General features: G+C 48.5%; 3 protein-coding genes and 1 long non-coding RNA gene across 22 annotated transcripts; 2 read left to right on the top strand and 2 right to left on the bottom strand.

The window, feature by feature from the left end:
• Nucleotides 1-18,765: 18,765 nt before the first annotated feature.
• MYD88 (MYD88 innate immune signal transduction adaptor) lies at nucleotides 18,766-23,050 on the bottom strand. 2 transcript variants are annotated; one of them, XM_017666719.3, is made up of 5 exons: nucleotides 22,656-23,050; nucleotides 21,671-21,805; nucleotides 21,122-21,283; nucleotides 20,828-20,919; nucleotides 18,766-20,566 (listed from the first exon to the last, which is right to left on the bottom strand). In XM_017666719.3, the coding sequence occupies exons 1-5, from the start codon at nucleotides 22,975-22,977 to the stop codon at nucleotides 20,546-20,548; spliced, it is 732 nt and encodes a 243-aa protein (XP_017522208.1). In that variant the 5' UTR covers nucleotides 22,978-23,050; the 3' UTR covers nucleotides 18,766-20,545. The 2 variants fall into 2 exon arrangements, with proteins under 2 accessions (XP_017522208.1, XP_017522207.1); XM_017666718.3 differs by having other exon boundaries at nucleotides 21,103-21,283; nucleotides 22,656-23,044.
• A 1,359-nt stretch (nucleotides 23,051-24,409) lies between these two features.
• ACAA1 (acetyl-CoA acyltransferase 1) lies at nucleotides 24,410-33,536 on the top strand. 2 transcript variants are annotated; one of them, XM_017666715.3, is made up of 12 exons: nucleotides 24,412-24,645; nucleotides 24,792-24,885; nucleotides 25,675-25,732; nucleotides 27,592-27,671; nucleotides 27,971-28,013; nucleotides 29,749-29,847; nucleotides 30,786-30,866; nucleotides 31,865-32,055; nucleotides 32,196-32,375; nucleotides 32,636-32,691; nucleotides 32,800-32,945; nucleotides 33,188-33,536. In XM_017666715.3, exons 1-12 carry the CDS (start codon nucleotides 24,475-24,477, stop codon nucleotides 33,261-33,263), a joined length of 1,275 nt encoding a protein of 424 aa, XP_017522204.3. In that variant the 5' UTR covers nucleotides 24,412-24,474; the 3' UTR covers nucleotides 33,264-33,536. The 2 variants fall into 2 exon arrangements, with proteins under 2 accessions (XP_017522206.3, XP_017522204.3); XM_017666717.3 differs by lacking the exons at nucleotides 32,800-32,945; nucleotides 33,188-33,536 and having other exon boundaries at nucleotides 24,410-24,645; nucleotides 32,524-32,688.
• A 56-nt stretch (nucleotides 33,537-33,592) lies between these two features.
• Nucleotides 33,593-101,670, bottom strand: DLEC1 (DLEC1 cilia and flagella associated protein). Of its 17 annotated transcripts, XM_073223314.1 has the most exons (37): nucleotides 101,048-101,469; nucleotides 100,007-100,160; nucleotides 79,252-79,362; nucleotides 77,733-77,932; nucleotides 77,322-77,542; nucleotides 76,391-76,469; nucleotides 71,507-71,594; nucleotides 70,672-70,845; nucleotides 69,862-69,998; nucleotides 68,591-68,683; nucleotides 65,945-66,035; nucleotides 64,933-65,095; nucleotides 63,657-63,834; nucleotides 62,967-63,025; nucleotides 62,236-62,401; nucleotides 61,711-61,804; nucleotides 61,389-61,519; nucleotides 61,148-61,306; nucleotides 58,412-58,551; nucleotides 47,772-47,925; nucleotides 47,021-47,131; nucleotides 45,912-46,042; nucleotides 45,259-45,450; nucleotides 44,342-44,412; nucleotides 43,735-43,886; nucleotides 41,965-42,083; nucleotides 41,370-41,440; nucleotides 38,734-38,939; nucleotides 38,544-38,654; nucleotides 38,340-38,465; nucleotides 38,168-38,262; nucleotides 37,888-37,972; nucleotides 37,503-37,721; nucleotides 35,312-35,473; nucleotides 34,304-34,457; nucleotides 33,989-34,112; nucleotides 33,593-33,908 (listed from the first exon to the last, which is right to left on the bottom strand). In XM_073223314.1, the coding sequence occupies exons 1-37, from the start codon at nucleotides 101,429-101,431 to the stop codon at nucleotides 33,734-33,736; spliced, it is 5,280 nt and encodes a 1,759-aa protein (XP_073079415.1). In that variant the 5' UTR covers nucleotides 101,432-101,469; the 3' UTR covers nucleotides 33,593-33,733. The 17 variants fall into 17 exon arrangements, 15 of the variants coding, with proteins under 15 accessions (XP_073079415.1, XP_073079416.1, XP_073079417.1 ...); XM_073223315.1 differs by lacking the exon at nucleotides 47,021-47,131 and having other exon boundaries at nucleotides 101,048-101,470; XM_073223316.1 differs by lacking the exon at nucleotides 37,503-37,721.
• LOC140846540 (uncharacterized) lies at nucleotides 33,894-35,685 on the top strand. Its single transcript, XR_012125734.1, has 3 exons — nucleotides 33,894-34,349; nucleotides 35,060-35,149; nucleotides 35,563-35,685. It is a non-coding gene; the product is annotated as an uncharacterized lncRNA (long non-coding RNA).
• Nucleotides 101,671-101,888: the final 218 nt, after the last annotated feature.

Below are 101,888 nucleotides of genomic sequence, written 5' to 3'. Positions count from 1 at the left end.
TTAACAATCAAGAAGATACAAATTAAAACTAAAATGAAGATGCCATTTCACTCTCACCCAGTAGGCAAAATTTGAAAGCTAGAGATTACTAAGAGCTGCCCAAGATGAAGAGCAACAGAACTCTCATCGTCTGCTAGTTGGAATGTCACTGATACAACCCCTTTGAAAGCAGGTTGGAATTAACTAGTAAAGGAGAACCAGTGCTTCCACTATAGCCCAGCAACTCTTAAGTATATACCCTAAGTAAACTTTGTACATAGATCCCATTGTGTTATATACATGAATACCTATGTCAGTATGTTTCATAATACCTAAGTAAAGGAAATCAGTCAAAGAGAATGTAAAAATATCCACAGAATGGATACTAACAGCTGTGGAATACCTTACAGCTACCTATAGTAGATGAGTTGCCAAACAGTGGTGATAGACACGAAGTGACAGAATATACATGATATGATTACACTCAAAAATGTCAAAAGTAGGCATGAGCAAATAAACTTCTATATAGAGACCTAAGAAGAGCATGGAAACAAAATCCAGTTTGGTAATAAGCTCTAGGAGAAGGGAGAGGGATGCAACCAGGGCAGGGCACACAGAATTCTGAGAATCGTCCTGCTCTTACTTCCTAACCTGGTGATGGTACACAAGCACTCTTCAAAAGTATATTTCATAATTAAAGGTCAGCTTCTCATCTCAGTCAGTACTGATGTTTTGGGTTTCCCAAAACCTGTGCATCCCTTCTTTCAAACTGAGGGGACTTCCACCACCCTTCAGTCTGGTTTCACCATGCCTCCCTTTGTCCCTTGTTCAGTCTGTCCCTCCTTTCAGGAATGCCACTTTTCTTAACCCAAGCCTTACTGGTCTACCAGGTTCAGCTGGTGACCCACCCACCCCTCCTCTCTGCTTTGAATGTTTTGTCTGAAATTGTCCCAGCCCAGGGCACCTGGCCTGCACTGCCACATACCCGTAATTGTCTCTGGTGAATATTCTGGGTTTCATGTTGCATTGTGGGTCCTGGGAGGAGTGGGAGATAACCATCACTAGAAAGGAAGTAAAGGGCTTTGGGGGGCTAAAAGATTTTTGGGTTTGGTGGGTTTTTTGGGTTTGGGTTTTTTGTTTTGCCCACTTAAAGTGCTGCCAGCATAATGGCAATCTAGACATGAAAGCTGCCTTTCCTTTTTTGGGTAATTTGCAAAAATGTATATACATTTATTTCTCAACCTTAGGCAAGAATCAGATTCTAGGGTAGGTGTAGTTTTATAAAAATATTCAAATATACAGATATCCCTCTGAACTCAGGAATCGAATAGATGCAGCCAAGTGGAATTTAATGCCTAGTAAAGGCAGATAAATTCAGATAAAAAGCACAAGGTCTTCATAGCACAATTAGATGTAAGTGATTCTGGTGTGCCATGTGGTGTATGAAGGTATAAAAACCTCACAGTCAGTAAAAAAGCTTTGTGAGGTTTTATGCCAGTTGTGCAGATGAGGAAACTAACTCCAAAAATTCCTGGAAATGCCTAGCAGAGTACCTGGCTGGTAAGTGCTCAGTAAGTGATGCCTGTCATCTATAGGGCGGTGGGAATACAGTAAGAAAGTATTGTGGAGATGCAGGTTGAGCAACAGTACCTGCCCTAAGTCTGACTCAGGTCTTCTTACTCAGGAAAAGCAGGTCCTAGCCACCCCCTGCACGATGTCATTCACAGCATGCCACTGCCTGGAGCATGGCCTAAATTTCCTATTGCAAAATCTGGTTACGGAAATAAAGGCTTTCTCTTAGTTCTCAGATTGTGAAGCCTTGTTTGCCTTTAGCACGCAACTCAAGTGAATTCAGGTTTGGGGTCTACCAAAATTGTGCCCCTTGCCTGCCTGGGCATAGAGTTGGGCATTTAAGAACTGGGGACAAAGGTACTCTGTCAAATTCAGTGCACCAACATTTACAAACTATTCATGTGTACAGCTGCAAGCAGTCTGCCTATGAAGATTGTCTTCCATCGTTCAAAGGCGCTGGGGCCCTAGGACTGGTGTTGCCCCTGTGGTGAATGGCAGTGGACGGTGCCAGAGGGAAGGCTCCCCATGACCTTAGAGCAGAGTCCAAGCTCTTGCTGCCCCATCCAGCAGAGAGTGTTAATCCTTCCATTATCCGATTCTTCTGGTTCCCTCTTTTGGGGGCAATGGGTCTCTCTTAGGTAAGGGTTCACCCAATTAGCCCCTCAACCTCCCCGTGGCATCCTGAAAAGCATCTAGTTGGATATGAGGATAATAAAGCCCATATGGACCCCGAACATTGAATTAAATAAAAGTGCCCTGCAGAATGCCTTGCCCAAGAATTTAATCCATTCTAATTCTAGAGTGAAAGATGATTTTAAAGATGTGGTAGCATTGTCGAAACTATTACAGAATAGTTGGTGCTGTGATGGGTCTTCCAATGCCCCTGAGTAGCCTTGGAACACTGCTTGCAAGCAGGAAAACGAGGAGGAGCTAACTCCATATACTGTGCCAGCACCAAGTTAGTCTTCAGAAAGTAAGCTGTACACACTCTGTTGCAGCTGGAAAAAAGCTTTCTCTTCTCAATGTGGAGTTGTATAATTTCACCTGTTAATGTGCATATGGTGTGTTACCAACATTTCACCTGGCAGGGAGAACTTCAAGCAAATTTGGAGTGCCAAGGACCTCTCGGAGGGCCCTGGTGAAGCATGTGCATATGAACATGCACACACAAACATGGCGTTCTTCTAGATTAAGAAACCAGGCTGTAGGAGATGTATTGCCAGATGAGTGTGCCCACAAATTGGCCTTGGGAAGGAAATGGGCCTTAGGACTGAAATGCCTGTATGTGGAAAGGGTGGGGAAGGAATTCTCACTGTGAGTATTTGAAAAAGAGCAGCGCGCAAACCTGAGAACAGCCACTGGGCTGGGGTGTTTGCATACAGCACCCTGACAAAGGGTCTTTACATTTTCAGGGATAAAATCCAAAAGGCAGACCATTAGTATCACTATCCTTGGAGCGCCCTCCATCAGGAACACCTGTTTTTTTCCTGCCCACAGGCACATAGACAGGAAAAACAGATGATGGAAAGCAAGGTCCAGGGCTCTCATTTCCTTCTGTCTATCCTCTCCAAGTCATCCAAACCTTGACTGGGGAAAGCTAAGGAAACATCCAAGACAGATACAGAAACTAGGAAGAACCCAAGAACATGCAAGGCTTGTGGATCCCTTCCCCAGGTATGCCTTGGAGGAGACTGCTCGCCTCTGTGTGAAGCCTTGCGCTTGACTGTGCATGGGTACAGCGTGCTGTGGGGGCAATAACATAGCAGCAGTGGAGGGCAGAGCTAGACCAGTGAACACTGTGACACCATGTCCAGCCCCTCACAGCCAGTATTTGGTCTGCAGGAGGCCAGCAGCTCCCCTGTGCCCCCGTAAAGTCATGAGAAAGGGTTGTAAAGGGTTGTACATAGAAGCAGAATGAAAAAACTGTTGGACTTCATAGCCAAGAGCAAATGGGGTCCGTGGACTTCAGATCTGGGTGCTGCCATCCCACTCCAAAGGCCAGATGAGACCCACTGCATCTCAGCAGGTAATATAGGATCAGAAATCAGGCCAGGTGTTTCATGGAAAAAACAGAGGACAGTACAAGGACCTGCCCCCAGGGATGCAAAGCAACTCTTTCCTTCTGCCACCAGGTCACATTTGAACCTCTCCTTTCCCACACTCCCAGATGCCATCTGGACAAGATGAAGAGGGTGGGAGAAAAAAACCTGAGAAGCAGCATTTACTTAGAGACCAAGTTACCCCCAAAGATACTGTTTGAACCAAAAGAATCTATTATTTACAAGCAATCCTAAATCACCACCCAGCAGGCTTATGGGGAAGATTATAGAAAAAGAAACTACATTGTCTTTGTACCCATGAGTTATAGCTGAGTAAATGTGCACCCCTGCTCTTTTTTTGGGCTTTAAACTATGGGGCAGGCATATGAAGTGTTGACTTGTACCCAGGCCTTCAATCAAGTCAGACAGACCCCCACTGCTGGCAGTAGAGCAGGAGAGAGACTTTTTGGCAAGAGCTGTAGTGATCCAAGGCCATCCATGAGCCCAGTGCTCCACAGCAAGGGGCAGGACCCACAGCAGAGCAAGGAGGAGACCATCAGTGACATGGTGAGGATGTGGGCGGATGAGCATGGCAGGGGGCTTGCGACAAACCCATTTTGTCAGGACCTCTTTGTTCTTAGTAACAGAGTGTATTAGGATGCTAGCATTCCTACCATAACAATAGCCAAAATAGAAATTTATGACATAAAAGTCTGAGTGTAAGGAATCCTGAGCCGATAGTTCAGCGCCATGGTGTCAAGGTCCCTTGCCCTTCCCATCCTATGTCTGCCAACCTCAGCATGCAGCCTCTAGCTCTGTCACCACACCCACATTCCTGCAGCATGAAGTGGGTGGAGGAAAAGAGGGCAACAGCTTTCTGTTAAGGTTGTGAACTAAAAGTTGAACGTATCACTTCCTCTTACATCCTATTAATCATAAATCACATGGCCATACCTAGGGTCTCAACTATGTAACAAACCACCATAAAATATCAGTTACAGACAACAGTAAGCATTTGTTTCTTGGTCACATGTCTACAGATCAGCTGGTGTTTAGCTGGTCTCTGTTAGCTCTAGGCTGCAGCTTGGGTTCAGATCTGTTCCATCTCTCATCCTCCTGCCACCAACAAGCTACCCAGGGCTTGTACTCCTCATGGTAATAACATTCACAGGAATAGCATATGTGTGCCTTGGTTAAGTCCTAAACATAGGTAAGGAGCCATGTGGAGAAGGTGGCCTTAGAATGAGGCTGGTGACCTGGCTCAGGTCTGAGCCCAGCCAACTTAGCTCATTTAAAGCATTGTTTGGATCGTGTCTGCTAACATCCCATTCACCAATGCAAGTCACATACCCAAGCCAAACATCAATGGGGCAGAAGGTATATTCTTCCTACTAAGCAAAGAGGCAGGAAAGGAGGGAAAGAATAAATGTCTTAGAGAAACCATGCTCTAGTCTACCAACCATAGCTGCACAGGACTCTGGGAGATGTGGTCTTTAGCAGGGCAGCCATATGCCCAGTTGAGCTCTGGAGTCCTGTCCCTAAAGTGAGAAAGGCAAGCAGGGTTCTCAGGACAGTCCTTGCCACCATGTGTATCAGCCAGGACTCAGTTTTCACTTCCAGTTTAACAGAATCAAGATTGTGTTCCCTGGTGGAAGCATCCTTCCCTTTGACACAAGCACCTCCAAACCCATCAAGCCCAAGGTTGCAGAGATGGGAAGCACAAAAATTCCTTTGTGGTTCATTTGGTGTAACAGGAGGATCACCCCTCCTTTTACCCCTTATTTCCCAAAGCTGTGTATTCTGGTTATGGGGGAGATGGCACCATATAATGGCTGATGGTTTAAGGCTGATAAACCAAGAAGACATAAACAGGTCATCCTCTCTGCCAAGCCAGCTCTTTCTGCATGGTAGATCACATAGTAAGATCCAGAATTTTATGAGTGTGAGGCTCCTGTTGCACTTTATTTGACATAAAATGTGTCCCTTAGCAGTGTCATTTGAGATGTCACGACAATGGATAAGGCATTTACAGGTCCTGGAACTGGTGGTGCTGGTAGAAATGCTGCAGACAGGAGAGGCAAATCCATACCCGTGATACATGTCTGTTCCTGCAAAGACAAAGAACCTTCCCAGACATGTTGAAAGGGGCCCAATAACCAGGTGTCTAGCTGTTCCATCTGAAAATGGTGCCATTTCTGGGCTCACCATAGCTTCTACAAGTTGGGCACTCAACGCAATATTTGGGGAAATGAATAGCACGGAATGCCTGTGTTAGAGAGGACCAGCCACAAACCAGTGACCTCAGTTTCCATCCTAGGAAATAGGATGAAAAAGAGTATTTTGAACTCAAAGCAAACATAAGAAAAAAATAAGGACCAGAGTGGAAGTCAGCGAAATAGTAAAACAAAAAACAATATAGAAAATCAATGATATAAAAAACTGATTCTTTGAGAAAAGTCTGTGCTATTGATAAACCTCTAGTCTGATCAGGAAAAAGAGAAGGCACAAATTACCAAGATCAGGAATGAGAGAAGTGACGTCAGTACAGTTTTTATAGGTATTGAAAGGATAACGTGAATATAATGAACAACTTAATGCCAATAAATTTAACAATTTAGATAATATGGACAAATTTCTTGAAAGACATAAACTGTTAAAGCTCATTTAAGAAGAAATAGGACTGTTTTTATAGACTTATATCTATTAAAAATTTTGGATTTTTGTTAAAATCCCTCCCAGAAAGAAAGTGGTGGCAGTCGCCTGATCAGCTTGGTAAGGGCAAGTCTATGCTGTTGAACCCACGCACAGTCTCCCTTTGTCCAACTGCTTAAAGGTGACTGGAGATGAGCATTTATGTGGGATGCGAGTATCTTTAGACTCTGAGGATTGCAAGAAGTTGACCTTGCTGACAATCTTCTAATCTTGTTCTTTCCAAGTTCCTGACCAGCTGGCCGTCCTATTAGGCACTGCCCATGAGTCAAGTTACACCTGTGCCCTAGGTGGATCTGCAGCAGAGTACTGCCCGCTGGAGAATATCCCTTCCCTGCTGGCTTGTGGGGCCACCCCAGACTGTGCTGTAGTACAGCAGTTACCCACTTGTGGCTGGCTCTAGCATATGTGTAGATTCATCTGTAAAAGAAGCCTGTGCTTTCTTTTCGTCCACTAGCTGATCGTATGTGTTCCCTTTGAGGGCAGAGGTAGAATGTTGAAGGAGCTGTAGTCAGTCAGTGACACTGCATACAAGAGAAGTCAGGTGGTCACTGTGCCATTGGACCCACCCACTATACCATTTCCATTTTACAATGGCATCTTCCAAGTTTATGGTTCGGTGGACCAGGTAGTACCTAGTTCACCATAGGTACTTAAGGAACCTCCCAGTGTCTTGCCCTCCACCTGTGCTTTGTCCCATGCCACCTCCAGTGGTGACTTGCTTATTTGTGATGACACTGCACACTGGGTTGCCAGGGTCCCATTTCTCCAAACAAGGAGGTTATCCATGCCTTCCTCATGTACATTGAGCAACTCAATTCTGGAATCCTGTTTTAACGCCACTCCTGATACCAATTATTATACCAGTCAGGTCCCAAAGGAAATCTGGCACTCACAGAATGGATAATTTGAGGAGAGTGTCAAAAAGGAGCTGTGTGTGCAAAGGCATGGGCAAGGACTGAGGAACCAAAAGGAAAGCTCATAGTCCGCTGTTGGCAACATCAGGAAGCCAACTAGCCCTAGGCCCAAAGGAGCAAGGAGCTGGAGCGCTACTGAAACCAGAGAGGGCAAGGGAAGGGAGAGCTTCCTGGAAGCAGCCACAGCCTTTGGTACAAGTGAGGAAGTCAGCTCCCAACAACCCCACCAGAAGGGAGGCAAGGAAATAAATACCCTGACTTTGTTCTCTTCCTTCTCTCTGATCTGCTTGTGCCTCCCACTGGGTGGAAACTCGTGGGGAAGGGGGACCTGTTGATGTAATCCTCAGTGGTCAGGAGCATGGAGCCTGGTGGAGAGCAAGGAGAGATGTGGAGGGAAGACAGATCATCTATCTAGCACACAACCCAAACTAATTTAAACAGGAAATTTACTGACTCACATAGCTGAAAAATCAAGCTGTAAGGCTTGAAGCAGGGGCTTAATTGAGGTTATCAGTATCTGGTTTTTCTTTCATTCAAAGGATTCATATATGGGCAGTCTGTCCATACTATGCCAAGGTCTTCACAGACTTTCATTCAAGCACAGTGGGATCTATCAAAGGATTCACTGGATCTCACTGAGTCTAGTGGGCTACCTAGCATGCCTGAATCAATCATAGTGCTTTGCATCCAGGAGATGTGATGGAGCAGGGGCTGAGGGAAATCATGGCATGGAACCTGGATGAGGCAGAGAAGGGGTGATGCTGGGTGACCCAAAACACCGTGTACCCTGTATCTCTCTTCTCAAATGAGTGGACAAGAGCTTTTCAACCTTTCTGTACCTATGAATCAATTAGAGAGCCTATTAAAGTGCAGACTGATGAACTAAGTCCAGAGTAGGGCCTGAGATTCCTTATTTCTAACAGGTGATGTCAATACTACTGGTCCAGGGACCACACTTTGAGTAGCAAGGTTTTATAGGTGCACAGTCCAACATGGTAGCCGCTAGTCAGTATGGCTATTGAGCATTCAAATGTGGCTAGTCTACATTGAGATGTGCTTTAAATGTGAAATGCATGCTGGATTTTGAAGACAACATGAAAAAAAATTAGTATCTCAAATAACAATGTTTATGTAGATTACATGTTGAAATGATATTATAGATATATTGGGTTGAGTAAAATATATTATTAGAAGTAATTTCACTTGTTTTTACTTTTTGAACATGACCAGCAGAAAATTTTAAAATACACGTGTGGCTTGTATATTCTGTGGCTTGTATATTCTGATGGTACTGCTCTAGAAGCAGGTCACTCTTGGAGGAGGTTAGGCTGGTGTCTGTAAGACACATTCATTCTTGCTTGTGGACACTCAGTTGGAAGAGCCTTACCTGCAGAGATCACATGAGGCTCACTTCATGACCCAAGGCCCTGGCCCACTCCCAGGACTTCCCGACCCGAGCATTGGGTGATTGCAGGCTGAATTGACACAGGAGTACTTAGAATGGCAGACACTGGAATGGGCCTGGTGGGTTTGATCTGAAGAAAGAGGACTTTTCAGGGAGTTCCTTCTCTCTGGCAGCAGGTCACTTCATTTCTGATTCTTGTTTATAAAGTTGCCTGAGGCAGGAACTACCAGTGTGCTTATCAGCTTCCCTGTTCTATCCTGCACACAGCCACTAACTAGTCTTCTCCATCCTCTAGTTTTACCAGTCCTTTCCTGGACAAATGCACCTAGATAAAGTCTGTATTCCAGGGCTCTCTACTGCACCCAGAGTCTTGTCCTCCCAGTATCCCAAGCCCCCAAATGTGCTTCTCACTGACCCCATCCATCTAAGTTACTCTCTTACTGCTTGAATCTCCTTTTCTGCCTCCTAGCCTCTACTCCACCAATTCCGCCACCCTTCAAAGCCCACTTCAAGGCTTTCTGCCTCCAGAGGCCCTTCAAGTCCTCTGGTCAAGGAGGCCTGCCTTCAGGACTTCTAGGACCCTCTGCCGTTGTCACAAGCCAGCATATCTGCTATGGAGGGCTGTGTTGTCTAACTCTTGAGTTACCCAGGTTTTCCTGCATTTGTGCCTTGATTCTTCAAATGGGCTTTAAGTTTCTTGAGGACAGAGCTCTACTTAATTTATGTTTATAGTCTGCCTATGGCCTGGACCAATATAATAAGTAGGTCCCCAAAAAACATAATATAGTTCATTTTCCCAACAAAATGAAATACCACTTGAAAACACATAGGCTTTTGTATATGAATAAATATATGTTATCAGTGATCATTTTTATAATCAAAATTATTCTTTTTAAAAAACAACATGGTAAGATAAATGCTAGCAAGGATGTGGAGAAAAGGGAACACTTGTGCACTGTTGGTGGGAATGTAAAATGGTACAGCCAGTATGGAAAACAGTATGGAGATTCAGCAGTCCCACTTCTGGGTGTATGTCCACAGGAAGAAAACACTATGTCAAAGAGATCTCTGTACCCCCATGTTCATAGCAGCATTATTGATAATAACCAAGACCTGGAAACAACCTAAGTATCAATTGATGGATTAATGGATAAAGAAGTGGTGGTATGTCTATACAATGGAATATAATTTAGCCATTAAAACCAAAAAAAAAGGGAAATATTGCCATTTGCGACTATGTGGACGGACTTTGAGGGCATTATGCTAAAATGAAATAAGAGAAAGACAAATGCTACATGACCTTATTTATGTGTGGAATCTAAACAAACAAAAAACCAAACTCATAGAAAAAGGGAACAGATTTGTGGTTACAGGGGAGAGGGGATTAGATGAAGATGGTCAAAAGATACAAACTTCTAGTTGTAAGATAAATAAGCAACTGGGAATGTAATGTAATGTACAATTGACATGATTACTATAGCCATCACTCCATGGTATATAGGAAAGTTGTTAAGAGAGTAGATCCTAAGAGATCTAAAAAGAAACATTTTTTCTTTTCTTTTTTTGTATTATATGGGATGATGGATGTTAACTAAACCTATCGTGGTAATCATTGCACAATATATGTAAGTCAAGTCATTATGCTGTACATCTTAAACTTATGTGGTGCTGTATGTCAATTATCTCAATAAAACTGGGGAGAAGACGTAAGTTTTAGTCATTGCATAAGCACATAGGGGCTTTTGTTTTTACTTCATTTTTATATCTAATTTTTAAAAATATTTCTGTTTTGAGATAATTACTGATTCACAGGAGGTTGCAAAAATAGTACAGAGAGGTTTCTGCTCCTTTCCCACAATGTCCCCCAATGGACTCATCTTACATAACTATAGTACAATATCAAAACCAAGAACCTGACGTTGATACGTGTATACAGTTCTTGCCACATTTCTGCATATGTAGACCCAAGTTGCCACCACTACAATCAAGGTGAAGCACTTAGTACAGCACCTTAGGACCCCTCAGGGGACTCCTCATCGTACACCTCTTCCCTTCCCCCAGCTGTCTCAGCCCCTAACAACCAGCAATCATTTCTTCATCTCTATAGTTTTGGTCATTTCGAGTAGAATTTTGTTTTGATTTATTTATAGTGCTTGGAGAGTATCTCTTGTATAGCTGTTTGTTAGGTACTCTAGGCATAAAATCGTATGCACATAACTCATCTCATGTCTACTGTATAGACATTACCAGTTTCAATGAGGTGTAAAAAACCTTTCTTCCCACATAGTCTCTTCATTCTCCCCTGTTTATAATTGTCTTAAATATTTCTTCCAGACAAATTGAAAGTCACATCAGACAACATGTGTGTGTAGGACAGGAGACACTGGGCTGGACCCAGTGGGTTTTGATCTATTAAAGAAAGAGGAAAAGCCAGGTCCACAGAGTCCCTTCTCCCAGCCAGAAGTCAATTCATTTCTCCTTTTCGTTTGTGCAGTTGCATAAAGCAAAAATTACCAGCATGCTTATCAACTTCCCCAGTCTACTCTGCACAGAGCCACTGATCTAATGCTTCAACCATCAGACGTAATTTAGAAAACTCAGAAGGAAAGCATATTGTATTCTTTTTTATTGCATTACTTTTCCTTTTTTATTCTTCCTTCTTGACATTCCAAAATTCCTTTTTTAATCATTATTTTGTTTCAGAAACTTTCTTTAGCTACTTTTAAAGGGTAAGTCTGCTGTTGATAAATTCTTAGTTTTCCTTCCTCTGAGAATATCTTGATTTCCTCTTTGCTTCTGATTGTCACTGGATATAAGACTTTTAGTTAACAGTCCTTTTCTTTCAGCCCTGGAAAAAGGTTGTACTGCTTCCTTCTGAGCTCACAGCTTCTGATGAGGAATTTGACATGATTCAAATCGTTTTTTCTATTATGGGGAAGATGTTACTTCTCTCTGACTGCTTTCAAGACTTTGCCTTTGCCTTTAGTTTTCAGAAATTTGACTGTGGCATATCTTGGCATGGATTTCTTTGGGTTGTCCTCTTTGGGATTTGAATCTGTAGGTTTATGTCTTTACCATATTTGGACATGTCTCAGTATACTTACTTGAATACTTGTTAAGCTCCACCTTCTTTCCCCTCTCCTTTTGGAACTCCAGTGACACAAATATTAGAGATCTTTTCTTATAGCCCCACAAATTCCTGAGACTCTTAAGTTTTTTTCTTTCTCTGTTGATCAGATTGGGTGATTTATATTTTTATACTTCAAATCCATTGATTCTTCCTCTGTCCTCTCCACTTTACTATAGAACCTTCCCAGTGAGCTCTTTCTTTTTTTCCCAGTTCTTAAATTTCAATTAGGTCTTCATATCTTCTGTTTCTTTGCAAAAACTATTTTTTCATTTATTTCAAGTGTATTAGTAATTGCTCATGAAGCATCCTTACACTAGCTGCTTTAAAAATCCTCATCAGATAGCTTGAACATGTGTGTCATCTTGACATTAGCATCTGTTACTTGTATTTTCTCGCTCAAGCTGAGGTTTTCCTGGTTCTTGGTATGAAGAGTGCTTTTCAATCCTGGATGATTTGGGTATTATATTGTGAGATCTGGATCTTACTTAAATCTTCTATTTTAGCAGGCCTTCTCAAAGTTGTCAGATGGAAGACAGGGTTTGGGTTCCCTACTCAGTCTCTGTTGACATCCTGAAAAGAGAGTGGGTGGGTTCCTAGTTATTGCTGGGCCAGGGTGGGATTCTGGTGACCCACAGAGCCTCTGCTGATACTCTGGCTGGGAGGGGGAAGGGTGCCTTGTCACTGTCCCTTTACAGCTTTCTCTTGACACCACCATGGCAGGGAACAGTGGAGGTCTGGGATTGCCATTTGGCTTGGCTGGCAGGTGTTTTCCTGCACATCAGTTGGAATGGTTATTGTCTAAAAGCTTCTTTCTTGTTAGGCTGCCCCTTCCTAGACTTGTAGCTAGAAATAGCAGGCCTTTCATTTTTTGTCTAGACCATTCGTTTCTGGGTTACTGGCTTCTGCAGTACTCAGTCTGAGATGTAAGAGGCAGGAGGCCTGGGAATCACCACCATGTCCTTCTGTGGTTCCCAAGGCCCCAGCCAGATTGTCTCCTTACATTTGTTTTATATATGAAGCGCAGGGTTTTTTTAGCTGTACTTAACAGAGGGAATAGGAAGATTTGTGTTTACTCTATATTGTCCTGGAACCAGAGCTCCCAGGGGCTTTTAGGACATGTATTCTGCAGCATCTGGCAAACAGCAGCCAGTGAGAACCATGTTCCCTTGTGGCCCTGCCTGCTCCACTCTGTGATTCTGAGATCGCCTGGAACTGGAAATAATTCCAGCCTGGTTTGAATAAGCAGGGTCTAGTTTTCCACCACATGCCAGTTCCCAGCCCCTACTCAGAGTTCTGTCAGCCGGAGGCCCAAAGTGGCTCCTCCTGCACCACGGAGAGAGAGAACGCCATCCATTCTCCCGGGCTTGGCAGAAGATCCGTGGCCCTTCTTTGCTGCGAAGCTCTCAGCATAGCTGCTAAGGAGCCATGGCACTTTTCCTTGGTTAAAGGTGTTTGTCTGGTCTTGTCTTTCAGACTCAAATGCCATGCAGTTCATGAGAGTCCTTTTTAAGATAAAGTTAAAGAAAACCAGCTTGATTTAGAGGAAATATTTTTGGTATACTTTTTTCAAGTGTCAAAATTAATGAATAAATTTTTTTAAAAACCAGTTGTCAGATTAAAGTTTCAGAATAAAAGTTATTTCTGTGTAGGAGAGAGATGCATAGAAAGAGGCATGTATAGTGAGCTAAAATAGTGTTTTGATGTATTCCTTAAGTAAAAAGTTAGAACGATGTTTTTAATTTTTTAGTATATTTAATAACTTACATATAAAGCTCGTATATTTAAATTATTACATAATCATTATTTTAGTCATATGTACATATATCAAATTCTTAAGCCTGTGTGTTTATATCAAGCATTACATATAAAATCATTTTTTCTTTAAAAAAAAAGCAGTATGACAGCTTGCTTTAGCTAGTAGATTGTATTTTGAACATGGGAAAAAATTGGTCCAGCATTCAAAATATACAGAACAAATAATTAACATATAAGATATTAAGAACCAATAGGTTTTCACTCACTGAAGACCTTTGAAGATTAAAGACTTTTACTTTTCCCTGATTATACACTCCAGGGACAGTCATGCAAAGGGACTTGCAAGCCCATCAACTAGTTTTATGAAGTTCCTAGAGTATGTGCCTCCAGGTCAGTCTGCCATCATATGATTTGACCACTGTGATACAACTCTGGACCACAGGACAGGAAAGCAGGGGAAAATTACATTATACAGAGGTCTATGACAGTATCACTAATAGCAGGATTGCCCAAACAAGCCTATCTTCTCTATAATGTAGTAAGCAGATAAATCACAGTAATAGCCAATAGAAAGTATTACAGTTTAGCTGCTGAGCAGTCAACAGAGACCTCTCAAATGCTAGAGTGGCTTTTGATCTGGATCAACATTTCCGTAACTAAGGCCCCCTCCAGTCTCTGAAAGTTCCAGCTATTGCTGTTGCTTTGTTTCTGTGGGCATGGCTATCCAGTCATGATCACTGTCTTCCTAATATACTCACTTGTATATTCAGAAGAAATACCTATTATTTGCAATATATTATATTTTCTAAAACTTGGAGTTAATATTCACTTCCAAGGTATACCTGTACATGGCAAAATATTAAGCATAAAAATAGAATGTAAGATGAAAAGTTAAAGTCTCTTTCTCAACCTCATCTCTGACTCATTCTCCAAATGTAACCACAGAGATTCCTATGTATCCTTCCAAAAATAAGTATTTTCTGAATACATGCACATATGTTTATCTCTTTCTTGGACAAATAATACAATGTTTTATAATAAAAAAAAACAAAAACAGTTGTCAGAGGTGAGATTTTCAGATGCCTGGAAATATATTATCTAACTTCTCTTCCATCTCTCTACCCAGATAGGAAAAGATTATTTTCTGCCTCAGTCACTCCTAATTAATGATTTTTAAATACCTACTTTAGGGAAATACAGCAAGAGAGACATTTGTCCAAGTGGAATAGTAACAATGATTATACTTCTTTAATTAAAACATTCTTCAATTATGAAAAATTTGAGACACACAAGAATTGAAAAAATGAAGCTCCAGTGTAATAACTGAGATAAGGTTTTATTTGCTTCATATATCCTTTGTTATTTTTTCTCTCTTAATTTACCTAAGTATTTAAAGGCAAATCCCAGACATCATTCATTCCATACAAATATACTTCAGAATTGGTCTCTAACCGATTTGGACATTTTCTTATGTAACCACAATGCTATTATCACATTAAAAAAATAGTGATGATTCTTTGGCACCATTTGATACCCAAATTTCCCCACTTCACAAGAGTATCATTATTTTAGTGGCAAAATATATATAACTTAAAAATTGCCATCCTAACCATTTTTTAAGTACACAGTTCAGTGCTGTTAAGTAATTCACTTTGTTTTGTGGGTTTTTTTATTAAGGCACATATGATAAATGCACAAATCTTAGTGTACAGCTCAGTGAATTTTGACATGTGTGTACACTCATGTAACCATCAGCCAGATCAAGATATCAAATATTCTCACTGACTTTTCCCCTTTCACCTTTTTCACCCACCCCCCCATCTCTTCTTCTGTTTTGTTTGTTTTGTTTTTTAGATTCGACCAAAAAACTATTAGAATTAATAAATGAATTCAGTAAAGTCGCAATACAAAATCAGTGCACAGAAATCTGTTGTGTTTCTATATACAAATAATGAACTAATAAAGAGAGAAATTAAGAAACCAGTTCCATTTACAATTATGTTAAAAAAATGTCTAGGAATAAATCTAAGGAGGTGAATGACCTGTACTCTGAAAAGTACAAGAGAATGATGAAAGAAATCAAGGAAGTCACAAATAAGTGGAAAGATATTCCATGTCCATGGATAGGAAGAATTAATATTGTTAAAATGGTCATACTACCCAAAGCAATCTACAGATTCAATGCAATCCTATCAAAATACCAATGGTATTTTTCACAGATCTAGAACAAGTACTCCTAAAATTTATATGGAACTACAAAAGACCCCAAATATCCAAAGCAATCTTGAGAAAGAATAACAAAGCTGGGGGGACCATACCCCATGATTTTAAACTATACTGCAAAGCTACAGTGATTAAAATGGTATGAAATTGGCACAAGAACAGATATGTAAATCAGTGGAACCCAGAGCCCAGAAATATACCTACACTTAATATGGTCAATTACTATATGAAAAAGGAGGCAAGAGTATACAATAGGGAAAAGACAGTTTCTTCATTAGTGGAGTTGGGAAAACTGGACAGCCACAAGAAAGAATAAGATTGGATCACTGTCTAACACCATATACAACAAACAACTCAAAGTGTATTAAAGACCTAAATATAAGATCTGAAGCCATAAAACTCCTAAAAGAAAACATTGGCAGGAATTTCTTGAACATTGTCATAAGTACGTTTTTTCTGGATATATCCCCCCACGCAAGAGAAACAAAAACAAAAAACAAACAAGTGGGACTACATCAAACTAAAACATTTCTTCACAGTGAAGGAAACCAACAACAAAACGAAAAGACAATCTACTGAGTGAAAGAAGATGTTTGCAAATGATACATCACATAAGGAGCAAATATCCAAAATATATAAAGAACTTGTACAACTCAACACCAAAAATAAAAAATGGGCAGAAGACCTCAATAGACATTTTTCCAAAGAAAACATACAGATGACCAACAGACACATGAAAAGATGCTCCACATCACTAAATATCAGGGAAATGCAAATCAAAACCACAATGAGGTGTCACCTCACACCAGCCAGCATGTCCACTATCCAAAAGCAAGAAATAATAAGTGTTGGCAAGGATGTGGAGAAAAGGGAACCCTCCTAATGCTGTCTGTGGGAATGTAAATTGGTGCAGCCACTATGGGAAACAGTATGGAGATTCTTCAAAAAGCTAAAAATTAAAATATAATACGACCCAATAACTCCACTTCTGGGAATTTACATCAAGAAAACAAAAATCCATAATTCAGAAAGATATACACACACCTATGTTTATTGCAGCATTGTTTGCAATAGCCAAGATATGGAAGCAAATGAAGTTTCCTTTGACAAATGAATGGATAAAGAAGATGTGGTACATATACACAATGGAATATTACTCAGCCATAAAAAGAATAATTTCTTGCCCCTGCAACAACATGGATGGAACTAGAGGGTGTTATGCTAAGTGAAATAAGTCAGAGAGGAAAAGAGAAATACCATATGATTTCACTTATAGTGGATTAACACAAACAAACAAACCAGCAGTAGACTCATAGACACAGAGAACAGATGGGTGTTTGCCATAGGGGAGGGGGTGGGGAGATGGGTGAAATGGGTGAAGGGGAAGAAAAGTAGTGAGAATGTTTGATGTCTTAATCTGTGTGATGGTTACACGAGTGTACACACATGTCAAAATTCACCAAGCTGTACACTAATATTTTTTTGTCCTTTTACCAAATGTACATTACAGTGGTTCAACAGTCCCCCTCCCCCTCCCCCACCCCACCCATTCTCCTCCCCTTGGCAACCACTAGTCACTTCTCAGTGTCTGAGTCTAATGCTGTTTTGTTCCTTCTGTTTTGCTTTGTTTTTATATTCCACAAATAAGTGAAATCATATGGTATTTGTCTTTTTCTGCCTGGCTTGTTTTACTGAGCATAATAACCCTCTAGATCCATCCATGTTGTTGCAAATGGTGAGCTTTCTTTTCTTTTTATGGCTGAATAGTATTCCATTGTGTATATATACCAAATCTTCTTTATCCAGTCATCCATGGATGGACTTAGTTTGCTTCCCTATCTTGGCTATTGCACACAGTGCAGCAATAAACATAGGGGTGCATGTATCTTTTCAAATCAGGGATTTTGTTATCTTTGAGTAAATTCCTGGGAGTGGAATTACTAGGTCCAATGAACTTCCACACTGCTTTCCACAGTGGTTGCACCAATCTTCGGTCCCACCAACAGCTGTACACTAAGATTTGTGCATTTTATTGTATGTATCTCAGTTTTAATAAATAAAAATTCAAAAAAAAAGAAGAAGGAGGGTTTCTCAATATATTAATGGTTCCTGGAAGACTAAACCAAAATGAGAAGAGGAAGTTTTTGTAATCTGGGAACCCACTTGTGGGGGAAGGAAGTGGGGCGGGTGTGAGGCTATGATGGCGCAAGTTGAGCACATCCAGGGCACCGGCCTGGCCTGAGATGACAGGGGCTTTTCCCATGATGCTACTGGTGCTCTCTGAGACACCACCTCCAATGACCCCATATTAGCAGATACAAACACAGTGGCACATGGGTGGCACAGGGCAGATCCTGGGGGCACCACTGGGACCACGCTATGGCTCTGCTTCCCAGGGGACACTGAAGGGGAAGGCTGTGCCCTCAGAGATGCCCTGAATACATGGGGCCTTCCTAACAGGGCACAGGGCTGGGGAGCCTGCAGCTCAGGGAGGCTCAGGGATCAGGATGTGGTAACAGAGACCACTGAGAGAAAGCTGTTGTTCTTGATAATGTCTGGCACTGTAAAAGATCACTAGAGTTATCTCTGGGGTTAGGATTATGGGTGATTTTTTTCTTTATTTTTTCAAAAGTGAAAAACTACATCCTATTTAAAAATAGTCCAACATCTTTAGGGTTAACAGGTATACCCAAGGATGATCATTACGATTAACAACTGAGCTCTCCAGAGCTCTGTGGGCAGAAATGGGGGTTCTCCAGACTCGCCCTGGAGCCTTGGAGAGCAGCTGCCTGCTCACTGGCTGGGCCAGGACCCAGGAGCGCAGCACAAAGCAGGAGAGACCAGGCTTGGCAGAGGCGAGTTGTCTCCCCCGCATCTGGAGCAGAGGGTGCTATTCCTGGTTCTGCCTGAGGCCCTGGTGAGGCCTGGGGGGTGTTCAGGAAGCCCCTGCCAATCCCACTGGAACCTGCTAATGTGCCAGTTTCTTACCCAAGCTACTGCTTCCAAACTCCTTCCAGACACAAATGAGACCTGCTGTTCCCAAAGTAGAACTCTTTATTATAAACCCAGGATACAGGAGAACTGACAAACACAGGCATTCCTCAGCTCTAAAATTCTTACAACGCATACAGAACAGGTGATAGTTTCTTAAAATTGTTTAAAAATATTCCCCAATATCAAAGTGAGGATAGGAGCGTGGTACCTAAGGGCTTCATCAAGATTATGCAGAGGTAGCCCTTCAAATCTCCCTGAGGAAAGACACCGTTTCCCAACTCTGACTGCAGGTGGAACAGAAAAGACACACATTTCCTATTAGACTTAGGTCCTGGGTCTGCCCTGGACAGAGACCTGAGACCATGACCTGGATGAGAGTTTGAGGGTAACCGATGTGCCTGTCTCCCAGGGCGGGAGAAGCTCCGTCTGCAGCTGGCCTGTGAGCTCAAGCCTTCCTCCTCGCTCTGTGCTTCACTGAAGGCTAAGTGCTGGTGTACTGGGTCCTTTGCAGTCTGCTTTCAATGAAGAGGGAAGAAAGAAGGAAGACAAGTGTCCCACCTTTGTCCAGGGTTAGGCCCCTTAAATGGGGGGACTGTCCCATGCAGCCATTCCTGGGAGCTGTGCCAGGAAAATGTGGGCTCAAGGTACCCATGGGTGCATGAGGGTGTATGCACACATTTATACGTGTCTGAGTTGGCTGGTGTGTGTCCATGTGCCTGCAAGGTTTGGGGCAGGAGGCTCTTGGTCACTGTTTATAAACTGGTCCCAGCAGACTGCACTGTAAGGCAGTCAGAGTATAGAAGGTTGGTGGGAAAGCTCTCTGTGGGTGGCTCAGGGAAAGTTCCCTGCTCACATTGCCCATGGTTACCCAGCCCCAGAACTCAAACGTGATGGATAACACCAGAGGCCAGAATCCTGTCTCATGCTGGATAGAGCTTAGAGTGTGGCCACAGGCATCTTGATGGGTGGGAGTGGAAAGCAGCTCCAGCTGCTCAGGCTGGTCTCTTGGAAACTTGTCAGTCTGAAGGTGGACAAAGGCTGGGAGAAGTCAACAGTAAGAAGTGGGCCCACTGGGAGCCAGGCTTGAGGTGGAATCTCCCTGTGCTGGGCTAGCCTGCTTCCCCATCTGCCCCAGGGGGCAGTAGGAAGTGGGCTGTGAGGGGAGCAGGGCAGCATCAGTAGGCACTCCCATGGCAGCAGCTGCCTCACCACTGCCATGTCCTGGCAGTGGCTGGCATGTGGCCCAGGCAGCCAGCTTCCTCTCAGTCAAGATTTGTCTCCCCCAGGAGACCCAGGACAATGCTTCACCATTTCCTACTATGGTTTGAACACAGCCACTGCCTGTTTCCCCACTCTATTTAATTCTCAAGAGGAACTGAGGCCTAAATGTGTGGATGGGTCAGTGCTGGCTCCACTGGTCCTCTTATTCCCAGCTGGCTCTGGTTTCCACTGTCCTGGCCGATAACCCGGCAAGTGGACATGCCACTGTCCACCTGCAGTTACTGGTTCCGAGCAGGACCTGAGATAGGATGGCCACAGTGGCTGCACATGTGACTGTGGAGTTGGCATCTCCAGAAATCAAGAGGCAAGTGGGGCACAGATTCCCCTGTGACCACAGGAGGAAGCAGAGGCAGAAGTACACATATGGGCAGGCAGATGCCCACACACCCAGGATCCCAGGGCAGTTGTCAGGGCAGGGACAAGGCCTTGGCGAGGCGAGTCCAGAACCAGGACTTGGTGCAGGGGTTGGTGTAGTCGCAGACAGTGATGAACCGCAGGATGCTGGGGAATTCCTTCTTCATTGCCTTGTACTTGATGGGGATCAGTCGCTTCTGATGAGCACCTGCAAGCCGAGGAGTACAGAGCTGGCAGGCCACTGCCCCATGCTGGAGTAGGACCATTCCCCAGCCCAGGGGTTAGCAACAGCTGAGTACCAGTGGCACACACTCACCCACCCAAAGGGCACCCGTGTGCACACACACTCAGGTGTGCAGAGATCCGCAAGAGCTGCTTGGTGTTGCATCCACGGCCCTTGGTGAGGGGAGGCTGGCATCCTGAGGCCTGCCCACCCACTCCTTTGTGGCAAGAGCAGGGCTGAGCTTACCTGGAGAGAGGCTGAGAGCAAACTTAGTCTGGAAATCACATTCTTTGCTTTGTAGGTAATCATCAGAGACAACCACCACAATCCGGCGGCACCTACGGGAGAGTAGGCAGGCTGGAGGCACCATGGTGACCAGGTTCAGCATACCCCCCCGGAGGTGGCCTCAAGAGGAGCCCACTGTGCACAGGCTGCCAGGGCCCAGCTGGGAGAATCCCCCCACCTGAATCCCCAGGCAGGGCTTTGCGCACCCCCACCAGCCCCCTGGCCACCTGGCCAACCTCTTCTCAATGAGCTCACTGGCAATGGACCAGACACAGGTGCCAGGCAGGACATCACGGTCAGACACACACAACTTCAGCCGATAATTTGTCTGTTCGAGCTGCCGGATCATCTCCTGCACAAACTGGATATCGCTGGGGCAATAGCAGATGAAGGCATCAAAACGTTCAGGCATTTGCCCTGGTACAGAGCACAGGGTGATGGTCAGAGCTTTACAGGAAGGCTGGGGAGGAGCCTAGCCAGGAGCCCCCAGCCTAGCGGACCCTGGTCCTGGATCCTACACCAATCCTGAGATGAAGCTGTCAGAGAAGGTGCCCTTCCCAGAAGATGAAAGATGGGCACCTGGGCCCCACCATCCTGGGCTGTGAGACAGATGCATCATTTCATCAGAGTCCCATATCAACCCAGAGGTAGGACCATGATTATTCCCATTTCTTAGGTTGAGAAACTGAGGTTCAGAGATTAAGTGACTTGGCCAAGATGCCACAGCCTGTCTGCTTTCAACACCTCAATGTCTTATGGCCCACATGTCTCCCCTGGTCCAGGGGGGCAGTATCGGGCCCTTACCCAGGGGGTCATCGAGCGTGGTGATGCCCGCCATCTCTGCTGTCCGTGGGACACTGCTGTCTACAGCCGCCACCTGTAACGGCTTCTCAGCCTCCTCCTGCTGCTGCTTCAGAATGTACTTCTGGCAGTCCTCCTCTGTGTGGAAGAGACAGGGTGTGGCAGGCTCCTCAGGGGTGCCCCATGCTCTACCCCCAGGATCTCAGCCCCTGTCCCACCTTCCTGGCCATGTGCTCCAGGGCTTCTCTAGCTCATCTGAGCCATCCACGGTTCACTGGCTCTGAAAAGTTGACATCCCACCTGGCTCTGACCAGACCAAAGGGGTGTCGGTGGTGCTCTGGCCATCTGGGAAGCCATCAGGTCAGGCTTGTGTCTCTGTCCCTTTGCCCTGGCCCACTTTCCAGGCCTCCTGAGATCAGAACCCCAAGGTCTGCTTCTAGGATCCACAGCTGATGTGAGCAGGGGGTTGTGCACACAAGAAAGGCTCAGGAGGCTCAGTGGTTATGTGCAGTGAGGACAGAAGCCCCAACCAAGATGTGGAAGAGCCAATGCCTGCGAACCACTGTGTCTGTGGGCCACTGTCCTCATGCCCATGTGCAGGGTATCATGTGTCAGCTAGTGGCAGGAATGGATGAATTTCCCAGGGACCTGAGGTTTCCAAGTTTGGCAGTGTTCGGTCCCTCGCCTGCCCTGTTGCTGTGCCTTAAACTACGCATTCCCCGCCCCCCACATCCCGGATTGTGATTCCTGGCCCTACAGGAAAGCCGATGCTAGGCTGCCACCCCCCGCCCTTCCTGTGCCGTGCAGGCCTTCACCTGCTGTCTCTAGTCCCCATCATCACCGGTATTGAAAGAGGGAACTGATCTCGCCCGGTGCCCCAGCCCGCAGGCTGCCTCCGGCCCGCGAGGAGGGCCACGCGGCCTCTCCAGGAAGACAGGTTGGTGAGGCTGGGGCCGGGACAGCGGGAGGCCAGGAGGCGCGTACTTACCAATGCTGGGCCCCAGCTCCAGCAGCACGTCGTCGCGGCCCAGCTTAGCCAGCAGCTCGAGCAGGCGGCCCACCGAGGCGCCGGGGCGCCCCTGCCAGGCGTCCAGCAGGCTGCCCGTGGGGTCGGCGCGCGCCTCCAGTTGCCGGATCTCCAGGTACTCGAAGCCCATCTCCTCCGCCAGTACAGTCCAGTCGGCCGCCACCTGCGTGCGCGCGTTCAGGAACAGCGACAGGCGGCGCCGCACCCTCACGTTGAGCGCGGCCAGCGGCAGAGCCGTTGGCGCGGGGGGCGAAGACCCCTCGCGCAGCCCTCCCGCAGCCATGGCGCGCGCAGGCCGGCTTCCTCCTTCCCTGCCGTCCGCAGGTTTCCCTTTCCCAGAAGCACCGCCCAGCAGACGCAGAGGGCGGGGGCGGGAACCGGGCGCCCCACCCCTCCTACGGTCGGGTACCGGAATGTGGCAACCCCGACTGCCCTCTTAAGTCTAGGAGGTCCTCCGGCCTGTCGTTGAGGGTCGGGCGGCGGACGAGGCGACAACCCTCTTTCCGGGACTGTGGGAAACCGGGGCCTCGCTCTTCGGAATCCTTTCCATTGGGGATCTGAGGGGTTCATACGGCCCCGCCCGGAGGACGGCGGGGAGGGGTCGCCGGGGAAGCACTGGCTCTTCCACCCTGCTCCCTCCGGGTCTGGATGTCTTGGGAACGGCAACTCCATAGGAGTACAGGGAGTCCCTGGCTATGCACTAAAAGGTGGAGTGGGAGCGGAGGAGGGTTGGCTCACTGCCTTCCGGAGCCTGCGGCATGCCAGGGCCTCGCCCTCCAGGGTTGGGGGTACCAGGGCACCCTGGCCTCTGGGAAAATCAGCACTACCCTCTGGGGTCTAGGATACACATTGCCATCGGGAGTCAAGGGGGCACTTGCCCTTGTTGTTTAGGGTTGTGGGCGAGTGGGACCTCTGGTTCATTCCTCAATTCAGCAGGTATTTATTGGTCCTCTACTGTGTCAAGCATGTTGCAGGGTCCCTCTCCGCCTTGGTGGAGACTCCAGCCTAGTGGGGGACGTGGGCACTAATCAAATCATCCCAAATGACTGTAACATTGGTAGAAGGAAGTTTATGGTTAGCTCTACAGATAGAGAGGCTGTCGCATCTCGGCTCCTTTGTACAATCCGTTTTCCTGCCACCCAAGAACCCCAAATTCCCTCAGTCTCCTTGAAAGACTTCCCGGAAGAGCCCAAGCGAGTGGAGGTGGGACTCCGGGAATCTCGGAATTACTTGGGTCCCCAGATGGGGTGCTGCGATCACGGGCACAGAACAGACTGGGAAGGGCAGGAGTTGGCTGAGCCGCCCTCCGTATCATGCGGCGGCGGCGGACAGGGGCTGAGCGGAAGGCCCAGGGGCCAGGACGGCGAAGGGGTCGGGTCCCCGCCTCCCGCCCGGCAGCAGACTCGGCTGCTGTGGGAGTTGCCGGAGGCCTTACGGGCGGGGACTCAGGATGGCCCGCCTCCTGCTGGGAGACGAGAGCCTCGACGGGCGGGGCCTCGAGCAGGGAGCCGTTCTGGGCCTTGGCACTCCATTAGGAGGCTGAGTTTATGGCGGGGCGGGACCTCAGACTCGCCCCCTGTTGACTGAGGCGGGAGCGGGGCGGGACCCTCGGAAGCGGAACACGTCCGTCCCGTCCCACAGGACTGTGGGCGTATGCAGGCCTCGCAGCCCCCAAAGGGCGGCTCTGCGCCTGCGCTGCTCGTCGTTTCGGTTCTGCGCCTGCGCCTGCCAGGCTCTCACAGCTGTTGGGTGCTGCGCAGGGCTGACTGGATCCTGCGCGATGCAGCGGCTGCAGGTGGTGCTGGGCCACCTGAAGGGTCGGCCCGACTGTCGTGCGGAGCCGGCGCTTCAGGCCACACGAGGCTGGGGCGGCGCCGGGCGCGCCGAGGATGTGGTGGTGGTGCACGGGCGGCGCACGGCCAACGGCCGAGCGGGCCGCGGCGGCTTCAAGGTGAGGCCGGGCCAAGCGGGCTGAGTTCTGTCCCTGCTCTGCTCCCCTGGGCGCCGCAGGCAGCCGCGCCCCGGCTGCTACCGCTGTTCCTCGGGGTTCGGAGGGGAGCGGGGACCCCGATGACCGCGACTGCACCTCCCGCTCAGGACACCACCCCTGACGAGCTGCTGTCGGCCGTCATGACCGCGGTTCTCCAGGACGTGAAGCTGAGCCCGGCCCAGCTGGGGGACATCTGCGTGGGTGAGCACCTGTCAGGTCCAGTGCAGGCAGATTTAGCCGTCTTCACCCTGCCCCGCCCTCCAGGCACTTTCTGCGCATTAAGTAGGATTGGAAGGGATCGCAAGGGACAGACATTCTGATGCCAAGGCTCTTGGCGCGGGGTGAGGACACTCTAGGAGACTGGAGACTACCCATACTGACACACCGTCTCTGCGACGACAGAAGAGAGGGAGCATCAAAAACCATCTAGTTGGGCCCTTCACTTACAGTTGGAGTAACTGAGGCTTGGGGAATTTGCAGCAGAGCTTGGATCTGAATCAAGTTTCTTGACCTTCAATCCAACCTTTTCTCCCCACTGTTACTCCTCTAGCCTGGAGACATGACAATACACAAGGGTCTCATCAAATAAGTTCTGCCCCAGGTCACGAATCACTGCTGTACCTCTGGAGAGCATTTTCAGTAACTCATTTCCCTGACAGGACCAGTTCCTTATACCTCAAGCCTTGCATTGCACTCTCCTTTCCTTTCCACGTTTCCTTTAACAGCCTGCCCATTGTGTGCTAATTTGGAAAAGCTGGGTGCATGAGGGAGGGAGCATGGGACTCTCAGGGACTGGGTCTCATGTGTGAGGAGATTGCTGTGTAGCTGGCTCTCCCTGCTCCAGGCCTTGAAATCCCAGAGCCTCAAGTGAGCCTGCTGAGGGTTCATGTTTCCAAAGAAAAATCTGAAATATGTCTTCTCTGGTCTTCACAGCTGTGCCTTAGTGCCCAGAACACTGCCTGGCACTGAGCAGAGCTTTGTCGTCCACAGGAAATGTGCTTCAGCCAGGGGCCGGGGCAGTGATGGCCCGAATTGCTCAGTTTCTGAGGTAAACTTTCCTAGTGATAGCTCTGGGTTGGCCTCTTGACTCGAGTGGGCTTGGGCTCCATGAAACTTGGCCTGGGAGTGGGAGAGGATCAGGTTGGAACCACACATGGAGGCAGCCAGGGTCCTCATTGCACTGCTCTTGTGGCCCACCCTTCCCCTATCTGTTACTTGTCACTGAGCCAGGACACACAGGGCCATTTGGACTGGAGCAAACACACCTATGTGGTGTGATTTTTTAGCAGAGCCACCTTGTTTTGCCCTTTGTAAATGTGGACTCTGTGCTTTTGTCAGGTAAATAAGCAGACAGCCACATTGAGGAGTGGCTTTGAGCTTTTTGAAGCTAGTTGAGCAAGCTGGGGCCTCTCTGGCATATCCATCAGCAGAGACTTGGGGACAGGTAGCCTCGGTGGGGCCCTGGTGAACTTGCCCTTCACTTGCTGTCCTGAGAAAGGAGGCATGCTTAAATATTTCCATGTGTAGATGGAAGAGCCAATGCTCTTTGTACTCCGTGCTGTGTGGGGAAGAAACAATAGGAACATTAGCCAGTGAAAGAGAACCTCTAGGGACTGGAGAGGCCTGACTGCTTAGCCTGGAGCTCCCAGACTCCCACGCTCTGGCTCCAGACTGCTCTTCCAGCCTTATCTCCCAGCCCATAATTTGCCTGGTGCTTCCTCTTGCAGACAGCCTGTCTACCCACTGTCTTCCCTATGCCAGTCTTTCTATCCCCACCTCCTTCTCTGCCCAACAGAGTTTTGCCATTTTGGCTTGACTTCCCCAAGCTCTTAGGCTTAAAATGAGGGCCCCTTCTTCTCCAGTATGCACATGCTTCCTTGTGGCATGCGTTGCCATCTCTGTTGTGCCAGTCTGCGAATTGATTGGCTTTCTGTGTTGGTTGGGCAGCCTCTAAAGGTACTGTATTATAAGTGTGTCATCATCCCTCAGGGGGTGCCTCCTACCGAGTAGGTGCCTAGTAACCAACCACCTGGTGGATTGGGTGAAGGTCTGGTAATTGGGTAGTAGGGGGTTAGGAGACATGGGAAGGGTTCAGCAGGCTGCATGGGCCTCAGACATAATCCACCAGAGAGGATCTCAGCAGAGCTTGGCCTGGGTGCTAACTGGGGCTTCCAGCCCTGGCTGTGTGCCAGCATCACCAGAGTACTTTCACTCACAGGCTCTGAGTCCACATTTCTGGTGAGGGCCTGGGGACTTCCCTAAGCTGTACCTTTGGCCAGGGCAGGTTCTATTGGGAGGGGCAGGGCCACCAGCTTCCATGGCTAGGCCCAGTGTGGGAATGGGGGGGGGAATCCCACCAGAACAAAGGGTGTTAGAACACCTGGTTCCCATCAGAATTCTTTGTCCAGCTGAGAACAGGCTTTACTGAGAGAATGGGGACATAAAGGGCTGGCCACATGGTTACTAGTAGGACTGAGGAGTGGGATGGTTTCTGGCCTCATTTAGACATTTCTTTGGTCTTGTTCTTCTTCCTGGCAACAGACCTTCTGTTTTTTTGGAGGAAACAGGGAATTTATTTTACATTTTTCAGTCTTCAAAGGGAAGGAAAGAAGAGCCCCTATGGCCCAACCAGCCTTCCTTGCCTTCAAGCTGTGCTGGGCCTCTGCTAAGGAGGATCCGGGGATGGAAGGGTGTGTGCTGGTGGGGCTCTGAAGAGTAAGTTCCTGCAGAGATGGGGTCTACGCACCGTGGGGCTGGCCTGGAGTGGGGACAGGGCTGCTGGGTTTGTTCCCCTGGTCTTTGCATCCTCTGATGGGGCAGTCTTATTGACCTGGAGCACAGGCTTGTTTCCTCTGAGAGCCTGGCAGGGGAGGGGGGCTGACTCAGTGGTCTCACTTTCTGTTTCAGTGACATCCCAGAAACTGTGCCTTTGTCCACTGTCAATAGACAGTGTTCGTCGGGGCTCCAGGCAGTGGCCAGCATAGCTGGTAAGTTATGACTGGGAGGGAGCCCACTGCTACATCCCGGCCTTGGTCCTGGCCCCAGGGTATGGGCCGGCAAAGTCACTGCTCGGCTGGGCAGGCAATAAGGATTCCTGATAGAGTGCTAACCGCAGAAAGAGTGAAGAAAGCCCCTTGCCTCAGCCCCCAGCCTTTTCTGGACAGTCAGGGATTTTCCCCCTGAGGCGGGGCTGATTCCCACCTGGAGGCCCGGTGGGGAAGAGCGCCCGGGTCCCTGAACCAGGTGGCCTCTGGGGCAGGATGTTCATGAGATGCTTTTGTTGCAGGTGGCATCAGAAATGGGTCTTATGACATTGGCATGGCATGTGGGTAAGAATTTCTTCCTGCCAGAGCTTATTAACCAACTTATGACAAACTACTCTCGCCTCTTGAGTTCTCGGAGGCCATGATTCAGGAGTCTCCTCTAGCCCTCTCAGGCAGCTGGCTGAAGGGGGTTCCTCCCACTTCAGCTGCGAAGTAGCCCGCAGCTCTGGCTACTCAAGAATTGCTCGTAGCACTGGCTTTTAAAAACTTTCTTTCCTGGTAATCTGTGAGGCTGGAAAATGTAGGCAAGCATTTTGAGAAAACACAGCACTTGGGTTTCCTTCTGTAGCCCTTTTTGATCCGTGACACTATGAGGAGGGAAGTTGCAGTTTTGGTTCCCTAAAGCCAGGGCAGGCTGCTGACTAGTGTAACTAGTTTGTTCGTTTTATCAGGCTACCAGTTCCCTCGTCCCCCACCCTGGTGCCGAGGTGAAACCTTCCAGCTGCCTGCTGGGCTCTAAGGGACATGGTCACCACTGGGGGCACCATCTGTGGTGGTCTGGGCACTGTCAGCCGTGGCTCTGTCTCTGGCCACACTGCATGGAGCTGCGGAGGTTGTACTGGGCAGGGCCTCTGGTCGGGGGCAGGACACTGGGGCCCAGGCCTGGGTGACCATCTGGTGTGGAGAGGGCAGGCCAAGCCAGGGCTCCGGCGTGCTCCTCTGCCTTTCCCCTTGATAGCGTTTCTTGGTCGCAGTATTGCTGGGCCGTCTCAGGGCCGTGCTGACAGGCACCGAGTTGTACTGCTGTGTCTGTAGTTGTAAAATGAGGCCAAAGGCCACACTGTAAGGACTCCGACCGGGCAAGGGGCACCTCCCAAGCTGCCTTCTGGCTCATCTCATGTCCCTCTACCTCACTGAGCCAGGGACGGGAACCCTGGCACCTTCACGAGCTCCTTAGAGGGCTTCTGAGTCCCAGGCAGGTTAAATGTCCTGTTACCTAGGGTATTAAGAGTCTGGGCCAGAACTGTCCCCCATAGGCTGTGGCCATGAAGAGCAGCCCACGGCACCCTAGTTGGGAGTGGGCTCTGGGGCTTGACTACCTAAACTGGGGTCCTGGCTTAGTGGCCATGGACAAGGGCCTCAGTGTCCTCATCTGTAAAATGGAGTAACTACCTCAGGCCTATTGAAGATAGTTACATTAAATGGAGCGATAAGAGCAGCTGGCACTTTGGAGCTTGTATTATGGGACTGACTGTTTGATGCACTCCAATACTTGAAAAGATTTTAAAATCATACTGGGCACATGAAAGCATTTGGTCACACAGGTTGTGTTATGTGAGGCCTTACATTCCCCCACCTCCTGAAAGCCCTTACTGACCACACTCAGCTAAGACTTGACCTTTCTCCAGGCTCCTAGCATCTCCTGTCTGTGCAGATCAGGTGCTCTCTGATCTGCAGCTTTTAAAATATTTGTCTCTTTCTCTCCGGATCTGTGGTCCCTGAGGGTAGGGTCCCACTTGCTGCAGCAGTTTCCCCCATTTTGGCTACCACTAGGCAGTTTTCCTTGGGAACTGTCTATTGGCTAATTGGCTGTAGGATCAGTTGTGTTGGGGAAGCATGGCCCTGCCCAAGAGTGGACTGTGCAGCGCTGTGTCCGGCCTTGCTGGCCAGTTCACTGCCCAGGGCTCCCAGCCAGCCTATCGGACTTTGGGTGGCTCCCTGGCTATTTCCCAGTACTGTCAGATGCACAGCTATCACAGGGGATGGAGTCTGCTAATGACCTCCTTGTCCTCCTCCTCAGGGTGGAGTCCATGTCCATGGCGGACAGAGGGAACCCCGGGAACATTACTTCACGCTTGGTGGAGAAGAAGAAGGCCAGAGACTGCCTGATTCCTATGGGGTGAGTGCCCACCCGATGCTCCCTGTCTGGCCTGGAGCAGGGGCTCAGGAACTTTGATGAGCAGTGCCAAGCCCTGGCCTCCTGCCCTTGGGCCTGGTCTGCTCTGCAGGGCCTCTGGGGGTGGGACTTGATGCTGCCCCTTAATTCCCTTTTCTTGCCACTCTCTGTGAGGTCTTCTCTGAGCTTTCCAAATGTGGCCCAGCCTGTCACTCCCACCTGAGGGCTCAGTCACATGAGGGACAGTGGCAGCTGCACTCCAAAGCCTTGGAATAGTTGAGCAGTGGGAAGCTTTTGATTATGGACCATACCAGTAAGGGAACGTGGGCGCTGTCAGGTGCAACAACAAAAGCGTGTTCATCTAACTGCACCTGAGCTCTGCAGCCAGTGTCACTAAGCTTCTGGGCCATCCTCAGAGTCCATGGGCAGGGAGTCCTGGCTCTGCTGGATGTATGGGGAGATCTGAGGATCAGGGAGGGGCCATGCCCTGGCTCCCTCCACAGCCAGGCATGATCTCTCCAAGGGAAGCCTGTAAAGCCAGAAGCCCAAGCTGGAAGGCCTAGCTGTGGCTCCTGGGTCACAGGAAGAGGGGAGCCATGGTGAGCATGGGGAATTTGGCCTCCCCGGACGAGACGTGGGAGTTATTACCCCACATTAAGGCAGGTTTCCTTAAGGTGTGGGAGAAGCTGACCAACAGTAGCCAGTTGGTACACCCACCCATCTCATCTGCCTTCTCTTCCATGCTGTCTGCTTGGGGTACGAGCTTCTTAGGATCTGTGTCCCTCACTCACCGAGTCACCAGCACTGTCTCTGTGGTGAGGCCTGGCCTTTCTGTTTTCCCATGCCTGCTGCTCATGGGGCCCAGAGTTCCCAGCACAGCCCTGCAGCCTAGCTCATCCCCTGTGCTGCCCCACACCCATGGTTTGCTGTGTGCATTCTAGAATCACCTCCGAGAATGTGGCTGAGCAGTTCGGCATCTCACGAGAGAAGCAGGACACCTTTGCCTTGGCTTCCCAACAAAAGTGAGTGCCACTTGGGGTAGGATGCTTAAAGGGCTGGAGTGTGAGGTTCTGAGGCTGTGTTGAGTAGTCCCAGGTGGAGCTGTCCTTCGGTTACACCTGGACAGTGAGTGGTTCCAGGCCTCAGGCTTCCCAGGAGGGAGAGGCAGACGGGGCCATTGTGCTTTGTTAAAGCTTCTGTGTCCTGTTACCGTTCACGCTGAGTGTCTTCTCTTTTGCTGGGCCTCAGTTTCTCCATCTACCTATTGGGCCTGTAATGAGGGCCAGGACTCTTTTCTAATTGGCCATCTTTGGGGATTAGACACAGTAGCCACAGGCTTCTCTGAGAGCCTGGAGTACGGGGCCAGCATCCCAGCTTCTGGACCACTCCCGGGTAGCTCTGGAGGTGGGAGTTGGGATGATAGCAGAGGCCTCCAGGGGCAGGATGAACTTGGCAAGCCCCAGTTGCCCAGAGAGGACCCCAGAGGAAGGAGTGCCACCTGCCCAGAGGGTTTCTCTGAGGAAGTGGTTCTTAGCCACTTGGGGCCAAGTAACCATTTGGGAATTTAGTGAAAGCTGTGGATTCCTCCCCATGCATATGATTGCAAGGATCCACTCCCCCCTCCCATCCCTGAGACACTCTGTGCTTCTGTGCTGTTTAAACGCTGAGTTCACCAGGTAGTTGAATGAATGTCATTTTGAGTAAGTAGAAACCAGGGAGTAGATGCATGGAGCTGTCGCCGAGCGTGCTCCTCCCCTTTGGGGCTGGGGCCAGCCAGGATCTGAACATCTGAGGCCGATGGCACAGAAGGCCCCATAAGGCCTTGGGCCTCCTCTCCTAGGGCCCTGCAGGGTAGCAGGACCCCCACAACAGCCCCTCAGCTCCACCAAGGCAGGCATATTCCTGCATTTAGCAGCCAGATGGGAAGGCATGTCTACCCTGATGGGAGCTAAGGGGGAGGAACCCCAGGAGGGAAGGAACCCCAAGGGAGCCTGAGCCTGGCTGTCCATGGTGCCGGCAGGGCAGCCAAGGCCCAGAGCAAGGGCTGTTTCCAAGCTGAGATTGTGCCTGTGACCACCACGGTCCATGATGACAAGGGGACTGAGAGGCGCGTCACCGTGGCTGAGGATGAGGGCATCCGCCCCAGCACCACCATGGAGGACCTAGCCAAACTGAAGCCTGCATTTAAGAAGGGCGGCTCTACCACAGCTGGTGAGAGTGGACTGGCGGCGGGGGTGAGACGTGCTGGGCGTTCCCCTCCGGGAGCCTGGAGCCATTGGGCAGGTGGACACGGGGGCCTGGCCTCCTCAGCCCTGCCCTGAGGCATCCTCCCTCCTGTAACTTGCCTCTAGGAAACTCTAGCCAGTTGAGTGATGGAGCAGCTGCCATCCTGCTCGCCCGGAGATCCAAGGCAGAAGAGTTGGACCTTCCCATCCTTGGGGTCCTGAGGTCCTACGCAGTGGTTGGGGTCCCACCTGACATCATGGGCATTGGACCTGCCTATGCCATCCCTGTAGCTTTGCAAAAAGCAGGTAAAGCATCTCCTTCACACCCTAGATGTGGATCCCACCCTCTCTCATGCTGATGCAGGGTAGGGGAGGCAGGGCTGGTCATGTGGTGCTGCAGAGTGAAGGTGTGGTAGGCTAGCATCTCTACCTGATCCCCTCCCTGACCCCACAGCTGGGACCCCCTCATCCATCAGGAACAGAGGCAGACCCACCACCAGGCAGCCGGTATGGTGATGTTGAGTCCTAAGGGGCCACTGGGTCAGCTCAGTCTTCCCCCACTGCAGGGCTGACGGTGAATGACGTGGACATCTTTGAGATCAACGAGGCCTTTGCAAGCCAGGTGAGCCTTGGTTTCTCAGCATTGCCTGGGCCCCAGGCAGCCCAGTGGGAGCCAGTGGGCAAGTGGTACAGGGGAGGGGCCTGCAGCTGATGTTCCGCCTCCTTCCAGGCTGTCTACTGTGTGGAGAAGCTGGGACTCCCCCCTGAGAAGGTGAACCCTCTGGGGGGCGCCGTGGCCTTAGGCCACCCACTGGGCTGCACTGGGGCCAGGCAAGTCATCACACTGCTCAACGAGCTGAAGCGCCGCAAGAAGAGGTGAGGTGGACAGCCATATTGGGGTGCCCCGGGGGTGGAGTCCCTACACCCACCCCAACTCTGAGCTGGGTACAGGGGTGCCATCCCAGTCTCTCTGAGGGCCAGATGTGACGGGGACCCTGGCCGGCAGCAAGCCTCTGCCACCCAACATGTGCCTCGGTGGGATTCAGGGACCCCGTTCAGCTCAGGCTGGTGGTTGGACCTCTGCCCCTTCACCCGGCTAACGCGGTGTGCCTCCTCAGGGCATACGGGGTGGTGTCCATGTGCATCGGGACCGGAATGGGAGCCGCTGCTGTCTTCGAGTACCCTGGGAACTGAGTAAGGCCCAGGCTAGAAGCGCCACCCAGTCCTACTCTGGCAACAACAAGAAAGCAACACTACAGAAGTGGAGCGGGAAATTCAGCTCTGGTGGTGGGAGCAATGGGCAAATTGAGGCACTTCAACTAATTTGAAAATGTGAATACTGATGACACAGTAGAGGAGAGGGTGAGGCACTGAGCTGCCTTCTGCTAGGCCTCCTCTGGCCGGGCCACCCTGTGTGATTCCTGCGAGGTGGGGCCTGGTGGATGATAAGTAAATGAGTTCCTCTTATCCTAATGGCTGTGGTTTTTCCCAAGAGACCTCTTGCCACCACTGCTCAGTCTGAGTACCGATTCTTCCTATCTTTAATTTTGGTTCTGAGGACTTAATGGTGCAGGGTCTGGGCTGAGACCTTGAAGGGGGTCCCTCCATCCCAGGGGCTGCTCAGAGGCACTCCAGTGCATGCCCCTGCTCAGCAAACGTGTGCCTTAGTCTGGGCCATGTTGGAGACTTCCAAAGCTGGGGCAGATGGCTGAACCTCGGAATGGGTGGTGTGACACATATCGCTCATCGTAAGAGCCTTGACCCCGGAGCCGCAGAGTGCAGGCCTCCTCACCAAGGATGCCTGCCACCACCAGCGAGGACTCATACAGCTCACTGCTCCTGTGGGAGGGGGCCGAGTCAGGACTCTGGGCGGGGTCTGTGGGCCTCTGGGCAGTGCCAGGGGAGTGGAAGGGCTGTACCTGGCAGTGAAGAAAACCTGGAGCATGACGGAGGTTGGGGGTGCATTGACTGGTCGTGCCTCCAGGAGCCCACTGCTCGGGGAGACCCTGAAGACCACAGCATCCTTGTCTGGCTCCTGCTGACCTGCAACGAGGGGAAGGGAGCACAGGGGGCCTGTGGCTCCATGAGCTGCCCCAGGAAGCCTTCCCCCACCTGGCATCTCAGGTGTGCAGCCCTGGGGACCTGGCCATCTCTGCAGGAATTCCTGGGTGGTGGTACCAGTCCTGAGGTCTTGGACCAGAGGAGCAGTGGGCAGGCAGGAGAGCATGACCTACCCATCAGCACGGCCCAGTAGCTCCGGCAGCCGCTCAGGTTCATCAGGTAGATATCCCGGACCCGCCTCTCGTTCACAAAGCAGGTCCCGAAATCCACCCAGCTGGCGGAGAGCTGCAGTTTGGGCACGGCCACAATGGCCTGCAGGGGCACCATCTAGGGGGACAGAGCCTATGATTTGGTGGGGATCAGAGAACTATGCCCACTCCTGCTGGGCTCTGAGCCAGGGTCTCAGGGACACAGGCCCTGCTGACAGCAAGCACAGAAGCTCCTGAGGGGAATGCAGACAACCATGGCTGGCGGAAGGGAGCTGGCACCGCCCTCTGCTCCCCTCGCCACTCCTGCCTGATCAAGCTGTGGCTTCTACTCCCTGGCTGCCACCCTCCTGCCATCCTCTCCCATCAAGGCCCAGCCCTCTGCTCCCCCAGGGCTCTAGGCCATCTTGCTTTTCTTTCCCTTCCTCAAGGAAGGCCGTTCATGCCATGGCATGATCCCCCCGTCCCACAGCTGCCCCGGTACCAGTGGGGGTCCGCCTCCAGTGTGATGCCTCCTCCTGGCTCCTCTGGAAATCCACCTGCTAGACCATTCCTTCAAGTTCCTCACCCACACCCTCCAGCTCAGTTCCACACCACAGCCCACAGAATTGGACCCCTGGTGCTCGAAGCCCCAGGGAACTCAGCTGCCTCAGGTCTCACCGCTGCACCTATCAGGCCTTTCCCTCAGCCTTCAGATGTTTTCATTCTCTCTCCATTAAACAGGGCAGCGGCCTCACATGTCATCTCCTCCAGGAAACCTTCCCTGATTTTCTATCCTGCAGCCCCTCACCTGGCTTTGAGATCCAAAGACAGGTAAGGATGGAGGACCCTCATCTTTCCATGTGCAAGGCCTTCTAGGGCAGGCTGGGCCCTTGGGCAAGAGCCAGGGCTCCTCTTATTTCTGAGGGCCCTGGGTTCACTGTCCTCTGAACATCCTGGTTCCACCCTCACCAGGCAGGGCAGGCCTGGACTCACCTGTGTGGTCTGGTTGGCGTACTCCAGGAGTAGATTCTGAGTAAACACCATTTCCTTCTCTCCGCTCGCGCTCTGCTGAATGTCCACTCCAGGTGGCATCTGGTCAGCTGGGAGCTTCTGGTAGGAAAGCAGCTCCAGGGATAGTGAGAAGGACACAGCCACCTGGGCGGGCACGGGCGGGGCTGTCATCGCAGGGTGCTAAAGGCAGGCACAGACTCCCCATCTGGAGCTCCATCCTCCTCCCCTCCCAGGGCCCAGCTCAGCCTGCAGGGCTCAGACTCAGTCCACCTGCCCAGCAGCCAGCACCCATCTGGCATGTTCATCCACAAACACTGTGCTGGATGCTCCATGTCCCACATCCCTCTGGTGCCAGGGACAATGCCGCACCTGCCCACAGGAGCTGAGGGGCTACAGGAGAAACGAGAAGCAAGCCACTCCTTACCCCGTGTGGGACCAGGGCTGTGGGCAGGCCGGTAGGCCCAGGTGAGGCTTGTGTCTCTATCCCGAGGACAGTGAAGAGCCTCTGATGGGTTTTGCTGGGGGTTTATCTGAATTGGCTGTCCCTTCTCAGAGTCATCTAGCTATGAGGGGAGGTGGGTTGGGGGAGCATGTGTGGGCATGAGGACATCATTTAGAGGGCCCTGGTCTGAGGCCCAACAGAATGGGGTTGGGACATGTCTCAGGACTAGCTCATAAGTAACTGAGGCACTTGGAAGCACAGATCCTGGGCCTCAGCCCAAATCTCATTCTGGAGGTGGGGCCTAGGAACTTGTATTTCTGCAGGCCACTTTGTGCTGCCAGGCCTGGAAGCCACTATCCTACACCCAGGTGCAGTGTGGGATGCAGAGCAGGGAGATGTGCTGACAGTGAGGAGGGGCAACAGCAGGGCTGGGCTGGAGGCAGAGAGAGCACCAGGGTGAGAGGGCCGGAGCTCTGGCTGGAGCAGACGGGTGGAGGGCAGGAGTATCTGCTGAGACTAAATGCCACCAGGGAGAGTGGCCCAGGTATGGGTAGCACTGGGTGGGAAGGGAGAGAGGGACCCAGTTTGGACAGCCTGAGCCAGGTGTTGGGCATTGAAAACATGCTGTAGGGAGGGGGTGGGTTACCTGATGTCCTTCCTTTCAGAGCCCCAGGGCTCCCTGAGACATTTTTAAAGGGTTTTTACACACCTGATGACTAACCCTGTGGAGTCATGGGCGCTCTGGCACAATGGAACCTAGGGCTGTGGTGGGGCTGCCCCCACTTTACCTCTTTGAAGAAGGGAGCAAATGCTAAGTGAGTAGAGGGGGTCCTGCCTTCTGTCTTCTGCAGATCTGTCTCCCTGACCTCCGTGAGGGTGCTCCCTCACCTAGCTTGTAGCAGGCATTCAATACGCCTGAGCTGAAGGTCACATTTTGAAGAGAATGTGGCTGCTCGCTGAAGCTTTGGGAGAGGATAAGATGACACAGGAGTGTGCAGTAAGGTGAGGGCCCAGATGGAGCTGTAAGGAGCGCTGCCCGAACCGAAGCCCTCAGAGAGGATGGGGCGGGCCTTGAGGCAGGAGCTGGTTAGGGCACAGGAGGGGCACCAGCCTGGCTGGCTGTGTACAGCCAGGGAGCTGTGAACAGACACAGCTGTGCGCACAGCCACCCACCCACATGGCCTGTGACCTGTCCTCATCCCAGCAGCCTCAGCAACCAAAGTGGGCACACATTCATGGTCCCCATGGAGGCCGGGTGTTCCCAGGGCCCACACCTCCCATAGCTGCCAGTCCAGCTCTCACTGATGGGGCAAGTCACGCTGGGGCTGGAATGGGAAGACCAACTGTGGGAAGATGACAGTGAGACCCATGTGAAGGCCCACAGCAGGGGGCTGTATGCAAAGTGGAATGCCAACAGGTATGCCTCACCAGGACACTGGCAGACGGGGCGGGGAGAGGGACCTGGGCCTCACGTGTGCATGCGTATGTCTGCACAGAGCTAACAGTTTGTGCAAATGGCGTGTCTGGTGGCCATTCTCTCTGGATGTCCACAAACGCACAGGCCCAAGGGGCCAAAGGTGCAGTTTGTGTCTGGGTACAAATGTCTGTGCATGCCCTGTGAGGGTGGTATATTCCTGTCTGTAACTGTATGTCTTGTAGTGAAAGGAAGGTGGCCTCCAGCCCAGGTGTCTGTGCCCATCAAGGGCAAGTACTGCAGAAGCCTCCACTGACCAGCATGTTCTCCTGCGGGTAGAGTACCCACTCCTTGGCCGCTGCTGCTGTCTCCTCGTCATGCTCCTGCTCCCGGCCTGGGCCAGGAGCTCTGCAGCTGCGGCTAGCCCCATTTTGAGAAACGGAGAAGGGCTTGGCGACCAAGAGCCGGAAGTAGTGTGGGATTTCCGTGGTGTTGGTCAGCTTCAGGTGGTGGGTGGACACCAGCTCACTGAGCACCTGGTGGCCACAATGGGGCAGCTGGGGATGCATCACCCCCTCTGTCCTCAAGCCCATGGCTTGGGGTGTGGGAGGGGTCTCAGACTCTGAGACCTGTGCCCTGAGGGCCTACAGGGTCATCTGAGGTCCAGGTAAACTCACAGGGCCAGGAGTGCAGCACACTCACCCCAGAACAGGGCTGCTCAGGGAGGAGGTCGCTGGCCTGGTGCTGGAATTCCACACCACCATTGTAGTCCAGCTCCACACTCAGCCTGCCGGCAATAGGTACAACTGAGCCAGGCTGGGCCTCTGGATCTCAGCTGCTCATATGGCCCTGGCTGGCATTTCCCTGGGCCTCTGCTGGCTTCTCCCTCCCATTCTGTCCTCCTGCCCCCAGAGCCCTTTCTGTCCCCACTTGTGTCCAGAGGCCCTCCCAGGGGATGGTGGGCCTGCAGCAGCCAACCTACTGGGCGGGCCTCACACAGCTGTGCAGGTTCAGCTTCAGGGGTCCCACAGCAAAGTCCTGCAGGCGACGCCTCCTTCCTGGAAGTTCCCTTTCCATCTGCGGAGCCCAAGCCCATCACTGGCTGTCCCAGGGCTGAGTCGGCAGCATACATACATCCAGTCCCTGAGGCTCACCTCACTGTCCAGGCTCATGAAGCCCAGGGCATAGCCAACACACTCCACCTTGTGCAGGGCTTCAGGGCTGAGGACCATGGGAGTGAAGGAGATGTAGAGGGTGCTGCTGCCCCCAGCTGGGATCACCTGGCACAGACACGGGCCTCAGTGCTACCCAAGCTGGGCTGCGGGGCTGTGGGGCAATGCCCACCCTGCCCAACTCACCACCTGCTGGGGCCTGACACAGAAAAGGCGGTCAGAGGGCACCCCGTCGTGCCCCCGCAGGATAACTGAGACAATCTTCGGTAGGGACCCGGTGCAGGTGCTGTCCTCAGCCTGCCGTCAAGGAGTCCTGAGGTTCATGTGGGCCTGCAGACTCCCAGCCCCCAGCCCTGGCCAGTGCCACCCTGCTCACAGATGAGATGGTTTCCTGGCTGGAGCCTGACGCATTGGAGGGACTTGGGGACCAGCAGGAACTGCTGCTCTCAGGGGTCTCGGGGCATAAGAGGTCATTCCCCACTTGGTCCCGCAACGGGAAAGGAGACCCGTAAAACACCAGTAGCTCCACCAGTCGGTCCTCCCTGTCTTCTGGAGCATAGGTCTCCCAGTCCAGGCGGATGTCTGGGGAACATGGACAGTGAGGAAGGAGCACCGGCTCCTCCCCAGCCTTCTGGGGCCCTGGGAGGCCACCATTCCCATACCAGGATAGAGGGGGCCTTGCTTCCTCTCCAGTGCCACTTCCTGGCATTGTTTCAAAAATGTCCACAGACTATGCCATCTGGCTTCATCATGCCTGGCCCTCCAGGTCTAAGATCAGGCCTTCACATCCAAAAGCAGGAGTCCAGGACCCCATGCTCTCCCCACAGCCTCCCCTCCTCTGGCCTATTCACTGGCCTCCCTGGGCCCCTCAGGCCCTGGGCCCCTATCTCCTCCCCTCCAAACTTCAGCTCCCGTCTGCAGCTACTTCCTCTCCCTTCCAGGCTAGTCTTTAGGGGCTACCTTGTCAACTCTGTCCTGCCAGGATTCTCATATCTGCCTTAGCCTCCATCCTGCTACCCATTTGGCAAAGCCTAACTCTGGATGAACTGAACCAAGCCCCTGGGCCCCAGTGGAGGAAGTCCCCCACTTTCCAAACAGCTTACCACCCCCATACACCTGTCCCCAACCTAAACTGTGTCCCCCTCTGTCCATCACTGCAGTTTCCTCCTCTGCTTTCCCTGCCAACCTGCATGACACTGTCGTGCTTTCTCTGCTCTCCTGACACCTCTGTTGCCTCCCTGACATTCAGATGGTGGTCCAACCTCACCTCCCAGAAGCCCCCAAATCAGGAAGACCCTGATCTGTCCCCAGGCCCCCACTCTGCCCCTTCTCTCAGGCCCAGTGACATCTCCCACCTACTGCCTGACAGCACTGAAGCAAGAGACCAGGTTCAGCATGACCACGGCCAGCCAGGTCTCCCCACCTGGCGCTAGCTTCCCTCCACCCCACCTGTGCAGCACCACCTTCTCACTCCCTGCACAGCAAACTTGGGAGACCAACTGTCTGGTGGCCTCCCCATCCTCAGCTCTCGCCCACTTCCCGTCATCATCTGCCTCCCGGCCTGGCCCTGGGGAATTTCTGGGGAACAAACCTGGCCCCACTTTGTAGTTTTTAGGGTCTTCACCTGGCACCTGCCTCTTACACCCACCAAATCTCTCACCAAGGCCACCAGTAGCCTCCATGCCCTGATGTCCAGTGGCAGTCTCAGTCCAGAAAAGGCAGAGACAGGCACGTGGGGATGAGCTCCAAGGGAGGGAAGGCGGGAGGGCACCTCCAAAGTGAGCAGGGGAGAAGAGCAACACCACAAAAGGCAAAAGAAAGTAGAAAAACAACTGAGTCGAATAATATGAAATAGGAGGAAGAAACATAGAGACTGACTTTTCCTACTAAAAGAGAATGTCAGGCTGGGCTTCTAGAAGCTCAGCTCTTTTTTGTTTACAGACACACACCAAATTTGTAAAGGATGAAAATGGAGCGATGGGCAGACTGTAGGCAGGGGCCCACGTTCAGCCAGGCTGGCTCTGCTGCCGCCTGGCGGCGGGACTGTCATGCTGAGGGCCCAGGAGAGAGGCTGCGGGTGATAAGGGCACCCTTGTGAGGGGGATTCGGTTCTCAAAAGGATCTAACAGCACAGAAGCTAAAACATACAGCAAAGCTACCAGACATGCCAGCAAACCTGATGAAGAAACAAGAGAGTGGTCTGCCTCAACAAGCCCTTCCCAAACTGTACAGACACAGTGGGCAAAAATGAACAAGGAGCAAGATCACAGAGAGGCGGTGCCCTCCCTCAGCTGCGCATCCCTCAGCGTCATCCAAGGAGCTTAAAACCACAGCGCCCAGGCCCTGCCCCCGGGGACTCTGCTGCAGCCTGTCTGGGGTGGCCCAGCCTCGAGATGCCCTCAATCCTCTTCTCCCCGGAGGTCTGAGCTGTCCTTCGCTCTTTCCGGGACCAGACATGCTCCACCCCACCCACTGCCCCAGGCCCATCAGCTCGCCCTTCCTTCTGGACTCAGCCTGGATGCCAGTCCACAGGGAAGCCTGGCCCCTGGAGTCACCCCCAGTGCTCCCGCTTCCTCTGCAGTCACACCCGGTGCACGCAACATGCTAACAGCCCAGCCAGTCTGTCCCTACCATCAGGATGGTGCCCCCAGGAGAGGACCTGCTGTCCCACTCCCGGGCACGCCCTGTTCCTCGTATAGCACTTGGATGCCACCCAGGTACTGCTGGCTAAATGGATGAGAAAAGGCAAGTGTCTGTCCCTATGCAAAGTGAACTGACGAGTAGGGCACCTGTGGCCCAGGGACACTGGGAGACCCAGGGCTGGACAAGGGCAAGTCCCACCCTGAAGGAAGCAAGTGGCCCTGGAAACCCAACTCAGTTGGCCACCCCTCAGCGCTTCCCCAGGGTCCTGATCACAGGCCATCGGCTTTCCCCAGCCCCATCTCCCTCCCAGCATGGCTGCCACATGGCATAGCTTGTGGTGAGAGCCCCCGTTTTTCCCAGAGATCTCACCACAGGGGCTGGAGTTATTCAGGCGAAGGCCCCGGGTGACCGTGTCTCCTCCAGAGACCTGCGTGCCAAATCTGGAGGCAGAGACCAGGTTCAGCACAGCCACGGCCAGCTCACCCCTTGCAGGCAGGGTTACTTCAGAGAGGAGGGCTGGGGCTGGGGCTCAGGTGGGGAGGTGCCCCCCACCCCCATGGGGGTCTGTGTCCTGAAGTCACCCAAACCCAGGGCGGCAGGCCTTCCCCACATGCTGGCCAGGGCTGCTCACTGCCCCCTAACACCTCCACCCCACCCCACCCCACCCCCATACTGCACTCACACCAACAACACAGACCCCTACTCATTTGGCATGTTGGGCCCTGGGTCTGGCACTGGCCTTGGGCCGTACCGACTATTAGCTTTCTGTCCTCGAAGGCCTCAGATGTGAGAGAGTGGCTGTGTTCCCTGAGACCTCTCTCCTCTAGGGCTTCCCTATCCTGGGCTTTCTTGCTGGGTGGCACCAAGTGGGCCTGGGCCAGTTGGAGAGTGACAAGAAGACATGGGCAGCCCAGGCTGGCAGCCAGAGGACTTTAACAGTTAGAGGGTGAGGCTGGGGGCCTACCTGATGACAGGCTCCTTCTGGAACTGGTCAGTGGTATAGTAGGTAGTCCTGAGGGAGCTAATGGGACAACCCACCACTGCCATGTGCACCGGGATGACTGCTGGAGGCAAGTCTCCCACCTGAAACACACACCTTTGTCACCTGCTGCCAGCCGGCTCCCTCTTCCCTCTCTGCAAGGCCTTCCCTCCTCCAGCCAGCCGGGGGTCTCCACAGCTTGCGCCCAGCTGGGCCTGGACTCACTGCCCACTGTCTGAGGCCTACCCCAGACTCTCCACAGGCTGGGGCTACCTGCCTACCCCCAGCCCAGCACCCAGCCTGCCCTTCGGTCTCTGCTCTCCCGCCTAGGCCCCAGAACTGCACATTATCTCCTGGCCTCTTACAGCTCCTTTCACCAAATTTGTGTCTTTTAAATGGAAAGTACTTTACTATTTCTCTCTGCTAATAAAAAGTAATAAATATTTTAAAATTTAGAATAGAGTGATAATCGCACACAGTCGTCCTCCCACCCGCCAGCATGGCTCACTGTCCACACATTAGTGTACAGCTGTCCAGACAGGTGTCTCTGCACGTGACACACACAGTGACAGGACGTAAATGTGTATGCTTGGCTCAGTACTCTTTTCTCTCCTAAAACGTGATCACTGCGCTAGTAGAGGTTCACAGCGGCATCTAATAGGCTGTGCACGATCCCATGCATGGGTGCAGCCCCATATTTTTATTTGTATCCTGTCCTCTACTGGCGGATGTGGGAGCTTAGGTTGCTTCCTTCTTCCCCCTTTATTATACACAATGCTGAGAAGAAAAGGAAGCCTGAGAGGAAGGCACTTGTTCACATGGCCTCGTCTCTCCCTGGGGAGGCGTGCAGTATGTGCACATTGCAAAAGGACCTCCAAAGGTAGGCATGTCCCAGGCCTGCCCACCCACAGTGCAGGAGAGCACCCTGCCCCTGCCCCACCTAAGCTTGCTAAACTCACAAAGCCAGTATTTCAGTGTTACACTAATTCTCCTCTTTGCTGCAGATGGTGACATGTCTTTATGCATCCACTGACCATCTATATTTGTCATTCTTGAGTTGCCTAATCAAACCCTTTGCCCACTGGGATGCCTTTGCCTCCACCCTCCTTGTTGTTAGTTAAGAACTCTATATATTTAGGTGACCCACCCTTTGTCATACCTAATACCACTTAAAGTAGCTAATTCAATTAACCTGCCCTATATATGAAACAGCTCATGAAAATATATGCAATGAGAGTAGTATGGGTCAGTGTACATTTCTGCCCACCACACACACTAGGGACTCCTTGTTGGCATCATCTGCTATCTCATTCATCCCTGAATCCTCCACAGTCCAGTGGACCACCCAGGAACCCCTACACAGTTGGTGCTCAGTTATGCTCCATGAGTGGGAAAACATATGGAGCAATGGAGAATGAGTTGCTGCCCCAGGGACTGGGCAACGACGTGGCCCTTGGGGGCTGTCACTGTCTCTCCACACTTACACCCTCCCCAGGTTCCAAGGCCTGGCCCAGGTAGGCAGCCTATCTGCCTCCTCTGCCCTCTTCCAGGTGGTCCCAGCCTCACGGGACCTCAGGGCTAAGGTGTGGAAAGGTCTTCTGCTCACAAGGACCCACCCTGCCTGAATCCCCAAGGTTGCTGCAGATGGGAATGCCCATTCAGAGCTCAGCAGGCATCGGCTTTCAACATGATGAGATTGGAGAGGCCAAGGGGACCCTCAGGGGAGGGCCGCATCAAGTTCCAGTGCGCCCCTACCGTGCAGATGAGGTTGTCCCAGTAGTCGCCCCACATGTTTGCACAGGCTGTAATGTCAATGTTTAGCTGCTGGTGGGCCCCCAGCAAGCCCTGGGAAATGTGGAGAAAGAAGGCAGCTCCTTTCTGGTGGGACAACATGTTTTCCATAAAGTCTGGGAAGAACCAGGAATGGGGATTCAGAACCCAGGGGCAGGAAGGAGGTCCAAACTCTCAGGTATTAGCAAAGCAGTGTTCCAGACAAGCCACTTCAGCCTCTCCCTGGCCAGGCTATACAGACATACCTCCCCAGAGATGAAAGCTTGAGGCCAGCCCTTCCCACCTCCCATGGGGTGGGGCCCCAGGGGGAGCACTACTTTCTGAGCCACCACCATGCCAACTCAAATGGAGGCCTTGAGCAACAGCCTTATGCCGTGGCAAGGAGATGGCCTCATTCAAAAGAGGGGTGCTGCTGGGTGGAGGGCCATGACAATCTCAGGCACCTTGCTAGAAAAGACACTGAGATGGGGTCCTGATCGGGGTCCCCCCATAGCAACCCCTCCACATCCTGGGGAGGCCACATAAACCCTGGTCTGGCCAGCCTGGCTCACTGCCACCCCGGCGCTCCTACCCAGCTGCTCTCGCTTGGCCAAGCGCTCTCGAATCCGTGCCGTCTTCAGCAGGGCAGGAGGCATGTCCAGGCTTCACCGGAAGGGATGTAGCAATAGCATCAAGCTGTCAGGGCCCTTCCCCAGACCCAAGCCACCTCCCCTGGCACCAACCATCCTACTAAGTGCCCAGGCCCCATGGAGAGCTAGTCAGTCCTCTTCCTACCCCTTCTCTGGTCCTTGTTCCTGTTGCACCCCCACTGCCCAGAGCATCTCAGCTGCAGCCACCCGCCAGCCCCAGGGCCTGCCTCCCAAGAAACTCAGCAAGGCTCTGGGGTAGGGAGCCTATCCCCAGGCTCTGTGCAGTGGCCCCTGGATGCAAACCTGGCCCAGACCCTGCTCTGTGGCCCAGGCTTCTGCAGAGGCCTCTGTTTCCAGTCTTTCCTGCTGACATCTGTCAGCATCAAGTGCATACTAGCAGGTCTGGAAAGGGGAAGTGATGGCTTAGAAACTGTCAGCAGCTCCCCACTACCCATGGAAGGGGCTTTCTGGGCTCCCCTCCTTTGGAGCCATGGCAGCGAGGGGTGTCCTGTGTGCTAGTTTCTATGGTGTTAATACTTCCCTGTGGCTGATTCCAAGACACAGCTTTATAAGAAGCCCTCTGCCTGTGGTAAGTTCTCACCCCTCGGCCTGTAGCCACTGTCGGCAGAAGCCCCCCGGCTGCCTCAGAAGGCCAGGCCTCTCCTCTGCCTGCTCAGGGCCTGGGAGGTGAGCAGTGGGAGCCATCTTCTTTCCCCCATTCTCTGCCTCGACTATGGTATCTCTGTCTACCTGTGAAAGCACATCCTTCACTGCTTATGCCAACCTGCCTCTGGCCCCCTAAGCCACACAAGGCCCCTCAGGGCAGGCCCTGCCCTGGCCACATCCTCCCCAGACTTACAGGCTGGGGGCTTGTCTCCGACTGCCTTGGGGGCCTCCGAAGTACTCAAACTTGAGGGAGAAGGGGGTCTGCATCGGGGAGTGATTGATCAGGATAAGCTGGCGATTCACACAGGTCCGCAGTGGTACAGCTGAGCCAAAGTCCAGGTGGAGCTCCTCTGGGTGGCCTGGAGACCACTCTCTGCTGGGAACACTGCCACGTGCCCATGGGCACTTGGTTGCATTGCACGCTTGGCCCACCCAGCAAGCTCCCTTGGAAACCAGGCTTTATCCTGGGACGCCCTCCTCGTTCAGCTGCCACCCCACACATGCACCCTTCTTGTCAGTTATGATGCCAAGAGAGGCTTAAACTGCACACACTCCCCAGGCCAGGGCCTGCCTCCCTGTCACTGGGCCTCATGTGAAAAAGCCCACAGTACCTCCAGTCCTGTCCCTGCCACCTCCTACCTGCCTGACACCAGGCCTCCAGGTGTGGGGGGAGCCCACACAGAGCTGGGGGTGGGTCTGTCCCCACGGAGGTGCTGAGGGACCGCATGAGGGCTGTGGCCCCTGCCTGGCTGCAGGGCGGCTGGGAATGGGCTGGTATGGCATGTAGGGCTGCTCCTGTGTATGGTCGCCTCAGTGCTCAGGCCCTGGCCCCTGCCCTGGGCTCACCTGCTATCAGAGCCGTCTGCGGGGATGGCAATGACCACTTGCAGTCGCAGCGGTTTCCCAGAAATGCCCAGGACCAGTGGCTCCTTCATGCCTGACACGGCACAAGGGAGGGCCAGATTGGTCAGCTCTTCCTAAAAGAAAGCCCATCAGGGGCACGTCACCACAGGTAAGTCCCAGGGCTGGATTTCAGGTGGTCCTCCCTCAGCAAAGATGGTTGCTCTGGGAGGCTCAATACAAAGACCTTGACCTCTGTGCAGGCTCATCTCTGTGGAAGGGCTCCCCAGGCCCTCCAGGGAGCCACCATCCACAGGCCCAGCCTGTTGACCCGCGCCCTGCCCCCAGGAGGCCTGGCCCTACTCAGGGTTCCTGAAGTCTGCTCCAAATACATGGGCAGTCCCACATAAAGAGAGACCCCTCAAAGTGGTCTCTGGAAAAGTTGCACATTTATTCTGATGAAGCTGCCATACTTGCTGCATGAGGTCTGCTCTATGCCAGGCCTGGCCCACCTGTCTGTCACCCTAGAGCTCAGGCTCAGCCATGTAAGAGCCCTGCTGTCCCGTGTTTGCCAGTAAGGAGCAGTGACTGCATCTGCAAGCCTCTGCAAGAGGATGTTTCTTTTCCCACAAGAACCACAAACAGCCAGCCTGTAACTGCCCAAGGACTGAGCAGCTCCACCTGGGGTGCCTTCCCGTGGCTGTGCTGGGGAGAAGCCATGCCCTCCCTGGGAGGAACCTGGCTGCCAGTAAGACCCCCGGGCAGCACCCAGCACAGGGCCTGCCCTGCAGTAGCCCTGCTCTGGATCTCTGGGAAAAATGGAAAGGTGGGCCTATCTGCAGCCACAGGAATGTCCTAGGGAGGGCTAGAGCTCATGCCAAAGGCTAGATATGGCCAGTGTATTCAGGGCACACCCAGGCCTGCCCCAGTCCTCCTTGTGTCCCTGGAGAGCAGGCCTAACAGAAATGGGGACCCCAGACCCAAATGCAAGAAATCTCTTTGCCCTTCCCAAAGAGCAGGAATGGGGTCTGAGGCAGACCTCCTGCTGGCACAGATGCAGACAGCTGCAGGGTGCCTTCCTTGTCAGCCCAGGTGCCCCTCACCACCCAACTCACCTGAGTGTGAGTAGTCAGCTCTAGGCTGAGCTGGCGCTCCTCACTGGGGCCCAGTGTGCCACGTCTAGGGGAGACTTTTGCTGTGCAGAAGCTTGCCTGGTGCCCCAGCAGCTGGCAGATACATAGGCAGGCCTGTTGCCCTGTGCTGGTTTCCCAGGATGGACCCGGGGTGCAGAGATGGCACTGAGCACAGCTGCACACTGCGGTGGATGGTGGCCCGGGGCCACGGCAGGCCACCAGGGCTGGGTGCTCACCAGCAGGATAAACCCCACATCCCTTTGCTCCTCCCCAACCCTGAACAGACCTCCCACCTCTCGGAGTTGCCTGGACTAGAGGAGCCACCCTGGGAGACCCAGAGTGGTGGGGAGCATAGGGCAGCTGCCTCTGATGTGCAGGGACATGGCCCTGTCTCCCATGGCATGCAGCACAAGCTAGGACCAGCCACTGCTGGGCACCCAGCGGCTGTGTGGACTAGTCACGGGTTACACTGGCTGGAGGTCGAGCTGTGTGCTCCAAAACTCCCTCGTGGACAGGGGATAGGAATTCTCTGAAAGCAGGGCAAGGGAAAGCCAGGCCAGATGTGCTGCTCTTCTGGGTGGCCCAGCTTTTCTGGGCATTGTGAGGCAAGGGACAGGCTGCAGGAGACAGACTGGTTATCTGTTCTGAAGACTCCTGGGGGTCATTGTCCCCGCCACAGGGCCTCTGGCCCTGAGGGCTGCAGACCTGGTGCAGACAGTATGGGCTCACTCACCTTGCCCCAGTGGAAGCAGGTGGGCAGGAGCGTGCCATTAATAAGTGTGATGGTGGCCTTTGTGGGCACGCCCAGGTAGAGGTTGCTCACCTCCACCTGGCTGCTCTGCAGGTACACATAGGGCTCCTGTACCTCAGCATACACAGGAAGGTAGCTGGAACACAGGGAAATAGAAGGCATACTGATTGAAAAAGAAGAAATAAAAGTGTCCCTACCTGCAGATGACATGATGGTCTATGTAGAAAATCCCAAGGAAACTGTATTTAAAAAACTCCTGGAACTAATAAGTTAGCAGAGTTTAGAGTACAAAATCAACATACAAAAATCAATCACATTCTTATTGGCTAACAGTGAATTTATGGAAACAGGCTAACAGTGAATTTATGGATACAGAAATAAAAAATACAACACAATTTATAATTGCTCAAAAATCAAAGGAGACTTAATAAATGGAGAGATATATTGTGCTCAGAGATTAGAAGATTCAACACAGTAAAGATGTCACTTCTCCCAAAACTATAGGTTTCACATGATTCAAACTCCCAGCAAGGATTTTTGTAGATGTAGACAAGCTGATGGTATAAAATGTATATGGAAAGACAAGACATAGAATAACTAAAATAATTTTTCAAAAGAAGAGTAAGGTAGGAAATCACTCTATTGGATGTTAAGATTTACCCTATAGCCACAGCAATCACGAGAGTATGCTGGTGGTGGAGATACAGAGCAGTGGATTGTGATGGAAACCTTAGAAACAGACCCACACAAGTAATGTCTGACTGAGGTTTTTCTTCATGTGAGGAATGGAGATAACGTGTACTTTGCTTCTAACTCCATGGAAATAGCTGTAGTTTCACATGCAGCTGTAACAAGACATACAGAGGGCACCTGTGTCCCTGTTTCCCTTGGTAACATAGCCCATGACTGCAGCATACCATCACACACAGGAGAGGCAGTGATACAACCAGCAATTCACCCAGACCCCACCAGGTGTCCGTGCACTCACCTGTCTGTATTTACTTCTCTGCCACATTACCACAGGTGTAGACACAATACCAGCACAGCTGGGATGCAGAGCCATTCTATCACAAGGATGCCTCCTGCCACCTTTACTGCCACAGCCCCAGTTGCTTCTCTCACTCCTCCTCCCTAACAACTCTTGGAAACCACTGACCTGTTCTCCATCTCCATGACTTCAAGGACACTACCTAAATGGAATCATATAGTCTTCTGACATTTGTTTTTGCACCCAGCACAATTCCCTTGAGATCCATCCAAGCTGCTGAGTGTCTCAAGAGTCTGTTCCTTTGTTACTGCTGGGGAGTGTTCCATGGTATGGCTGTACCAGGTTGTTCAATCACCTATTGAAGACTATTTGAGTTGTTCCACCTGATTTCTGACAGGTGTAAAAACAATTCAATGGAGAAAGGAGAGTCTTTCAACCAATGATGCTGGGAATTAAGATATCCAAAGGCAAAAATAAAATTAAAAGACCTCTACGTAAACCTTACAACTTACACAGAAATTAACTCAAAATGTATTACAAACTTAAATGTAAAACCATAAAATTCTAGTAAACAAACCTTTAAGACCCAAAGTATAATCCATAAAAGGAAAACTGGATATACTGGACCACATCAAAATAAAGAACTTTTGCTTTGTGAAAGACCCTTTTTATTTCAAAAGACAAAAAATTACAATCAGGTAGAAATTATTTGTAAACCACATATTGGACAAACAACTCATATCTAGAATATGAAGGACTCTTTAAACTCAACAATATAATGATCTAATTTAAAAAGACATAAAACCCAGGAATTCCACTCCTAGGAATTTACCCTAAGAATGCAGCAGCCCAGTTTGAAAAAGACATATGCAGCCCTATGTTTATCACAGCACTATTTACAACAGCCAAGAAATGAAAGCAACCTAAGTGTCCATCAGTAGATGAATGGATAAAGAAAATGTGGTACATATACACAATGGAATATTATTCAGTCATAAGAAGAAAACAAATCCTACCATTTGCAACAACATGGATGGAGCTAGAGGGTATTATGTTCAGTGAAATAAGCCAGGAGGAGAAAGACAAGTATCAAATGATTTCACTCATCTATGGAATAAAAGAACAAAGAAAAAACTGAAGGAGCAAAACAGCAGCAGACTCACAGAACCCAAGAATGGACTAACAGTTACCAAAGGGAAAGGGACCTGGGAGGATGGGTGGGAAGGGAGGGATAAGGGCAGGGGAAAAAGAAAGGGGGCATTACGATTAGCATGTATAATGTGGGGTGGGGCACGGGAAGGGCTGTGCAACACAGAGAAGACAAATAGTGATTTTACAGCATCTTACTACGCTGATGGACAGTGACTGCAATGGGGTATGTTGGGGGGACTTGGTGATGGGGGGAATCTAGTAAACATAATGTTCCTCATGTAATTGTAGACTAATGATACCAAAAAAAAAGACATAAAACATTCACCAAAGAAGATATGCGATGGTACGTAAGCACATGAAATATGCTCAAAATTATTAGCCATTAGGGAAATGCACCATGAAAGTCACCATGAGCGTGAGGTAATATTACTACACATCTATTAGAAGGACTCCAATAAAAAATAGTGATGATACCAAAGCTAGCAAGGATATGGAGAAACTAGCTCCCTCACACATCTCTGTGAGAATGTAGCATGGTACTGCTACTCTGCAAAATTTTTTGGCAATTTCTTACAAAACTAACATGCACTTAACATATAACCCAGCAATGTTATTCTTGAGCATTTATCCAGAGAAATGAGAACATATATCTACACAAAAACCTGTACACAAATGTTCACTGCAGCTTGTTGAAAACAAAGACACACACCCAACATGGACTCACTGCTGCTAGGCCAGGTCACCACACCAGCACTTCACAGCTCACCTAACTAGTTTCAACCTGATGAGAATTCTCCAGTCAGCACTGATGAGATAATGTCACAGTGTCCTCTCCATCCCCCAAAGGAATCCATCTAAGACCCTTTTGTCCCCAGATGAAGCTGACCTCACTGGAAATAGTCCTCTTTTCTGTTTATGACTGCCTAGTCCTGCTTTAAAAGCCTCTCCCTCTCTGCAGCCCTCTGGAGCAGCTCTCTCCTTGCTAGATGGGAGGCTGCTCGATTCACGAACCTCTTAATAAAGTCAATTGGGTCTTCAAATTTACTTGGATGAATTTTGATTTTTAACAAGCTTTATTTATAAGAGCCAAAACCTGGAAAGAGCCCAAGTGTCCTTCAAAGGGTGTTGCTGAAACTGGCACATTCACACTACAGAGCATGACTCAGCAGTAGGAAGCCATGAACTACTGACAGATCTCAAGGGCATCATGCTGAGTGAAAAGAAGCCCATCTAGAAGGTAACATCGGGTGTGATTCCAATTACATAACATTCATGAAACAGAAAAGTTATAGAGACAGAGTACAGAATTGGTGTGATAATTCCAAAACCTATGGCATATCTGAGCGTGGTTTTGATGCTTGCTTTGTGTCTTCAGACTGTGTTTTTGTCTTGCCTTGTATTTTTGCTTAAAGCTGGATGTGATGCACTGGGAAATCAGAAGTGATGTAGACAGAGCTTTAGTGTGAGGTTTTATGTTTATCTGTCTAGGAGCTGGGCTGTGATTACTGTTTGCTACAGCTACTGGTGTCAGAGGCTCCTCCAGGATTCTTGCTCTTTTCTCTCCTGTTGTCTTTGGATTTTCCTAGAAACTCCTTCTTAAATAGAGTTGGAAGCCCTGAAGTTCTTCAGCTGCAATCATCTGTAATTATAGAGCCCTGTTGATGTGGTGGTAAGGCAGTGGGAAAGGAGGTGTTCTATAATCCCATGATAGCTCTCGGGCTCTGAGTGGGCCTGTGCCCCTGGGCTGTGCTTTACAAGGGCTTCTGTTTCTCCCCTCTTAGGTGAGATAGGAAGACCAGAGCGGGCCATTTCCTTGCCCCCAGTTGGATAAGGCTCTGGTGGTCTTTTCTCTCACTGAGTGGGCTGTGGAAAACACTCTGGGCTTATTTCAAAATGGTTATATTTCCTCTGGGTGTAGTTCAGATGGTTACTTTTCCCCTCCCCCTGACCAAATGAGAGAATTTTTCTACAATCATCACTGTGAGAAGCTAGCAACCCCAGTTTTTACTCTCATGCTAGACCACATGACCTCCGGGAATTTTTTTTTTTTTTGAGAGGGCATTTCTCATATTTATTGATCAGACGGTTCTTAACAACAATAAAATTCTGTATAGGGGACTCAATGCACAATCATTAATCAACCCCAAGCCTAATTCTCAACAGTCTCCAATCTTCTAAAGCATAACAAACAAGTTCTTACATGGTGAACAAGTTCTTACATAGTGAATAAGTTCTTACATGGTGAACAGTACAAGGGCAGTCATATTACAGAAACTTTAGGTTTTGATCATGCATCATGAACTATAAACAATCAGGTCAAATATGAATATTTGTTTGATTTTTATACTTGATTTATATGTGAATCCCATATTTCTCCCTTATTATTATTATTATTATTTTTAAATAAAATGCTGAAGTGGTAGGTAGATGCAAGATAAAGGTAGAAAACATAGTTCAGTGCTGGAAGAGGGCAAATGTAGATGATCAGGTGTGTGCCTGTAGACTAAGTATTAATCCGAGCTAGACAAGGGCAACAAAACATCCACGGATGCAGAAGATTTCTCTCAAAACAGGGGGGGTGAGGTTCTAAGCCTCACCTCTGTTGATCCCCAATTTCTCACCTGATGGCCCCCCTGCAACTGCACCTGTCTTAGGTTGTTCCTCCCTTGAGGAATCTTACCCATCTCTGGCTAACCAGTCATCTTCTGGGGCAACCTCCGGGAATTTTTTGAAGCTACCATTCAAGATTCAAGTGTTCCTACGCAACTTCTGCTTCAGATAAACTGATCTGTATTCTCTGTATTCACCTATATCTCCAGGTTTGGGGGTGGCTGTTTGTTCCATGCTCTCAATTCTCAGAAGGATATAAGAAAAACCATTGTTTTTCAGTTTGTTCAGTTTTCTTCTTGTTTTAAGAGCAGGAGTGACAACTTTCAAGATCTTTACAGATCTGGATGTCTGCAGACATTTTGTATATATGATTAATGTCATAATCAGTTGAGTTTAAGTAAAGGAAGTTATCCTAGATAATTAGTAGGGGCCTGATTCAATCAGTTGAAAGGTCTTAAAAGGAAAACTGAAGTTACTTAGAGAAAGAAGAAATTCCATGTGTGCACAGCAGCCTCTGCTTGTCCCAGAGAGTCCTAGCCTGTCCATCCTAATGGCCTGCCTTATTGATGCTGGGCTTGCTAACCCAACCCCTACAATTCTGTAAGCTAAATTCCTTGCAATAGATTTCCTTAATAAATATATACACTCATTCTCTTTCTCTGGTGGAACCCTAACTGATAGAACTACACCAAGGTGAATACACAGTAAATATAAATGACAGTTAAATTATTTTTGCTTGTAACTGTTTCATTCTACCTGATTTAAAAGATAATTTCATAAATCATAAAACTGTGTTGTATAAAAAAACTATACTATATCAAGATGTAATTTGAATGACAACAGTACAAAGAAGGGGGAAGGAGTGGAACTATATTCCAGCTAAGTTACTTATTATTGAAAATAAGTTGGTGTTAATCTGAACTATATTTAAAATTAAGGTATTAACTAAAATGCCCAGGGCAACCAACTAAGAAGCTACTTAAAAAAAGAAGGTAAAACGAACATGGCATGAAAATGGTATACTAGAAAATAACACAGTAATGAAGGCATGAAGAACAAAATGAAGACACAGAAAACAAATAGAAAAATGAGAGATATATGTCCTACTCTATCAGTAATTATATTAAATATAAATGGATTAAACAACCCAATCAAAATGTATAGACTGGCAAAAGGATATTTAAAAAAATGATCCCACTGTATACTGTTACCAAGAGATACCTTAGATCCAAAGACACAAATATGGTGAAAGTAAAAGGATGGAAAAAATATAATGCAATGCATCAGTATCAAAAGAGTACTATAAGAGCTATATTATTGTGAGATGAAACAGATTTTAAAATAAAAATTTTTAGTAGGGACAAAGAGGATGTTTTACATTTATGAAACATTTCTTCATAATTATGAAAAAATATATATTTAAATAAATCAAACAATACACTCCTAAATAAACAACAGATCAAGTAGGAAATCATAAGAAAAATTAGAAAACACTTTTAATAATGAAAATGAAAACAACATATCAAGGGTTATGGGATGTAGATAAAACAGTGCTTTGAGGTAAATTTATATGTGTAAATGCCAAAATTAAAAAAAAAGAAAGATCTCAAACTAAAAACCTAAGCTTCTACCTTAAGAAACTACAAAAAGAAGAGCAAACTAAACCCACAGCAAGGGAAAGGAAAGAAATAAAGACTAGAGAGTAGAAACAAATTAAATAGAGAATAGAAAAATAGAGAAAATCAACAAACCCAAAACTGGTCCTTTGAAAACATCAACAACATTGACAAATCTTTAGCTAGATGATCAAAACAAAAATAAAATTCAAATGTCAGAAATTAGGAATGAAAAAGGGGACATCACTACTGACCATATAGAAATAAAAAAAAGATTACAAGGGAACACTATTAACAGCTGTGTGCCAACAAATTATATAACTTAGATATAATGGACAAATTCCTAGAGTGACACAAACTACCAAAATGGGGTCAAAGAATAAAGAATCTGAACAGACCTACAAGAGATTAAGATACTAATTTTAAAAGATAAAAGCACAGGCACAGATGGCTTCACTAGTAAATTCTGCAAAACTTTTAAAGAGGAATTCACATCAATCCTTCACAAACTCTTCAATAAAACAGAAGACACTCAGAATTCTAAGATGCCAATATTACCCCAGTACCAAAACCGAAGACATCACAAGAAAACTAAAGACTATTCTCTCTGATGAATACAGATATAAAAATCCTTAGCAAAACACTAGCAATCTAAATACAGTAACATACAAAAAGGATTACATACTGTGACTGAACGGGTTTTTTTTGGTATGAATGCAAGGTTGGTTTAACATAACACCACCCATCAATAAAAAAAAGGATAAAAATTACATGATCATTTCAATAGATGCAGAAAAAACAGTCAATGAAATATAATATTCTTTCATGAGTAAAAAAACCCCAGCAAACTAGAGATAGAAGGAAACATCCTCAATCTGATAAAGGACATCTACAAACGTCATAGTTATGGTGAAAGTCTTTTTCTTTTAAAGCAAGGATGTCTACTTTTGCCACTTATATTCAACATTGTATCAGAGTATTAGGTCCACTAGGCAAGAAAAAGAAATAAAGGGCAGCCAGACTGGAAAGGAAGAAGTAAAATTATTTCTGTATGTAGATAACATGGTCTTCTATACTATTAAAATAATGAAGCTGCAGGATACAAGTTTGCAGGCTACAAGACCAATATACAAAAATATTTGTATCTGTATATTCAATGAATATTCATAAAATGAAATTAAGAAAACAAATCCATTTCCAAAAGCATCAAAAAAATAAAATACTTAAGAATAATATTAACAAAAGAAGTATAAGACTTAAACAATGAAAATGAGAAAACATCATCAAAAGAAATGAAATAAAAGACAAGTAAATGGAAAGGCATCTCATGTTCATGGATGGGAAGACTTAACATTGTAACGTTGACAATATTCCCCAGATTAATCTACAGATTCAACATACTTCCTCTTAAAATCCTAGCTGGCTTTTTGCAAAAACTGATAAACTGATGCTAAAATTCATATGGAAATTGAAAGGACCCAGAATAGTCATAACAATCTTGATAAAGAAAAACAAAGTTGGGGAGTTCATACTTGCTGATTTCAAAACTTACTACAAAGCCACTGTAATCAAGACAATGTGGTACTGGTATAAGAAGTTACATAGATCAATGGAACAGAATTACAGCCCATAAAAAAAACCCTCATATTTACAGTCAATTGATTTTGACATGGTGCCAAGCCAATGCAGTAGGTAAAAAAAATAGTCTTTTTAAGAAATGGTGCTGGAACAACTAGTTATCTACATGGAAAGGAATGAAGTTGAATCCCTTTCTCACACCCTACACAAAAATTAACTCAAAATGGGTCAGAGACCTAAATGTATGAGTTCAAACTATGAAACTCTTAGAAGAAAACATCTGAATAAATCTTTGTAGTTTATTCAGGCAATGGTTTCTTACATATGACACCAATAGTATGAGTAATGAAGGAGAAAAAATAGATAAATTAGACTCCATCAAAATTAAAAACTTTTGTGCTTTAAAGTATACCATCGAGAAAGTGCAAAGACAATCCTCAGAATGGTAGAAAATATTTGAAAGTCATATATCTAATGAGAATGTGTATGTGGATGATATAAAGAACACTTAAACAACTCAATAACAGAAAGACAAATAAACCTATTTTTAAAAAATGGGCAAAGATCTCAATAGACAGTTTTCCAAAAAGGATATTCAAATAACCAATAAGCACATGAAAGATGCTAAACATCATTTGCCACCAGGAAAATGCAAATCAAAACTTCAAAGAAATATCACTTCACACTCTATAGAAAAGAACCATTAAAAGACAGATAACGAGTGCTGTTGAGGATGTGGAGAAACAGGAAGGCAGAGTGTAGAAGGATGGAGAGCAGGTCGGCACCATTTTATCATATCACACACTATTAGGAAAAATTTTTAATAAAGAATAAAGTAAATGTAATGCTACTCCAATGAGAAAAACAATTAAAAAGAATGTGATCAGAGTACCTAATAAAATAGAGGAGAACAAAACTACTACTTAAAACCCCTGGGGGAGAAGGCCACACAGAGATTCCTTAACAATGGAAGGAGAGACATCACAGGGCAGGAGCGGGCTGCAGAACAAGGGCAGGGGCTGACTGAAGGACTGCCGGGACCTTGGCATAGCCAGGTCAGGGCCAGGACCCCGGAGCTCATGCTACACCCAGAAGACCAGACTGCAGTAATATTAGTCCCTTCCAACGTGCTGCAGAAAAATATGGGTGTGCAGTTGGAGAGGCCAGAGTAGGTCCTAGAGTAACGTTGGGTCTCTCAACTGTCATGGAGGGAGAACAACTGAAAAGGTGCTATCCTGCGTCTCCATTGATGGGTGAAGGAAGGTGATGACTTGTGCAGCTGGCCAGTGTGGGCCTCCCCCACTGTTGCTCTTGGCTGTTCTCCCTGAAGGCACCTTCCCCGCATGGGACTCCAGCACTGGGTACTCTGAGGCAGGCACATGTGCTTCACCACCGGAACAGGGGTGCTCCTCACACCCACACCAACCCACGCCAGCTCCTTACGCACATCAGCTTACTTCTCTGTTCACAGACAGGAATGGGCAGTCAAGATCACCAGATGTAGAAGAAAACCCCAAAAGGGAAGGAGGAGTCCTTGGGGGATTCTGAGGGGCTGCCGCGTCCATAAGACAATAGTAGGGTGCTATAAAAAGGGAGCAATCCAAAACAAAAAAGCTCAAAATTTAAAAACATGACTCCCAAAAGAAGGGCATCCACCAAAGACTGAATCCATGACCTGCAAGGCCAAGGAGAGATGGGAACTAAGGGAAACGGTGGGATCCAGGCAGGAGAGACCCAGCAGGCCCGGGTGGGCCGAGGCAGCCACTGTTTCTACGGCACAGCAGGCTTCCCACCAGATCCTTCTGGAAGCAGACCCTCCCTGCTTTCACCGGAACGTGGAGTCAGGTTGTGGTGAGGTGGGCACTGACCCGAAGAGGTGCAACCAGAGTCCACTTCTGGAGAAAGTCAGTACAAGACGTCTTGTCTCTCACTGAGGCTGTTAAGCTGGGGCTGTGGGTGGCCCTCTTCCCCTGGGCAGAGTGGCAGGTGCCCTTGGCAATAGTGGAAAGAAAGGCCATCAAAGGGAGCTAGGCAGAGGTGAAGGTTGGGGCTGGGATTGGGGATAGAGGGCAAGAGGTGGCAAATGACAGAAGTGGAGCACATGGGGTCACCACTGAAGCCCTGGATGCAGTGGGGAAGGGGTGTGCCCAGACATGAGCCCATGGCTTCCCTGTTTTGCTAAGTTGGTTGTATCAACAATTCCATCATCTGTAAATATACATATTATGATTAACACAAGGTCCTTGAGAAGAAAGAGTGGCTACAGGAAGGCACATAGCAAAGAACAAAGGGCATTTTCCCTAAGGACAGACTTACCCTGCATACTTAAGCCCCACCAGGTGCCACGTAGCAACCCGTACTGGCAGGCCTGGCAGAGCAGGGGCATGCGATCCACCTCACCAGGTGACAGTGAAATGCTGCTCAAAGTGTTGTACCAACTAACATTCCTTTAGCGTGCGCGTGCGCACACACACACACACACACACAGGACATACCCCATGTTACTAGTGACATATCTCTGGATAATTTTCTTCTCTGTAATTTCCAAATTTTATAGAATGAACACATATCAATACCTTTGACTCTGAAATGTATACAAATACTTAATTGTACATAATAGAAATAAATATACCGTGAATTCACATCATGTGTTGTACTGGCTTTGCCCGCCCCCTTACCTCCAGGCCCCGTTTACCACCTCCAGCTCCAGGATGGTCTGCAGATGCTGGCACCTCGAGGCCTCCAAGGTGATGTTCACGCTGCACTCCCCAAGAGGGTGAACATGGCCGCATGAGGGCTCAATGTCGAAGGGGGACACCTGATTGGGAGGTCAATCCAGGAACATGAGGCATGAGGCCACTTGTCTTGCCCACCCAGGGCTGCCCCCAAGCTTCCCTAGCTGTTCAAAGAGCTTCTAAGGACGCAGGAGGAAGTGAGTTGGGGGGCACAGCTGAGCACGAGTTGCAGGAGTAGGAGAACAGAACTGAGTGCAGGAGGAGGTCCCCTGCACTGGCCCAGACCTGGGAGGTGGGAGGTGCCCCAGGGGAAGTGGGGAGCCATGCTGGGGCAGGGGTGCACTGGCTCTGTGAGAGGTCTGTCCAGCCCCACCAAGCAGGCATGGGTCAGCACCCTGATAGCTTTAAGTAAGGAAAGCCACCAAGTCACCAGACTGGGGACAGGGTGAAGCCCCACTGGCCACAGATGTCTCCTTTGCACCCATGTGTTCTCTCCTCTCCCCTCACCAGGCCCATACAGGTTTGTGCTCACCAGGCCCAACTCCCCATATGGGTTTGTGCTCACTTACCAGCAGGTCTGCCCCTCCCCCATACCAGGCACACCAAGGGGAAGAAGAGCATGCCTGGGGAGGGCTCTCCACTCCTTCGGCCTATCCCTGCGGGAGGCACCCGTGGGCCACACTGGCTAGTGGGGTATCCTTGGACATGGGCAGTCACCCCCAGGAGGGACATTATCTCTGTCTGGTCTTGTTACCCCATGAGATGAAGGACAGTGAGTGTAGGGCTCCAACCTGCCCGCCTGTGGGGGCCTGCCCCCAACTCCCACCTGGGCTGCCACACTGGCCCCGCCTGGTCAGAGTGCTTGTCTGGGGCCCTGCGCTCTCTCTGCCTCTGAAGTTTCGCCTGCCTGGCACTGGCAGGAGAGACAGGCTGGTCTAGCTCTCAGGGACAGTGGTCCTGGGCTCTGGCCTGGCTTGCCGGAGCCCGGGAGTGGGAGTCTAGGGCCCAAGCTCCGCTGCTGAGGAAGGAGCCCCTCTGCTTTCTTCAGTCTTTGTTCCTCATGTGCATCTCCCAGAGCCCTGGGAGTGTGGCTGTGCACTGGGGCGGGTTTCTGTCTCTGGACTTGAGTGCGTCTAACAAGCCCTACATCCCAGCATTTCTGAGAATTCAAAAGAATAAAGTGCAGAGAACCGTAGAGACAGGATTCCTACTGATCTCGATTATTACACACATCTTTTGTACTATTACTGAGTTACCTCAATTACAAAATGTAACCATTCTTCACAGCAGGAGAAAACAGACTGGGAATTAAGAGAACAGGGGTCTGAGATGATTCCACCACCTATTAGCTGTGTCACCTGGGGAGGCCCCTGTCCCTCTCTGTCTCTACCAAATGAGGAGGTTAGCTGAGGTCTGTAGGTTTCCAGCTGTGTCCTGGGAAATCCCTAGGGCAGGACTGCTGAGGGCACAGCACTGGGATGTAGGGAGAGGCTGGGAAGGCAGGGGTACCTCCCAAGGGGTCTCTGGGTGGCCAGAGCCATCACACTTTATTCTAGGTCTCTGGCTTCTAAGGTTTCATTTGAAGAAAAGGGTCCTGCCTGAAGATACTGGTATCCCTGCCCTCTGTCCCAGCCCCAGGCTTCTGTGGTTCCAGGATCCAAGCAGGGAGACCAATGAGCCAGAGGGTGGCACTAACTCCAAGCCTGTGTAACAAGAAAATTGGCAATGGCCTTTCTTGGCAATGGTGGGGGCCACACAAAGCAACTTGTCCCTACTTCCAAGTTTCGGAGGCCCAGCAAGAGTGAAGAGGCCGTCAGGTAAAGGAGAGTGGCTTTGCGGAGAGGGATAGTCCTGGGAGCGAACACTGACTGGCAGATGAGATCTGTGTATGTCTGTGACTCCTTCCTGGGCTTCTGAATGTGGAAGGGAAAGTGTGCAGCCTTCTGATGTGGAGGGTGGTGGGCAGGCAGGATGGGCCCCCCAGGAAGGAACAGTCAGAGGGAGGGTGCTTCTACCAGAATGACCCAGAGCCTGCCACGAGGACGACGGCCTAGTGGGTGAAGAGCCAGTGGTTTACAACTGTCTCTGGCAGGCAGGCAGGAACTGGTGCTTTGTGCAACTTGTCCTGGTCTTGTTCTGGACTGCACATCGCACTTAAATGTGATGCCATAATGTAAATGTGATGATGATAATATTTAGCCACTTTTAGTACTTCCCAATTTTATAGAAAAAAGAAAAGTGCTGTTTGAGTGGAAATGGACCTGTTTTCCTTTTTGGAGCCTGTTGGCCTGGGCTGCAAGCCCATGCCCAGGCACCACCTAGTGGTAGGTACTCAAATTGCAAGCACACTACCGGGGCGCTTGGCACCTTTGGGGGTGGGCTCTGCCTGCTGGCCCTCTTCGGAGGCCTCAGAAGCTTCCTGCGCAGCTCAGCTGCCTATTTTCCTCCTAACTCAGGCCACTCCAACATCCCTAGTTCTGCATCAGATCGATGTTAGAGAAATGAATGTGAAAATTCAGTTCTGCCGTAGAAAGGACCTCAACTGCCTCTGAGTTGGAGGGAACCAGAGCGCCGCCAGGCACTAGCCAGGCAGGCTTTCCTCTCCAGCCTCACTGCTCTGAACGCCACAGGAGGACTGGCTCCAGGGGGTGGCACAGGAGCCAGTGGGACTCAACTTACACCCTCGTGCCTTTCTTCCAAGCAGCCTGGGCTCTCCTTCAAGTACCACGTGGCTGGGAGAGGGCTGATGTTCCGGATCTGGATGGAGCTGGAGGCCATCTGCCCCAGGCGTAGCAGGCCAAACTGAAGGGCTGAGAGGCTGATGACAAGCACGGGCCCCTGAGACACCCAGAGGGCCCTGTCACTGGGCTGCCTGGGAATGGGCTCTGTGCCCTACCCCTGCCAGCCCCACCAGTAGCACCTTAAAGGCTGCCTCGATGTGTAATACCACTGGAGAGGTAGAGCCTTCGATTTCACACAGCAGGTCCTGGCTTGTCGGCCCGGGGACACCCCCCATAAAGTTCAACTCGAACTCCTTGGCCTCGCTGGGCTCTGGTGGGGAACAGGGAGAAGAGAGAAAGCAACAGGGGCAGCTCCCCGCTGTGGCTTCTTGTCCATCACACACCCCGCTGCAGCAGGCCCTGCCCCCAGGGGACACCATGACCTCACGAGGGCCTCTTCCCCAGCCAGCCCAGCAGCCTCACACCTTGCACACACACACACACACACACCACCCACATTACCTATGGTCCCTGTGCAGGGCTCCACTTCAATGATGTGGCAGTCGCTGATCTTACCCCATGTGTATTTGATGGGCGACTTGCTGTTGTTCCACATCTGAAAGACGCACCCAAGTCTGGGCTCCCGAAGTATATTACTCTTGCACAAATCTGTGGGACTGGGGGATTGGGGGACTGGGGGACTCACTAAAGATTCTCTTGACAGCCTCCTGGCCAATTCCTGGCCACCCAGTGGCACCAACCCATACTGCAGGGTTTGTGGGCACCGGATCCTGCCCAAGACCCATGAACACAGGGAAGGGTCCACAGCCCTACGTTCAGAGGGTGCGGGGAAGCTGATAAATGACAGACATGTTGGCCCAGCATCTGTACAAACCAAGGTGGGTTCAGAGGCAGGGGCCCTGGGATCAGCTTTGTTCTCTATGCAAGAGCCACCATGGTCCATCTCTCCAGTCACATCCTCCCCACAGTTGTGCCCCAATTTAGCACCATCTCAGCCAGCCTAGGCTGGGAGAGACAATGACCTACCTTAAAATCTTTCTTCACATTTATGCCAATGTAGTTTTCCCCAGGGATGATGAGGGCATATGGTTCTAAGAGAACCTGGAAAGGTTCTACTGAGCCTTTCACCTCGATTTCCAGGACGGTCATGTCATTCACAGAATATGAGGGGTCCAGGTTTTCCAATTCCAAACTGAACACAAACCCACCATAAGTTAGGAGCCCAAAGCCCAGAGCATCACCCTGCAGTTCACTCTACATAACCCTTTGTCCCTTACCTTTGGTTTTGTGAAAAGAAAGCACCCCTACCCAGCTCCTAAGCCCCTAAGATCAGAGGCAGCAGCCAGAGCCAAAACAGTGAGGAAAGCCTGTGGCTATGACAGCCGGCACCCCCCCTGCTGCCTGGGGACCACCCTGCAGCAGCACCCAGCCTGGGTCTCCACACGAGGCTGACTGCACACCCACCTGAGAGTCTGCAGAGGGATGAGCTGGTAGCGATGCCCACCTTCCCGCATTAGTCACCATCACCCAGGGCACCCACCTGGCTGCCTGGTGGAGCAGTGAGCCTGGGCGTGGCTCCGAAGGTCCAGGGGCCTACAGCTCTCCCAGTGAGCCCAGTGAGCTGTTCCCTCATGCAGAGCCCACTCCAGGCCCCGGTGCCAGGGCGAGGCTGTAGGGCTCCTGCGGGTGGCCACGTGGCTCACTCACTCCTTCCCACTGCCTCCCAGTGTCCTCCTCCAGGCCCAGGCCCAGCTCACCTCACGGGCTGTGGGACTTCCTCTAGCACCAGCTGGAGCACACTGTGGAAATCCCTCATCTGCAGGCAAACACAGCCACCTGAAAACACACTGCACGCCAGCCAGGCTGCCAGCCAGGGCCAGAGCCATGCCGGGACTCCCTCCTCCCCGCGGCCTCACTGCCAGAAATGCCTTCCGGGAACAGTGCTGGTTCCCATCTCCCCACCCAGGGAAGGAGGGTGGTCCCCAGGATGCGTGCCATAACTCAGGGGCACTGCCCATCACAGCTGGGCCTGCAGGGTGCAGAGGAAAGGCTCTGCAGGCCCCACACCACACTGGCTGCCTAGGGGAGGGCAGACCCACTCTTCCTGCCAAAGGTCCCCAGCACCCTGTCCTGCCAGCTCACTCCCATGCCCACACACACAGGGCTTTGCACTGCAGTGGGCCGCGCCAGCCTCAGCCTTGGGACCCTGCACCTCCCTCTCAGGGCTGAGGAAATGTGCACACGGGGTATGGGGTCAGTGCCTGGCGGAGGGCTTTGTCCTACCTGCTGAGCCTGCCCTCCAGACCCTCATTTAAGAGCCAGCCTAGGCAGGGTGCTGGGACTTCAGCAGGCTCAGCCGTGGCTTCAGGATCACCAAGGAACACAGATGGAGGAGGGGCAAGTATCAGGACTAAGCACACGTGACTGCCAAGATGGCACCACTTTACCTCATGAGGAGAAAAGCTGAGGATGAACTCATTGTCTGTGTGCGGGTTGAGAAGCCCCTTCTCGGGCAGGATGGAGAAGGCCGTCTCCTTGTCAGGGCAGCACTTGATGCTGTCCGTGCTGTAGGCCTCTCCGGACATGGGCTTCATGATCTGCCAGTGGAAGGGCAGCTCCACGTGCCTGTGGGGGTGCGCCAGACAGTGGGCAGCAGATCCAAGGCCATGCCCCAATTCTGCCAGAGTGAGTCCTCAACCCCAGCTTAGCCTAGCCCTGTGCCTGCAAAGGACCCAGGAACAGGCCAGCCTTCAGGCTCCTCCCATGGAGAAGCCTGGGGGAGCCTGGGTTAGGGAGAGCACATGGGTCAGGGGTGCAGGCTGGGCACCGCCTAAGGGCACCCTTCTCCCCACTCACAGAGGCTGGAGGTTAACACCATAGCAACTCGGGGGAAATAGTAACATGAGGAATGGTGCACTGATCAGTAACCCTAAGGGTCTAGGCAGTCCCCTGGCAGACACCAGGAAAATGTTCTGCAGGGTCTCCTACACATGGATTTTTCAAGGTTTGCCACACTGACCCCACTGCCCTCCACCTCCAGCTGTGGCCTCTCAGCACAGCTCTGTCCAGAAAGATATGTGCCCCTGGCTGCCAACAAGAGCAGTGACAACTCCATGGTTGAGGCTGCCATGCTGCTGACGGCAGCATCAGGGGGGATGACAGAAGCCTGTGTGAGGTCTGTGGTCATCAGGGCAGCCAGTCAGGAGGCTCCTGAGCTCTGTCTGGTGTAACAGCAGTGCTGGGAGATGGTCAGGAGCTAGATGGCAGTGAGAACTGAGCCCACAGGCCATCATCTGTCTGATACTGGGACTTGGATAGCTTGCCCTATGGGCAGGTCAGGGCTGCTCTGGAAAACCATTCCTGGCTAAGGATGGACTAGGCTGATCCAGAGCAACACTGTCCATTGCAGCTTTCTGCAGTGAAGGAAAACAGTCCATGCCACTCCGTCCCATAGGACAGCACTAGCTCCACATGTGGTTAATAAGTACTTAAAATGTGGCTAGTGCCACTGAGGAAGTGTTTCATTTTGCTTAATTTTAATTTCAATTTAAATAGCCCCATGTGGCCAGTGGCTACCAGGATGGATAATGCAAATCAGAATCCTTCCATTCTGCCCAGATTCCTGCTGGGCTCTTGGAAGGAAACTCCTGCCTCACTGGGAACTCAAGGCCAGGTGAGGAAGGAGAAAGGATGTGTGTCAGAGGCAGGCACAGGATCACTCACGTGACATTTCTAATAATCAGCTGTTTCCTAGCCGTGGACTGAAGGTTTTCAGGCTCAAAGCATATGAAGTGCTGGGCTCTTAAGTCTGTGAACTCTCCAGGCTCCGGCTGACTTTTTTCACCAGAAATATAGATCAGATCCAAAGCAACCAGCTGCCCAATTCCTGTTGAGGTAGGGCCACGAAGTTTCACTAGGGGTGAAATCAGGACTCTGTGGCCAAAGACTGTCACTGGACCCAGGTCCCCATTCACATGTAATGCAAGGAGCCTCCACATGCAGGTGGCCTTGATCATGACCCCTGGAAGTCCACGCAAGAGGGGAACAGGGGGTACAGACACAGAGTCATATCCCCACACCTTTATAGACTAAAAGAAGGTGATTCTGATGATTTATCACATAGCAGGCACTCAATTAGTATTTGCTGAATGACACTGGGTGGGTGGGTAGATGAATGGGTGTAGGGGATGGATGGATGCATAGATGGTTGATGGATGGATCATGGATGGTGGATGATGGATGGATAGATGGGTGGGTGATAGATGGATAATGGATTGATAGGTGGATGGATGGAAGAATGATGGATGGACATACAATGAGTGGATAATGGATAGAAGGAACAAGGGTATCTTGGGGAAATTTGGCAGAATAACCATTTTAACTCTACAGAAATCTAGGGGTACCACTGGTTGTTCATGTGTGAGTCACTGACAATTCCCCAAAGGAGATCAAGGTGAGTTTCAAAGTGAAATGATAAAAGATATCACCCAAGTTTCCATCTATCTCTCATAAGAAGGCTCCTTGGGACTGTCCTCAAGGCCACAACAGCTTGGGTCTCCAAGTTCTGACCACAGCAAGAGGCCCAAAACCAGACCCCAGTGCCTGAAGGCTGTGGCATGCACTCAGTGTGCCCCCTAACACAGAGTGGCTGCAGCTGCTCCACATCAACACCAGCGCAGCAGCTTCTGGAGCTGGGGCGGCCTCTCCCGCCCCTGGGAGCGCACACAAAGCCCACCTGTGGTCACCAACTCCTGTATCTGGCAGTTGTCGCACACAATGATGAAGGTCTGCTCAGCCTTTTCTAGGCTTGTTGGGAGGAACAAGACCTGGGGGACAGATGCACTGCCCTGTTACCTCCCATTAAAGGGCTTCCACCCACTTCCATCCTTCTCTTCTCACACACACTCCTCCCTTTGCTCCTCACTTTTTACTCCCCTCTCCTCCCAACCCATTGTGCACCTAAAGCCAGGGGTCTCAGCTGAGGCTCCACCCCAGTGTAATGCAGGGATACAAAGAGAAAGTCCAGAGACTGAAATACAAAAATGGCTTTTAGATGATAACATGGTCACCTCATAAATGATAAAGAAATGTAAACAAAAACCATCCAGAACACTTTTTCACTCTTCATACTGGCAAAGAGCAGAAAGTTAGTCATTCTAAATGCAATGGCATGGCATCTCAGTTTTCCTCAACGTAGCCTAGTGGGCAGCGTGGGGTTTGGCTGGATGAGAGGGAGGGGTGCAGGTGCTATAAGGCTGGTCGAGAGCTGGTAAGTGCTGAAACCAGGTAACGAGTAATGGGTGGTCATTAAACTTCTATTTTTGTAGATATTTAAAATGTCCATTATAAGTTTTTTTTTTAAGTTTTGTAACACACTGAATTGGCAAGGGTGGGAGGAAACAGGCGCCCTCTCCTATTGTTGTTAGAAGTATAAATCGGTACAATCCACATGGTGGGGATTTTGGCAACATGTGTCACAATTATGCGAGCAGAGACCCCAGAGTCAGCAAATCCACTTCAAGGACTATATCCTGCAGGTATAGACTCATACTTGGGCACAGGAACGTGTGTATGCGTTACTCACTGGCATAGCCGAAGGCAAACAAAATCTTTGCGTCTGTCAGTCCCACACAGCTGACCTAAACTTTGGTTCCTTCATACAGTGGAACACTATGCAATGGTAAAAAACATGAGACTGATCTCTAAGATATAATAGTGAATGGAAACTACACAGTGCAGAATGGAGTACAGAGTGGGCGCCTACTGGTGGGGAGGACAGGTGGAAGTAGAGGGGAGAAGAGATGAGCAGTTGCTTATTTAGGCAATGGTGCTTATTTAGGAAGGATGCTCGGAAACCTGTAAGCTTGTGGCCTCTGGGAGGCTGACAAACTGGAGTGAAAGGGAACATTTCACTGTTTATCTATTTGCATCTTTTGGATGTTCAGTCAAGTGAATTTATTTCTTACTTGGAAATATGAAGGAATGTTAAAACAAACTCCAATCAATAAACCAAATACCCAAGGTATACTAAGGGAAAAAACCTCCCTTTGACTCCCCACTGACCCCCAGAGACTCCTGCTGCTACCCTCCTCCTTTCCTTGGGGCTCATAGGAGGATGGAATGAGGGTGAGGTCCCACTGTCAGGGGGGACTGACCAATTGCCGAAATCCACCACATAGTGCTGACAAGGCCTGGGCTAGCTCGGCCCTCAGCAGCAGACACAGGCTGATAAAGCCCCACTGTGGCCCTGAATTGGTCTCGTCCCAACCCAGAGAGCCAGGTTCTTATCAGGAATCAGAGAAGCATAGACATGAATAAGACCGCATCACTTCAAGGTTCCAGAACAAGACTCCACCAGGCACTCGAGGCTGGAAAGCGGTTGATAAAGCCCTCCTTTATACCATGGCAGAGAAGCTTACGGCAGTGGTCCCCAAACTTCATGGCACACCAGAGTCACCTGGGAGCTTTAAAAATCCTACACGCAGGCCACACCCAGGCCAACTAACTCAAAAACTCAGAGCTGGAACCCAGGCCTTGGTGAGTTTGCAAGTTTCTCAGGGGATGGCAATGGGCAGCTGAGTTTGAGAACCTGTGGCTCTTGGCTCTCTCTACCTGATGACATGGTCAAATCCCCCTCTCCAGAACCAGGCAACTTCTACTCTTGAACATCAGTGCCTCCCTCAGCAGGCTAGTGAGGAAGCCACGCATGCTTGCAGCAGCCTACACCCAGCCATGAAAGCAGAGTCAGACCCCTGCAGCAGGGAGGGTGAAGGTGTGCAGCGACGGGCAGGAAGACGGCACCATTCCTTACAGGCTCTTCTGCGGACCAGTGAGCAGGTGCAGTGAGCTGAAGAGCCCGCTGAAAGGGGCCAGTCACGACACGAGAAGCCCACAGCCAGGAGGTCAGATTCTGGGAGCTTCTACAGAGGTTCAGAATAAGGCCTAGGAAGGCAGGCCTTGCTGACTCTATAACCGAGGATGAAACAGGAAAGAGCACAAAGCACCATGATCATCAGGTGCTAGCTTTGGTGTGGGGAGCAGTGGGGGTGTTGTCCCAGACAGATTGAACAACCAAGAGAAGATCCTGGAGGTGGCTTAGATGTGCCTAACAGTGTGGACAAGTGATGCACAGGGGTCATGATGGAAATGCTAGGCTTTCTGCACTTTCTTTGTGAGAAAGGCCCTAAGATGGTCAAATGGTGTCACCCCACAGAATGCAAGCACACACTCCTACACAGAGACCACTAAGGGTGGGACCTGGAGTGGGGGTGGATATGTGGCTCACAAAAACAGATGCAAATGAAATCATGCAGGCAGTTGAAGAAATAGCCATAACTAATCTTAAGGAGGAAGAAATATATGCCAATGTCTCATCACCTACCTCTACAAATATGGCCTGCCCTGGAGCCAGCTCAAACACTGAAGGCAGGATTCCAAAGGGAGGTTGCTCAACAAAGCCAACAGTTGCAACAGCCTTAAAGAAAAGCAGATTACATAAGTGTGGAAGAATTGGTAAAATTGAGTGCTCAGACTACAAACTTCTCTCCTGCAAACATCCACTCTGTGATTTGCAGGCTCTGAAGGCTCAAGCAATCCCCTGTCGATAAACTGAGGTCATTCATTCAGTGACTTGGCCTCCACTAGGCACCCGCTGAGCTTGAATCTGAAGATGAGTGAGTCACAGAACATCCCTAAGGGCTGACTGCTGGAGGGACAGACAAGGACAAGTGCTTCAGCCACAAGGCAGGAGGTCTCACCCAGGAGGTGGGCTCCCAAAGCATGGTCCTTTCCCTCCAACAGCACCTGGGCGCTTGGTGCCAGCTATGTGTCTGCCTCCCTCCAGACCCACTGCTGACTATCAGCTCCTGAGTCAAGGTCAGCAGAGCTGCAGGCCTGGAGCCCGTGCCATACCACTGAGCATGCTGGGGGCACGAACCCACACCCACAGGACCTGGCATGTAACAGAAGTGAGTTATGTGTGTCTTGGAACACACGGTCCTCTGAATCTATGGCTTGTTTTCCAGAGACAAGGGTACAGAGATACCTCTGCTATAAGAAAAACAACCAGGTCTGAGTGTGGTCATGGATGGCGTCAGGCTGAGCTGCCCTAGGGAAGGCCAAGCTGCGCAAGTAGGAGAGCATGTGTTCCAGGCCTGCTCCCCAGCTCACACGGCGAGTCCAGCCCAGGGCTGCACCACTTCCAATTTTTCAAAGGGACTGGAGATGCAGATTTTTATGTGAAATCTCCCTCTTTTTAAATGTTGGCTCAAAAAATGTTTCCAAGCATGGTGCCCAGTGAGTATGCACACTCAATTCAGCCAAAGAGCTGCTGATTTGTGGCCACCGACTGTTCAAACATTTGCTACAATAATGACTGGGTGACAAATGCAGTGCCAGGTGGGTCAGGCCTTGAGGGACCAGTGAGGTGGTACAGCCTGCCCAGGGCCACACAGGAATTGTGGTATCAGAAGAATCACAGTGCTTGTCTCCCAACACACTGAGTCTCACTTGGAGTGTGCCAGTTGGAGGGAGGCTACACCATTCTTTTTTTTGTGTGTTTCCCATCATAGGAGCCTGCTGGCAAGTTCCTCATGGGGGTGTTTGTTTTGGTGGACTTGCGCTTTTTCCAGGCAGCAATCTGCGATTACTCACCCTGAAGCTGGGTGGTGGCCAGCTCTTTTCAGGCATGATGCAGAACCTGCCACGACTGAAGCCCACATTTTTGCAGACAAATCTGGTCATCTTCATTCCCCCAATGAGGCAGTAGCCGCAGTCCAAGACCGGTGACACTGCAGCCACAGGAAAAAATATGCACAAGGGGAGTAACATGACTCTTTGAATAGGCCCTACTGCCACTGTGTTCCTGAACTCCAGCCAGACCTCAGAGCAGCTGTGGTCCCGCACCCGAGCAGAGAGGACTACCCCTGGTCCTGCACAACAGCAGCGCCACAGGACTCCATGCACTCCTTGCTGTAGCAACAGGAGTCAGTGCCCGCTGTGGACTCAGGCTGCCACCCAGCATGACCCTGGGGGTTGTAGGCAGTCCCAGCTTCCAGTCTGTGCCCAGCTGAAGAGGCCGAGTCAAAGCCAGCTGTGCCAAAGCCACCCATACAGCAGAGGTGGCTCCGCTGAGGACTCCAGGCCCCTTCCCTTGCCTCAGTGTGGCACAGGCCACTCAGGGCTGTCCACGAGCCTGTTAAGCCTGTGCTGGGGTTCACTAGGCAACTTAGCCGCTTCTCCTGATTGCATAACCTAGCATCAGCCTCTGCCAGGGAGCAGGACAGTTGGGGCTGACAATGGAAGGCTGCACAGAAGCTGTTAGCAGGTCCCTTCGCAGGACGCAGAAGCTCCTACCCAAGAAGACAAGCTGTGTGCTGCCATGAAGGGGTCCTGAGAGCAGGCAGTCCTTACAGGGACCCCCGGCCCCAACTGAATGCCAGGGGAGGCACAGCACACACTCACATGTCAGCACTGGGGGCGGCCTCCGGGCCTTCAAGGGGATCAAGAGCGTGTGGGCTGACTGGGTCTCCACTGAAATGAAGTCATCAAAATCCCCCAGGCAGTCGGGAAAAAACTGGACAATGTACTGGCAGGTCATCCCAGGAGCCACCATCCCACCTCTTCCTGGGAACATCCCTGTGCACGACAGAAGCAACCAGTGAGGATCCAGGGACCAGCCAGATGCCAGGGCTTGGGCTCTGGTCTACAGACAGCAACCAGAGGCCACAGTGCAGACTGGCTTTACGAGTCAGTGTCCTCTGGGCCGAGGCTGTGCTGAGGGCAGACCCACCTGGGTACCTGAAGGGGGCAGGCTGCGAGGGCGAGGGCTCCAGGTAAAAATACCAGGCCTGGCTGAGGGGCAAGATAGTGACATGGTCCATCTGGAAGGCTTAGGTGGGGCCATGCCCGGTTCTATGGCTTAGAATGTATTCTGTGGGCAGCAGAGAGCCATCTGAGTATTCCGAGAAGGGGGACATGGTCTGGGTTGTTCTTGAGAAAAACCCTGAGTCATGGAAGTGGAAAGGCTGACTGGGAGGCCACAGCAATGGGCTAAGAGGAATAAGGACAGCCTGACAGGGCAGTGACAGCCTGAGGGTGGGATGGCAGGACCAGGGCCTGGAGGAGGCGGCCCGAGACTCAGTGTGGCACAGGCCTTACTGGGAGGAAGAGCGTGAGGGCTCCTGGGGACAGCTAAGGGAGCAGTGGGCCTCAGCTCAGGACCCAGGCAGGAGTCGGCTGGGGGCCAGCTGGGCCTGGAAACATGTCATTCTGTGGACCACTGCCACACTGAGCTCACCCAGTCCCAGAGAGAAGTACGGAGTAGTTGGTGGGAGGACTCGCAGGTAGCGGCTCGTCGAGGTGGTGTTCTGCAGCGAGATTACCATCTGCAGGAGTAAACATCGACAGTAACAAGTATGGAGGAGGGACCCAAAAGGCCTGGGGTTTACTAAGCAAATGGGAAGGGGTGGGGCAGGTGCAGTGAGCAGGCCACATGTTGATAACTGCTGTCCTGGGTGATGGGTACACAGCACTTCATCTCTAGGTAGTCTATCTACTTCTGTTTGGTTTTGGAAAAAGTAAACTACCAGGTAGACTTGAACATGGAAGTAGATCTAAGCTGTTCTTCATCCTGTTTACAATGACAGCTATTATTCATTGAGCATCTGCTATGTGCCTCCTAACTTCAGTGACCAGGAAAGGTGGGAACTACCTCTATTTTACTCTGAAGAGCCCGAAGCTCAAAGAGGCTCCTTAGGTGGTACCAGTGTTGAGACTTGAGACCCATGTGTCTGGTCCCAAAGTTCTGCCCAGCTCACCACTTACTACTGTTCCCTCCCAACATAGCTGGGGCCACCCCTCCCCAGGGGCACCTGAGTGCCAGGGCTCTACTGGGCACCTCTCCACCACTCCAGGCATCCAGGCCTTATCACACACTGCCTGCTTTTCTCCCTCCCTTAGCTGGGAGGCCTGGAACTTACACTGCTAACTTGCCAGCACAGGGCTTAGCACAGAAGAGGAACTCAGGGTATATACAGTTTTTTACTTCTATTTTGTGAAATATTACACTGGAAAAAAAACATAAATTAGAACATGGCAAAGCCATGCTCATGAAAGTAAGCTTATGAAAGAAAACATTAAAAATAAAGATGAAGCTCTGCCCTAGCCCTACCTGATAACAGCTCCATAAATATGAAGCATGTGTTCACACTCTTATCCATAAGCATGAATACCTGAAGTGACATTTAAGTCCATTTTGGGCCAGCATAACATATACCAATCCATGTGCGAACCAGGTGCAAGTGTGGAGACCCATCCTATGGCTTGATTTCCATCCCTCTGTTATTAAGGATGACGAAAATCTTCTCATGTGTTTATTTGGTATTTGGGTTTCCTCTTGTGTGAGTTTTCTGTTCACAGCTTTTTACCATTTGTTACTTGGTCTTTTTCTTATTGATTTATATGAGTTCTTTCTAAATTCAGGGTACTAATTCTTTATAAAGTATATGTTACAAACATCTCCAAGTTGATAACTTTTATTACTTTTCGATGTATAGTTTCTAAACATTTTAATATAAAATGTATCAGCCTTTTGTGGTTTGCACTTCAGTTTCAAGATTTTTCTATATCTCCTGTTTTCTTTTGAAAATTTTGCTTGACATCTTCGCTGGGAAGTATTTTGTTTAGGGTACTGAGTGAAGTAGGGACTGAATTATTTTCTATGCAGCAAGGACACCTAACATGGTTTGGTCTCTTCAGGGCTGCACATGTGCTTGGAGCAGCCCTAGCGACAGCACGTGCTACTCCCTCAGTCAGGCTGCTGTTCTCTAGTTGACACATGCTGTCACTACAGATGGAAGTGTTCGTGACAGCAGCTGCCCCCATCCGTGGAGGCATGCCTCAGAACAGCTTTGTTCCCAGCCACAAACATGGCACCTCTGGCCAACGACAGGCAGGAGCCAACAGTTCTATGACTTCTGAGGGGTGTCCCACAAGACGGAAGGATCAGCTGCCCTTGATGGGCATCAGCTCAATGCCACATCCTCATACTGGCTCTTCCTCCTCGCACCCCCTTTCCTCACTCCTCCCTGGAGTTGTAGATGATGGCAAATAGTCTCACATCATCTCAGAATCTTCAGACTCTGCTTATGGGGAATGCAGGCTGTGACAGATGGCATTTGCTGGGTGCAGTATTATATATGATTCAGTGAGACAGTTATAGTGTTCAATTCTTATATATCCTTACTGATTTGTCTGTTTTTTAAATTTTTGAGAGAAAAATGTTAAAATCTCCAACATTTGTTTTTATATCCCTTTTTTCTTCTAGTCTTATAAAATTTTGCTGATATATCTTGAGGTTAATTACATTAGAGTATATAGAACCACAAGATGCTCTATGTTCATCTTATATTTTCTCTGCCTCAGCCCTAGAATCAACTAGTTCTCCAAGGCACCCTTGGTTCCTTGTACTGGAAATCAGAACCGACAAACCAAGATCTGGACACTGGGTGTGCTGATTGCTACTAGGGTTTCACTGTTCCCAGCCCTCTCAGCGGGCACAGTGGAGGCAGACACGAGTGCACTACTGCTGCTGGCACATACACCTCTATCCTTGCATCTATCCATCTGTGTATATGTCTAATACACACACATGCACATTTTGAAACCATGAAGCCATATTTATACCTCAAACTACAATATAGCACCATAGAGTTTATTCTAGTATTCCCTGTTTCCTTCATAACTTCTTTCTCCAATGGTGTAAAACCTAATTCTCATTCATATATTTTTTAATTTAAAAGGTTCCATCAATATCGATACAAGTTTATGAAAAAAAATGATACCCACAAGTCCTTCCCTAAAATGTACTAATTATGTGTGCACTATGGGTGGTTTGTCCAGCCAAATGTACTCAGTTTTACACAGTCATAATCACTAGGTTATACTTTATAATATTATTATATATATATTTCTCATATTTAAACATTTTCCGTGTTTAACAACATTCTACAGGAATAAATACCTTATTAATCCATTTGTGAGCTGTCATTCACTAACTTACCAAAACCCCTTGGGAAATCACACACACACACACACACACACACACACACGCACGCACGCATGCATGCACGCACACAAGCACACACGCATATAGTAACAAAGGGCACCTTTCATTTGTTCTTGATTTATCTCACCAGGGTAGGCAAGGTTGAGAGGTAGGTACCCATTCAAGAATTCATGTGATTCAGTCCACATATATTTACTGAGGACCTACTGTATGCCAAGCATTGCTAGAAAAACAGTAACACAAACCTGGAAATAATTCTTGCCCTTGTCAGGCTTACAGTCTAGTGGGAAAGATAAGTATAAAAGTGTGTCCCCAAATAGCAAACGGTACAAAAAGAGGGTGACATAGGGTCATTTAACCCAGTCAGGCAAAGTCAGGCTGATTTCCCAGAGAAGCGACAAGCAAGCAGGACAAAAGGGATGAGCAGCAGGCAACTAGCCCAGTGCGGGGAGAATGCCCCACGGCAGCCTCTCCACCTCACCTGTGGGCCACCACAGGGGCACCTGTGAGTCCTGCACATAAAGGTCTGTCACGTGGCAGCTCTCCTTCGGCCCCAACCCGCTCCTCAACTGAAATTACCTTAGCTTCCCTTCTCTGAGTCTTGGCCAGCTCTAACCATCCCTGAAATGTGGTGACCAGACACAGATGTACAGGAGAGAACGTCTAACTGTTAGGGTCAAGGAGCAAACAAGATGCTTGCTTTAGCATCTGGCATCCAGGGCTGACATATTTGTCTGCTTTTGCCACGGGTGGCTAAGAGTCCTGAAGAATCATGGATTTACAAGTGCCTTTACATGGTAAGGGGACGGTCGGCACCAGGCCTAGTTGCCTGTGCACCTTGTGAGCAGAGCTGGTGATCGCTGAGCCTGGTGTTGATCTGACCTAAATGGTGGGAGGTATCAGGAAGGGAGCTGGGAAGGGGGATGGGGCAGGTCTCCACACCCTGCTCTTGGAGGAGACACTGGGTATACTGTTAAGTAGAACAAGTAAGGTGCAGAGACCAGTAAAAGGAAGAGGGGGTCAAAGATACCTACGTATTTACTTATGACCCCAAAAGAAACAATGGAAGAACCCAAACTGGTTGAAAAATAGTTAACCTGTAGGGGTAAGGGATGTATAAACAAGAAGGCCAAGAAGAGAAGTTTGAGGGGCAGTTTTTCCTTAAATAGAAAATCACAGTTAATAAATGCAAGAGTAACAGAATTAGAAATCACTGTTTGGTAACCCCTATTTTTTTTTTTAAATGGAACTAGGCAACAATCATCTCAGGCTACTAAAGTCATTAAGTGAAAGGCTGCTAAGAATTCATAAGTGACTACCCAGGCTGGCTCAAAACACCCGAAGCCATTTGTCACCAATAACGGGAAAAGCAGAGAGCACATTTCTCCTGAGGGGATGCAGCAGAAATACAGGTCACCACCAAACTAGTATCCTTGTCAAAAAGAGAGACAGAGAGAAAAAAAAAAAAATTGAACACTAATCTAATCAGATGAAAATGTGAAGGATAAAGGAACCCATTTAATTTCAGCACAATAATGTAACTGACCAAATCCAGGATGTAAGAAATTGCAGTTTCTTCAACAAATAAATGATATTTTTAAAAAGCAGGGGATGGAGGAGTTCTTATCAACTAAAGGAGAAATAAGAGATCAATTTTAACCAAATGTAATGTATGAATTCTGATTCAAAGAAAGCAATTGTAAATTGCCTCTTTTTTTTTTTTAACAAATGGAGGAAAATCAGACAAGGATGGATACTGATATTAATGAATCATTGTTAATATTGCTGGGTGTGATAATGGTTATTTTTTTGAAACCCTGATCTGTTAGAGACCCTTCCTGACACATTAACTGAAGGCTACCAGGCTGCCTCGGCTTTCCCTTAGAACACTCCAGTGTGAGCATGTGCACACAGACGCATGCACAGAGCCGGGGGGGTGTAACGGATGGAACCAGATTTACAGCTAGGTGACTCCAGAAGCCAGGTGAAGGGCACTCAGGGCTTCATTACAGTCTTTCCCCTACTGTCGTGCATAGTTTTAAAATTCCACAATAAAGACTTTAAAAAATCAAGGAAGCTGACGCAGTGTGATCTGTAAAGAAACAAGATTTTTACCTCATAAACGGATCCAATTTCATAGTCTGTGAAAAGTACGACTGACGGCTTAGCTAGAAACACTGGAGTGTCAGCACAACTGAGGGGGCAAAAGAAAGGGAGAAAGGCCGTTAGCACCGTGCCCGTGATGAAATATTACGGAATGGCACATCCATGTAAAACAGACATCCAAGCCATCAAAGACGTGTACGATATGTCATCTGTTGAGTTTCAATGCTGCTGTGAAAGCAGGTTACCAAGTAATTTTATAGCATGTCCTGAATCTTTGTGATGATATATGTAGCTTATATTTGATTTTCAATATGCACAGGAAAAATTTCGGAAGCTTGAACACCAATATGTTAACTGGGTTGTTTAAACAGGTGCTGTTTTTCTTTGCAAATATTAGTCTTCTAATTTTTCTTAAGAAAAAGATATTATTTGCTTAATAAAAAAAGTTAACAGTTTTGAGTCCATTAAAACTATGAACCCATGAGGCAATTAATCCCCTGTGTAAAGACAGTTACTGAACTATAGTCAGGTGCACTCTCTTTAAGACAAAACCCCACAATTTATACTATTTGTAATTAATCAAATTTTAAACATTTCTACCTTTAAGTTCATATTCCAAGACACAGAGGTCCAAAGGAAGGAGCACATGGCTGTAGAGACTCCCCCTCCTTGGCCCAGACTGTTCAGACGTAAACAAACACCAACACTAGCCCCTATTCCTCAAGACCCTGGCAGGTGAGAAAAGCACAAACCCAGGCCTCTGGGATGTCCAAAGGCCATGTCTGCAGGTAGCCCTGAAGCCCCACTCTGTTTTAATACTGACACCCTCCCTCCACCCCCGAGTCTATGATCTTCCATAAGCCAGACCAGACCCAAGAACTTCTGGGTTTTACTCTGAAAGGTCAGATTTTCTAAGAACATGAGTCAGGGAAGAACACACCTCTGTCCCAGCTCTCCCCTCTGTACTTCTCCCATCAGTCCTGGCTTCTTTAGAGGGAAGAGAAGAGACCTGCCTCCGTGTGGAGTGTTAGGAGGGAAAAACCGGGGGTTTTTGAGGAAGTGGTTCTGACCCTCCATCCTGGCAAGCAGAAGTCGCTCCAGCTCTCTCTGTGGCACACGTAAGTGGTTCATCCAGCTTTTATTCTTTGGTGGACTTGCTTTCTTTGAAACATAAAAAATATATAGTCAATGCTAGGCAGAGGGATGCAGTGGACATCTTCGCCAGCTGCATGGCCCAGGCTCCCAGTGCTAACTCTCTTCTGGGCTTGCTGTGGCGCCTGGGACTCCCGACCCTACCACCACCCTGCCCCCACTGCCACACACGCCCCTGTGCACAGGCTTCATTACTGACCTTGACAGCTTCTCTGGCCTCGGGTTTGGCCTTAGAGGGTGACCCGCATGCCAGGCTGTCCATGGTGTGGTCTGACTCATCCTCAAGCTTAGTGAGCACCCTCCTGCAGGTAGCTTCCTGCTTCTTGGTCAGCTCCCGCCTCAGGATGGAGCGCTTCTCCGAACTGAATGTCGGTCTTGACAATCTAGGGACGGAGAGCCCTACGGCACCAAGGAAACAGAGTGAGTTCCACAGAGGAGGGGGATACATCTACGACGACTAAATAAAACCACCAAAGTCACAGCTTGATGCTTTCTCCTCAACTTCCACGTTTCCTGCACTAGATGTAATTGCTCTTAAGCACATAAATGACTCCTGAAACTTGTTCTATGTACTCAAGACTTAGCACTGGGTGTTAAAATATTTGTCCAGTTGTGGGACATGGTCAAAGAGCATGAGCAGGCATGTTCACATACACACACACATACACTAACCCCATGTGTGAACATGCTTCTTAAAAAAGGTCACACAAGGAACCATACCTGTGAGATTGTCCCCAAAAGGTTAAATGAGAATACCCATTGCTAGCAAGAATGCAATGAAACTGGTGCCAACACACATTTCTTAGCACAACGCCTTGTAAATCCTCAATGCATATTCACTCAATTCTTATTTATCTGCCTAAGACAGTGAGTTTCCAATAACTTTAAAATCCTAAGTGGCTTAGTCTCCTGTAACACTTGACTCTGCCACCTCTTTCTGGCCCACCTATTCCACACGGCTCAGGCCATCAGTGGGACTCCTTCCTCACCAGCACCCTCAATCCTGGATCCCAGTCGTCCTACCCCGAATGCCTTCTCAGCTCCAAAGCTCCAGCAATCATCAGAGCCCCACCAACTGGGGCTGCTGGTGAGCTTGTCTGTGAAGCCTGGCATGGCAAGGCCATCCTGACGTCTGGCCATGGGATCCACACAGCAATTTCTCCCCATCCACACAGTGAATCTCCCAAAAATCTACTTCCCTGCTTAAGCCCCCAGGGCAGCCTCCTGTCCACTCATTCTCAGATCACAGGAATGACTCAGTATCACACACACACACAGCCTTCTCTGCCTCCCCACCCAGCCTGCCCTCCATCCTCAAAGGAAAAGTTGCTCTTTTCCTAAATGGGGGATGGAAAGCCCCCATTTCTAACAGGTCCATGTTCTAACTTCATCAGGAACTTGCTTTCTTGCTCCTCTGTGTCTTCAGACCCTTCTTGTGGTTCATTCAATTACATTGCTAAACATTTTTGTACCTCTTGATGTCGAGAAGCTGTCAAGAGCATCATATTCCATGATGAGGAGCTGACTTTTGTCTTGGGGTATTAGGGAGCTAGTCAGGAAGTGGCATGCTCAAATTTGACCCTTCCAACAGTCATTATCAAAATTAAAGAAGGGGGAAAGCTATGAACAAGGAAATGGCTGCAATGGGGCCACTGCAGTCTTGCTTCTAAGGAACTTCCTGGGACGGGTCAGAGGCTCTGGGAGATCAGCGGCATTACCTTTAGGCGCAGAGCACAGCGGCACTGCATCACTGTAGAAATCGTCTGGGCAGATCAAATGGTGCTTCTGCAGCAGCTCACTGTCCACACACCATCTGAAGATGTTCTTCACTATACAGGTGGGAATGAGCACAAAGGTGTGTCAATCAAGATGACACCGAAGAAATTGCCCCCAAACTTCCTCATCCTCCAAGCCTAGACCATCTAACAAAATTCCTTCTCAGAACCCTGTGGTAATTTTGAGATTTAAGAAACTAATCAGCAGGCATTTACCAGCCACCAATAAAGCGCTAGCCATTGCTGTGCTATTATTTGAGCAAAAATACTGTGACAAAAGGAGAGTCTCTAACAAAATATGATGAAGAGAAGGATGGAAGACTGAACGACAGCTACCATTCCACCCTTCCCCGAACCCACACCCTTTGCCACGTGACTCTGCAGATCTCTGCTGCTGGTGACAACATCCTTGACTTTGGCCATGAAAAATGCTTGCGCAGCTGAGCATTCCCTCCTGTGCCCTGCCGTCATCATGAGAAGAGTCCCCCCTTCTTTGTCTTGGCCCCCAACATAAGTCCCTGTACAGCAGACCTGAGCCCAGCCTGCAGCAAGGAGCCAGGCTCAGCTGGACCCACAGAGTGAAGCTGGTGTAGCCAGCCAAGCCCTGACCAACCCATGGGCAGGAGAGAAATCTCACTGGATTGGAAGCTGATCAATGCCTGTGGTTGATGAGCCAAGAATCAGTAGTAAAGACATGTTATTCAGAGGTATCCAGAAGAATTAAAGGCAGAAATGGCCACCTTCGGCAGGTGGACTGAGGTTGGGAGAAGTGAGGTGGAGAATTTTTTTCAATAGACTATTTTTTTAGAGCCATTTTAGGTGCGCAGCAAAACTGAATGGAACAGAGAGTTCCCAGGTGCCCTCTGCACCAACACACGCACAGCTGCCCCTACTATCACCATCGCCCACTAGACGGTGCATCTGTTACAACTGATGATCCTATAGGGACCCACCATCACCCCAAGTCCACAGTTTGCATTAGGGTTCACTCTTGGTGGTGCACATTTTGTGGGTTTGGAAAAATTTATAATGACACATATGGGTGGAGACTTCCTGTATTTCATTAGAAGCTTTTCTAAATTATTTTATTTTTCAAAACCATGTATAATAATATTTTGATAAAAATGAAGGAACAAACAGGGTGAATAGAAGACTAGGAAGTTTTCAATGTTTGTTGCTTGTCCATTAACCAAACGTGTCTTTCCATGGCCTTTCCCTTTGGAGGTGCCCAAAGCCGAGGGCACAGGGGAGATAAGGAAAGAATGCGTGTGCTCCCATCGGGCATGTTAATTCAGGAATTCTGAGGTTTGGCCTAGTTACTGAAACAGTTAGGGTTAGATGAGGACAGAAACCTATGTATATCACATATAAAGGGTCAGAAGGCAGGGAATTAGGGAGTGGAAGAGGGGTTGGGGAAGCTGTCACTAACAGCTTTAGCCAGCAGCACTGAGATGGGGGTTCTCAAGAAGTTAAGGGAAGCTGCTGTGAAACTGAGTCATCGCCTGCTACCACTCCTCGAGGACAGTGGCCTCTTCTTCCAAAGTTCACCAAGGGCTTCACATCAGTGCCCCACCTGGGACCACTGGAGAAAGGTATGTTGTGGGAGATGCATCCCTGGCCTCTCCTTGGCAGTAGAGAGGCGTCAGCACAGAGTGGCTGCAATGCCAGGCTGACACAATCCAGCCCAGCTCCCAAGGGCTTTGGTGATGGCCTATTTGAAATATTAAAAGACAAGCTAAAATTTCCATACAAATGGCAAAGGGCATGTGGCAAGGAGATATATCCCCTCTTTCCTGATACCATTCTCTCAGCAGTCCTCCCCACAGGTGTGGGTGAATGGGTATTATGTCTGAAGAAGCAGGGGGAAATTTGTTTATTAGATCTTTGGAAAGCCCCTCTTCAAGTCAGGCCTGGTCTATGGATCAGGTAAGCCGGAAACCTGGCAATGGCCTTCTGGCCATCCTCCTCCACCTGGGAAGGGTGGGCTTCCTACACTGACTCTCTGCTCCTGAGCATGGCTCTGCAAGGGGTTGGCCATCCCCATCCCCAAAAGATAATGTGGGCAATTTATCAGCAAACTTCTCAGGGAAGGGAATGAAAGCACAAGATGTTCTTCAGAATTCTGCTCTTTCTCCCTCTGTCTGGAAAATTCACATGTTTTCCACTTTATGACATTTGTATTAGCAAGCAGAGAAAGGCTGCTTCTGTGCCTCAAATAAAAGAAGTTTCAGGGGAATGTCCTCACCATCAGTCATCTAAATTACGTAAGAGAGGCTCTTATGTCACCTTACTCCACCCTGAGAAGCAGGAACCACAGGGGTGCCCATGGACTGGGTGAAGGTCTCTACTTCTGCTACTTTTTTTTTTTTTGGTATCATTACTCTACAATTACATTACTTCTGCTACTTTTGAAATAAAAAAGAAACATTACCAGCAAAAGACTGAAAAAGCAGAGCAGATAATGTCTGATCATAACTTAATACTACCTTAGGTAAAATATAAAATGAAGGTTATTGGAAAGCTCTCCTGACAATATTTGTTTCCCAGGTCCCAGTATTTTATGTCACTCTGTTGAAAGAAAGCCAAACAGGTATTTAATGTCCCCTGGCCTTGCCAAGGGAATCCCACTGAAGGTAGGGCAGCATTTGACTCCTAGAGCTCAGGAGATGCCAAGGGACCAACAACACCTCCTGAGAGTCTGCCACCAATAATCTGCCTAAATCCACAGTTGCAGGAGGGGCCCTGGCAGATACACAACTCTGCTGTGGTGGAGGGGAGACAGGGAGGGACGTGAAACCTGCACTGATGTTCCCTAATGGGTCCTGAGCCTCAGCAGTGGGAGGCCTGACCAAAGACTGAGCCTCGTGCTCAGAGCCACCTCCTAAGGGATGTCACCACACCCAGGTGACACTGTGTCTGGCCAACAGTCCTCCCTCCTCCTGACACAAGAAAGAGATGAGCTCTGACAGCAGACACATTAACTTCAAATCTGGGTCCCAGCCCTTCCAAGTTGTGAGAATTGAGGGAAGTTATTTGATCCTCTGAGTTTAGTGGGATAACCTATGCAAAGCATCTTACACAGCATCTGGTCCCTAACAGGACCTCTTATGTGTAATACCTTTCTAAGCCACTATATCTTCCATGCCCCCCTTCCCCTAGGTCACAGATATGTCAGGTCTCCCAACCCTAAAAACACTGCCTTTCTGCCTAATGTACTGGGAAATTTTGCTTTTCAGGGCTATAGGGTGATAGTCCAAAGTCTTGAGGGGGAATAAAAGAACCCGGGCTTCTTGGAGAAATGGCTGATTCCAAGCTTAGGGTAATAAACACACAAGATGAGCTGGAAGATTTCACCATTACAGAAAGTAAGGAACTTATCAAAGCAACTGACGTGTCAAAGGAGTTAGGAGTCAACATGAAAAGGCTCCAAGTGGCCAAGTGTAAGAAAATCTGACCATCAATAGGATAATAAAGATAACTGTATTCATGAAATCCACGAGTTCATAATGATACTGAAAACCAAACAAACCGTGCTGGTCACCTTCAGAAGATGTTAGCGGAACCAACCCATTATCTTAAAATTGGCAAATAAGGGGAAAGAATCTTGCCCAACATTAGGGTAATCAAAGTAGTTGCTGAGAAGTTTCTCTTTACAGAAGTACTCTAGTACCATTAGCATTTCATTATGATATACAACCTCTAGTGAAACAACAGATCCAGGCAAAGGCTGCCAACATCATGAAAAGAGAGACATCAGCCACCAGGTACCTTCTGAAGCAGACATACAGCACCACCTATGAAGTTGTCTTGCCCCTTTCCCCACCAAAATCAAAGTTAGACCTCATAAAGTTTCTAAAACAGAGTCTGGTCATGAGGAACATTAGAGCTATCCTTGGATGACAGGACTGTCAAGAACTGTCAGGAGGGAGGATTCTGGGAAGATGAGGCACAGGAAGCCCCAGAAATCTGTGTCTATCTGGACAATTGCACTGGCACAATCAGTCTAACATAAGTATCCTGGAACTCTGGAGTCCACTGAAGGCTTGGGTGGTAAACTGCACAGTAGTATTCATCATCCCCAGTTTCATGGCAGGCACCTGTGCTTATGTTCCTGGTGCAACCTGCGATTTGTGGGAGGCTGGGTGAGCAAAAAGGACCCTGTCCTCCAAAATTAAAGGATCTGTGCTCTGACTGAATATTACTGCTTCTGATCACAGAGGTGTAGACCAAGAGAAAGAGGCCAGCAGCAACTGTTGTTGCACCTCCCCATTGTTGCAAGCCCCTTCCCCTCCAACTGAAGTGATTGCTAGCACATTTTGCCCCCATTCATCTTTCTCTTTTCCTCTCTTGGGAACAAGATGTTAAAAAACAACTGTATATATGGGGAAAATTAGAATATGACCACGTATATCCAGGCAAAAGCTCAGAGAAGACCTAATGAGACCTTAAGTTTGCGCCTTAGGTTGAGCTTCAGGAAAGACAGCCTGAAACAATTTAAAAGAACAAAAGCAATAACAAAAAACAATAAATCCTGGGGAAGGGAGAGAATCTGATTTCTAGAGTTACCACATTATTATATTCAAGTAGTCAGATTTTTAAGAAAAAAAATCACAAGACATATAAAGAAACAGGAAAGCATGGCCCAAAGGAGAAAGCATAAATCAACAGAAACTGTCCCTGAAGAAGACCTGATAACAGAACTACCAAAGACATTAAAACAATTGTTTTAAAGATGCTCACAGAACTAAAGAAAGATGTGGAGAAAGCCAAGAAAATAATGTATAAACAAAATGTGAATATCAATAAAGAGGGTGAAAACCTAAAAAAAGGAAAAGAAATGTTGGAACTGAAAAGTACAAAAAGTAAAATGAAATATTCACTATGACAAGAATTCAAATTCGTATTTGAGCAGGCAGAAAACAGAATCAATGAACTTGATGATAAGACAGTATAAAGGAGTCTGAGGAACAAGAAGAAAAAAGACTGCAGAAAGTGAACAGAGTATGGGATTTGTAGGACATCATTAAGCCAACCAAGATACAAATGTGGGAGTTCCAGAAGAACAAGAGAAGAGAAAAGGGGTGGAGAGAATACTGAGGAAATAAAGACTGAAAATTCCCAAATTTAATGAAATACATGAATATAAACAATGAAGAAGCTCAACAAAATGTAAGTAAGATGAACTCAAAAAGAGACTCATGCCAAGACACATTACAGTAAAAATTTTGAAAGACAAAGAATCTTAAAAGCAGTGAGAAGCAACTCATCACATACAAGGGACCCTCAGTAAGTGATCAGCAGATTTCTCATCAGAAATTTTAGAAGTCATAAAGTAGTGGGAAAATATATTCAGACTACTATAAGGAAAAAAACTGTCAACAAAGAATCCTATTCAGCCGAACTGTCCTCCAGAAGTGAGGGAGAAATTAAGATATTGTCAGATAAACAAAAGCTGAGGGTATCTATTGCCACTATACCTATCCTTTAAGAAATGCTCATGGGAATCCTGCAAGGTGAAATGAAAGGACTCTAGACAGTAACTTGAAGCCATATGGAGAAATAAAGATCTCAATGAAGGTAAATATATGGGAAATCATAAAAGTCTTCTGCATGATTTAAGAGACTAATACATTTAAAGAAAAAATTGTTAGTCTAAAAGCTAGTATTATAGTAGCTTCAGTTTATAACTCTAAGTCTTGTTTTCTACAGAATTTAGAGACTAATGCATTTTAAAGAATTATTAACTTATGTTTCTGGGCACACAATGTATAAAGATGTAATTCTGTGACATCAGCAACTGAAAGGGGTGAGGAAAGAGCTGTAAAGAAACAGTTTTTGTATGTTATTGAAGTTAAACTGATGTTATAATTTAAGCTGTTAAATATAATCCCTATGGTAACCACAAAGTACAGAATATATACAAAAGGAAATAAGGAATTTAAATATTTCACTGCAAAAATTGACTAAACTCAAAAGAAAATGGTAAAGCAGGAAATGTGAGAGACAAAAGAGCTGCCAGGTATATAGAAAACAAATAGCACAATAACAGAAGTTCTTCCATATCAGTAATTATTTTAAATGTAAATGGATTAAACACTCCAATCAAAAGACAGGGATTGGCACAATGGATAAAAAGACATGCTCCAAATACATGCTGTATATAAGGTACAAACTTCAGATCCAAAGACACAAATAGATTGAAATTGAAAGGTTGAAAAATGATAGTCTATGCAAATAATAAGCAAAAGAGAGCAGGGGTGACTATACTAACATCAGACAAAATAGACTTTAAATCAAAATGATTACAAGATACAAGGAAGAACACTATTAATAAAAGGTACAATACAGCAAGAAGATGTAACAATTATGAACAGTTACACTTTTAATCATAGATCATCAAAATAATGAAAGAAAAATTGACAGGAGAAAAATAGTTCCACAATAACAGCTGGAGACTTCAAAACCCCACTTACCATAACGGATAGAACAACCAGACAGTAGATAAGTAAGGAAACAAAGGACTTAAACAATACAATAGACCAACTAAATCTAACAGATGTATACAGCATGCACCCTAATAGCAGCAGCATACACATCTTACTCAAGTGCATATGGGACATTTCCCAGACCATATAATTTCAATAAGTTGAAGAGGACAAATACCATACAAAGTGTTTCTCTGATCACAATAGGATGAAGTTAGAAATCAATAATAGCAGAAAAACTGGAAAATCACTAAATTGTACAAATTCAACTATATACTTTTAAACAACCAATGGATCAAAGAAGAAACCACAAGGGAAAATGGAAAATACTTAGACACAAATGCAAATGAAAACAATATACAGTGAAAGCAAGGATAGGGGAAAATTTATAGCTATAAACACATTGAAAACAAGAGAGATCTCAAATTAACAACTTAACTTTAGAACTTAAGGAAGTAAAAAAAAAAAAAACTAAACCCAAAGCTAGCAAAAGGAAGGAAAGAATAAAGAATAAAGCATAGATAAAGCAGAGAACAGAATAACAACAGAGAAAATCAATGAAACTAAAAGTTAGTTCTTAAAAAAGATCAACAAAATTAACAAAATTTTGGCTAGATGGAGTAAGAAAAAGAAGACACAATTGATTGAAAGTGGGGACATTGCTACCAATTCTACAGAAATAAAAAGGATTATAAGAGAGTACCAGGAACAATGCTACACCACGAAATGGGATAATGAAAAGGAAAAGGAAAAATTCACAGAAACACAAAACCTGCAAAGATAAAATCACAAAGAAACAGAAAATCTGAATTGACCTATAACCAGTAAGGAGATTGAATCAGTAATCAAAAAATCTCCCAACCAAGAAATACCCTAGACCTGATGGCTTCACTGCTGAATTCTACTAAAACTTAAAGAACTAATACCAATTCCTCCTAATTTTTTCTAAAAAATTAAGGAGGAGAGAACACTTCCTAACTCATTCTACAAGGCCAGCATTACCCCGATATCAAGGCATTACAAAAAAAGGAAAACTACAGACCAATATCCCTTATTAACACTGATGCAAAAATCCTCAACAAAATACTAATAAATTGAATGAAATAGGCTATACACATATTAAATGGGTTATACACCATGACTAAATGAGATCTATTACTGGAATGCAAGGATGGTTCAAAATGAAATAAATGATGGATATAATGAACCACATTAACAAACCGAAGGAAAAAAAATCACATGACTATCTCGATGCAGAAAAAATATTTGACAAAATTCAACACCATTTGTGATAAAAACAACTAAAAACTAGGAATAGAAGGAAATAACCTCAACATAATAAAAGTCATATGTGAAAAAATAACAGTGAATATCATATTCAATGATGAGATACTGAAAGCTTTTCCTCTAAGATCAGGAATGAGGCAAGGGTTCCTGCTTTCACCACTTCAATTCAATATAATCCTGGAAGTTCTAATCAAAGCAATCAGGCAAAAAATAATAATAAAAGTCTCACAAATTATAAAGAAAGCAGTAGAATTATCTCTGTTTGTAGATGATATATTATATATAGAAAGCCCTAAAGATCCCACAAGAAAACAGAACAAGTAAATTCAGCAAAGTAGCAGGAAACAAAATCAATGCACAAAATCAGCTGCATTTCTATACACTAATAATAAACAATCTGAAAAGAAAATTATGAAAACAATTCCATTTAAAATAGCACTGAAAGGAATAAAATGCTTAAAAGTTAACTGAGAAGGTGAAAGAGTTGTACAATGAGAAGTATAAAACATTACTGCAAGAAATTAAAAGAGAGATAAATAAAACACATTCCATGTTAGTGAATTGGAAGATTTAATATTGTTAAAATACCAATACTACCCAAAGTGATACATAGATTCAATGCCATCCCTATTAAAATTCCAATAACATTTTTTGCAGAAATAGAAAAACCCATCCTAAAATTCATATGGAATCTCAAGGAATCCTCAAAGCCAAAATAATCTTGAAAAAGAGCAAACAAAGTTGGAGCACTTACATTCCCTAATTTAAAAACTCACTGCAAAGCTATAGTAATCAAAACAATATGGTACCAGCATAAAGACAGACATGGAGACCAATGGAATAGAACAGAAAGTGCAGAAAGAAGTTGTCACATATATGATCAAATGATTTTTGACAAAGATGGCAAGGCCATTCAATAGGGAAAGGACAGTCTGTTCAACAAATGATGCTGGGAAAACTGGTTATCCCAGGCAAAACAAATGAAGTTGGATCCTTATCTAGCACCATAAAAATATTAACTCAAAATTAATCAAAGATCCTAAATGTAAGACCTGAGACAATAAAACTCTTAGAAGAAAACATATGGCAAAATCTTCATGACATTGGATTTGGCAATGATCTCTTGGATATGACACCCAAGGCAAGGCAACAAAAGAAAAAATAAATGAATGGAGTTTCATGAAAATTAAAAAGCCATGTACATGAAAAGAAAATACCAACAGAGTAAAAAGGAAGCCCAGAATATAGGAGAAAATATTTGCAAATCATATGTGTGATAAGGGACTAATGTCCAGAATGTATACAGAATTTCCATAAACAACAGAAAAATTGATTAAAAAATGGGCTTGACACTAAACTATGTTTTCTACCTTTATCTTGCATCTACCTACCACTTCAGCATTTTATTAAAAATAAAAATAATAATAATAATAGGAGAAATGTGGGATCAACATATAAATCAAGTACAAAAATCAAATGAATATTCATATTTGACCTGATGGTTTATAGGTCATATTGCATGATCAAAACCGAAAGTTTCTGTGATGACTGCCCTTGTACTGTTCACCATGTAAGAATGTATTCACTCTGTAAGAATTCGTTCACCATGTAAGAACTTGTTCGTTATGCTTCAGAAGATTGGAGACTGACGAGAATTAGGCTTGAGATGGATTAATGATTGTACATTGAGCATTGACCCCCCTATACTGAATTTTATTGTTGTTAACAACCATTTGATCAATAAATATGAGAGATGCCCTCTCAAAAAAAAAAAAAAAAAAAAAAAAAAAAAATGGGCTTGAATAGACTTTCCCCAAAGAAGATATGCATGTTCAGATACAAGATGATAGTGTAGAAAGGGTCTGAATTCACCTCATCCCATGTGCACACCAAATCCATGTCTACATACAGAGCAATTTTTTCTAAGAACTAAGGACTGAGTGAACACCTTCTGCACAATGAGGAACAGAAAGACCATATTTAAAAAACAGTAGGAAAAATGGAGACAAAGGAAGGATAAGAACCATGTGATTATCTCAACATATACAGAAAAAGCATTTGACAAAATTCAACATCCATTCATGATAAATATCCAAACATGATAAATAGAATGGGTAAAGAGGTAACATACCTCAACATAATAAAGGTGACATAGTACAAACCCAGAGCTAACATCATATTCAATGGTGAAAACCTGAAAGCTTTCCCTTTAAGATCAGGAACAAGACAAGGATGCCCACTCTCACCATTCTTATTCAACAAAGTATTAGAAGTCCCAGCCACAGCAATCAGACATGAAAAAGAAATAAAAAGCATCTAAATTGGCAAGGAAGAAGTAAAATTGTCACTATTTGCAGATGACATGATACTATATACAGAAAACCCTAATTAAGCTACCAAAAAACTGCTAGAATAAATGAATTCAGTAAAGTCACAGGATACAAAATTAATATACAGAAATCTGCTATGTTTCTATATACAAATAAGGAACTAGCAGAGAAAGAAATTAAGAAAACAATCCCATTTACAATAGCATCAAAAGGAATAAAATAATTAGGAATAAATCTAACAAAGGAGGTGAATGAACTGTACTCTGAAAACTATAAACCACTGATGGAAGAAACTGAAGAGGACACAAATAAATGGAAAGATTCATTTGCTTATGGGCTGGAAGAATTAATATATTTAAAATGGCCATAGTGCCCAAAGAAATCTACAGATTCAAAGCAATCCCTATCAAAGTAACAATGGTATTTTTCACAGAAATAGAGCAGATAATCCTGAAATTTAGATGGAACCACAAAAGACTCCAAATAACCAAAGCAATCTTGAGAAAGAAGAGCAAAGCTGGGTATATTGTGCTCCCTGACCTCAAACTATACTTAAAAACGACAATGATTAAAACTGTATGGTACTGGCGTAAGAACAGACCCATAGACCAATAGAACAGAATAGAGAGCCAGAAATAAACCCATGCATATATGCTCAATTAATAAATGCCAAAGGAGCCATGAATATACAATGGGGAAAAGACAATAAATGGTGTTGGAAAAACTGGACAGCTACATGCAAATGAATGAAACTGGATTATTGTCTAGCACCATATACAAAAACCAACTCAAAATGGATTAAAGATCTAAATATTAGACCTGAAACCATAAAACTCCTAGAAGAAAACATAGGCAGTAAACTGAACATTAGCATCAGTAATTTTTTTCTGGATATTCGCTCCTGGCAAGGGGGAAAAAAAGCAAAAATAAATAAGTGGGACTATATCAAACTAAATAGTTTCTGCACAGCAAAGGACACAACCAACAAAACCTAAGTGTTCATTGATAGATGAATGGTAAAAAAAAAAAAAAAGCTGTGGTAAATATATATAACAGAATATTACTCAGCCATAAAAAAAATGAAATCTTTCTGTTTGCAATAACATGGATGGACCTAGCAGGCAATATGCTAAGTGAAATAAGTAGACAGAGAAAGACAAATATCATATGATTTCACTTACTGTTGATTCTAAAAAACACAACAAAGCAAACAAAACGGAAATAGACTCATAAACACAGAGAACAGAGGGAGGAGCCAAGATGGCAGCATGAGTAGGGCAGCAGAAATCTCCTCCCAAAACCATATATATTTTTGAAAATACAACAAATACAACTATGCCTAACAAAGAGACTAGAGAATACAGGACAACAGCCAGGCTACATCTACACCTGCGAGAACCCAGCACCTCGCAAAGGGGGTAAGATCCAAGCCACAGCCCAGTGGGACCCGAGCACCCCCCAACCCCAGCTCATTGGCAGGAGGAGAGGAGTCAGAGCGGGGAGGGAGAGGGAGCCCAGGACTGCTAAATACCCAGCCCTAGCCATCCGCACTGAAGGGCCCCCACCAGTAAGATGGCAAACTTCCGGCTTCTCCTGGGGGGGTGTCCTCGGTTCCCACCGGCGCCACCTGAAGCCCAATCACCTCTTGCCCCCCTCCCAATCCCAGCACCTAGCCAACAGCCACCAGTCTCGTAGAAGTAACACCACAATCACCCCATGCCCCTTCCTATATAACCCAGCACCTTTCCCTAATAAAGCGGAATTTTCCGGTAAATTGCTGCTGTGTGTTGCTCCTTTCCTTTCATTGGTGCCGAAACCCAGGAGACAGGACACCCCAACTGGGCCCCGTCTTTCCCCCGACACCAGCAGCAGCTTGCCCTCGTCCTCTTTTTCCGGCGCTGGCTCATCACACTCACCACTCCTCTCTGGCCTTTAGGTAAGTTTTCCCCCGGAGTGGGCCACTCTTCTCCGAGCTATTGCAGTGCCATTGACCATGATTGTCCAGCAAGGCTCTGACGCTCAGGGATGAGGAGGGAACTCTCCCCGCCTCCGGCCTTCACAGTTGCAGCAGACCCTCAGGCCCCCCTCCAACAGCCATAAATTGCCACCTCCAGCCTTAATGGCTGCAGCAGACCCTCAGGCCCCCCTCCAACAGCCATAAATTGCCGCCTCCAGCCTTCACGGCTGCTGAAGACCCTCAGGCCCCCCCCTCCAACAGCCATAAACCCCGCCTCAGGCCTTCACAGCTGCGACAGGCCCTCAGGCCCCTCCTCCAACAGCCATAAACGAGGTGACTCCTTTGTGGATGAAAACACTCCCTTTTCCCCCTTCGTCCTTCCGTTCTGTCTGCCGAAATCCGTTCCGTCCACCGAAAATTCCTAGCGCTAGGTACCTCATGACTCTGGCACTCTGCCTTCTTAGAGAAGTCTGGGTGACGACCCACACTTCCTAAGAAATTCCGACTTGTATACGAGTTTCCGCAGACCACCAAGGATCATCGGGGACGCCCTTTGTCTCCTTGCCGTCTGCCTCCGGTCCGAGGATTTCCGTTTGTCTTCCCCTGTTTGTCTCCTTCTCTGTCCTTTAACCATGGGAGCCTCCTCATCCCTCCGTGAAAGTTCACCTCTTGAATGCCTGCTTAAGCATCTGGCTACCCTCTCCCTGACACCTGATATAAAACCAAAACTTCTCCATAAATACTGCTCCCAAGATTGGCCGACATACCCCCTAGACAATAACAACCAATGGCCCTCAGGGGGAACTCTTGATCCTAACATCACTGGCCGATCTCTTTAACTACTGCCAGCGCCTGAAAAAATGGAAGGAGATTCCCTATATCGAAGCTTTCCGCCTCCTCCCCCACCCCCAAGTTCTCCTAGCCTGCAAGCCGCCGCCCCCGCAGAAGCCTCCCGTTCACTCCCTTCCCCTTCTTCTCCTACAACAGCCTTTCTCCCTTCCTCCCCCACCATCTCCTCCCCCATCTCACCTCCTCCACCTTCCTCCCCTGCAGATTAAGCCTGAACCTTTCAGCCCCCCTTTAACTAAGTCCCGGGGGCCTCCTCCATCTTTGCCCTCATCACCTGTTTCTCCCTGTTAGAGACCGCCTTTGTCTTCTCACATATTTGTAAGCAGAATAAGAAAGCACCTTCCCCGAACGCAGCATGAGAAAGCACAAGCTTGAGAACAACTGGTGCAGTCCTTAGAAGTTATCTGTCCACAAAAACATATCTTGTCCTCGAAGATGAGCCAAGACTCCTCACTCTGAAAATAGGGAGACCTTGAAGATGTGTAGAAACACCACCCCTGCTTCTAGCTATGCCCTTCCCCTACTCGCCGATGTAGCAAGAATGGAAAACAAAGGACATTCTGTTTATGCATTCCATAAGTAACTAACAGGAGCCCTGCTGTAGCTCAGTTGGCACAGCATGGGACTCTTAACCTCAGAGTTGTGAGTTTAAGCCCAACTGGAGTGGCAGAGGTAAGCAGCTGGGCTGCTGGCTGGCGACGTGTAGGAGCGTCAGCCCTCCCAGTTCTTTCTTTCTTTATTTATTTTCTTCGCCCCCCTTGCACACTTCAGGACCTGCTCGACTAGGCGTGGCTGGACTGCATCACTCCCCAACAGACTGAGCCAGAACCCTTCAGTCCCCCTCAGACTCGGTCCCGAAGGCCTCCCAAAATTATCGCCCCCCCCTCTGGGACATAGCTTAGACAGACTCACTCAAGCCCTATTACAGTATACCAGCCTAGACCCAGAAACGCCTGACAGAAGACATGTCCTTATGACATACTTCCTAGCTCAAAGCTACCCCGACATTAAAGCTAAACTCAAAAAGTTAGAACAGGGCCCCGCTACCCCACAGACTGAGATCCTAACAGTGGCCTTTAAAGTCTTCCATAACCGGGAGGAAGAGAGAGAATGCCGTAAACAAAAGGCTGATCAGGCCAATTTCCAAATGTTAGCCCAGCTGATAAAACCACAACCTGGGCGCCCTTCTACAAACAAGCGCCCCCCAGGAGCTTGTTTCAAGTGCGGACAAGAACGACATTCGTCAAGGGTGTGCCCCTCCCCCAGATCTCCTACCACCCCATGCCCCAGATGCCACAAAAAGGGCCACTGGGGGTCTGATTGCCCAGCCACCTGAAGGGGAGGCTGGACTAACAACTCCCATCCTAAGCCCGCCGTAGTGGGGCTGGCAGAAGACTGATGGGGCCCGGGGGCTTCTCGCCCGACCATTTCCATCACCAAACAGGAGCCCAGTGTTACTTTAATAGTAGACGGTCGCCCCATCTCCTTCCTCCTAGATACAAGAGCCACCTTCTCAGTCTTGCGAGAATACCAAGGCCCTACCATGCCTGCCATTACTCCTGTAGTCGGGGTAGGAGGTAAACAGATTTTCCCATTAAAACCCCCCCTTTTTATGCACAATCCAAGACAATCCCATACCTTTCTCCCACTCCTTCCTAGTTATGCCCCAATGTCCCATCCCTTTACTAGGACGGGACATCCTTTCCCTCCTCCACGTTTCCATAACTATATCCACTCCCACAGCCCCCAGTACTCCCTTTCTGATGGCCCTCATAGCCAACGATCCCCTCTACCCAATGAAAGTTCCAGTTCCGCCCTCATACACCCTGTAAATCCCAAAGTTTGGGACATTACAAGCCCCTCCGTAGCTCTATGTCCTCCTGCCTCTATCAAATTATGTGACCCCTCTCAGTGTATCTGTCAGGCCCAATATCCCCTAACCACTTCAGCCCTCATAGGCCTCCAACCCATCATTCAAGATCTCTTGAACAAAAATTACCTCAGACCCACTCACTCCCCGTTTAATACCCCCATATTAGCTGTTAAAAAAACCAACAGATCTTCCCGCCTCGTCCAAGCCCTTCGCCTCATCAACATGGCCGTTGTCCCTATCCATCCCTTAGTTCCAAATCCATACACCCTTTTATTGCAGATCCCTGCCTCAGCATCCCACTTCTCAGTCCTAGATCTAAAGGACGCATTTTTCTATCCCTTTAGACCCCTCCTCCCAAGATTTTTTCATCTTCACCTGGACGGACCCATACACAAGACATTCTGAACAACTCACTTGGACAGTTTTGCCACAAGGCTTCCGAGATAGTCCCCATATTTTTAGACAGGTCCTAGCTCAGGACCTCAAACAGTTTAATCATGATCATTCCGAGTCCACCTTATTACAATACGTGGACGATCTTCTACTCTGCAGTCCCTCATGAGAACAGTCTCATCTTGACACTGCCTCTCTACTTAAACTTTTAGCTTCCAGAGGTTACCAAGTATCCCCCGTCAAAGCTCAAATCTCTTCCCCTTCTGTCACTTACCTCAGATTCCTCCTATCTCAACAAAGAAAGTCCATTACCTTAGACAGAAAACAGCTCCTCTCTGACCTGCCCATTCCCAAAACCAAGATAGAAGTCCTTTCCTTTCTAAGCCTGGCTGAGTATTTTAGAGCGTGGATCGCTAACCTCTCCCTGTTAGCAAGACCCCTATACGACCTCAGCAAGGGCCCCCCTGAAGAACCATTATCCTCCTTACCCCGACACTCCTTCATTAAGCTCCCTCGAGCCCTTGTGGAAGCCCCAGCTCTCCATCTCCCTGATTTGTCGAAACCCTTCTCATTATACATTCATGAGAGGTCCAGTCAAGCTCTAGGAGACCTAGGCCAATATTATGGCCTATCCTTTGCCCCAGTAGCTTATCTTTCCAAGCAATTAGACCCCACAGTTTGGGGATGGGCCCCCTGCCTACGAGCATTAGCCGCTAGACAGCTCTTGCAGAAAGAAGCTCATAAACTGACATTCAGGGTGCCCCTTACCATTCTGTCCCCACATCACCTAAACGATCTCTTAACCTACAAAAGTTTACAGACTCTCCCTCCCTCCAGACTTCTGACCTTACTGTCCTCTTTCCTCCAAAATCCCGTTCACCCCCTTTGCCATCCATACCTGAATCATGACTTTTTCCTCCTTTACTGCTCTCTCGCTTTTTTTCCTCATTCCTATTGTCTTCCCCGCCACCCCAGCTTCCTTTGTATGGCGATTCAAAGTCAGACAGACTTACACACAGCATCAAACAAAAGTTACTGCCCTCATTGCCACATCAGACTGTCCTCTGAAAAGCTGCTCTGAGCCTTTATACCTCCACTTTCCTCCCTCCACCGAAGTGTTCACTAGCAGCTACCCTTATTCTCCCTACCTCTGCTTCCTCTATGACCAAAAACAAGCCTATTGCAGGCGATAGCCAGACACCTACAGGAGATGTCCCTACTGGTCTTGCGCCATTCACTACATGAGTAACTCCCGGTACCCACAGTATTACTACTCCAACCGTTTCATGAAATATCCCAACGGCTCATTCTCCTTATCAATCCCAGATCCCTGGGACTCTCGATGGGCTGCTGGAGTCACAGCCTCAGTTTATTTACTATGGGGGGTCCTTGACCCCCCACAGTACCCTTCATATCTCTCGAGAGTATGTTCCCTCTCGCTCCCAGATCTCTCAAGTTGCATCAGATATCAGACATTCTGAAAAAGTCATTATCCAAACTCTTGACGGCGCCTCTTCATCTTCTTATTCCTCCTACTCTTGGTTACAGCTCATTCAGGACACCACCATCTTTCTCAACCACACCCTCAACACCGCCAATTGTTTCTTGTGCGCATCACTACAGCGCCCACTGCTGGCCGCCGTGCCCCTTATTATTTCCAACTACTCCTTCCATGCAGAAAGAGAACCCCTCTGCCCCCTGGCAGACATACCCCTATGAGAACCAGAATACGCAGATAATCCCACCATCCACCACTGTGTAGGCCCAACTCCACCCCCCTCCAGCGCACTTCACTGCCTCTCTATCTACACCCCTACCTCCGGCTCTAAGACTTTTACACAACCGGGACACTTCTTTTGGTGTAATGGCAGTCTTTTCAATTCACTGCCTCCCAACTCCAATACACCCTGCATTCTCGTCACCCTAATCCCACAGCTTACACTTTACAGCATGGCGGAATTTCTTGAGCTCCAACCTCCCTTGCCCTCACGCACAAAAAGGGCTGCTTTCCTTCCCATCATGGTCGGTATCTCTTTGACCACCTCAGCCATTGAGGCAGGGTTTTCAGGAGAGGCCTTGAGTCACTCTCTATGGACAATTAAAGATCTCAACGCCAAACTTGAGGGAGCCCTGACATCCACTGCCGATTCCCTAGCCTCTCTCCAAAGACAGGTCACTTCGCTAGCTACAGTCACCCTTCAAAACCAGCGGGCCTTAGATCTGCTTACAGCCGAGAAGGGCGGCACCTGCATCTTCCTTCAAGAGGAGTGCTGCTATTACATCAACGAATCCAGCATTGTGGAAACTGACATTACCAAACTCACCGACCTTGCCTCCAGCCTCCACTCTGCTTCCAAGTCCAACCCATTCTCTTCAATACTAACAAACCCCCTCCTTACGTAGCTCTGGCCCATTGCAGGCCCCATAATAATTCTTCTCACCTGTCTCTTCTTACCCTGTATAATAAAGTTCATCAAATCCCAAGTCGGAAAAATCTCTAATCAGACTTTCAACCAGCTTTTACTCAGGAACTACCAGCTTCTGGCCACAGAAGATCCCTCACCCTCACGTGACCTCCTCACCACATGCTGAGATGGACCCCTCTCTCCGCTGGAAATTGTTCCTGGAAACAATGGCTGCAGACACCTGGCTCCTGACACCCATATCCTCTTGGCATCATTGGAATCAACAGGTCCTCGACCTATGGTTACAGGGAACCTTCATTGATTTCCAACCTGAAGAAGTCCACACCTACTCATCCTTACTGTGGAGAGTCCTATCAACCCTTTCCTCCCGGTCCTCAAGCCCTCACTCCCTTCTCCGCTCCAGTTCAGCAGGAAGCAGTCAGAGAGAAAGCAAAGTCCACAACCCCATCGAGGAGAAAGGGGGGAATGAAGGGACCCCACCAGGGGGATGGCGAACTTACGGCTTCTCTTGGGGGTCCTCGGTTCCCGCCGGCGCCACCTGAAGCCCAATCACCTCTCACCCCCCTCCCAATCCCAGTACCTAGCCAATAGCCACCAGTCTTGTAGAAGTAACACCACAATCACCCCATGCCCCTTCCTATATAACCCAGCACCTTTCCCTAATAAAGCGGAATTCTCTGGTAAATTGCTGCTGTGTGTCGCTCCTTTCCTTTCACGCACCAGAGCGCAGACACACAGGTGCTAGGGTAACAGGACACTAAAATCTGCGAGTGGGTCTCTGCAGCCAGCGCCCCTGGGACAAAGAAAAGCGAGTGCTTTTGAAAGTCTTAAAGGGACAGGGACCCCACAGCTGGACGGAGGCGTCCTGGGACACTTAGTCCAGCAGCTGGGAATCCCGGGAAACTGCGGGCGCCCCAACCCCCTGGGGGCAGCAGAGCAGCTCGGAGGCCCCTCTCGGCGATAAACAGCCTCCTGCCTGTTCCCCCTCTGGTGCGGCCCGCCATAGCGGCAGAGCAGCCTGGAAGCAGCCGCGTCCACAGCGGCCACCCAGAGTCCCCTCCCAAGCACAGCCACCTGGGCCAGAACCACAAGCCACCGCAGGCACGCAGCTGCCCAGCACAGACAGAAAAGGCCCCGAGGCAACGCACAGTTCTCCAAGGAGAGCACACCCAGCGCGCCTGCCACTCCCTGTAGGGCTCTGGGTTGCCCCGACAGCTGCCCCACCCGCGGCGGCTCAGGAAATTAACCGGAGCCTGCTTCCAGTGTGCAGAGAAGGGCAGGGTGGCCAGCAAGCAGATGGGACTTTGTTCTCCCAGCTGACACACATGCTACCTGCCTACAACTACCTCTATTGCCATGAAAAGGCAGAAGAATTTGGTCCAGTCCAGAACTACCCAGAGAACAACCAAGAGAGGGACTGGGTAGACAGATATAACCAATCTTCCTGAAAAAGAATTCAAAATAAAGGTCATAACCATGCTGATGGACCTGCAGAGAAATATGCAAGAGCTAATGGATCAAGTTGGGAGGGCGAATACAGAAATAAAACAATCTCTGGAAGGACTTAAGAGCAGACTGGATGAGATGCAAGAGGCCGTTAATAGAATAAGCACAGAGAACAGCCTGGTGGTTGCCACTGGGGAGGATGTGAAGGGAGGTGGGTGAAATAGGTGAAGGAGATAAAGAGGTACACACTTCCAATTATAAAATAGTCACGGGGATGAAAGTACATAATAGGGAATATAGTCAATAATATTGCAATATCTTGTTGGCAGATGGTAACTATACTTACTGTGGTGAGCAGTTAGTAATGTATTTAATTGTCGAATCATGTTGTATACCTGAAACCAATATATTGTGTATCAACTATATTTCAAATAAAAACATAAGGCTAAAAGAAAGGAGATACACAAATGGCCTTAAGCACATGAAAAGATGCTAATCAACATCACTAATTTTTAGCAGGGAAATACACATCAAAACTACAATAAGATACCAATTCACACTCATTAGAATAGCTACTATCAAAAACGGCAGAAAATAACAAGTGTTGGTAAGGATGTAGAGAAATGGGAACCCTTGTGCACTATAGCTACTATGGAAAACAGTATGACAATTCCTCAAAAAAATTGAAAATGAAACTACCATATGATCCAGCAATTCCACTTCTGGGTATACACCCCAGATAATTAAAAGCAGGGTCTTAAAGAGATATTTGTACATCCATGTTCATAGCATTGTTGACAATAGACAAAATGTGGGAGCAACCATAGAGTCCAGCAATAGATGAATAAATAAGCTTAATGTGCTATATACACATTATGGAATATTATCCAGCCTTAAAAAGGAAGGAAAGTCTGCAATACGCTATAACATGGATGCACCCTGAGGACATGCTGAGTGAAATAAGCCAGTCAAAAAAGATAAATCCTGCATAATTCCACTTATATGAGGCACTTAGAATAGAATCATAGAGACAGAAAGGAGAATGGTGGGTATCAGGGGCTGGGGGAGGGAGAATGGGGAATTAGTGTCTAATGGGCACAGAGTTTCAATTCAGCAAGATGAAAAGTCATGAAAATGAATGGTGGTAATAATTGTGTAACACTATGAATTATTTAATACCACTGAACTATGGTTAAGATGATAAATTTTGTTAGGTGTATTTTACCATAATAAAAAAAACTGCAAAAAAACATCAAGAACATGAAAGATAGGAAAAGATCAGGAATTGTTCCAAAAAAAGAGTCTGAGAAAGAGATATGACAATTACATGCAACATGATTTCCTATATAGGATCATGGACCAGAGAGAAGAAGCCACCCTGGGACAGCTGGTGGAATCTGCATGGGGTCTGTGAAGTGCTGGGTGATGCTCTACCATTGTTGACTTGGCTTGGAGGGTTGCATGCTGGTTATATGTCCCTATTTTGGAAACAAGCACTCTGGAGAGTTTTGTGGAAAGGAAACATCGAATCTGCAACTTGCTCTCCAAATGTTCAGACGAAGAGGACTACAAAGTGGGCAATGGAACAAATACGTAATGTATTAGCAGCTGTAGAATCAGGGCGAAGGCATGTGGGAGTTCTTTATACACACCTGGCGGCAACGTGATGAAAGCCTCAAGGAACTGCACCTTGGTCTGTTGTTGCACGGACCTCTCTTTCTCTGCAAGGGCCCGTGCACGGGCCTGAATGATGTGTCTTTCCAACATTTCAGCCTCATCCAGCCGCTGCTTATAGAGCTTCCGAATCTGACAGGTGGATGATTAAAGGCACAAAATATGGTGAATTATGTAGCTTTGCTCAACCTCACCCCAGCATCCAGGCTTCCCGTGAAACATGAGACAGTTACAGGACTATAGACACCATCTGGTCCAACCTAACAGATGTGAAAAGAAACCCAAGAGGGAAATGGCTTAAAGGTTTCAGAGTAAAGTAACAGAGTCGAGCCTGAAACCCTGTCTCTGACTCCTGGTTTCATGGGAAAGAGAGTTGCCATCCTAACTCTGAAATATCAAACACAAGTTAGCACAGCACCTGCGGTAGACAGAGGTTTGCGCTACCTAGATTCCCCTGCAATGGAGGGCTTGCTACTTGGCTGCAGGGAGCATAGAGAGTAGGTAGCCTCTAGCTGTGAGCTCCTTCAACAGTTTGAAAGCGCTCACTTGAGACCCCCTTTAAGCGCGTTATGAGAGCGTGGTCAGCAATCAGAGTCAGCGGACGATCCCAGCTAGCTTCTTCCCTGCTTGCACTGGGAAAAGGCAGAGCTGCTGTTCCGAGACTGGGCATGCTTCCTACAGTTTGGGCATGAACGCCCGGTTAACACTGTGGTTTGTGATATGAAGGCAGAATCCCCAAAGGCGGGTGGCTTTTAGCTTTACCACTTCCAGGGAACGGCAGCTATTCAGCTAAGTGCCCTGCCCTCTTACTACAGATGCAATGCATAACGTGTACGTGTATGTGAAGAAATGGGGCGGTGCCGCAGGTATATGCCGGATGGGTGCACTTAACGTCCTTCTCTGGAGGGTCGACTGCCTGGAGTACCGACCTGACAGCTCCCCCAGAGGCAGCCCCTGCACCCGGTACCGGCTCTAGGCTGAGTCCCGGAGCCCGCCCTGGAGCCCGCGAGCCGCCTCACCTGCTGCAACTCGTCCACGAATTGCTCGTGGCGCGCATTCTTGCTCCCGCGGGCTTTGATTAGATTCGAGCTCACGTCCTCGCCGATCACGTCGGCCGAGTACAGGTTGCGGAAGACACCTGTGAGCAAGTGCGAGATGTCCTGGGAGCGCAGCGAAGTGGGACGCAGGCGCAGCAGATGCGGCTCGCGCAAAGGCGCCAGGCGGCGCGGCCGGTCCGAGACACCGCAGTGGAAGGCCTCGGAGTGGGCCATGGAGGACAGCCGGGCGGACTGGCTGGGGCTGCGGATCCCGGCCAGTCGCGACGTGAGCGTCCACGTAGCCCCCGAGAAAGCGTAGGACCCAGACTCCGCAGACTGCGGGTCTCCTAACTGTCCAGTCTCCATGACAACGATGACGCCATCGCCTCTTGCCTCACTTCCGCTTCCTGTCCCGCCCCTTCCGCTTCTCAGCCCCGGAGGCAGCGCCCGCGTAGGCGTCTCCCTGAGTGCTGTCTTTCCCAGCGTCGCTTGTTCTTAGTGTGAGACGTTCTCGTCCGATCAATCTCTAATCTGTAAAGCAGTCATTAGTTCGCTCGTTCAGTGTTTATTTACAAAGATTCTGTTTCAGGTCTGCGCTGTTGGCTGGGAAGCAAGAGGAAGTAAGATGTGTCTGTCGTCGAGGAGCCCGGTGTCCTGGGCGAGTGTATACGGGTGTGCGTGAGGGTGTGTGCGGGTGTGTGAGAGAGAGACCGGGCGCAGAGCAGCAGGTACAGTAGAACAGCGGCCGAGGCGGAGAGGCGAGCTGGTTGTCTCGGGACTGCAGGGACGGGACCATCCTGCAGCGTGAGCGCCAACAGTGGCT

The sequence above is a fragment of the Manis javanica genome, chromosome 15 (genome assembly GCF_040802235.1).
Source record: "Manis javanica isolate MJ-LG chromosome 15, MJ_LKY, whole genome shotgun sequence".
Classification (NCBI taxonomy): domain Eukaryota; kingdom Metazoa; phylum Chordata; class Mammalia; order Pholidota; family Manidae; genus Manis; species Manis javanica.
Note: the sequence above shows the minus strand (reverse complement) of the source record. Positions and strands in the feature narration are given on the sequence as shown.

What these genes read in the sequence shown, in the direction of transcription:
- MYD88 (XM_017666718.3), bottom strand. Translation starts at nt 22,977, where the DNA reads ATGGCTGCGGGAGGGCTGCGCGAGGGGTCTTCGCCCCCCGCGCCAACG. An exon ending in GGAGCTGGGGCCCAGCATTG is followed by an intron (nt 21,806 to 22,655) that starts GTAAGTACGCGC and finishes TCTTCCACACAG; the next exon opens with AGGAGGACTGCCAGAAGTAC. An exon ending in AGTGAGCTCATTGAGAAGAG is followed by an intron (nt 20,920 to 21,102) that starts GTTGGCCAGGTG and finishes ACTCTCCCGTAG; the next exon opens with GTGCCGCCGGATTGTGGTGG.
- ACAA1 (XM_017666715.3), top strand. Translation starts at nt 24,475, where the DNA reads ATGCAGCGGCTGCAGGTGGTGCTGGGCCACCTGAAGGGTCGGCCCGAC. An exon ending in GCTGGGGGACATCTGCGTGG is followed by an intron (nt 24,886 to 25,674) that starts GTGAGCACCTGT and finishes TGTCGTCCACAG; the next exon opens with GAAATGTGCTTCAGCCAGGG. An exon ending in TGTAGCTTTGCAAAAAGCAG is followed by an intron (nt 32,376 to 32,635) that starts GTAAAGCATCTC and finishes CCCCCACTGCAG; the next exon opens with GGCTGACGGTGAATGACGTG.
- DLEC1 (XM_073223314.1), bottom strand. Translation starts at nt 101,431, where the DNA reads ATGGAGACTGGACAGTTAGGAGACCCGCAGTCTGCGGAGTCTGGGTCC. An exon ending in GTACTTCTCTCTGGGACTGG is followed by an intron (nt 70,846 to 71,506) that starts GTGAGCTCAGTG and finishes TGTCGTGCACAG; the next exon opens with GGATGTTCCCAGGAAGAGGT. An exon ending in ATGTGAAGAAAGATTTTAAG is followed by an intron (nt 61,805 to 62,235) that starts GTAGGTCATTGT and finishes TGCGTCTTTCAG; the next exon opens with ATGTGGAACAACAGCAAGTC.